This window comes from Squalius cephalus, assembly GCF_949319135.1.
Source record: "Squalius cephalus genome assembly, chromosome: 17".
NCBI lineage: Eukaryota > Metazoa > Chordata > Actinopteri > Cypriniformes > Leuciscidae > Squalius > Squalius cephalus.
In genome coordinates, this window is record NC_137138.1 from 23,792,779 (window position 1) to 23,936,957 (window position 144,179).

General features: G+C 37.8%; 4 protein-coding genes and 1 long non-coding RNA gene across 13 annotated transcripts in view; 3 read left to right on the forward strand and 2 right to left on the reverse strand.

Moving 5' to 3' along the window:
* The window catches only part of hmgb3b (high mobility group box 3b), a 5,806-nt gene extending 3,979 nt beyond the window's left edge, over positions 1-1,827 (forward strand). Inside the window, exon 5 of the mRNA XM_079898357.1 lies at positions 884-1,827. Coding sequence (XP_079754483.1) covers positions 884-1,027 — 144 coding nt within the window. The 3' untranslated portion in view covers positions 1,028-1,827. The remainder of the gene's footprint in view (positions 1-883) is intronic.
* A 23,212-nt stretch (positions 1,828-25,039) lies between these two features.
* On the forward strand, positions 25,040-76,424 carry trpc5b (transient receptor potential cation channel, subfamily C, member 5b). Its single transcript, XM_079898291.1, has 11 exons — positions 25,040-25,676; positions 45,881-46,307; positions 47,318-47,839; positions 52,849-53,185; positions 55,726-55,865; positions 56,055-56,377; positions 60,643-60,838; positions 62,726-62,935; positions 68,036-68,077; positions 69,602-69,691; positions 70,785-76,424. Exons 2-11 carry the CDS (start codon positions 45,930-45,932, stop codon positions 71,559-71,561), a joined length of 3,015 nt encoding a protein of 1,004 aa, XP_079754417.1. The 5' UTR covers positions 25,040-25,676; positions 45,881-45,929; the 3' UTR covers positions 71,562-76,424.
* A 1,900-nt stretch (positions 76,425-78,324) lies between these two features.
* alg13 (ALG13 UDP-N-acetylglucosaminyltransferase subunit) lies at positions 78,325-97,278 on the reverse strand. 8 transcript variants are annotated; one of them, XM_079898299.1, is made up of 25 exons: positions 97,198-97,278; positions 96,122-96,241; positions 95,825-95,908; positions 95,674-95,724; positions 95,465-95,511; positions 94,237-94,309; positions 92,486-92,567; positions 92,174-92,336; positions 90,920-90,989; positions 90,736-90,844; positions 88,987-89,051; positions 88,724-88,824; positions 88,531-88,646; positions 87,209-87,452; positions 86,775-86,888; positions 84,863-85,007; positions 84,356-84,500; positions 83,341-83,376; positions 83,185-83,243; positions 82,838-82,909; positions 82,567-82,750; positions 82,372-82,467; positions 82,240-82,280; positions 79,130-79,313; positions 78,325-79,018 (listed from the first exon to the last, which is right to left on the reverse strand). In XM_079898299.1, the coding sequence occupies exons 2-25, from the start codon at positions 96,239-96,241 to the stop codon at positions 78,738-78,740; spliced, it is 2,682 nt and encodes an 893-aa protein (XP_079754425.1). In that variant the 5' UTR covers positions 97,198-97,278; the 3' UTR covers positions 78,325-78,737. The 8 variants fall into 8 exon arrangements, with proteins under 8 accessions (XP_079754425.1, XP_079754430.1, XP_079754429.1 ...); XM_079898304.1 differs by lacking the exon at positions 97,198-97,278 and having other exon boundaries at positions 86,775-86,885; positions 87,209-87,305; positions 87,408-87,452; positions 96,122-96,324; XM_079898303.1 differs by lacking the exon at positions 97,198-97,278 and having other exon boundaries at positions 87,209-87,305; positions 87,408-87,452; positions 96,122-96,324.
* LOC307174494 lies at positions 96,430-105,960 on the forward strand. The gene is made up of 3 exons (XR_013824000.1): positions 96,430-96,596; positions 100,730-100,825; positions 105,541-105,960. It is a non-coding gene; the product is annotated as an uncharacterized lncRNA (long non-coding RNA).
* A 31,028-nt stretch (positions 105,961-136,988) lies between these two features.
* Positions 136,989-144,179, reverse strand: part of dacha (dachshund a) — a 159,805-nt gene continuing 152,614 nt past the window's right edge. For both annotated transcript variants that reach the window (XM_079898313.1, XM_079898312.1), the window contains one exon: positions 136,989-138,807. In XM_079898313.1, coding sequence (XP_079754439.1) covers positions 138,770-138,807 — 38 coding nt within the window. In that variant the 3' untranslated portion in view covers positions 136,989-138,769. The remainder of the gene's footprint in view (positions 138,808-144,179) is intronic.

Genomic DNA, 144,179 nt, shown 5'->3' on the forward strand with positions numbered 1-144,179 from the left:
ATTTGTGAGAAAATGTGACGCGTGTCAGATGGAGTGTCATTAATGTCAATCAAAGAACAAAGGTCTCCCGTTAATTTTGACTGCATGGGAAGAGATCGCGTCTTTTGCGTTTTTCATGAATAATAACGAACCCACCATTCACACACTGTGGTTGAATTCGAAATCGCGCCCTATTACTCTCAAATAGGGCGTTATTGTTCTCAACATGATCTCAAGCAGTGAAAAATAGAGGACACTGACAATGCGCTGAAAGACAGGACCGAGCAGGTAATATTTAATATGAAACAAAGTCTCAACTTTCAAATTTGGTCAGTCAAACAAAAATAAAATAGGCCTACCGTTTTTTTTGGCTCTTTAATGTGTCGTGACAGATTGCCTCAGTTAAAGCCAAGTTCAAATCCGAAGTTAATCAATAACTCTTCTGACTGCTTTGTTGCACAAAAATGGTGGAATTTGATTGGTCAGATCGCATGTCAATCAAACTCAATACGAATGATGAATTGACGCCATGTAAAAAAAAATATGACATCACTCTAACACCCCCCACCCCCACGATGAAACCGGTAATACCGGTGTTGTCACAAGTCGATTAACCGGTGGGAGAATATTATCACCGTCACATCTCTAGTGTATGCTAATATTTTTATTCATAGTTTCCACAAATATTAAACCGCACAACTGCTTTCAACAATGATAATCCAGTCATTGAGATGTATGTGTTTTTAATGGTTGTGTTTCACAATATTGCTGTTTTTACTGTATATGATCTAATGCAGCCGTGGCGAGCATTAGAGACCCCTTTCAAAAGCCTAAATCTTACCAACCCCAAACTCTTAAACTGTCGTAATTCTCAATTTCTCATGTCGTAATTTTGCTTTCTCAGGATATGGCGGACTACAAAAGAAAGGGAGAAAAAAGCGGAGGGGCATCATCTGCCAAATCCAAACCCAAGGTTGAAGATGATGACGACGACGATGAAGACGACGAGGAGGAAGAAGAGGATGATGATGATGATGACGATGACTAAAGAACTTGTTTCCCCCTAATTGAGCAGTAAGTTATTTGTTCGCTGCCAATTAGTTTAAGTCTAAGAGGTCTTGATGTCAAGAAACTTTTCAAGGTCTTGATGTCAAGGCTGCTATACACTGATCACCAGTAGACAAAGCCCAATGCATGCAAGCTCTGACTTCAGACAACCAAATTCTCAATGCCGGGTTTGCTGGTGGTCCTGTTACAGCTTGCTATTAAACTGCATTGGCAAAAGCAAAATATTTCCACAGTTCGACAATAAACAAAGTGGTAGCAGTACATACTCTTTTTAAAACTATTTAAAGTGGTGTGTTTCTGTATGGCTGTTGACTTAAAGTTCTTTTCTTTTTTTCTATTCTCCCAGCTTTCAAAATGCACAATTTGTGGATAGATTTAAGGTTTCATTTTTCCGTTCGGCCACATAAGCTTCCTGCGTTGTTGAAAGGTTGTTTGTGATGTGCGGTTATATTATTATTTGTGTAATTTTGAATGATTACATTGATAATTTTATGTGTGGAGAGCCTGTGGGGACATTTTCAGCTTTAACCGGAGGCAAATGATCAAATGCTGGGAAAGCTCTTATTTGCACCTTCAATTGTTACTTTTTTTTTTCTCTCTCTCTCTCTGGTTTTTTTTATTTTATTTTTTTTATGTATAGGTGACACTGTGATTTGAAATAAACATGGCATTTTTAGATCTCAAATGATTCAAGTGACTTTCTTGTCTGCAAAATGTTCAATGTAGTGTGTAAATACTTGGGGTATTTTGTCAATGTTATCAATAAAGTGATAAATGGTAGTTTCTTTTAAGAGTGCTCATTTAATTTGGATTTGTTGTTTTTCCTCTATTTAATAACATTATTTGAGTGCAATGACTGCAGTGAACCACTAGATGTCAAATGGCACCAATTGCAAAAGCTGTGCATTTAACAATCTAGAGAAGGCAAAATCAGTGAGAAAATAGTATGTTAACAAACAGTAAATTAAAAGTACACAGAACATCAGTGGATGTTTTACTGTCCCATGTGGATTTATGAATGGAAGTGCCATTGCTAACCAGTGACAATGTGTGTCTAAACTACACTTACTACACCTATTCATACTATAAAATATAATAATTGTTTCCCTTCATAATGGTCGTGAATTACATGAGTCATTCCACGAAACCGGTATGATTTGAGTCCTTCTGACTTTTTTTTTTTTTTTTTTTTTTTTTTACACGTGTATTTTACCTATTGGGTCATCAATTTTAAAAGTCTCCTTTAATAAAGTTTCAAAATAATGGCATTTATATTAGAAATTATCTTGTTTTTTTTCAGTTGACACCACCTATTTTGTCATGTCCCTCGTGGCCTTCTATGAAAGTGTACTTGGGATATGAATAATAAAAAGTAATAGAAAAAGTCCATACATTTTGCCATTCCCATGAATATCTATCTGTGCTTTTTTGCTGGTAATGTTTTTTTTCTAAGTAAATTCATGATTATTCATTAAAATCACATTAAGTTTCGTACCTCAGTAATCCCTCAACCCCGTTACACATCATTCTCCCCCATAAAAATAATGAACAGATCCTTATGTGACATCAATAACAGGAAGTAACATCATAGAAGTCTTCTGAACAACATTATGTGCAGACACAGGCAAGTTACCACCTTCTTTTATAGCTTTAACTTATTTAGAATTGTGATATTGTGGTTGTCAAGCTCAACGACTCAACCCCATTACATCAAATAAAGAATTCTTTTACTTGTGAAAATAATCTTTGTTATTTCAACAATATACATGATTTCTTAATATCATGCATGCCATGTGCTCTCCTGTTATTCACTACATGTAGAGCAGTGGCCATTTTCAAGCAAAAAATCACAACCCCGTCACACTCAAGCCCGTTACTTTTTTGCCACCAAGAAAAAAGGTGCATTCTTTTTGCACATGCAAAGAAACACACAAACACACATCAAAAAAGCACAAGTTATGTTTTATTTTGATGACCTATTCAGTTTATAATGTTCTAATGTATACTACGTTATTGTTGTTTTTCCTGCAGTCGGGTTAATAAAACTGAGTTGCAATTGCAATTTATATCTGTTGTTTTTCTTTGTTACATAATGAAATTATGTGCTCATAGAAAATCTTACAGTGAATCTGAGTAAAAAATAACTATATGTTAAGCTGTATTTGTCTCTTCAACCCCGTTACCATCTTCAACCCTGTTACCCTAGTCTCAACACCGTCACACCTACATTTTTATTATTTTTTTATGAAGTTAAGTTTATGAATAAGTAATGTAATTGTTGTTGAACTTAGTCTGAAATGTTCAGAGCAATCATAAGAATACTGATTTTAGTTCAAATTCTGAAGTTAAGCTACATCTTTGATCAAAAATGATGAGGTTGCCGTCACAAAAAGTGCCCATTTCAGGCTTTAGTATAGCATAAGTGTAAAATGATATGTAAATTTGACATTTACAATTACTGAATTAGTGTGAGGGACATCTGATTAATAGGAAAATGTTGATTTCATTACAAATATATTTTATAATCATATTCAGAGAACTTTCATAGTGTTCATAACAGGGCTGAAGAATAATAGTGCCCATATCTTAAAATAATTACCAATAATAATAGGGATTTGATGCCTGAGGTGGGAAAATATGTTTTTCTGGAAGTTAAATATGTAATTAATGTTGTGGGGTGTTCAGAAAACTAATACAAATTGGTAAAAAATCCAAAAATCTGTAAGTCCAAATCGTACCGGTTTCGTGGAATGACTCGCATACTTGTTTGATTTGATCACTTGTTTACTTTTCTAAGGGTAATTGTGAAAAGTATCTTGTATAGAAACAGTTTGACCAATTATAAGGCAGAAAATTCCCTGAATGGAGTTCAGCAATCTAAAAAAAATCTATTAAAAAGGGCAGACAGCATGAGAAATGTTACATTACTATTTCATTCAGTAGCAAGAAGTATCAGGAAGTCGATCAAATGTACTTACAATTACACATGGTCAATGCAGCTGTATGAAAATTGGGGAAAAGAGTTTCTCATGACATGCTGAATTTAAAATTGCAACGCAATTTATATTCATATAAAATAAATACAGTATTTTTTTTACATGTAAGGTAAATTAAATGTGTAAAGGTGTGGTCACATTTACAGTTGCTCTATATATACAAAAACCAGTCATTTCAAAAGGAATCGGCGCAATCTTATGTTTGTCCAAATGGTGAAACTTCTCTCAGATTTTTTTTTTTTTTTTTTTTTTTGCTGTTCAAGTGATTTCAAATTGGTTTGAAAGTGTGTGTGAACAGTACTTCATACATCACTACACTATTGACAATGGACTGCCTTTATTATATATGTGAATGCACAAAGTCGGCATGAAACGGAAGTTGAGTCTTTTCTTCCCTATTGTGATGTATATCGGAGTAAAACGTCTCTTGTTACTCATCGTGACCCTGGTTCCCTGAGAGGAGGGAACGAGACATTGCGTCATAACTGACGCTAAGGGGAAAACTCCCTTTTTCCTAGAATACCGAAGCCCAATAGAGTGGTGCAGGTATGACATCACTTTGTAGGCCAAAACACACAAGCGAGTTAGCCTTTTAGCAATTCCAGTTCATTCGTCCCAAAGTCAAAGGGTTCACATTTTATTCTACGACATAAAATACATCAGTATTACCCCACACGTGATTTTTTTTTCAAGCTGTTACATGTTTTGAAAAAGGTGGTTGCTAACAAGTGGCTAAATAGGACTACAGAGGCAGTCAGGGAGATTAAACTCACTTTTTGTCGAGGGAGCCAGTGTGATGCTAACTGCTGATTGGTCTACAAAATGACGTCATACCTGCACCACTCTATTGAATGGCGCCGTGCGCATCGCGACGGCCAATGACGTTCAAGCGCGCGAAATAAGGGCAGAAACTCCCACTATAAACCACAGCTGACGTCATTTCCTGAGAGAACCATGGGTGACCATGCTCCCAGATACTGAGCGTAATGTAGCAGCATGTCTCATTCCCTCCTCTCAGGGTACCAGGGTTACGTTAAGTAACCAGAGATGTTCTCTTTCGAGGTCGGTCTCTCGACATTGCGTCATAGCTGACGCTAAGGGGACCATATAGCATCATGCCGTGTTATTAGCGAAGTCCAACTCGCTGAGGTGGAGCATCGGCCAATAAACTTTAAAACAGCTCATGTCAGATGAAGGCACAAGCTTAGTGACGTGACAATAAATGCATTTCAATATAACATGGCAAAAATACATACCAGACGGTGAACATAAGCAACAGATAGTGCTTATAAATTGCCTATGCGCTTCCCACAAGCGACTGCTATTAAGTGCACTGTAAAGAGAGCAGGCGTGACTCCACTGTCTCCAGTGGTTAAAACGCCCACATAAACTTTAAGTGTGGACGGTATCCAGCCATCATCTTACCCTGGTAATCCAGAGTTCTCACGAGAGCACAAGTTGAATTTGCTCAGCGAGTTACTCTGGTGTCGAGTAATGATGCTCATTAAATATGCCCTTGTATCCGAGCTGCACCAATCACATCGGGTTATCTGATATAGGCGGGCCAGAGGCGAGCTAAACAGATGACGACAGCGCTGTGACGTCGAAGTCATTAGTAAACATTGCAAGATGGCTATGGATGAACACCAGTTGTTTGAAACGGCTTTGGCCGCTACAATGAACAAGTTAGACTTGGCTTTTTATCTAAAACAGGAACAGAAGACGGCGCTCGAATCGTTCCTTTCCAAGAAGGATGTTTTTGCTGTTTTGCCGACCGGATACGGCAAGAGTCTAATCTACCAGTTAGCTCCGCTGGTAGCTAAGCGAATGTAGTTTATTGTTGTGATTGGTCGTAGTGTTATCCAATTGCGTGCTGTGAGATTTTCAAATGCATGCTTGGTGCCGCCCCTCGAGCTGGCCGATTTTCATTAGTCGACGCCAGACCATTAATCTTTTAGATTTAGGTCTGGATTTCCAGGATACCATCATCTAGTCGCTCTTAAAATGCGAGTATGACTGGCACGGGACTTCACTCTTTACACCATTTCTTAAACACTCCACTTATGGGCATATAAGCGCCTAGTCGAAGGGGCACGTGCCTCTGTGATTGTGTATACAGTGTTTAGTGTTTAGTACACAGTTGTGGCAAACCTGGCATCACTCCACTGACCGGCCACTCATACAGGTTCCACAGCTCCGGACTGGAGTGCCATATCGTGCCCCGCTCTTGGGGACAGGAGGTCTCTCCTCAGTGGGACAGCCCACGGGGGCGCCACCAATAATTCCATCAGCTCCTGTTAACTATCTTCAAATCATTGATTAGCATATTCTGTCATGATAGTCTATAAATCGCTAGTGTGGGAACTGTTGTAAGAGTGACATGCTGTTGGATTTGTGTTACGTAGGCTATTGCAATACATTTGAAAAAGACGGATGCGACAGCTTGAGCAGACTCACAAATGTGCTCTAGCCTACAACAACAACTCTTCCTCTTCTCATGGACCCTTTGTTGTGTGTTCCCGGGGGCGGAGTTTATGTAAATTTTAGGGTTTACAATGTCACTAACCCGGGAGGAAGCTCGTGTAGTTCCTGTCAGTTGTTTGTTGCAGTCTTTAAAAAGCAATTTCTGTTAAAGGAAATCCCTTTGCTTTGAGCATTGTAACTTTGCAGATGTTGTTTGAGCTGAGCATAAAATTAAACACACTAACTAAAGTTATAAAAGTGAAATCATGATCAACCACCCCTCTGTGAAGTTGTACACGTGCATTCTCTGAAATATATTTCAATGATGTAGTCGTTTTTTGAATCGCCATCCTGCTTGATAGAATACCTTTCCTTAATAACAGTTTTTCTGGTTTGTGGAGAAAAGCAATGTGTCAAAAGTCTGTGAAAAGCCCTGTGGATATTCCCATGAGAACTGAACCAAGCCATTCATATTTAATGTCATGTCACCTCAAGTGTTGGTTTTACACTGCAAAAAGACATTAGCAAATAAAAGGACCAATGGAATTACAAACTACCAGCAACATATAGAACGCCTATACCACACACACACAGAGAGTGAGAGAGACACAGATATGACCCCCAAAATGTATTTGAACCTTTGAGGCATATTTAAAAATACATGATTGTCATTGCATTAGATGAAGGCCTAGAGCACGTTTCAAAGCATTCTGTACCAAATAAAATTTACCAAATGCCTATAAACTGAGACATTCAAACCGTTCAAAGAAAGTGAACGGATCAAACCGAATCACGAACAATTTCAAACCTTTTGGCAAACCCGTTTGAACGATTAAATCAAAAGTTTAGACAAAAATAAAAACATATTTCTTGTGCTAAAATCTGATAGAAAACGCACGTGACATGATTGCTGAAATATTATCAGGTAAAATGATTCCCAGCTCGATACGGTAATCTCCAATGTCAGGCGAGGATTGATTAGTAATAGTTCACTGGGGTTTGTGCTCCATGAAAAAAATGACGCCTCTGTGTGAATACATAGCAAATTTTGGATCTAATAATTGAACAAACTTTTTTTAATGCATATGAATGACTACAGTACTGATAGACTATCAATATTTTGATATTATATTCAATATTGAATTCAGTTTCTCACTGTCGGGATATGCATCTAGTTATGCTTTCACACTAGTGTCTTATCTTCTGCAATGAATGGATTTAATATCACATAGGCCTAATTTATGCTCCATATATTTTAGCCATATAAAGCCTTTCATAATTTAATGATCAAAACTTTGCTGAAAAACTGGTTACGTAATATTTCACATGCCTTTTGTCATCTGATTGATCAAGTGTAATGTTTTTTGTACAATTCTAAAAAACATCCACCTTCAGGTCGTGGTACACGTCTTTTTTGCTGTGAAATATTTACATATTTTTAAAGTAAACTTAATAATAGCTTCTATATTGTTAGTAGTATGGATTGAAGCAGCTTATATTTACTTGGTTAGCCATACATTATTGATGTTTTAGAAAAAATCATGATAAAAATATATAGCTTAAAAAAAAAGATCCATCAGGCTTTTGAGGAATGTTTATTTGTACATCTCTCAATCATCATTGTATTGCTTTATGTTATGCTTAATATTAATATTAAATAGACATATTATTGGCAGATATAGAGTGACAATTGTAGTCTGTTATACTGTTACAAAAATCTCACAAGCTATCAGAATTTCATCTTACTTTTTGGATCAAATTGCATATTTTAGCTCAGTTTGGGCCTCTGAATAAAACTGATGTGTTTTTTTCCCCCTAGAGTATGAGCTCCATATTCGCACTATATCATATTGGGCCTATAAGAGCCATGATGTATCAAATATGATACAAAACATAAAACAATATAGAGATTTTATTTAGATTTTTTTAATACTTTGTCTAAAGGTGCAATAAATTCTTCCATTTAAAAAATATATAATCTGCATAGTGTCAGTGGTTATTTAGTTTGCAACAAATAAATCTGGAACATTCTCCATCACGAGGGTTAGGAATAAAGACAAACTCAAATATCACATTATCACAAGCCCCAGTTGTATCAGATCATGAAGCTATATGCTAACACTTATGAATTAAGGGTTTATTGTTGTAATCTGCATATAGGAGCGTGTTTGCATGTTGTCGCCATGGATTTGGGCTTTCCTAAATTTCCCAAATCTCCCCCCCCCCTCCCCCCTCTCCCCTCTCCCCCCTCCCCCCTCCCCCCCTCCTCCCCTCCTGTCTACCATTGTAATTCAGTGCATCAAAGCTGCCACATAGTAGATGGATTGGAGCATAAAGTAAGCTAGCACGTGACCAATTATTTGTCGAAAGCTCATTTTCACTTCATTATTGCCTGGCAGGCTCATATCTGGATTAGATTTAATGCCCTGACAGATACGTTGTGGAATCCTTTACTTAAAAGTACATTAGCCTGTTCAGAAGAACTTATTAATAGCATGTCACTCCAGGCTGCATTTTTTAGGTCATAGACAGATTGAAGTGAAATAATTGATGCGACTTGTTACAAAATCTGAAATATAATGCATAACTCACACTGTTGCTCTTGTGCGGCTGATATGTGCATTGTGTAATGTGTATTGTGCTCTGGCTTGGTGTTTAATGGCTTTATTGACCGGAAGACCCCGTGCTCCTGTCATCACCTCGTCTGATTGCCTCTGGACTCATCCATTCATTCCCAAGAGGCTTTGCAGCTGCCCTGCACATATAGGCAGAATGAATCACCAGGGTGTAGAAACTCAGAAACTCTGAAAAATAAAGGTTCCAAAATGTTTTTTTTTTTTTTTTTTTTTTTTTTGCATTGATGCCATAGAACTTTTGTTCTAGATTATTATCTAGAATTCTTCTAGAATTGTGGGTTCCCCAAATAACCTCTCAGTGAAAAGTTCTTAAAATAACCTTTTTTTTCTTAGTGTAAAGAACATTTTAATAATCTAAAGGATCTTCTGTCCACTATAAAGAACCTTTTGTGCAATGCAAAGCTTCCATAGACATTAAAGGTTCTTCACGGAACCATATGCCAATAAAGAACCTTTATTTTCAAGAGTGTATGTAGGCTGAGAAATAATGTACAGACATTATTATAGGAAATTAATCCATTAATGCACATCCTATTGTTCATATTTTAAGACCGTCTTAATATTTTTAACAATGATTTGATCATCCTATGATATGCATTGGCATTTTATTAAGCGTACGTTAAGCTCTAGTCCTTCTGCTAGAGCTTCATTTGCTTCAGTATTTGCTTGCCTGCAGTGCGGGTTAATGATGCTCTGCCAGTGCTGGAGATCAATTGAAACTGAGGCGATGCGTTCCTGCACCCACCCCAAACAGAAAAATAACACAGGCTCATTGTAAAAACGTAGGCTACCAGTGGCAACGTTTTTGCAAAACGCAAAATACGTACCAATACGTACATATCACTAGCCTGGGAAAACCCAGACAATTTCCGGCAAATTTAGATTTGCTCTGCAAGTAGTCTGGCAAAGAGCCCATTCAAGCCCATTTCCATGGCCTCGAAATCGCGGCACCAATCAGAAACGTTGAGGTGGGCTTTACAAGATGACGTTCGCTCTGATTGGTTTTAGGTCTATCCAATTGCGCCCAGAGGCATTTGAGCGACGTCCACTCCGTTGGTGAAGCGCACCAACTTTTAAATGCATTATTATATTCAAATTGCAAGCACATGAGGACAGTCTCCATGAAAGACCCACTGGCAGATGAACGTGCTACTACATTTCTCTCCGAAACGGTAGGAAATTAAATCAGATTTAATAGAGGATTTTAACTGTGACAAGATGATTGACAGGGCAGTTTACGTGACAGGATGCACACGACAGATCCGTCCGATAAAGATGACGAAGTAGTATGTCCCAAAGCTTGCCTACTTTTTTGCTACACATTCAAAAGTAAATACATTTTATTCACAAAAAGAGTACAGACTTTTGTAGCGTATAGTGTAACTTTGGGACACCGCATATGGCTTTACACGATGCCGATCGCTCTGATTGGTTTTAGGAGTTTTAGGTCTATCCAATTGCGCCCAGAGGCATTTGAGCGACGTCCGTTGGTGACGCCCCTTTGGAAATGAGTTACTAAAGGAGCTTTGCCAGACCATAACTCAGTTACTACTGAGAATGGTCTGGTTTTAACCAGGCTAACATTTCACTGCAGTTTCCAACAGAAATGAACACTAGAGGCAGTAAAACAGCACGCACTTTTAATCGTTTTCATACACAATTATGATTGCGGGGCAGATTATGGATTATAAAGACTTGTTTTCACGCAGCTCCTTGCACAATATTATGACCGCAAAACACTTCTTGCATGATTTGTTAACGCTCGGTAGCTCAACTGGTACAGAATTGTACCTGCAATGCAGAAAGCTCAGGTACAAATCCTGTGAAAGACAAGTCACGATAAAAGAGCTCAACTACAAGAGTTCAAACAACAAGCTAAAATGGCATGGTTACAATTGAGTTTTTATGCCACATTTGATTTTGTTAACACTATTGGGTAGGTTTAGGGTTTAGTGTAGGTGTACGTTATTTTAAAACGTGATGGAGCATTAAGCTTAGCGCCACTCACCTAACATTTCAATTCAGAACTGCGGTGATACATACAAATACGTAATAAAATGTTGCCATATTCACGTTAATCTGTTCCGGAAAAAACTAAACACGCTTTTAGCGCCACCCACTGGAAATTTTACCTTGAAACTGTTGCAAAACGTTTTGCAAAAATGTTGCCACAGGTACGTTTTTCTAATGAGCATGGGCTGATTAGCTCCTAAAGGGACATGGAGCTGAAAAATAAGTCAATGCTTTTGCGTTCTCTTGCAAATGTTTTGCGTTCCCTCGAGAAACTTTGCATTCGCTCGCAAAACCTTTTGAGCTCTTTGCGAGCGTAAGCAAAGTTTTTGTTTTTGTGAGGGAACGCAAAGTTTCTCAGTGGAACGCAAAACATTTGAGAGAGAAAGAAAAGCATTGACTTATTTTTCCTCTCATCTCATATTTTTTTTCTTCACTATGTCCCATTAGGGGCTCCGTATAAGTCTACGGTGAAGGGAGATAAATGCTGCTTCCTTTTCTTCTAGTTTTGATAATGCTCTCACTCACAGACTAGGTTCAGTTTGTGGGTCATGACGTGATGCTAATTTTTTATCCTCTATCTATGAATTTATTTCAAAATATATTAAATTGACTTATTCACATACATACAATGACTTGTTTTGGAGAATGTGTGTATTAAAATGTATTTGGTGTCATTAGTTAAGGTGGTACAATTGTCTTGATATCATAATGAAGAAATCATATTGAAAATGATTTAAATAAAATAAATATTGAGAAAGAAAGCCTTATTAAGTAGTTTGGTAGAATCTTTTGTTATTTATTATTAAAAAAAAGAAAATTAATATTTTTATTAAAAGAAATGCTTCACTTTTTTTGTTGGCAAAATGTGATGCAATCAAGATGTAGAAACCTGTGTGTCAAAATCAATAAGTCACTTAAAATATCAGATCATTTTACTGTTACAACATGGCAAGGTTTTAAAATATGTGATGGAAATCTTTAAAAACTTTATAATTGTAATAATTAAAAAAATATAATATTTGTTTTAAAAGATACAAAATATACACTCATGTATTATACAAAATGTACACATGTATTTTAGGTGTAATGACAATTAATTTACTGGTTATTGAAGTGATTATTAAAATAGCATAAAAGTCAAAACCATATAAGAACTTGGCACGTATTTTAATAACTGAATTAATGTTGTAATCCCTCTGGACATATGATGCCATACAGAGCAAAACTTTTCTTGCCACATTGATTATCATGACTATAAATTGCGTATGCGATCGTTTCGGGCATTTAAAGGGTAATTAAGAGACCATCCAGTGGGAGAAATGACTCTCATGGATATCTAGACTTTAGAAGATCTACAACTAACAAGCCAAGAGCCTAACTTGAACTGACTGTGAAAATCTCCTGTGGGTCGCCTGGAAAGCCATTCAGTGAAAAAAAAGTATACTTTATTGTATTTGTAATATATTCCCTGTTTTAATAGTACATTGCAAATATACTAATAAAAAATGTACTATTTTTAAATATACAAAAAGTATATTAGCAGCATACTTTTGACTATTTTCACAATACAATTTTTAACACACTTTAAAATAATTGTTATTTAGTATATTTTAAAAAAAATATATTTTACAAAAATATACGTGAAGTGAAAGTTCTGTTTATTTTTTATAAGTATATTTATTTGCACTTTTCTTAAATATATTTTATGAATATTTTTTAACTATGCGCTGAAAATGATCATTGTAACAATGCATTGAATACTTTCAAAGTAGCCTACATTATTAAATAACCTGAAATTGTATACTTTGTTAAATTATGGAATTTTTTAAGTGTATTTCTTCATGCTTGCAATTCACTTAATTGCTACTTTCAGAAAGTAGGCTAATAAAACATATGATAAATGCGTTGAAAGGCCACACACAACTCCGTCGGAAGTGCGAGCGGCCATCCAGCCTGGTCTCATTGTTAGGTATTAATCATAGACTGTAAAAAATAGACACGTACAATCACAATCATTTATTTATTGAGAAAATGCCAAAACCGGTACCAAAAGCCGTTCACATGACGATGTGTCGCAGTCCTCTCTGGCAGTATATAATAGTTTTGTATGAGGTAACGTTACAGAGCAGAATTTAATCCATGAAAATGTTAATCCGGTTTCGGTTCGTTGTTCGCTCTGTGAAGGCGCGCGCGCTTCCCCATTTCAAATCTAGTACACCATCTTAAACACGGCATGTCGCAATCTGTGACGAAGCATGCGAGAGCCAATGAGCGTTTGATATCACTGACGTAAAACATGTCGTAACGCATGTTCGGGCGCAATTTTTTAATTTGAATTCACTATGAGCGCGGGATTGACGTTTACGGTCTCTGCTGAGAAGTGGAGATGAAGATCACTGGATAAAGGGCTGAATTTGGATCTGTTTCTTGCAAACAACGTATGGATTCTAAAGATTTGGATTACATCAAGCTAATAAAATTGACGTATTTTGTGAATTTATGTTGTGTTTGTATTATGGGTCTATAGGAGAAAACGCCTTTTGTGTCTCACGGTAAATAAACCAAGTATTACATGGTGCATTTTGTTCTGTTTTTCAATGCTAAAACTTTGTGAGGATTTAATAAACACTGTTTGAGTTCATTATGTGTATCTGTGTGGTATTGAAGTTACATGTTATTTATTGTAATGACCCTGACAAGTGCATTCAGCTTTGGGGAAGAAAGTATATTTTTACTCAAAAATAATATATTTATGGTATATTTCTTGTTTGTTTGGAAGACACTCTTAATTAATTTGTAATGTACTTGTAATACAAAAAAGTATGCTTTAATATAATCAAGCATGAAAATACGCATGTACTAAGTATACTTGAAATTGTCTCAATTTAGCATCAAAAAGTACACTAAATACACTTAAAGTTATACTTTAGTATAATTTAATTATAACTAAAATACACTTAGTACAAAAAAAGAAATATCCAAAATAGCACACTTCAAGTTAACTAATCATTAACACACTTGAAGTATACTGACAATTAGTCTGGCTGCAAGTATACTTAGCATACTTTTTTTTCACTAGGGAAGTCTCTTTCTCCTTCTATGGCCAGACAAATTTGTAAAAGAGCTTTTTCTTCCCTCTTGAACACACGTTACACATGTGATATTCACAGCAGCAGACATCATTTTGTTTTGAGAGTGGATCACTGAACTGGTGTGAAAACAGTACTCATGTTATATCAGTGAGAACATGATAGCGACCATTTATCTCTCTGTTATAAATATATAACATCACAACATTTATTTCCACCAAGGGGTGCATTCATTTTTGGTCAAGATCTTGTATTGACAATGCAAGAGTCGAGCACTCTGTAAAGTCTTCTCCAGCACATCCCAAAGACTTTCAATGAATTTAAGGTCTGGACTCAGAGGTGCTGATTCATGTGTGAAAATGATCCTTAATGCTCCTCCTAACCATTCTTTCACAATATGAACCTTGATTAATCTTGACATTGTCATCCTGGAATATGGCCATGATGTGTCTTCCTACATGGTTGTTTAAGAAATGAAAAGCTACACACTCCATCAATTAGGGTTAGAAGAACTGTTGGCAAACATATAACATGCTAGAAACATAATAATCACTGCAATAATTATCCAATCATAGAGTCTTAAGCATTTGTCTATTTGTAATCCAAACAGCGACTTTTTCATTTGGCTGGGCAGTGTATATAACAGCGGATGACTTTGCCACATTCTTCATAAATAAAACAACAACCATCAGCAGCCAATTCTCCACACAAACAAATCTCAACAGCAAACAAACACACTCTCCCCTCCTTCTCTCCGTTCTCGGAGGCAGAAGTCTCCAAACTGATGCATTCCAATCACCCTACTACCTGCCCTCTTGATCCTATCCCCACTCATCTCAATGAAGCCATTTCTTTTTCATTTGTACCTCCACTCACTCACATCATCAACACATCTCTGCACACTGGTAACTTTCCCACAGTATTTAATCAGGCTCTGATAACCCCACTGCCTAAGAAACCCACTCTAAATCCAGCACTTTTAGAAAACAACATTAATAATACACTTGAGCGAGTCGTGTTCAACCAAGTCTCTACATTTCTCACACAGAACATCTTCCTGGACAACAACCAGTCTGGCTTCAAAAGTGGCCACTCAACTGAGACTGCCTTGCTCTCGGGTATTGAAGCTCTGAGACTGGCAAGAGCAGCTAAAAAATCATAAGTACTCCTCTTGCTGGATCTGTCTGCTGCTTTTGATGCAGTTAACTCTCATGACAATGAGCCTCTCAGGAACTGCACTCCAGTGGTTCAAGTCTCTCAGGTAGGTCCTTCAGGGTGTCTTGGAGGGGTGAGGTGTCTAAGTCGCAACATTTAGCTACTGGGGTGCCTCAGGGCTCAGTGCTTGGACCACTTCTCTTCTCCATCTTCATGTCATTACTAGGATCTGTCATTCAGAAACATGACTTTTCCTTTCACTGCTATGCTTGCTGATGACACAAAACTCTACTCATTCCAGACCAAAGGATCCAACAGTAGTTGATCTCAACCTTTTGGTCAGTCTACACTAAAATGAAATGCCACGCTCAAAATTGCTTAAATCACCTTTCTTTCCCATTCTGACATTCAGTTTGGAGTTCAGGAGATTGTCTTGACCAGGACCACACCCCTAAATGCATTGAAGCAACTGCCATGTGATTGGTTGATTAGATAATTGCATTAATCAGTAATTGAACAGGTGTATCTAATAATCCTTTAGGTGAGTGTATATATATATATATATTAAAGCAATAAGCCCCTTGAAGCCATGTTTTACAGTGAATTTAGAACAGCTAAGGAGCATTGTTAGGCACAACGTGGAGCGGAGTCTAAAACGGTTACTACAGTCTAAAAAAATATAACGTTATAACCATAGACTGTAAAAAAATATGGACGTAGTGTCCGTGACGTCACCCGTAGGTTTCTGAAGATCATTTTTGAAGCCTAAAGTGGGCGGAGCCGGCCGTCGCCATCTTGGCCTTGCGTCACTCCCGGATAACAGAAAATAGGCAAACAGGCGGGGCGTGAGTGGAGCTGAGGAGCTTGGCTATGGCTATCTGAAATCACCTAGCTCGACGTGATCGAGTTAGCTGATGATGTAAAGCCAATTAAACGTTCCTATTTTTGCCCTTCGAAATATTATAATAGTTAAAAGTAGGGCTGCACGATATTGGAAAAAAATTACATTGCGATATTTTTTTTGGCAACGATATATATCGCGATATTGCGAGCCATCAATCCAGGCTAAAGTCAATAATTACCATTCCATGTTATTAATAATTTCTCTATAAGCAAGCTTCATTACAAGTAACAAAAGGCTACTTAATATTTTATTCCAGAAACATATTTCTCTCAGAATTCGGTGAACGTTCTACACAGGACCTAACGTTCTTGGACCCGAAAAATTGTTTTCTGTGCTGATTCAGTGACGCGTTCATGTAAACGGCACCTAGAACCAACAAAAGTAATGATTAATAATATGTAAAATATTACAATGAGACATTTTAATTGTTTATTAATAAACAAGTGTTTTCTGTTGACAATACTGACTCGCGATCTTCGCAGCAGTGTTCGGGAGAAATGCACTTTTCATACAGATTTTTTTTTTTTAATGGTTCTGTTTAAAAGTAGAGATTTCTGTACATAATAGTTATATTTTTATTTTTTTTACTATTATTATTATTATTTTTAGGTGTGTGAGGCGAGTAGGCTACCTTTTATGCTTAGTTTCGGTTCATGGATGATAGCTTAATCTCCAGTTCAGGCGCTGGCTGCTATAATTAATTTTTATTTATTAGGCTAAATCCAGGAAATTGTATAATGAAATACTGATTAAAATTAAGATACAATTAATACAAAACGAAATTCGTTTTAAAGAAAGGCTTTGTGATTTCTGTTTGAGGTCTCTGTTAAAGTTTTAAAGCAGTCTTTTAGTGCGGCTTTCATAACCGCGTCCGTAATGTCACGTAACATTGTTTTTTCCTCATAAATGCGAAAACGAAAAATAAACGACTTTTTTTTAAAAAAGACAACCATCCACAACTTTATAATACTTCAGCAAAGTAGCCTACCTCTTTTTGGTCAACATCCTCCTTTTTGTAGACGAAATAGGCTAGTAGTAGTCCTAAATAGCTGATTTTGACTTTTTTGCGGCGGATCCTCTTCGTCGCGCATTTTTAGCTATAGGATGCCAGTGAATGTTGGCTGTGAGCGGTGAGCGCGGCACAGCGAACCAATCACTGTGCAGGCACGCGGAACGCGTATGTCACCCCAGCAAAAAGCCATACAACAAACTCGTGTTTACTGTGTGCTACCGTTCTCTTACACTATGGTACTAACGTTACCCTTCACATCGCATGTTCCGGCGATGTGACTATCGCTCATTCGCACATCGCGATGTCGATGTTAAAACAGAATATCGTTCAGCCCTAGTTAAAAGACATGGCTACAAGTGAGACTGTGTATTACTTCGAGAGTGTTTGTGTATGAAGGTGATTTATGTGCACATGTCAGTCACTCTTTCATGGTCCGTCAGCGCGGCATCGCTCAAGTTCGTAGAGAGCTTATTCAGTCCATTTTAAATTCTGATGTTGGCCGTCTCTCAAATGGGTTATGGTTTAACCGTTAAACCATAGATATATTGCCTTTGAAGTGCAAGTAAATGTGCTAGAAAATACGCGCTCATTCATGTGCATTTATTGCACGGACGGAAAAGCGCCGACGCCTGCATGATTTCATCTGACGGTAACTTACATAAGCATATTATAATCCATCTGTTCCGTGAGAGCAGAACGAACGAGCATTTATTGACGTTTTAAATTTGAAAACCCCAAAAAGCAACGAAATTGCCAGACATCCATTAGTGCATGTTCACAGAGGAAAACAACTGAAATACAGCGCTGGTTTTTCTCTCGAACGATAACGACGGAATCCAAAGACGTGGGCTTTGTAACGTTACCCAAGTATTAAATTGTATGAAATAATAATCCCGAAAAAAAGCACAAACACTGCAGAGATGGCAAGTTCAGCAGCTAACATTGCTGAGGTGAAGTGACGGCTAGTAACAGCAGACAAACGGCTAGCACTGACAGCGGCAATCCATCTGTCACTCAAGTAGCTTGGCCACACCCTTAAATTTAAATATTAATCAACTAAACGGACGAGTTAAAAAATAATTCACCCCCCTCACAGTTGTTATGAAGGGCAAAATGAGCAGTATAGACCAAATCCACATACAGACACCAGGCTTTAAACACGTTTTTTTCTGCTGTAAAATTTGGCATTTTAACATGGAGGAGATACAGATTTGACTCACTTCTGACAACAGCCTCAAGCGGCCAGTCAACGAATTGCAGTTTAACTCACTTCCGTGTTGGTTTCAAGAGAGAGATGGGGAGGTTGCCGCTTGGTTATAACACATTTATTCCTCCGCCAAGCAATGTAGTTCCAAATAGGTTACCAAGCAACACATGCAGCAACTGGTAGCAACAAAGAATCACAAATGGCAGTTGCGCAATAATACTAATGTAATGAGGTCACAGGTGTATGTTGGTTGAGTAATTTACAACGGCTTCGAACGCGGCTCAACCAATCAGAATCAAGGACCGGAACTATCCTTTTTATAATGGATGGATTATCTCGGCAAAGAAGAAGTGCTCACTTACACAGATTTAGACAGATTTGTGAACAATATTTGAGAGAAATAGGTCTTTTGTGTACATAGAATAAGTCTTAGATCTTTGAGTTCAGATCATGAAAAATGGGGGCAAAAACAAAAGTGTTGATTTTAGAATTTATATATTATATATATATATAACCAATGAACAAAAACAGTTCTGGCACACAAACTGTTCTCGCACAGCACAGACAAGCGTTCCAGCATTCTGTCACATTTTCCCTGTCTGTTCCTTTTCTTCTGTCGGCCTCTCTTGGCTGCTGAGCTTTTCTGTGTCAGTGGCAGCTTGATTTTCCACAATGCGACAAGTCCTCCACTGCAAAAGCGAAAGATTTCCCCAAGTGTCTGTAACAGACTAAGCCGATTGTCTCCATGTGTGGCCTGTGTCAAATCACTCTGAATTCCAGCTCTGTCGCAGCTGGATGCAGCCACTCCTGTCTTTATTCCTCCCCCTCGCAGGTAATCTCTCGCTATTTAAACTTAAATTGATAGTTTTGCTCCATCGCAATGTGCATGGCAGCGAGAGAGTAGTGTTAAAGTTTTAGCTTAGGTAAGCTTATGTTGTATAGGCTTCAAGATCTTAGAGTTTTTCCTGCCAGAATCGGCTTTGGGTTGTTTGCTGAGGGTTTGAGGGGCTTTTCTATTCTTCTTAAAGCTTCTTCGGCAAGATTTGTATTGTGTAAAGTACCATACAAATACATTTTAACTGAATTACTTTGCTGTTGTCATCACTTGGCACAACTGTGAATTATGTCAGTCAACATTTGCAGCTATGATCCAAAATCTAGTGAGCTGGCTAGGCAGCAGCTTAAAGCATCATAGGCATGCTTCCTTCATGAAGTGCTGTATATGCTGCCTTCTGTGTACACTACACCGTTTTCAACTAAAAATGGCAAACTTTTTATGCGTTTTTTTGGCCATTCATTTACATGACAATGGCGTTTTGGGGGCTTGAAAACGAGTTTCAGGCCCTGTTTACACGAGAACGCTCGCGGGTGAAAACGTAAAAATATTTTATCAGATGTGCCTTTCGTTTAGACGGCGATGGCGTTTTTTGGGGCTTAAAAACGCAAAAAAGTGAAACCACCCACCAGAGTGGAAATCTTAAAAACGCTCCACCGTCGCGTTCCCATCTAAAGGGTAAAAACGCAAAAGTCTGCTAGACAGTGAAGTTGTGTGGCAGTGCTTCACATTGCCACCTAGCCGCCTGGAGAGCACACTACATCGAATTTCACACACTTTTGCATCACCATATGCACGCAGATTTCCCCCCCATAACGCCCGTCTAAACGCAGAATAAAAAGTGATAACGCAACGCCACTTTTGCGTTTCTCTTCAGATCGTTTCCGTGTAAACATAGCCTCAAAGTGCAAGTTTTTGAAAACTATATCATTATCGTCTACATTACAAAAACACAACTTTGTGAAAACGGTGACGTCATGCGCATGAGAAAAAAAACGTTGTCGTGTAAATGTAGCTTAAGACAGAGTAGCATGCAGGGGTGCGGGAAGTAGGGGTGCTGTTTTTACAGGATTGTAAATGTAACGCAAATTTCTGTTCATTTACATTTATTAATGTTTAGTATTTAGAAATGTATTTGTAATAAACACTTTAAGTAGGCACTTTATTTTAAGTTAAAGTAAGTGGGCACTTTAAGTGGGCTATAAACTGTTGCAATGTGTGTAAAAAGAATTTCTCCGCTCTACTCCTGAAACATATGTTGTGATTCTCCTTCAGGCGATGCTATATGTTCTTCCACTGTACGGCTTCCTGGTTGGCTAGTCCGTGTCTTTCCCCTGTCTGTGTTGTCTCCACCCTGGCAAGGTTCGATCCTCCGCATGGACCTTCCATATGTAACTTAATACTGCCCTCTGGCCAGTCCATATGTGTAACTCCTCATACTATCTCCCTAGAGGGCAGTGTGGTCTCCGTAGCATCCCTTTCCAGTTGGAATAGGCACGCTTTCCCAGTGTTATCCAATACTCTCACTGTATGGGTAAGTAGGAACAGCAGTGATCGATTTTCTCTGTGTAAAGCCCTGTCTTTCTTCCACCACAGTGGTGCGGCATCTTTCTTCCACCATGATCAGGCGGGTTACACGGGTGAAGGCACAGCGTTTGTGGCGTTTTTCTTAGGGATCCCAATTCATCAGTCACTGAAGTAACATGTAGTGACTGACTGAATGGGAACATCTAGGTTACCTATTGTAACCCCCGTTCCCTGAAGGAGGGAACAGAGACGATACGTCCCGTCGCCACAATCCCTGGGCTCACCGATGAACGACCGGGCTCGAAAACTTAGTGAGTGTCTCTCTGCACACTTCCTATATACCCGCAGCACGGGGTGTGCTTCCCGATGCAAATCTCACTCAAAGTGCTTCTGTTTCTGTTAATACTCGAAGGTGATAGCGCTCTCGTCAATCACTGACGTAACGTCTCCGTCCCCTCCTTCAGGGAACAGGGGTTAGGTAACCTAGACGTTCTATTTGTACAATGTTGAACTTTCACTTATGAGTGTTGGTGGGTTATTATGCATTAGACCATGTGTCCACCAAAACATTTTTTTTATCTGAGGCCAGCGTATTTTTTTCCAGTGTTTTCAATGCAAGCGCATTGCATATTTAAAAACAGCAGCAGCGTGACGAAGCACTGAGAATCTATTTTCTGCTAAGCACAGAAATGCTTTTTACCTGGTCGTAGAGAGTTAAAAAAATGTTTAACTTTGGGTAAAACTGTTCTGTTTTGGCTTAGTTTTGTGCTCCCAGTTCCTGTGTTCATTTCCTGTCATCCTTAGTTGAGCTAGTTTCCTAGTGTGTGCTTATATGTTACCATAGTAACCTATTGTGTCCACCTGCCCATTGTTAACTTACTGGTTTAGTCCTGTGTATATATATACCGCCGGTTTAGTTCAGTCTCTTGTCGGCTCTGGTTAGCACTAAGTTTGGTTTTCTGTGTCTGTTTTGATTTATTAATAAAGATGAATTTTTGGAATTTAATTTTCTCCTTCGTGTGATTGAACCACAACGTAACAAAAATGCAGCGTTCATCACTGTCACTTTTTTTTTCTTTTTTCGTAACTGTCACTTTTTACCCAATCTCACTAACCCTAACCCCAAACATTTGAAACAGTAGTGTACAAATAAATGCCAGACATAGCAATTCAGTATGCAATCTAAGAAATGTCTGTTAAAATAGAGCCCAGTTTGTATTGTGTTACAATAAGGAATTTACAGTAAGGAATTTTCCATATTGATTTTGCCCATATTTTGAATTACGCATTGCATTGTATTGTGTATTATGGTTAAAGGAAATGTCTGTATAATAGTCTGGCAAAAAATTATCAATACCTTTTTTGGTTTTTCTACAGCCTGACTGTATATAATGCAATGTCTAAGAAACAGATAGCACACCATAATGATCTACAAGACATAGTTTGAATGATCAAGCGGAGCTAATTGTAGAAAAATGTGGAGAATAACAAGAAATGCTTAGATATCATCAATATAGTGCTGTCTTGTAACTATTGCATGTGAATGACTGGTTCTGCTGTCAAAATCTCAGCGCAGAGGAGCCATACATTATACATGCCATAGCCCACAGCCACACTAGACATGATGAATAACCCACCAGGGATTACGGCACTAGGGTTGTTATTATTATAGCAACTGTGCCAAAAGGTCATTGCTACTGATTTCTTGAAAATAAATTTGATAAGATATCTGGACACTGGAAGCATTACATAATTATACTGTATTAGTAAATGAAAAGAAATTCATTGTGAAATGTTCGTTATGCAAGCCTTGTTATTAGGGGTGCACTATTAAACCAGTTAGACTCATTAGTGTGCTTATCTAACAGGGTTCCTCAGGCTCTTCCAGCAGTCATCCAACTAAATCATAAATGCAGTCCAGACTGAATGGGAATCATTAAAGTTATTTTTTGTTTCATTTAAGTTTAAGCTTTTTATTTCTCCTAAAATTCCTTTTCCTAAAATACAATTACACACAAATGTTTTAATGAATCATCATAACTCAGATCATTTGTGAGCACATGAAGTGGATGAGAAATGTTTGAAATCACTTTCAGAATTATTTTTTTCTTTTCTTTTTTTCAGCTGATGAACGATTAAAAGATTGACCAATCAGAATCTACATTAAAGAGATTGGGGATTTAAAGCAGCAGAAAACATGGGCATCACAAAATACCAGACTTTTAAGTCGTTCAGAACACAGCAAACTCATGCAGAAAAAATGAACATTGTTGCTAGGAAACCCATGACAATTGAAAATAATGTGTTCTAAAATATCCTCTGACTTGATGGAATCTGAAGTCTGAAGTTAGTCTGTGCCCATCATCTGACTGCCAAATATCTGCAGACTAGCTTTTCTGACTTTCGGCAACTAGCGTCAACTTGTCTAGACTACAAAAATCTGGACAAAAGTTGTGTAGTGTTCTTGGTGTGAATGGGCCTTATTTGGTATTTGCACATGTGAAATTCATGTATTCTTTTTTTTTAAGCCACACACCAAACCGACATCAGAGAACTAGCGACAAAGAAAACCGAACAGTCCAAACGATTCCAAACGGTTATTTCGTTATGAAAATATTTGCGTATGGGAATGCTCAGGTAAGATGAAGATGTAAAATTAGACGAGCCATTTGTGTGTGCCCTTTTGACTTTGACTGACTGCACTGCCCACAATTGTGTCATAATTTACTCACCCTCAAGTTGTTCCAAACCTGTATGAGATTCTCTCTACTGCTGAAGAATGTTGACGGTAGTCATTGATTTCCATAGTATTTTTTTTTCCTACTATGGAAGTCAATGGCTACCGTCAACTGAGTAAGTAATGAAAACATTTTGGGGTGAACTACTATCCCTTTAACAAGCCCAATTGGCCAAAAATCAGCCAATGGGGTCCTTTTAGTGCTGCAAAAACTGAGCTGACAGATACTCAACGATGGCCCAACTTTGACTGACAGCTGACTACTGGCTTGGTGTTAACGGACAGTAGAAACCGGATTAAATAGTTTGGGAAGAATAGTTATACAATTTCAGCAGGGACGCAAATAGTTGGGAATTGAACCAAATGAAACTAAAATTGCATTAAATCTCACACTGATGATGCCTAGTTTTTAATTAAGATGTGTTTTGGTTTATCAGATCACTATAGACAAAGGAGACACATTCCCATTTACACCTTATGTTTTAATCTGTCTCTTTTGTCCACTTTCAACCACTTCTGTCCTGATTTCTTCGAGGGAAGGGCCTATAGGCGGGTAAATGTATGGGTTTTTCATATCTTTTGATCTAATGCACGAAATAAGCTTGAGTAATTTACATATGAACGCACGGGCAACGGAAAAACATACGGAGAGCATCAGCTTTCGTTTCAGCTCTGACAGCCACAAGATCACACCGAACACTGAGAGATCAGGAATGGTAAGAGAATATTGTGCTTGGTTTTCATCTTCAAAAAAACTTGGGTCTTCAGCTGAAAAAGTTTAAATCCCGTCTGGCTAGCGCGCTTCCCATAATATTTACGTCAGTGGGTGGAGAGAAGGCTGTATGACTGTTTGAACGTATTCGACCATATGAATGTTTACGCTACGAAAGCAATTCGGTCGAATGTGTTTTCAACTACCTCTGGAAGTGGAGAAGCTTTTGAGAAGCTCAAAACGTTTTAGACCCCATTTACACCTGTATTTAGTGTCGTCCACCTGTGTTCTGATCAACAAATCGCATCTCAATACCAGGTGTAAACAGGGCCTAAATGCCTTTACCAAAAAACTCTAAATGGCTTTATGGGATGAAACGGTAGTAGCAAAAGTGAACAGACTTTGGGTGTGCTATCTGAGGCTGAGACTATATGTGAGCCATGGAGAAATGTAACAAAATCATGATGTGTGTGTGCCTAGAAGGGCGAGAGAACGTAACGCAGCGCTGAGCGCCACACATCTGCCTGGTTCTCCAGTGGGCTGAGCTGTCGCCAACCAAGCACCTGTACTTGTCCTGTCATTCCCAGCGAGCAAAACGAAGTGCCCAGGAGAGAAACACCAACACATTAATGTCAGGGGAGAAACAGAGAAACACTCGTAGCTCTTCAAGACTAAGAAGGAGATAGGCAGGATTTGAGATGACAACAACCAAAAAACAACCTGGGTGCTGAAGAGGAGGGGAGAGAGAACGGGGAAGGGGAATTGGGGGGATGCTGCAAGAGGGAGGGAGGGATGGAGACACAGAGAGAGGAGGGTAAGATGGAAAAGGGAAAAAAACGGAGAGAGAACAGCAAGTCAGAGCGGCACAGAGGCAGACTGAGGTAGAGCAGGAGCTGAAGACGACACTCCATCCCGCAACCATGACAACGGAGGCAAGCGCATGCCAAGCCCCCCGTACCCTCGCACCACCGATAAGGGGGCTGTGAACCTCGATGGACACAGGGAACGACTGCAAAACACATTGAAGCACTGAAAACCTGGAAATATCCTTTTTTTCAGCATCGATTAGTTCTTTTCCTGTGCTTTCACCTGGTGAGATGTGTTGAATTGCTGCTCATCAGGGTGGGCTGAATCCGGATCAAAGCGAACAGCTGGAAACCACACGCTGGAGCCTTATCCACTGTGACCCATCAATGGAGTCCCTGAGGTGGGCTTAATACCGCTCAATGCCTCTCCTACGGAGCAAACGACCAGGCGCAATGCCAGCAGGCTTGAAGACAGATTATTCTTGAAATTTGCCTGTGAGATTGAAGAGACAAAACATGTAAGCCAGATGATGCCCGGTGAGTGCGCATTCCTAATTTTGCATGTGGAAAAAATTGTATCATTTGGAAAAGTATAATAATTTTAACATGTTGCTGAAGGTGCAGTGAGATCAGTGGAGAGAAAAAACATCAGTATCCACATCAAATGTATTCGCTACTATCTGTGACTTTGAACAGGGTTGACACAGAAGATGCGAGAATGTATCAAGAAAATGTTATCGTAAAGGATGAGAATGAACAGTTTATACCAGTGAGTGGCTCTGTCAGAAAATTGACTGCAAAACTGATTTGTAGAAAGGGTTTCTATACTAATAGCTAAGACTATTGTAGCATTCAGAAAATGGTTAAGCACTATCTTAGAAAAAACACTGTGTTGTCGAAGCACACAAACACATTTAAGTGTGGCAGCCGTCTGCGACTGTCAACAGGTTATTAAGGCTTTAATGAATCTCCCACAGCGATGTTTGATGGCTTGTCCTCACGAAACAGTACCATGTGTCGCCATGACTTGCTTCTGATATAATTAACAGGACACTGAACTTAGCCACATATATATGTATTAAATGTTTAATGGGAATATCAGAGAGTTTGCATGTCCTCATTCATAAGCATTACATTTAAATACACTCAAAAAAAGAATGTGTTGGCTCAACAAAAAAAAATTAACGCAATTTTTTTTTTTAGTTATGACAACATTGAGTGAATTTACATTCAACCAACAAGCTACACTGAGTTAGAGGAACCTAATAATTTGTAGCAAAAACACAATTTTTTAAGTTGATTACTCAAAAAAATGAAGTCGGTCCAACTTCCAGAGTTGTAGCCCTGGAACCAATCCATCTTAACTATTTCAGTCCAAATCAACTGCTATCATAGCTAACTAACTTATTTAACATGCACATTTAATGAACAAGTAAGATATTGATTAGTCTTGCTTATATAATCAATGTGGTGTTTACCTTCATGTATCTACTCTTCAGGACAATGGTAACCACAAAAACTTCAACATTACAGAAACTCTTTTAAATGTCAAACATAACAGCATTAAACACTAATAAGTCTTTCCCTTCACTAAAAACAAATAAATGAACACTCAATTTCAACATTTATTCTCCTTATCCAGTCATATGCAAAGCATGCTGGGAACTAGAAATCCACTGCCTATAATTCCGAAGTTATCAAGACAGTTTCATTAAGTTACTACAACCTAATAATAAAAAAAGCCAATTAACGCAGAAATTTGAGTTTAAATTACAGACGATATTAAGTTGATTTAATGATCAACATTATTATGTCAACAGAAATTTACAAAATAATGTTTGCAACTTAAAAGGTTTAATTAAAACAATAAATTAGAATTTTAAACTTGCAACCATGCATTTATTAAAGTTGTGCTAACAGGTCCCATGAATTACTTTTTAGAGACTAAATATAATTTAAAGTAAATTTGAGTGAAATTTTGGTTTCACTTTTTTTAAGGTGTCATCGTTACAGTGTAATAATTACACAAAAATGTACTGAATAATATTAATTATAATATATGTGTGTGTGTGTGTGTGTGTGTGTGTGTGTGTGTGTGACATTAAAATAAAACTATTTAATTTAAAAAATGTAAATGATAAAATAAAATTAATTAATTAATTAAAATTTAATTTAAAATTTTGTAATTGGTTAAATTTTTTTGTTATTCAGAAGTATGATTTATTATTGGAAGCAACATTTTTAAAGAAAATGATTAAAATAATAATAAAAAAAAAAAATAAATAAAAAAAAAACAATCAGAAAACAACAACAAATATTTTCAGGCACAAAGCATCATTTCCTGACAATGGCCCAGTAAGGCCAATAAGGAAAACATCAAGATTTCTTGACAGCATTACAAAAGTGGTAGTGGATGTTTTGCAGGTTTAATTTAAAGTGAAAATATTATCAGGCATGAAAATAGTTCAGCATGAAGTAGGTTACAGGCATGCTGGTCACAGGTGTGCTCTGATGTACTTGACTTCATTTTCATATTTCATGCTTCGATCAACTTATGTGTAAATAACATTTAAGGCTGCTTTCGCAAATCTCTTATTATATAACATCATGTGCGTCAGCATCTTTAGAGTTCATTCCTGAACAAAGACTCTTCCTTTTTCACCTGCTTTTTACCAAGAGTTAATAGCATTGTTTTTGTTCTGTTCTCCATATGAAAGGTTTCCATGAATATCTCATAAACTTGAAACTGTAAAACACAGCAACAGGGTGCAGACACAAACGCTTAATTATCACTCAAAGTGTGCTTGATAATTGGATCATTACTGTTAATTGTGCTTGCATTAAAATTATAAAGCCATTTCTAACACAACCGGAAATGGTGCACCCGTATACACTCTAGGGGAGAGAGCCCGGCCCACCAAAACCTTCTCCCTGGTCCCTATGAATGGACAGCTCTGAACAAATTTCACTATTTGTCACTATATATATATGTCAGCAGGTTCACTATAATCATAGAAAGAAATGATAAAAAAAAATCATAAAATAGGTAATACAATCATTAATTTATCTCATTGGAAATGTAAGGGTGAGTTGAGTGCATTGCATTATGGTATGCAATATTCCACTTATACAGAATAAGTTGTATGCCATTCTGAATACATTCCTCTTTTTTTTGTGTTTAGTGTAGTAGTCAAATTAGTGAAAAAATCTGTATTTTTATGGTACAGTGGTACTGATGACAAGTAATGGTACTGTGATGCCTCCTGGGATCATATTAGTGTCAGCTAAGGGATATATAGGCCCCAAAATGATCCTATTGTATCCCAGATGAATTATTCCAACCAACCATCCGACATCACCTGCTGTCAGCTGCATCCTGATGTCAGTATATCCTTACACCAATTGAATAAGGCCAGTCTGGTTAACGACCCTGTTCTGTGGTGAGAACCGTCTTGTCTGAGTCATTTTAACAAAGTGGCGTTCAGGATTTACATAGACAAGCCCTCTCGTCCACCATTATTGATGCTCTGTGAAAAACAGCAGTGATTGTGACGCAGTTCGGCTCTATAGGGTTAACAGTGATCAGTACAGAAGGGGGGGGGGGGGGGGGATTTCTATGCTGTGGAATTGCTAACCGGCTCACCCACACTCTAGTAAACAGCAGCCTGTCCCTAATTAGTGTTTCGAACTGAATGTCTGTGTCGTGTGTGGGCTCCAGTCTCAAAAACACATTCAGTGTTATGGCCGGCTGAAGCTTTTACCTAATACCAACTACACTAATGCTGTCTGCATTTCTGTGGCTGTATACCTTTCTTTCCCCTGCAAGCCCCACAATCCTGACATGTAAAGGGCCAGGTATCATCATTTAGGGTGCCATTTGGGGTCCGTTCTTTCATGACACAAAGAGTTTTGACTGTTAAGTAGAAGTCTGCTGCAGAGCTTGCCCCAGTGCTGGCTCCACAGAGGCGCGCACCGAGGGAGCATATCAAGCGCAAAGGGGGCACTCATGAGCACACTTCTAAAACCTGAAATGACAAATGGGACACCCTACAGTCTCGTGGACTTCATGATCTTGTGCACGTGGTGGCCATGCATGTGAAGTGTGGCATTTAGGACAGGGCCATTGAGTGCGGTTGGACGTGCTATTTTTCATAAATAAAAGTTCTCAAATCAGCACAGTTTTTGAGTCTGCGACTTGTGTGCTGACAATAGGAAGTTCAGATACGACCTCTACAGTCACGTCAATACAGACAGGAAGTTCAGATACGACCTCTACAGTCACGTCGATATAGACAGGAAGTTCAGATACGACCTCTACAGTCACGTCAATACAGACAGGAAGTTCAGATACGACCTCTACAGTCGCGTCGATATAGACAGGAAGTTCACATACGACCTCTACAGTCACGTCAATACAGACAGGAAGTTCAGATACGACCTCTACAGTCGCGTCGATACAGACAGGAAGTTCAGATACGACCTCTACAGTCGCGTCGATATAGACAGGAAGTTCAGATACGACCTCTACAGTCGCGTCGATACAGACAGGAAGTTCAGATACGACCTCTACAGTCACGTCGATACAGACAGGAAGTTCAGATACGACCTCTACAGTCGCGTCGATACAGACAGGAAGTTCAGATATGACCTCTACAGTCACGTCAATACAGACAGGAAGTTCAGATACGACCTCTACAGTCGCGTCGATACAGACAGGAAGTTCAGATATGACCTCTACAGTCGCGTCGATACAGACAGGAAGTTCAGATATGACCTCTACAGTCACGTCGATATAGACAGGAAGTTCAGATACGACCTCTACAGTCACGTCAATACAGACAGGAAGTTCAGATACGACCTCTACAGTCGCGTCGATATAGACAGGAAGTTCACATACGACCTCTACAGTCACGTCAATACAGACAGGAAGTTCAGATACGACCTCTACAGTCACGTCGATATAGACAGGAAGTTCAGATACGACCTCTACAGTCACGTCAATACAGACAGGAAGTTCAGATACGACCTCTACAGTCGCGTCGATATAGACAGGAAGTTCACATACGACCTCTACAGTCACGTCAATACAGACAGGAAGTTCAGATACGACCTCTACACTCGCGTCGATACAGACAGGAAGTTCAGATACGACCTCTACAGTCACGTCGATACAGACAGGAAGTTCAGATACGACCTCTACAGTCGCGTCGATACAGACAGGAAGTTCAGATATGACCTCTACAGTCACGTCAATACAGACAGGAAGTTCAGATACGACCTCTACAGTCACGTCGATATAGACAGGAAGTTCAGATACGACCTCTACAGTCGCGTCGATACAGACAGGAAGTTCAGATATGACCTCTACAGTCGCGTCAATACAGACAGGAAGTTCAGATACGACCTCTACAGTCACGTCGATATAGACAGGAAGTTCAGATACGACCTCTACAGTCACGTCAATACAGACAGGAAGTTCAGATACGACCTCTACAGTCACGTCGATATAGACAGGAAGTTCAGATACGACCTCTACAGTCACGTCAATACAGACAGGAAGTTCAGATACGACCTCTACAGTCGCGTCGATATAGACAGGAAGTTCACATACGACCTCTACAGTCACGTCAATACAGACAGGAAGTTCAGATACGACCTCTACAGTCGCGTCGATACAGACAGGAAGTTCAGATACGACCTCTACAGTCGCGTCGATATAGACAGGAAGTTCAGATACGACCTCTACAGTCGCGTCGATACAGACAGGAAGTTCAGATACGACCTCTACAGTCACGTCGATACAGACAGGAAGTTCAGATACGACCTCTACAGTCGCGTCGATATAGACAGGAAGTTCAGATACGACCTCTACAGTCGCGTCGATACAGACAGGAAGTTCAGATATACGACCTCTACAGTCGCGTCGATACAGACAGGAAGTTCAGATACGACCTCTACAGTCACGTCGATATAGACAGGAAGTTCAGATACGACCTCTACAGTCGCGTCGATACAGACAGGAAGTTCAGATACGACCTCTACAGTCGCGTCGATACAGACAGGAAGTTCAGATACGACCTCTACAGTCGCGTCGATATAGACAGGAAGTTCAGATATGACCTCTACAGTCGCATCAATACAGACAGGAAGTTCAGATACGACCTCTACAGTCGCGTCGATACAGACAGGAAGTTCAGATACGACCTCTACAGTCGCGACAATATAGACAGGAAGTTCACATACGACCTCTACAGTCGCGTCGATACAGACAGGAAGTTAAGATACGACCTCTACAGTCAAAGCACAGGGGGCACAGACAGTTCAGACACGGCACCTGTGGCCGTAACAGAGGCATCAGGAGAAACAGTGAGTTCAGAGATTGCCGCCACCTCAGGAGAAACAGGCGTGGTGTGTATATCTTAAACACACAAAATGGTGGCAGCCATCACAGGGAGAACAGTAGCCAAAAAATCTACCTCCGAGTTAGGTAGTAGCTAGTAGTTAGGTAGTAATCTACCTCCGAGTTAGGGCTGCAGCTCCGATTTAGGCGGCACTAGCGAAGGCCTCGGGATGCCTGCAACTCACGCCGATGTCAGCGGCGGATCCCCCACACTGGGTACCAATCTTCTCCGCCACGACATGGGGGGTCCAGCGGTCGGAATGGTACCGGCAGATGGTGCTGTCTGCAGTCACAGCGGCCGTCGAAGCTTGGCCCGTAAACAAACCCCAAACTCAAACAAACTGTGGATCCTCCTCCACTTCCCCTACAGTTTAGGGAGATCCACACAGCCGCAAAGCGAGGTCAATATACTGATCCAGGGTCCAGCCGGTATATTCCTCCGGCATCTGTTGGGCGATGTTGTCATCAAGCCTGCTCAAAAACAGTCCATTTGCTGGGCGTCATCTAATGGCGCGAGATGGCAGCACGCCAAAAAATCCATTTCTGGTTAGTCATTCTGTCACGTGTGAATGATCAGGCAGGGTGGCGGATCTCAATGCAGAAATACTTTAATAAAACACATAGGGAAACACTAGGAACAAGTCACACACATAACAGCCACAACAACTGACAAAACACAAGTGAAACACAATCACTATATATACACAGGATGGGAAGACTAACTTAACAAGATAACAAGGAGGCGTGGTAAATGGGAAACACCTGGGGAAGCTAATCAACATGAAAAACTACAAAGAACTACAAAACATGTCACAAGACAGAAAATAACAAAAGAGTTCACGAACACACAGGGAATACATGACAGTGTAACAAATATGTTATAACAATGTGAACAGAATTTCGAAAAAACCTGCTTGGTCTGATGGTCTTGGCCCAGTTCTCCTTATCTGCTCTTATCATTGCAGCAGCCCTCACTCGTATTTTCAATCAGTTTTGCTTCACTGCAGAAATGGCCATGGTTTGGAAACTATTAACTGTGCAGCCCTTATTCAAAGATGGTGATATGGTAGAATCGAACTCGGACTATTGTTCGAATCGAACTATTGTTTTACAACAATAGAACATTTGTCATCTCACCCATTGGTTGTCATATATCAAGATCAATTTTAGCCTCCACAATTTTTTTTAATCTATATCAATAACATACAACAAATATGTATTTAGCTGGCCTAACAGAACTGATGTTTACAGTAATACATTACAAAAACAGTACAGTAACTGGATCGATTGCATCTGATCTTTATTTTGCATCACATTGCAAAAGGGCTATTTACACTTAGTCATACTTAGAAATCTGATTATTAAAAAGCCAAAAATAAATGTGATGAAAGATGCATTCGAGACAGATTGATATTCATGTGGTTATACAATCAATCGAAACGTATAAAGAGAGAATATAAAAGTTAAATCAAGCTGTTTTTTTTTTTCTTTTCTTAAATGGACAGCATTCATCACATCATTAAAAGGGTTGTGTTTTTGTCATAACTGTTGCCATCCCTTTTAGGTACTTCTAGATAATGGAAATACTGGATGTAGTCTAAATCTAAAATAATAATTAAAGGAAACAAAGATCCTCAATTAAATATCCAATATCAACCAATATCTATAATACTAGTAGATCCAAAACATACACTCCTGTTCACTTGCATACTCTCCTTCTAAAAGCTTTTGCATGCTCACGTGGACATTTTATTTAAATCATTGCTTTTCCTTTTGAAAGCATATTCCCGGGTTCAATACAAGTTAAGTACAACACACAACACACACACACACACACACACACACACACACACACACACACACACACACACACACACACACACACACACACACACACACACAAAATAAAAATAAATAATTTAGACTTGCCCCTTGCATTTGTGTAACGCCTGATCAGGCTCCCATCCTCCAGAGGGAGCCCTCGCCGGAATATTGAACTCTGTCACTTCCTGTTCCTGTAACATCAGTTCCTGTCTTGTCATTTCCTGTCACCCTGTATTTCAGCCATAACTGTGTCTGATCTCACGGCAATTCGTATGAATTCTACGAGGTGGCTAATTCATATGAATTCTACGAGGTGGCTAATTCGTACGAATTCTACGAGGTGGCTAATTCGTACGAATTCATACGACCTCACTCGTACAAATTAGTATGATTTTTGCTAAATCGTACATATTTTACGAATTGCCCAATTCGAATGAATTCATACAAATGACCTACCCCTGACCCCGCCCCTAAACCTGCCCATCACGTGGGTTTAGACAAATCGTACAAATTCGTACGAGTGAGGTCGTACGAATTCATATGAATTAGCCACCTTTTTATCACTTGTACGAATTCATACGAATTGGTCGAGAGATCATGTTGGAAATCGCATACTCATCCCCAGTAGCGGCGTTACAGGTGGAAATGAGAGAAATGCCTTTGGTAAATAGGTGGCAACAATTGAAAATGTTTTACTGGATATCAGTAAAAGGACACAAGCATAGTCACCCTGTTAAAGATGTTCTTAAGAACTGCTGTGAATATGAATATTCACAAGTAGCCAGTTTCAGATGGGATGCTAGTAATGAGGCACAAAGAATGGGAAATTTTGATTATGAAATTAGTCCAACAGTGGCAATATCAGCTATTCCTCCATGGTTATTCCCAATGCCATTGGTCGATTTACACTTACTCGAAGAAATAAATAACCCTCAGAGAAAGATTTCTAAAGATTTGTTGGTGAAACCATATTTACATCAAGAGTATCATTATTGCACTTAAATATATATTGACGGCTCAAAATATCCTGAATCTGGGCATACAGCAGCAGCAGTAATTCCACAGCTGGACTTTAAAATAGATAAAAGAACATCTAAGTTCTTATCTGTTTACACCTCATTATTGATTGCTATTCAATTGGCCCTTCAATGGGTGGAAGAGGTACATTTGCATCAAGTTGTTATTTGTTCTGATTCTTTATCAAGCTTTATAAGTCTGAAAAATGGAAAGTCTAGACAGGATATTCTTATAGAAACTCTTCAGACCCTGTTTAGAATTCATCAGTCAGGTATAAAAGTCGTCTTTTTGTGGATTCCTGCTCATGAGGGCATTGTGGGAAATGAAATAGCAGATGAGTTGGCAACAAAGGCTTTAACCCTCTGGGGTCCTTCGTTTAACAGTCACACTTGGGACCTTCGGGTCCAAATGGACCCGGAGGGCGGGATTAATATATATATAAAAAAATCTTAATATTTTTTTTTTTACTTGTTTTTTATAATATTTTTTCTTTTCTTTTTTGGTGTTTTGAGATAATTTTATGATTTATAATTAATATTTATGCAATAATTATGACCTATTTTTTCCCATTGAATATAATAGAAATTTTTTATATATATATAATTTTTATTTTATTTTTATTAAAGCTGTATTTCATTTTAGAGTCAAGCCTAGGTCTCATGAAAGCAATTTTTGAAATGAGATGGGCGCCAACTGGTGGACACACTGAGCATTTTTATCACGCAATAGCACATTTTTACCACTAGTGGATTTACAGCTCTCTGTAGAAAGGCTTGCGAATTCTAGTGATTTTTGCCTGAACAGATTTAGTCTGTTTTGCACTCTTGATGTTTTAGAGATTCACCCCTTCACTGTTGAGTCCTTTTTTTCTGCATCCTGGCTGATTTGTAGATTGTATGCACAAAAAAACTCTGTGTTTTCATATTTTTGACAATTTCCCATTCATTTCCTATGGGAGTCATTTTTGACCAAAGAGCAGAAGTGTGATGACCACTTAGCATGCTTGGATCATGACCTCAATATTTTTTGTGTGTTCACATACCTAATACCATAAAAGTCACCTAGTTTCGTAACATTCCGATGAAGCTGTGATTTTTAAAAATTCAAAACAGATTTTTGTAATCTGAATTTATTAGTGTGTATGTGTATAAAAGTGTGTTTGTGTGTGTGTGTGTGTGTGTGTGTGGATGTGTCTGTTTTGCACTCTTGATGTTTTAGAGATTCACCCCTTCACTGTTGAGTCCTTTTTTTCTGCATCCTGGCTGATTTGTAGATTGTATGCGCAAAAAAACCTCTGTGTTTTCATATTTTTGACAATTTCCCATTCATTTCCTATGGGGGTCATTTTTGACCAAAGAGCAGAAGTGTGATGACCACTTAGCATGCTTGGATCATGACCTCAATATTTTTTGTGTGTTCACATACCTAATACCATAAAAGTCACCTAGTTTCGTAACATTTCGATGAAGCTGTGATTTTTAAAAATTCAAAACAGATTTTTGTAATCTGAATTTATTAGTGTGTATGTGTATAAAAGTGTGTTTGTGTGTGTGTGTGTGTGTGTGGATGTGTCTGTTTTGCACTCTTGATGTTTTATAGATTCACCCCTTCACTGTTGTGTGCTTTTTTTCTGGATCGTGGCTGATTTGTAGATTGTACGCACAAAAAAACTCTGTATTGTCACATTTTTGCCTATTTCCCATTCATTTCCTATGGCGGGTCCATTTGGACCCGAAGGTCCTGAGTGTGACTATTTTTTTTACAACCACTTAGACTATTCAAATCCTGTCCCCAATTTTTTTGGGTGTTCATATACCAAGTACCAACAAAGTCACCAAATTTCGGATCATTCCGATGAAGCTATGATTTTTTAAATTTTTTTATTTAAACGCTTCGGGTCCATTTGTCCCTCTGTGGAAAGCTGAAATGAAGGGCTTAATTAAAAAGACAATTAAGAATAGTTGGCAAGAGTTGTGGACTCAGGAAGGAAAGGGAACACACTTAAATGAAATAAATAAAGTAGGAAATGCGAGAGAAGTTTGTGGCAAAAGAAGGGATGACAATAATTTCACGACTTTGTATTGGACACACAGCTTTGAATCAATCACCTTTTAAAATTGGTAAATATAATTAGGATTGTGCAGCATATGTGGATTACCTGAAACAGTCCAACATGTTCTTTTAGAGTGTGCTGGTTATAATGAAGAGGTTAAGGCTGTAGGAATAAAAAGGTTAACATTAAAGAGCTTGCTGGACAATAATTCAAAAGTGACTACTGCTTTATTAGAATATCTTAAGATAACACATTTGATTAGAAGAATACATTTTTATTTTTATTTGTTTATTTCTTTTTATTTTCTTTCCATTGTCTGTCAACACTTCACACTCCACCAGTAGGTGGCAGAAATGCACCAAAGCTGGTTTGCCAACCGCCATTAAATTCAGAAGAAGAAGAAATCTATCTTGAGTAGGAACTTATTTTCTTAAGTACTTCTCAACTGCTAAAAAAAGTATGTTCTATATAGTATGAGTGTGTGTAGTATGAATGTAATCCGAACTTACAACATTCGCCATGTTGTCATTATCATGTGACCTAACAGCGTCAGTTACGTCGCTTCACTGCCAGTCATAAATCCTCTCCCGTGGCCTCATGGGATAGTAAAGTGTCCATCATATGCACACTTTAGAATCTCAGTGGATTATCCGGGGACTTTTCGCCTAGTCTTCTAAAAGTACTGGGAATTCGGACATACTTCTTTTGTCACATACTGTACTGTTTTTCAACTACTATATCGTAGGGAAGTGTGATTTCGGATGCAGCCCATATGTTACCACTGCCATATTGCGAAGTATTGCCAGTTAACTTTAATAAGTTAAAGTAATAATTTCTGCTTGTGGAATCATGATGATTCCTGTCATATTGCTTGATATTATATAAAAAAGCGGATCTGCGGATACCCGTTTTTTATAAATATTTTCAGGAGTACATGATTCAGTTCAATGGAGTGCTGGAAAAACCAGAAGCCTTAACATTTATAAACTTCAAATCACAGATCCACTGCAGTAAACTAAGAGACTAAACAGAGGGGAAAATACACAGCTGCCACAGGAGATCAGTGTGAACTTAAATATGTGTTCACACTAAATGCCAGCAGATGCTCATGGAACACAATCAATGACTCTGGCCGCTCTGGGATGTTTGTTTGAGCTTGCAGAGGGTATGATGCCGTTCATGGCTCTCTAGCTCTCGCTCTCTTCTCTGTGGAGTTCTGCCATTCTATCAATGTCAGAATCAAAGTGCTTGGCAAGTTCATCTTTAAAGACAGCCTAGCTGAAGGCAGAAGTCTGTACGGCTCACAAGAGAGTTTTGCTTTTGCTTTTTGTTTCAAATGAGTTATAGCAACAACATCCATCTGTAACTCCCTTTAACCACACACAAACACACATACACTACTCTTAGGGCACTGTTTTCGTGAAAAAGCATGGTTGCTTTAACTGAAGTTGCTGTTCACATTATGGGGCAAGGCACTATTTGAATGATGCAATTCCAGATTATGCACGCAGGTTGTTTTTGAGGGCTAGATTGAAGGGGATTTCTTGAGTCGTTTAAGCATCTTGGGTGCATTTGGGGTTCCAACTCTTCTCCTCTCTCGTTGCTTACCTTCTTTATTCTTCACTGTGCTATCAAAGGCAAAAAATGCCCCACTCCCACAAATAACTTTACATTGTGGAGGATGAGGAATATGACAATAAACGTTTACATTAAAGAACATCCTTCATTACAAGATCAAATGAAATCAAAATGGGAAATTTAAATTTAAATCAAAGCAACAAACTTAAATCTAATTGAAATACATCTGGGGTTAAATATTTCACACAAAATAAACAATGCAATGAAAATGATGAATTAAATGAATAGTTATAAGTTGTGCTGTTTTCATATGGAAACATCTAAACATGAATATTAGCAATTGAATTTGGGGCTGTGCACATTCACTGCCAAACCACACTAATGAACTAAAATGTTCATCCAGGTCTACAATTATGCTGAATAAAACATGGGCCGATTCCCTGTGGAAGCCTTGTTCAGCTTTTATGAAGCAGTGAGGTGTGAAGTACTACAGCAAACGGGAAAAACACACTGCCTCTATTCTTACATAATGAAATGCTCACAGAAACGAGTATAACGGTTTTGGCAAGGTTCACAAATCCTGATGGATGCCAGGAGGGCTGAATTACTGCAATGAACTTAGTGCTAATATTTGTTCGAGTGAGCAAAATGGCCTGAGCGGAAATTAATGTATCCCATTCTTTGAAAGTCCTATATAGCAGGCCTTGACCAGCAATTCTTATTTCTTTTGGATTGGCCATCACAACTCTTTGAAATGTGGGATTCATGGTTTTACATTATTTTACATTTACATGTCATTTGAGAAATTTTACATTAATTTACATTTCATTTGTGTGGTCTTACGGTTTTACCATTAAATTGTGGACAAGGGTTACTCTTCTTGGTGCATCCACTTATCTCTATTTATCAATTCCATCAATTATTTGTTAATTGGGATTGATTAGTAAAGCCTAGACAGTGTGTATCTCTAGTGTCTCAGGGTGAAACAAAGCAACAAAAGCCAGATATCTTGGCAGTTGCACACACAATTTTACGCATCTGTTACCTGCCATGTCTAGAAATTGAACGGGTGTTATGGATTAGTAATGGTGTGTGATCATGTTTGAAGATGTTTACTTTCAAAAAAGGGAAAAAGGAAAAAGGAAGCATGAGCTGCCTGAAAAAAATGGAAGACAGACTGGAAATAAGTCTTAGCCCTTGTAGAGGAAAAATTATGTCTTGACTTTTTAATTTGGAAACATAAAAAATATTAAAAAGTATTCAATCTTAAATATTAAAAAATATATATTTTTAAACTGAAATTAACACTCACCTCAGAAAAGAGGATAGACACCCATCATAAACCTTGATGATATGAAAATAACAACAACAGTGAAATTTAAGGTTGAAACAACACATTGGTTTCACCTGCATATGTTATTCAGGAATGTAAGGCAGCAATGACATGCAGCGTCTTGTTTGCTGCCACTGTTACCCAGGGTGTCCCCCAGGGCTCAGTCATTGGCCCTCTGTTCTTTCTCAACATTTCCCCATAGACAAATAATGTGATGTCAGTTCCAATTCTATACTTTCCTTTCCCTAATTACTGCACATTTGTATGCTGTTTTTTCCCCTCCAAATTTGTCAAGCTGAGCAGTGTTGGCAAATGTTTTAAATGTAACACATTACAATATTGAGTCAATTATTATAAAAAAAAAAAACGAATTATGTTCCACAATTGACACCATTTCAGGTTAAAAGAAGCAAATATGTCTCACATTAAAGTCCGCGTGAACCGGAAGTTGCAAACTACTTTTCTCCAGTGTTGTGACGTATTTCCCAGTGAAACGGAATATTGAACAGAGGGCAGGGTTTTACTCTAGCGCTCCTCCTCTCCACCTCTGCTCATAACAGACTAACGGTTTGAGGGGAGTGGTTAAGCGTTTCCCAACCAAGCGTGCCGCACAAGCCCTGAAAAGTGAAGCCAAAACGTCTCGATCGCCCCCCGGTGACTGGTCCTAGTATAGGTCATAAGCCCCGCCTCCCCGTGTTATTCAACGGGATGTGAGACCAACTAAACAATTAAATTACACTTCAAATATCTTTTTCCAAAGGTGGTTTCTTTCATTTGCTGTCGTTTTTATCACGCTGATGTAAGTTCAAGTGTCTGTTTCAAAAATAAGTTGGTTTTTAGTTAGTTACGTGATGCGGTGGTGTAACGTCATGATTGACAGATGTGATTGACAGGTTCTCCGAGCGAAGTAGTCACTGAAGCACCAACGGACATTTTTTCGGGATCTTCGGAGGACTGAGGAGATTGTATTTACTTTATTTTAACAAGCCTCTTGTCGTACTGCAATCAATTTTTAAAAAAGTGTGCAGAATGCACTTTCCCTGAGGCGAGTGAGGGCGGAGCGTTGATTTCGCGGCTTTACTTCCTGCTCACTACTGCGCAGGTCTGGTCCCGAGATCGCTACTGCGCAGACTCAAGTTCCAATATGTCAGCGCCATATCGGGACTCTGGCGGCTTCAGTTCTCATCAATGGAAGAGAGCGAAGGGGCGTCGTCCATCTTTTTTTACAGTCTATGTTCCCAACCCAAGCCGTCAAACCCATAGATATCATATAAAGGCCTTTATATGATATCTATGGTCAAACCTACATCATCAGAGAAGGAATGCCATTCCAGACCGGAAGTAACTTTTCAGACTTTGATTAAAGATTACGACGGCAAACAATTTTTTTCTGTGTATTAACTTGCACGGATTGATTTTTCACCACAAGACTAGTAATATGCGCTAACAAAGTAAATAGGGTCAATTTTGATTTCAGTTGGACTTTAAAGGTGCATTGCGCAAGTCTCTGAGTTTTTGCAGAACTATGCCCCCTCTGGCGACAAGCGAAACTGCAACCAGAGGTGTGCACGCTCATGGACCACACGCATGTGTCTTTATACGTGGAGTTTGCGTTGGGGTTTGGAATGGACTACAAGCCGGTCTCTTTGAATCCATCTTCTACTTTTGTCGCTCGAGTTGTCTTCGCTGATACGGAGAATGGCGGCGAATACACAAACCTGCCAGACATAGCCAGGTGAGCGTGAACGCGCATGACGTCACGCCTAAGGGTGTCGCGGTTCTCCAAATCCTCGATTCGATTACATTTTCGATTCTAAAGTCAAGGTTCGATTCGATTCTCGATTTGTTTGATTGTAAAAAAAAAATGCATCACAATAAGTGTATTGTGATTGTCACTAACATTTTAGTAACTAAACTGAATTTTATTATGTTTAGTGACAACATGTTACAATGTTTACATGGTACAATTTCTGGTAAGCTACGCTTTTTTATTATTTCAATTCAATTCAATTATTGTGATTTGATTTAATATTGATTCATTTGGATAAATATTAGGTAGGCTACACAAGATAGGCATTAATTTGTCTCAAGAAAAAAAAACTCACCTAATGCTGTAAACATACAGAGAACCCTATCAGCTGCTAGTAGGCTATTATTTAAGGTTAAAAATAATTAAATATAATGCGTTTTTTTATTATAATAACTTTATTTAATGATATAAGTAAAAAATATAATAAATATGTAATATAGAACACATATTTAGCAAAATACTCTCTATAGGCCTAGCTATTTTGTTTCTTCATTAAATGGCTTTCCTGAGGTAAATGTGACATAATTGTTCTCCAGCTATGTTATTGACCTCTTCACGCTGATGAAAAACACTGATTGATCGATATTATATGAGGAATATACATTTCGGTAAGTTGTACTGTATCTTTCAACAGTGTTCGTGTTTTTTTACTATTAGCTAGAGATGATCGGTTCACGTGCGCTAGGGATCTGTCACGTAACATTTACAAGCCCAAAGCGGTAGGCCTATTTATTAATAATAATAATAATAATAATACATTTAATTTGTAAGCGCTTTTCTAAGTACTCAAAGACACTTTACAGAAAATTATAAAACAGATGTAGCAACATAGAAAATTGTAAAGCAAATGTAGCAAAAAAAGAAAATTAAACACACAGTTAAATTAAACATTAAAAGCAATTTTAAAAAGATGAGTTTTTGTCAAGATTTTGAATTTTGACAGGTCAGTGCAGTCACGGATTTTTTGGGGTAGAGAGTTCCAGAGGGTGGGGGCAGCGACAGAGAAGGCTCTATCCCCCCAGGTTCGGTGCTTGGTCCTGGGAGGTAGAGTCAAGAAATTTGCATTGGAAGAGCGGAGGCAACGAGATGGGTTGTGGCGGTGGAGCAGGTCAGTGAGGTAGGAGGGGCCTGGTTATAGAGGGCTTTATGAGTGAGGAGAAGGATTTTGAATTGAATTCGTTGTGGCACCGGGAGCCAATGAAGGTTCTTAAGGACTGGGGTGATGTGGTCACGGGTGCGGGTGTGGGTGAGTAGACGAGCAGCAGAGTTCTGAATATATTGGAGTTTGTTTAAGCTTTTCAATGTTGTGCCATACAGGATGCTGTTACAGTAGTCGATTCTGGAGGTGATGAAGGCGTGGATGAGGGGCAGCGGAGAACGAGAGTGAAGGACGGAGTCGGGCAATGTTTTTTAAATGAAAAAAGGCAGTTCTAGTGATTTATTATTGTTTGAATTTCGTAATAAAATTGACAGAATCTGAGAGCTGAGATTTTTTTTGTATCATAAAGTAACCTGCTCTAGTCTGTCGGTCTCCGTGTCCTCTTTGCTTCGCGATTTTTCTGTGCGTGAGAAAATGGATGCGTGGCGTGAGAGCGTGTGAAAAGTGTCAATTGCGTGTGTCTCTCTCACGGTGAATGCGTGAGAGTTGGCAGCACTTCAACCACAGTCTATGACTTCAACACGTGTTGTTGTTTTTTTCTTCGCTCTGACGTGACATGGGGGCGTGGCAGCATCGACGATTCCATTTTTTGATTCGATATGATTGAGCATTAATTTCGATCGATTTCGATTTGACACCTTTAGTCACGCCCAGTCTCAAATTCCGTCCCGAATCCCTCTTATTTATTTTACTGTACAGGATTATAGAGGCAATCGCAGTGATCAGAGAAGGGCTCATTCAGCCCATCAGGCAATTGTTTAAGCATGTATGGGTTAGAAAAACGGGTATTTTTAACATGAAATGTTGCGCAATGCACCTTTAAAAGAATGCTAAAAGGGCTGAAATATTAACAATTCTAAACAGATAAAGCCTAAAAATTATTGCATCTCCTGCAACCATCTTACTAAATAAATTGACCCCAGATGAAGAGATCCTTCAGATTAATGATTCAGGAAAGTTTCAATCACTTGTAGTGAGCAGCTCTCCTTGGAAATCAGGGCTCAATCAAGCCTGAAAAAACTGAGGAAAAAAACGTCTTTATACCACAGTTTGACACCCTCGGCAGCTGACTCTCTTGAACATCTGGTTGTGAGCTACACTTGTAAACTTTGAGGGATCATCTGGACATAGCATATAATATTCTGTGTTCCATCTGAAAGTACTGACTAGATAGGCCTAATCATTAAGCATTTTACAGTTTTTCTCGATTGCTTAAACACTATAACCAGACTTTTGAACTAAAATTTCAAAACCATAATGCCATTTATCAAAAAGCACACCCATTTCACTAAACTATAAACACTATTCCCTGTTTTGACACATGAGTCAGATTTGTTGAACTGTCACTGCAAAACTCTACACACAAATCCCTTCATTTCTCATTGCTTAGACCATGTTGTCATATAGAAAGCACTAGCATTCAAAATTGTTCACTCAATCAGCACAGCTTCAGCTCAGTTAGCACACAATTACCCAGGTGGAAACACTAAGAGTCAAAATTTAACACACATCAATCAGAACCTTCAATAGATATATAAAAGGGCCCAAATCAGTTTATTGCGTTTTGGAACAATGGATCCAGAAAGACATGAAGGAAGAGATCGAGGAGGGATAAGAATGAGGAGGAGGAAGGGCAAGGATAAGAAGACAAGCAGTCTCAGATGAAATTCAAGCCACTCTAGTTGCCCATGTGTTAGTCAATGGTGTGATTATGAGGGAGGCTGGGCTACGAGTAAGGCCAAATTTGAGTTGCTTTACCGTCGCCTCGAGAGCCTTCAGGGAGGTGTGGTGACAAACAAAATTCTATCACTGAATAAGAGACAAACATTTCCAATAGTCTTTGATGAGGTTTATTTTCTTGCAAGAAAAGGCCAGCAGTCGTACAGTCACACAGAGTGGCTGCAGAGTGTGACAGTGAAGGGAGGGCATCCTTTCTCCTTTATAGTCTGGACTCCCAGAATGTTATCTTTTCTAGGCAAATGATGGTATTTCAACCATATGTGGAACATTCTTAGACGTGTCCATCATATTGTCTCCTTGAGTGGAGACCCTCCTGTCACGTCCCAACACTCTTTACCATTCCAATACAATTCGAATTCCATATTAGAATATGGTTTGTGTGTGCTCTTTTACTGTCATATGTTGGTCACACACATCTTACTGTAAGTAAATATAAAAAAAAAAATTTTGAGGAGAGAGTAAAAAAAAAAAAGAGTAAAACAGGAAAAAAAAATATTTTGTGTGTGTGTGTGTTTTCTGTGAATAAAAATGTGCCAATGTATCCACTGGTTGTGTCTTTTGTGTTCATCATGTGAAAAGGTTTGTGATGGGGGAACCACAAGCAACATAACTTTCCAGTTTTGGAAATGTTGTTTTGAATTTATTGCACCAGTGTCTTAGACTATGTTGTAGTGTGTGTGATTTTGATGGCTTGTGTGTCCAGTCTGAGGTCAAGGTTTGGTTTTTCAGCAAGAGTGAATGGTTTTGAGTGTAGAGCTTCATTTTGACCTGAAAATAGGATGTTTGGGGAATTGGGTGAGACGTTATGGATTTGTGTTTATAGTTTTGAGAATACGGGGCATAGTTTCAAGAAATGTGTTTAAGCAATCGAGAAAAACTGTAACATCTGATTAATTCATGTTTCTTCAGAAATCTGAAGAGCAAAAGCTTTAGCTCTGAGATTTGAACTTCATCAGTGCAAATCTAGATGATATTTTTTTTGATTATTTTAGATTTTATAAAATATATTCTACCATCTCTTACATTGAGCCTCAGTGAAACTCATCAGTGAACAAAGACTGAGTTGTAGCTATATTCGTTCTTAAGAAAGAGGGATTTCAGGGACAATGCCAGTTATTTGCTTGTTTGAGTGTGTGCTTGTGTGAAGAGAGAGAAACTGAATACCAAAACCACATGAATTACTATGCTGTACCTTATGTCAGACAGAACTTTTGTTGAAGCATAAAAGATGTGAAGATCAAACTGTGCTTATCTTTTGTGCTTTCAAACATCTACTGTACTACATTAACTGTGAATTCTATTCTCCTAATTAAATTGACAAAACCACCATATCTTTGTAGGTTAATGGCTGTTGCTGTGAATACCTTAAAACCATATTAGGGATAGTTCACCCAAAAATTAAAGACTGAATATTCTGTCATCATTTACTCACCCTCATGTCGGAAGTCAGTGGTCAACAAAACTGTTGGTTTACAAAAAAGAAAGTCATGCAGGTTTGGAACAACATGAGGGGTGAGTAAATGAGTAAATTACATTATTTTCGTTTCTTTAAAGTCTTTAAAGCAAGGACCACCGATATATGTGGTGAAAATATGTGCTGTATGCTGTATTTTTAAGGGAATTTATGGTAGAAATGTTTAATGATTTTTTAAATCAAACCTTTGTGTCTTTACAGAAATTAGCTTTCAAAAATAACCATCCTGAGAAATATTCACTGGAGTAAAAAGTGTCTTGCCGTGTAGATGTGTTTTGATTAAGCATATCAGTTATAAAAGGAATGTGTAATCTTGAACTGACTAACTGTTTTTTTGCTCAATCTCTGCTCAGCTCTTTCTTGACTTGTGTCATCTTATGTCACCGAGTCCACAAAAACCCCATGGCGCAGCTGTACTACAACAAGGCCAGTAACTCCCCGTACCGCGATCGCATCCCCCTGCAGATCGTGAGGGCGGAGGTTGAGCTGTCTGCCAAGGAACGAGCCTACCTGACGGCGGTGGAGAAGGGCGACTATGCTGGAGTTAAACAGGCCCTTGAGGAGGCCGATATCTATTACAACATCAACGTGAACTGCCTGGACCCATTGGGCCGCAGTGGACTCCTCATCGCTATTGAGAATGAGAACCTAGAGGTGATGGAGCTGTTGTTGAGTCATGGCGTGCTCATGGGCGACGCTCTCCTCTACGCCATCCGCAAGGAGGTGGTGGGAGCAGTGGAGTTACTGCTGTCCTACAGGAAGCCCAGTGGAGAGAAACAGGTGTGTGAGGGTGTGTCTTCCTTAGTTTGAAGGGAGTGTCACATCCAACTTTTCTGACTGGATAGCATGTAGCTGTATTGATATGCCATACCTAATTTTGAGGAGAACAAGAAAAACTGAAAAATAAGACATGTTGCAGACAGAGTAGGGCTGGGTTGATAATACTGATTACTCGATTTTAATCAATTTTCATTTTGATGAAGCGATATCGATTCTTAACTCCCAAGATCAATCTTTTGCTGTTTTCAGATGTGAGAACAAAACTTTACGAAACATTATTTGTTGCACGCCTCCCATCTAATAATCACGATAAACTTTGTCCTTTGTTACTTCTGATATCAGCTCTCAAATTCTGTCAATATTATCACGAAATTTAATAATTACCGTTTTGGCGCTCTTTTACACTTCTCTGGCGTCACTATCCACATCAGTTCAAGCGGCAGCGCGGATCGCATGTTCATCTCTTCCTCTTGTTATAGCACAAAATATACAGGAATGAACTTCAGAAGGTATGTTGAAAAAAACAAAAACAGTAGACTACAAACTTGTAATCACTCAATCAGTATTTCAACTGTGGAAAGACGTAAATAAAACAGCTTGTGAACAATATGTCATGTAACATTACATTTACCTCAGGAAAGCCATTCAATCATGTTAGTAAACTAGAAAAAAAACTCCACAGAGCAGATTTTTTTCTAGCGAATTGGAGTATAAAATAAGAAACGCAATTATATCTTTATAAAGATTATAGTTTATATAGCCTAAAAACTGCTTTATCATATTTCAGTCTAATCCTCAGAATGTTTTATCGGTCTGTCACAATTTAAGACAAGCTTTGCAATGATTATTAAAGGATGGGGCAGGACTGTTTATGAAAACTCACAAAATGAAATGTTCAAGGTCATCTTTAATATTATGCACAGTGCATTGGACTGAACTGTAGCCCTAAAGATTGAAAACTTCCTTAATAGCGCAATTTTACTATTATTTATTGCTCTCTTTGTTTGCAGGTTCCTTCTCTTATGATGGACACACAGTTTTCGGAGTTTACACCCGATATAACACCAATCATGTTGGCTGCCCACACTAACAACTACGAGATAATCAAGCTCCTAGTTCAACGAAAAGTCACCATACCGCGGCCACACCAGATCCGCTGTGATTGTGTGGAATGTGTATCCAGCTCCGAAGTGGACAGCCTGCGGCACTCCCGTTCACGTCTAAACATCTACAAAACTCTTGCTAGCCCCTCTCTCATCGCCCTTTCCAGCGAGGATCCCATCCTCACAGCGTTCAGGCTGGGCTGGGAGCTAAAGGAGCTCAGTAAGGTGGAGAATGAGTTCCGGCAGGAGTACGAGGAGCTATCGCAGCAGTGCAAACTTTTCGCCAAAGACCTGCTGGATCAGGCCCGTAGCTCCCGTGAGCTGGAGACCATCCTCAATCATCGGGATGACCACAGCGAGGAGCTGGACCCCCTTGAATGCAGAGACCTGGCCAAGCTCAAGCTAGCCATCAAGTACCACCAAAAAGAGGTGAGCATTCAAGACTGAGAGATTTTAACACATAAGTGCATGAATGTTTCACCAATCATTAATACATATTCGGGTCTTTGGATCCATATCCACAGATGGCTATAACTACTTCAATGGTATAAAACTCTCTTGATATTTTAATAACAATTACAAAAGAATAGATTGAAGTATATTTTGTTACCTTTTAGAACTTGGAAGAGTAGATGATTTGAGCAGATGCTTTTTTATCATAATCTCTGTCATCGTCAGAGCTCACATCCACAGTACATTCAGCGTCTCGCTAATAATCAATCTTTTGATCGCTGACAGCTTCTTTGCCAGATCCACCATCAAGTGACAGTGACACTAATATTTGATTGCATTCAGTAAATTGCTGAGCCATTTCAAGTTTTGCAGATGATATTTGTTTATTCTTTTGTTTTATACCTGCGGTAATTGAGTGAAACATCACGTCATCATTGTGTATAAGACATTGCCACCTTGAGGAATACATGTGCACTTATTTCACTTATTGAGCATCAGAGAATCAATTATTGTTGCACAGAAAAAAAATACTTACACTATTACATACCTCGGGTCGCTAGCCAACCTATACACATTTTAATCAGTCAAGTCAAGTCAAGTCAACTTTATTTATATAGCGCTTTTCACAATACAGACAGATTGTATCAAAGCAGCTTCACAGTATTAAATAAGATAGTACATCAGTGTTTGTTTCTAGTGTAAAACGTCCACGTTTGGTAATGCTCATCAATAGTATTGTTGATTGATTAATTAAATTAAGTATCCCCAACTGAGCAAGCCAAAGGCAACAGTGGCAAGGAACCGAAAAACTCCATCAGGTGACCTAATGGAGAAAAAAAAACCTTGGGAGAACCCAGGCTCAGTCGGGGGCCAGTTCTCCTCTGGCGTTTATGAACTAGAGACCGGATTTAACTGTAAGATTAAAAATATTATATGAATGCCTGGCTGAAGAGATGCGTCTTTAATCTAGTTTTAAACTGGGAGAGCGAGTCTGAGCAACGAGCAATCAGCTGTTCAAAGATTTGCTATAGTTGCAACGGAGAGGCATCTGTGATAAGGAGAAAGATAACTCATTCACTCTCACTCTCTGGCATTCTTCAAGCTGCTGGTAAGGTGACCGTAGAGAAGTCTACAGAGGTGAGGTCTCAATCAGCAGCTTTCAGAAGATATATCCCTCTTTGGGGCTCTGTGAGGGCTGAATGAGTAATATTAGCAGAGATAGAAGAAACACATCTCTCTCTCGCTCTAGGCTCCCCCCTCCAGCTTACGTTGAGGTTGGGTCTGGCAAGAGACAGACAGAGTGTCTTAAGGGCTAATTACTGTGGGTTTTAGCACCTTGCTTGCTCCCTGTGTTATGCTGCTCGAGTACCCCTTAGGTTAGATGAGGGTGAATGGAACTATGCTGGGCAACTCATGAACTCCATTTGTTTCGTTTACCTCCTTTCCCAACTATTGTTGGATCTTGAAGCAGGGATATCACTCCCCTTTAGATGGGTGCTAGACTATGGACCTGGTTCGACAGTACTAATAAGTAGAGGAAGTTCGCTCCTTGTTATCTGTCATGTAATATCATAAAAAGCACTAGGTCTTTGGTAGGGTTTAGAGTCTGGGTGATAAGAGTGGTGGGCACACTGCATTATGTCCTGCTCCTATTCTCCCTCCTTTCCTGAGTAGGAGTAAGGATTAGGGTCCCACTTAGAGGGGCAGCAATAGTGAAGGTTGTCGCCTGAAGCCAATTACTAAAGTTTTTAGTACTTTGCATGCTCTCTTTCTTAAGCTGATCTTAAGATACCCCTTAGAGTAGAGCAGGGTGAACAGAATTGTGTTCGGTATTTATAAATTTCCTTACTTTCGTTTGTCCTCTCCCCAACTATGGTTGGGTCTTGAAGTAGGACCTTATGCTCCCCTATGGCTAGGTATCCTGCATTCTCTAGGTTTGCCTGGTGGCCTCCCTTCTTGTTATGGTAGCACTATAATCAGATGAGTGCATGAAGTCTCCTAGTGGCTCCTGAAGAAGAACTTTTCTCAAGTAATAATAATAATAATAATAATAATAATTCATTACATTTATATAGCGCTTTTCTCGACACTCAAAGCGCTTTACATAGATGGGGGAATCTCCTCAACCACCACCAATGTGCAGCATCCACCTGGATGATGCGACGGCAGCCATATTGCGCCAGAACGCCCACCACACACCAGCTTACTGGTGGAGAGGTAGAGTAGGGTTGAGCACTTTACCCTATGACCCTAGGGTAATTAATCAGAGCTTAAGCTCCCCTGTGGTTTCCCTAGGGGTTAAGTTGCAATAGCAAGATTTTTTTACTTTCCCTTCTGATGAAGTTAAAGATATATTCTTCCCATTGGAAGTAATGGTAGATCAAATGTCATAATTTAATTACTCCCTTTAATAAGCTACTCCCTAAAAGGCTTGTCAAAGTGTTGACATAGCTAGTACTTTATAAGAGCATTTGCTCTTGTGGCCTTTAAGGCTTGTTACCTACCCTGCATTGGAGGGAGGAAGATTGTAAAGGCCTGGACTTCCCTTGCAATAGAGCTTAGAAGCTTGTATACATTCTCTGACTATTAGAGAAAAAAAAATTGGGGCTTAGGGAGTGGCTCCACTAAGCAGTTTATGAGTCGCAATTTGCACCCTGGGGGTTGACGACGCTCGGACTCTAGCTAGAGTCAATCTATGCTATGGCCAATATGTTTGTTCTTATCCACAGCTTAGTAAGGCAGGCATTCCCTCAGCATGACATAGTGGGTACTGGTTCCCCATTAGTGTCATTATCAGACTCGTTGAGGCATTGAAGTTCCACTTTGAAAGGGAAGGTTAGGCAACGTCTTAGGTAATGCAACCCGGTTCCATGCATCAGGTTTGCATGCACGTCTTCTTCAGACCAAAGAGTTGTTGACGTGTCTAGCAGGCACCCTCTTATACTCACAGGCGCTCTGCTTGTGACATCATGTTCTCCCGTCAATGTGTTGCTTGGTGTGTTACACGTATTCAGACACCTATCACGCCATAGTGTCATTATCAGGCACAGTGTCTCGTTCCTCTTCTCAGGGAACCGGGTTGCGTACGTAACCTAAGACGGTATTGGTTTAGCCATAGCACAAGCTCATATTCCTTGTTTTGATAGATTTTAATGTCAGTAAAGCGTATCTACATAAACAATTGTCTTGTCCTCAGGCATCAAAGTAAGTTTCACTATATCATGTTGCCTTAATAAGTGTATTATATTTTGACTCTGCATCAAATGCAGTGGTGAAGTACTCCTCTTGAAACATTTTTATTTTGAGGAAATCTTTATTAATCAACAATACACCTCTTGCCAAGCTGTAAATAATTTATAAATTTGATAAATTTAAAAAAAGAAAAAAAAAGAATATTAAATAAATAAAACAAACAACTGAACCAGGACAGTCAAAAGAATCAGATCCTAAATCAGAACTTTTGTATTTCCCTAGAAATGTTATCTCGAGATGAATGGCTTTCAAAAGAACAGTTGCTTTCTAATGCTGATGGCATCATTGCAAAATGCTTTCATGAGAGGTGACAGTTCAAGGTGCTGTTGCATTTTGAATCATTTGTCTGTTTAATAGGACCCCACAGCAGAATGGACTCCTTTCATAAAACTTAATAACATTTCAGAGAAATGTAGGCCAGGCAGCAAGAGAAAATGTGATTTGAGAAACATTATTTATACAATTATTATGGACAGGCACATCATTTTACTCCTGCATTGTGTAGAAGGGAGCCATTTTTGGAGCATTTGTGAATTTTGTTTTTGCAATGCTAAAATATAAACCTTCGATTAACTGTAAAATTGTGTGCAGTCATGGAAAGTTGGGGTGGTGTGGCATAGTGGAGTGTAGATGAAAGGTTGCAGGTTTAAACCTCACAAGGGTTATTTTGTTCATCATTGGGCTCTTGAGCAGGTTGTACCATGTAACTCCAGGGAAAAAGACTTTGTAATAATCATAATGTACGTTTTACTAAATATTAAATTAATACGTATACGTCTGAAAGGTTGATTTAATAACTGATTTCCTCTCAAATGTCTGTGGAAAAATGTAATACGTAACAATGTGAATGCCAAACCTCACTGATGTTTACCCACTTTAAAACCTCTTCAGCATTTATGCTGTTGTGTAATGTTTGTTATCAATTTACATTTATGCATTTAGCAGATGCTTTTATCCTTAACGACTTCCAATAGAGCGACATGAGCACTTTGTCACAGATGCAACAATATTCAAAACAATACCAAACTTCGTAGCAAATTACAATAGAGCAACATAAACATTTCATCACAGAGCCAACGATATAGAAAACAAAACAATTATACTATGATATAGAATTTGTACAAATTCACTAATATTTTTGCACTACATTTATATAATCATTTGGTTACACTTTATTTTTATGTGTCTCTTTTACAGTGTAATTGTACATTTAAGTACTGAGTAATATTAATTAACTACATGTACTTTCTATAGGGTTATGATAGGATTAGGGTTTGGGTTTGGTTGAGGCTTATTTGCATGTAATTATGCCTAATTTAAAGTTATTATAGTAAATGCATGTAACATGTAACAAGGACACATTAAAATAAAGTGTTATCAATAATATCTAAGAGATTTTTTATATTTTGGTTTTCATTAAATTAATATCACAATAGATATAACTGTAACTTTCATTTTGCAAGACATTTCTTGACAGTTTTCACAAGATTACTCTTTTACAAATGATTTGTTTTTCATATACTTTCATAGTATCGTATATCATATACCAAGTAGCCAAGAATATGTACAAAACATCTGAATTTAACATCTATTTGATATTTTCAACAATTTGTATGCATTAATCTCAAGCGATCAAAAATATTATGCCAGATCATGAATTGCATCTTTATCTGTATTTGTCATGAATTTTCACAGGCTTATTAGATCATTCAACCATTATTATATTCTGACAGTTTGTAGCTCAACCCAACTGCCAGCAGCTCCTGGCAACACTTTGGTACGATGGTTTCCCGGGTTGGAGACGTCGTCACTGGGCAGTGAAGCTCGTCACTTGCTTCATCATTGGCCTGCTCTTCCCTATCTTCTCCATCATTTACCTTCTGGCTCCAAAGAGCACTCTGGGAACCTTCATCAAGAAACCTTTCATCAAGTTCATCTGCCACACTGCCTCCTACCTGACCTTCCTCTTGCTCCTCCTCCTCGCCTCACAGCATATTGTGCAAACGGACCTGCATGTACAGGGACCTCCACCCACCATTGTGGAGTGGTTGATCTTACCCTGGGTTCTAGGTAAGATTCCTTGGGTACATTTGAGCACAACAGTGGGATGGATGGATGGATGGATGGATGGGTAGGTTGGTGTACTTCAAATCTTAAAAGCATATTTTAAAAAAACTGTACTTATTGTACAGTATTTTACCCCTACTGTACAGTTAATACCATATTAATTAAATAAAATGCCACAGTGTACTTAAAGAGATTACACTTATTACAAACTTAAGTACTCTTTTAAATAGTGCACTTCACAATAATGTCAAATTAAACGTTTTAAATCATTATTTTTCAACTTGTGTTGTGCTTTATAGAAATAGCCTACACTTATTTCGATGTCTTGACTAACATACTAAAGTACATGTAAAGTACCTGCTTATAATTTTAACTGTAGTGTTATTCAGTATTACTTTTAAAATGTATATATTTTAAATCCACTGAATTGCAACTTCACCACTACAGATGTGTAATTACAAATATATTTGAATACATGGTATACAAGTTTCAATAGTGTATTTTAATTGACCATAAATGCTTGTCAGCACTTTAATATTTTTTTCAAAAAGATGTACTTAAGTCCTACATGTAAATAACATGCAATTAAGTGTATAAAAGCATTACATTCAGTTTGCACTTAAGTAGGCCTATATTCTTTTAAAGTATTTTCATGTAACTTCCATTATAAGTACTCTTTATATATATATGGTAAAGTGTAGGCCTTACTTCTTTTGCACAAGGTTATGTACCTTTTTCAAACTTCATTTCAAAGTCTTTTTATGGCTTCTAACTTTTTTAAAAATCCCTATGCATAAAATGAATAAGAAAAATAAAGTGGGCGGACACTGTAATGCTGGAATCCAAAGTGTAAAATTGTAGCCTCAAATATCCATTTAGCTCAAATAATGATGAAACGATGATCTGTAACATTCATTTAGCTGGCTCATTCCTCAAGCAGTAAAACTGGTCGACTGCACAGGAAATGGATACGGCTATGGTTTTATCCCTCTGATGAAGTAAATGAATACTCATGAATTATTGATATAATAATTTATTGACCTCAAGACATAAGCAGACGAAATCATATCTGAAGCCCCAGTTCAGAACTGATTACAGCAAGGCTCGATCATAATGGCTTGAGGTTTTCTCTCAAAGTACACACAAGCCCAGAAGTAGACACAAGTGGAGGCTTGAAACTAATTATCTGTAGTCTGGAGGACAGGTGAAATCTGCTAGAAAGGAGTTTGCTTTATTTCTGTGAATAAGAAGCCAAGCACTAGGCAGTGGAACACTGAAAAATATATATTTTAGTCTAGCAGTGTAACATACATAAGTGTACTGTATGTTCTGTGTTCCACCCTTCAGAGTTTTTAGTTCTGTCCTGTGACCTAGTTTTCCTCAGTCTGTTTAATTGTTCATTTTATTCACCTGTGTCTTGTTAATCAACTTATTAGTTTCCTTTGTTTGTTCATGCTTATAAGCTTTCAGTTCTCCCTTAGGGTACGTTCACACGACAACGGTATGCCTAAAACTGAGAAGTTTTTCCTTTGAGTTTTCCCGCGTACAGACAACACCATTGTCAAAACAATCCCCATTCACATGGATCTGTGAAAACGACTAAAAACCCTGTATTCTGCTGCCAGGCCAATAGATGACGATGAAACATTAGACTGAACACGTAATACGCATGTGCATGACATCATCGTCTTCAGAGTTTCGCGTTTTGTAACTTTGAAACCCATTGTCAAAACGTTGCATTTCCAGGCACCCAAAATGCCATTGTCATGTAAATGAATGGCCAAAACGCATAAAAAGTTTTACGTTCTTAGTTGAAAACAGTGTCGTGTAAACAGCCCCTTAGCCTGTTTACTTGAAGTATTCCTCGTCGGTCCGATTTTATATACATTATATACAAGCAATATTTGTTTGCTCTTTAGTAAAAAAAAAAAGAAAAAATGTATTCGAGGGGCAAGAAATGTTGCAGAATCTGGCGAAGGGTGGAGAATTTCGTTTTAAGGTTTCTCAGTGTTATTTATTTGTTTCATTTGTGTGTGGCTGTGGACTACCCTGGAAATTCAGAGTTCTCGCGAGAGCACAATTTAAATTTGCTCAGCGAGTTACTCTGGCATTGAGTAAAGATGCTCATTAACTATGCCCTTGTAGCCGAGCTGCGCCAATCACATCGGTGTATCTGATATAGGATGGCCTGAGGCGAGCTAAACAGATGACGACAGCGCTAATGACAGCGCAATCACGACAGTGATTGGTCGTAGTGTTATCCAATTGCGTGTAGTGAGATTTTCAAATGGTGCCGCCCCTCGAGTTGGGCGATTTTCATTACTCGATGCCAGACCCTTAATCTTTCAGATTAGGGTCTGGATTTCCAGGCTAGCTGTGGACACCAAAAACATCAAATATAAAAAGAAAAATCAATCAATCAATCAAAATCAATCTGCATACTTTGCACTTTTGATTTATTTTCTTGTACGCAAACTGCAACGTTTTTTTACTGTACTTTTTTTCATACTGATTATACAGTTGTTAATTTTTTATCCTTGCAGGCTTCATCTGGGCAGAGATTAAAGAGATGTGGGATGGAGGTTTCACAGAGTATATCCATGACTGGTGGAATCTGATGGATTTTGCGATGAATTCCCTCTACCTGGCCACCATATCTCTTAAAATGGTGGCCTATTTTAAGGTTGATACCATCATTTTTATGCAAGCTACAGTCCTGGAGTAGATACCTTTACAGAAGACCACTTGTAAATAGTTTGTTTCAGGTTGTACAGAGTTTGAGCAGGACTTAAAATGAAATGATTGTAGAAGAAGGAATATGGTTTTCACCACAGTGTCTTTATTTATCTCACATATGTTCTCTCTCCATCAGTACAATAGCTCTCGTCCTCGTGTGGAGTGGGAGATGTGGCACCCTACGCTCATTGCCGAGGCTCTCTTCGCCATCGCCAACATCTTCAGCTCGCTGCGTCTCATCTCTCTGTTCACCGCCAACTCTCACTTGGGCCCACTGCAGATTTCTCTTGGCCGCATGCTGCTGGACATCCTCAAGTTCCTTTTCATCTACTGTCTGGTGCTGCTGGCTTTCGCCAACGGCCTCAACCAGCTCTACTTCTACTACGAGACGAAGGCGTCCGAAGAGCCCAGCCACTGCAAAGGGATCCGTTGTGAGAAGCAGAACAATGCCTTCTCCACGTGAGTGAAACGCACTGTGCAGTTGTTTAGTACAATGTCCAGGTTACCGCTTGAGAAAATGAAGTACACTTTAGCATACTTTTAAAAGGATGAAAATAGTTATGAACTGATGTATTGTTTTCGGACACTAAGGGCCAGATTTACTAAACAGGGCCAATTAGCGTGAGAGTGCAATTCCAAAAAAAGCGTTGATGGAAGTGGAAAGTTCTGCGTGTGATCTACTGACGACGTGCAAATTAAAGAACACAGACGCAGACGGATCATTTCCATAATGACCAACACAATCTACGCAAGAGCTGCGCAAATTAGCGTCTTTTTTAAAATAATTGGCGCAAATACCAGTAAATTGACGAGCGCAAACCTTAGTAAATCACCTTGCATGATTCATTTAAATACTCTGAAATGGAAACTCCAACAAATGCATATGCAATAAGGTCAACCGCAAAAAACCTGGTTATAACTTTTTGACTATTTTTCAAATAAAAGATTTCCTGTATCATAAATCTTTTAACTTTTGCTTAAAAACAGTGAAAAATGGCATAATTCCACTGAGTTAAAAAAATGGAACTTAACCATATAACAATGTTACTGCTTATAAGAAACTAGCACTTCCTAAAACTTTAACTATTGAGAACTTTCTGGAACTTTCTAGGACTGTTGAGAACTTTCCGGAGTTTTCTAGGACTGTTGAGAACTTTCTGGAGTTTTCTAGAACTGTTTTTCTAGAACAATTCAAATCTTGGTAGCTATACATATATAGAAGAGAGAGAGAGAGGGAGAGAGAGGAAGAGAGGGAGGGGAGGGAGAGGGAGAGAGAGAGAGAGAGAGAGAGAGCGAGAGAGGGAGGGAGCGGGAGATAGAGAGGGAGATAGGGAGGGAGAGGGAGAGCTTTATATACAAACAACTCACCTTGATACTTTTTGATATTTGTTTCAGAAGCAATATGAAATGTTGCACAAGAGAAACGATACTATCTTACAGAAGAACAAGGCTTTCTGGACCAATAATCTAGTGAGATTTCAGCAATCACATAGAAGAAGAGGAAGCTTGCCTTTAGAAGAATCTTAGTGGAATATTTCCATAAAAGTCTATTTCCAAATAAATGGAATTATCCTGTTCAATTTATTCTTCCATAATTTTGTGACTTGAAAATGTCCACTATTCGCTCCTTTCTTCCTTTGATTTCGGCTCCAAGAAACTGGTACTCTCCAATAATTTGCATTTGGAGTGGCATTCTACACTTTTCTTCTAGTAAAGATTAGCAAGTCTAGTTGGTCTCCCAGCCTAATGTGAGCCTAAGCAGACTGGTCTGTTGACTGGTTTTAGAGGAGTTTTGGCCACTTTTGTCATCGAGTCAGTCTGGGAGACCACCTTAATCCAGCTAAAACTACCTCAGATTTTTTGGTAACACTTTATTTTAGGGTTCAATTCTTGCTATTAACTAGTTGCTTATTAGCATGCATATTACTAGGATACTGGCTGTTTATTAGTACTTATAAAGCACATATTAATGCCTTATTGTGCATCCCTTAATCCCACCCAATACCTACATTTAACAACCACCTTACTAACTATTAGTAAGCAGTAAACTAGGAGTTTATTGAGGCAAAAGTCGTAGTTAATAGTGAATATATGAATATGTGTTTCCCATACTAAAGTGTTACCGATTTTTCATTATGAAAGTGCTTAAAACCCCTCTAAAACCAGCCAAACAGACCAGCGTTAACATAACATGTTTGCCAACATGTGAAAAGCAAGAGCGAGTAGATAATGCATGTACATTTTTGGTGAACTATTCTTTAACATCCGTTTTGTTCTCCTTGAGTCCTAAAGGAGTAAAAATGTCCTGTGTGTTGAAGATATTAGATATTAAATGATAATGACACAGCTCAACGGTCGAGCTTGCCTTTGCAGTAACAGAGGTCTCATAGCATTGATAATAATCGAAATAAATGAACTGTGATGCACGTATTATAAAACCCACAAGGACGCATCGGTTGCCTTGATCAATGAAAGTAATGTGGCCAAGATGCCACACGCAGCTTAATGCTGACCTCCCGCAGAGGTCAAAATGAGAAAGAAATGAGAAAGGAAACGAGAGTGGAAATGGTTATGATGATCTTCCTGAGATTTTGCATCATAGCATGAGCCTTGAAGAATCATTTGATCTCAGAGGACGAAGACGAAATTATAGAGCGGCGTTTCATCCATCAACTCTTGTCTAATGATGAGAATCTTTTGCTCAAGGCTGTGCAGTAATAATGTGTTAGGAAATGGGCAAAGATTTCAATGAGAACAATAAATTTCAGAACTACTCTTGAGAGGGCAAATATTTGAATTCTTCTAAGTAAAGACAGCCTGGAAAACATCCTATCCGCTTTTTCTTGGCTGTTTTTTTCCCACATTCATCCTTTCAATGTTTTTGAAAGTTGAAATCTATCTATCTATCTATCTATCTATCTATCTATCTATCTATCTATCTATCTATCTATCTATCTGTCTGTCTGTCTGTCTGTCTGTCTGTCTGTCTGTCTGTCTGTCTGTCTGTCTGTCTGTCTGTCTGTCCGTCCGTCCGTCCGTCCGTCCGTCCGTCCGTCCATCCATCTAGTCTATCTATCTATCTATCTATCTATCTGTCTGTCTGTCTGTCTGTCTGTCTGTCTTTCTGTCCGTCCGTCCATCCATCTAGTCTATCTATCTATCTATCTATCTATCTATCTATCTAGATAGACTATCTATCTATCTATCTATCTATCTGTCTGTCTGTCTGTCTGTCTGTCTGTCTGTCTGTCTGTCTGTCCGTCCGTCCGTCCGTCCGTCCGTCCGTCCGTCCGTCCGTCCATCCATCTAGTCTATCTATCTATCTATCTATCTATCTATCTATCTATCTATCTATCTGTCTGTCTGTCTGTCTGTCTGTCTGTCTTTCTGTCCGTCCGTCCATCCATCTAGTCTATCTATCTATCTATCTATCTATCTATCTATCTATCTATCTATCTATCTATCTAGATAGACTATCTATCTATCTATCTATCTGTCTGTCTGTCTGTCTGTCTGTCTGTCTGTCTGTCTGTCTGTCTGTCTGTCCGTCCGTCCATCCGTCCATCTAGTCTATCTATCTATCTATCTATCTATCTATCTATCTATCTATCTATCTATCTATCTATCTATCTATCTATCTATCTATCTGTCTGTCCGTCTTTCTGTCCGTCCGTCCGTCCATCCATCCATCTAGTCTATCCATCCATCTAGTCTATCTATCTATCTATCTATCTATCTATCTATCTGTCTGTCTGTCTGTCTGTCTGTCTGTCTGTCTGTCTGTCTGTCCGTCCGTCCGTCCGTCCGTCCGTCCGTCCATCTAGTCTGTCTATCTATCTATCTATCTATCTATCTATCTATCTATCTGTCTGTCTGTCTGTCTGTCTGTCTGTCTGTCTGTCTGTCTGTCCGTCCGTCCGTCCGTCCGTCCGTCCGTCCGTCCATCTAGTCTGTCTATCTATCTATCTATCTATCTATCTATCTATCTATCTATCTGTCTGTCTGTCTGTCTGTCTGTCTGTCTGTCTGTCTATCTGTCTGTCTATCTATCTATCTATCTATCTATCTATCTATCTATCTATCTATCTATCTATCTATCTATCTATCTGTCTATCTGTCTGTCTGTCTATCTGTGGGTCGCTTGGTCCATCCATCCATCCATCCATCCATCCATCCATCCATCCATCCATGAACCTTAAAATGTTACATTTTTCAACATTCAAATGTTTTTTAAACTTTTCTTTTCTTGAGAAACTTTTCTTTTGTAGTTAAAGTTATTTTAAATAATCATGTCATTCAAATTCCTTATGTTCAGTTTTGAATTGCAGTTCTTCATCCTGTTTACTCCTCAATTCAAATGACAAGTATGTGATCACTTCACTTACACTGTTCAAATATTTTTTAGGGAAATCAAATGTCTTTCTTAGATTTGTCTCTGCAATTTATAAATATGGGACATTAAAAAGTTCTCATCTATGTTTAAGAAGAAACAGTATGTGCAGTATTGTATATATTATATTGCTGTAAGTTGCAGGCTGTTGATAATAGTGCAGGAAAATGGCTTGAAAGAGCATCAGTGCCACCCTTTCAATTCAGTGGCCCAATTTAGTTCTGCTTCACTCAGTGTGTGTTTGAGAGAATCTGGAGAAATTACCATTTCTGCTTTGCTTCTTTCTTTATTTACCTCTCTCTCTCTCTCTCTCTCTCTCTCTTTGACTTCTCAGGCTGTTTGAAACTCTTCAGTCTCTTTTCTGGTCTGTGTTCGGGCTTTTGAATCTGTACGTTACCAATGTGAAGGCTCGTCATGAGTTCACCGAGTTTGTAGGGGCCACCATGTTCGGCACTTACAACGTCATCTCACTGGTGGTGCTACTGAACATGCTCATCGCTATGATGAACAACTCTTACCAGCTCATCGCTGTGAGTGCCAGCAAATGCAATTATAATGTAAGGGTTTATACTGCTCTCACATCAATTGTTTGGGATTGAAAGTAAGTATGGAAAGTAAGTGAAAGTAAAGAGATTTAGAGCACTTGTAGAGATCTTGTAATATGTGAAGTCAGATTTAATAAATGCCCATTTTAATTATTAATTATTATTCACGCTTTTCAGCACAAAAACTTGTAATGTATTTATTAACTACATGCAATGTGGTTTAACCAAAAGCTAAATGTCCTAAAATAACACTGTGCCATATTTGATAGGTTGCATCTTATTCATAAATCTAACAGATATTTGTATAGTGCAATTAAAGGAATAGGTCACTTAAAAATGAAAATCCTGTCACCACCCTCAAGTTGTTTCAACCCTGTATGAATTTCTTTCTTCTGCTGAACACAAAAGAAGATATTTTGAAGAATGTTGGTAACCAGACAGTTGATGGACCCCATTGACTTTAATAGTAGGGAAAACAATACTATGGAAGTCAATGGGGTCCATCAACTCTTTGGTTACCAACATTCTTCAAAATATCTTCTTTTGTGTTCAGCAGAAGAAAGAAATTCGTACAGGTTTAAAACAAATTGAGGGTGAGTAAATTATGACAGAATTTTCATTTTTAAGTGAACTATTCCTTTAATATTGTGCTATTACTATCTGGGTCAATGACAAATAAGTGTGTCCTTGAGCAAATCTAGTTTAAAACAGTTTAAATGTGCCAAGCTCTTAGTATTCTTAGTATGTAGTATTCTTTGCATCCATGTAGTTTCATACAGTTTTTAAAAACTTTGAGAATAGAATAGAATAGAATAGAATAGAATAGAATAGAATAGAATAGAATAGAATAGAATAGAATAGAATAGAATAGAATAGAATAGAATAAAAAGCCTTTATTGTTATTATACTCATGTACAATGAAAGTGCTTCTCTTGGTGCCGGAAAACATATACAACAAACCAAAACAATATTACATATATATATAGTACAAATGTAAATAATTATGTAATCAAATATTTATAAATATTGCACTAATAATAAATATATTGCACTAAACATGTTTATTGCTAAGTTTATTGCACAACACTTTATTTTTAGGTTACACAGTTACAAATTACTTAAAAATAACAGTAAATTATGCATAATTACAAGTAACAAGCCCCCTAACCTTAACTGTAAGTACATGTAGTTAATTCAAATTACTCAGTACTTATTTGTGTAATTACACTGTAACAAACACTGTGATACCTTAAAATAAAGTGTAACCAAAACGTTTATATCATTTTTTTTTTTTTTTTTTTTTTGGAATAACTAAAATTGCCAAAAAAACCTTTATAATATATTTTTCAAGGTAAAACATATTTTTTATAAATATCATGAATTGTTATAAAAAAAAAGCACGTTTTGGGAAAGTTGCACCACTTGACATTTTTTATCCAGTACAACTATCTTGTCATAAAAAGGTCAAATTATCTGATATTAAGATACTTATTGGCCTTGACACAATCATTTACTGTTTTGTTTCTGCTTGTGAATACTCTATATATGTGTTTTCACACATTTAATGAATATTAAATCCATTAGTATCTTTAGGATTTTAAAAGACCATCATATTTGAGCAGTTTTGTGACAGTCAGATGGGCTCATGTTTATGTATTTTTCAGTATGTTAGTTATGTGCTTATAGCCTACATTTAGAGCCATTTTCACCGCCTGTGTGTGTCTCATAATGGGAACTGTTATTCAAGTAAACACAATTCTGAGTAAACGCGCATCATCCAATCACAACAAAAGCCTGAGTCTGGGACACTATCCCAACTGGCACTTTCAGCACTGTCCTCCATCCAACTGGCTGTCTGTTGTTCTGCTGTAGGATCACGCAGACATTGAGTGGAAGTTTGCTCGTACAAAGCTGTGGATGAGCTACTTTGATGAGGGAGGGACGTTACCGCCACCCTTCAACATCATACCTAGTCCAAAGTCTGTGTGGTACCTGTGTGTGTGGCTGCACTGCCGTCTGTGTGGACACGGAGAATCAAGGCACGAGGACGAGTGTAAACATGGAAAACTCAAAGAGTTCACGGTAATGCATTATGCGCTTTCATTCTGAATGCAGCGTGGGTGGTACATTATAGCTTTCACTCAATTTGACACAGCCCCTGACTAAAGCAAACAAAAACAGCATAATTGCCATTATAAACAGCGATTTTTCAAGAACCACTAAGTAGTGCTGAAGACAAGCATTGCTATCATTCATTATCGCTCATGCTTTGTTAACTCTTAACCCTGAGGATTACATTTAGTTTGTGCTGTGGAAATTAATTTTTACCTCAGATCATGTGGTTTATTGAGGAAAGTTCTGCTATTCATTTTCTAAGCAATCAGACTCATTATTTTAGCCTGGTGGATGGTGGGAAAAGGGACTGTCCAGCTGGAAATTGTTTTGTTCTAGTAATGTTTTTAGTGACATGGGGCATTCTTCATGCTGCAGTGGATTCTGGGAGCCATGGATGAGTTTTGTATGATGCATCCAGAATGCACCGTTGTTGAGATTCATTCTCTGATTCATGATGTCTAAGTGAGTCTAGTAGACACATGAGTTCAAGATGTTAAGAGTACAATGTGTTTTCAAAAGACTTTAGATTATCTGTTTAAAACACTGATGAATCTCATGCTGTAAAGACAGGGCTACAATAATCAAAAATATAAAATTAATTACACATCACCCATATGATCAAAGTTTAGACACCGAATGAGATCTGTGAATCAGGCCACTAGATGATAATTATGTCACCATCAATAGCTAGCCAAACTATCTGATCACGTTTTCTCTTGAAAACGTTTTTTTTTGTCATAACGAATGTGTCTTATAAACACACAGTTACAGCAGCCAGAGAAAAACCTAGGTTAAAAAGTCAAGGGTCAAGAAATGTGTCTTATAAACACACAGTTACAGCAGCCAAAGAAAAGCCAAGGTTAAAAAGTCAAGGGTCAAGAAATGTGTCTTATAAACACACAGTTACAGCAGCCAGAGAAAAACCAAGGTTACAAAGTCAAGGGTCAAGAGGGCAGCTAAAGCAAACACTAATCATCATAATAGTGACCTAACCCTCAACATCTAAATCTCTGTTAATTCTCAATAGTCAAGTCAAGTCATCTTCATTTATATAGCGCTTTTAACAATGTAGATTGCTTCAAAGCAGCTTTACAGAGATAAGCGTATAATTTAAGGTAACAGAGATTGTTTTGGCTTTATAGCAGAGTTAAGTTATTTTCCATCTAAAGTTAGTTTTGATTGATTTGCTTCCATCGCAACGATCATTTGTTATTAAATTAGGGGCCGCTAAGACGACACCATTCTCTCTACACAGACTTTAAACGCGATCCTGTGAGAAACGCTGATGGTGTTCACATGCGCATTTAGAATGGGTTCTATAGTTATGTGTGTTTGAAAATACGCAGGTTTGGAATTCCCTACAAGCCAAGCCTAAACAAAGTACTTGTCTTTCCTTATAAATTTTGATAAAGAATTTTATTTTATTTTGTTGCTTTGGGGTAGGAACGCGAAACGAATTTTCCCGACAACGCCTTATCTGTAGAGTGGTAGTGGGATCCTCCATAGGGAGAGACTAGTTGGCACTTCAGCACTGCGTTGTCATCGGGTCCAGGCGAAGGTCCTTTGTCAGATCTGGATACGGCCCGGATCCGGCAGGCTGCGGGAAAACCTCGGGATAAACACAGACACTAAAATTAGCGTAGATGCCATTCTTCTCATGATGTAACGAGTACATCAGGATTTTTGGGAAGTGTTCCCGGTTCCGGCTGACCTAATATATGCAGCCTAACATTAAATTATAGAAGTCTATAATGTATTATGTGAAAGCTAGGTCAAAGAGATGTGTCTTTAATCTGGCTTTGAACTGACAGAGTGTGTCTGCTTCTCGGACAATGGTAGGAAGACTGTTCCAGAGTTTTGGTGCTAAATAGGAAAAGGATCTACCGCCAGCAGTCGATTTTGATATTCTAGGTATTAGTAACTGGCCGGAATTTTGAGATCGCAATAGACGTGACGGACTATAATGCGTTAAGAGCTCGCTCAAGTACTGCGGAGCTAAACCATTTAGTGCTTTGTAAGTGATCAGCAATATTTTAAAATTTATGCGATGTTTAATAGGGAGCCAATGCAGTTTTGACAGAACTGGGCTAATATGGTCATACTTCCTGGTTCTGGTAAGAACTCGAGCTGCTGCGTTTTGGACCAGCTGTAGTTTGTTTATTAAGCGTGCAGGGCAACCACCCAGTAGGGCATTACAATAATCTAGCCTTGAGGTCATGAACGCATGAACTAATTGTTCCGCAATAAGGACATAGATGTATGTGTCACATCTTTTTTGTGGTTTTGTTTCAAGTTTATGTTTTCATGTCTTATATTTTGTAGTTTTCATAGTCATGGTTCCTATTTGTCATGTGATTTTCCCTTTTCCTGATGTGATCTTGCCATGTGCTTCCCCTGTTTATGTTCTAATTGGTTGTTTTGGTCATGTGGTTCTCTGTTCTGTTTGGTCATTGTAGCCCTCATGTTATCATTGTCTTACATATTTCAAATAATGAATATAATCTGACAGTAACAGGTTTATCATAAATAGTGCTTCTTTTGTGCAAATCACTATTGAGAAAACTATTTTTCATGTACCTGCTCATTCTAAAGTAGCCTATACAAACAGGCCACATTAGCAAAAAGGTTCATTGTCCATTCTCAATTCAATTCTTTTGAAATGCCTGGATTTCGCCTTTGAAATTTCACTAAACAATGGTAAATGTGAGCACTCTTTAAGGTGGGACTTCCTTTCCTACAGCCAGCCGCCATATTGAGTGTTGCGAAGCTTGTGTCTGTTTTTCAATGTAAACACGCTAGACGGACGTGTATAACCACTGCGCTCGCGTCTTGTGTCTTTTGTAGTGTCTAGCACGTCACAGCTTTCTAAAAACGCGGTGCTCAAGTTAAAATCAGTTCAACTTTTAAAAATCACATCTCCGGATTTGCATTTTTCCCCATTCCACTGCCTGCATCTCGTGTTTTTCAAAGCAAAAACGCGTTCTGTGTGAACGAGCCCTTACTGAGAGTTACGATTTCTTCCATTCAAGTCAAGTCAAGTTACCTTTATTTATGTAGCCCTATGTACAATACAGATTGTTTCAAAGCAGTTTTACAGTGATTAATAGGATTCAGTGATGGACAAATTTTGTACATCAATTATGAAATTCATCTATAAGGCGGTTCTGTAGAAAACAGTGATGTCAAAGTCCAGCTCAGTTCAGTTCTAATCCAATAGTGTCAATGCAGTCAAATCAATAATATTGTTGAATATTAAGTGTCCAAAACTAAGCAAGTTTGAGGTGGCAAGGAACCCAAACTCTATATTTTGACTCAGATCAATAGTTTGTGTCTAATTATTTATTTATGTGGCAAGTAGCCGTGTAATAAGCGGGATAATGTACATCCGCTTCGTGTCGGGATCCTGATCACCCTGTCCGGGTTTATTCTGACATAACAACTGGCTAGATGTACATTATCCCTTACATAAATCCTTAAAATGGTTTCAAGGATGTCCTGCCATTAAATAAGGTTTGGATTTAACCTACTAGGGCATGTCTATTTGACGTCCAGCCTCAAGTTGCCCTATGCCGATTTTGGTTGCTAGGCAACCTTGCTTCAACCATATCAAATCCCCTGACATCTTTCGATCAATTGAACTTCTCTCCTCTGTGAGGTGGGCTCTACTGTTTCTGCAAACTCACTCGCCTACGTTCTCCCACACACAGCACATGGAGCACAGTTTTGGGTTTAAGAATCATTATGTAAGGCTGCTATCATTTATTTTTTCATTTTTAGCTAGCATCTCAGTGAAGAATATGTGTGTAAAATGCTTTTAGAAGATTTCAAGGAATAGTTAAAAAATCCGTCATTTACTCACCCTCATGTTTCTGTCTTCTGTGGAATACAATAGGAGAAAATGTGCTGGTATAGACCTTATGTAGCCCGCCCCTTTTCAGCGCTGCACTCGTTGCGTTCTGTCTTCCGGTTTGTATTTCCACAGCATGACGGTAAGATCTTACGGATTTATGAATGACTCGGTTTAAAATCTTCCCGGTCTACTGACATTTATGACATCCACTTCAAACATTACAAAGCTCATGATAACTTTCATTAACTACAATAAGTAAATCCACTTCACCAGCTCATTACTCTTCGACAGCGATGCCATAGAAATATATACGGGGCTGCCGCAGAAACGGAAGTTCAAAGACAAAATTAAAGACGGCTGCAGGCTTGTTTCTCTGACGCATAAAGTCTATACAGTTATAATAAACTGGAGCTGTCAAGCTAAAGTTAACACCACATTTTGTTGTTTCAGACTTTGAATTGAGATGCATGGACCACTTTTTATGATAGCTATTTGATATTTTTGCATCCTTTTTGAAGTCAAAGCTCCACTTTAATGCCATTGCATTGAAATGACTTCAAAACTTAATTTTTTTGTTCTATGGATGGAAGTCATGCAGGTTTGAAACAGGTGAACAAATGACAACAATTTTCAGTCACACTTTATATTATGGTCCAATTCTCACTATTAACTAATTATTAACTATGACTTTTGCCTCAATAAACTCCTAACTGCTGTTTATTATAGTTAGTAAGGTAGTTGTTAAGTTTAGGTTTTGGGAAGGATTAAGGAATGTACAATATGGTCATGCAGAATAAGGCATTAATATGTGCTTTATAAGTTCTAATAAACAGCCAAAATCCAACAATAACTATAATAGTCAGAATTGGACCCTAAACTAAAGTGTTACCACTATTTTCATTTTAGGGACTATTCTAAACTATTCAGGATTAATTGTCATTAAGTAAAACCATGAAAAACATGTCTTTACTTGTAACAAAATGAATGTTAATTGAAATAAAATAAAATGAGAAAAATATATTATCAAAGACCATTTTTGAATAAAAATGAAACCGAAAATATAAAAGTTAAATCTAATTGAACCTATTAACAAAAACTGTAATAGCATATCAATGTATATCAACACTGGAGTTATTTTATGATTGAATATTCACCTTTGCATCTGTATAATGCCACACATTTATTGTTGAAATCTGTTTTTGCTCAATCTGTTTTAGGAAAGGCATGCCGACAACCTCATCCAGAACCAGCACTACCAGGTAATGACTGTACCCATCACATTTTGGGATCCATGTCACAAATCCATTTTTCAGCATGCTGTTAGATTCAACCCATGCTGTTAATATGTTAACAAATGCCAACAATTTATTTAAATGAGACAACAAACGTTAGCCGATGGGCATCATGCATATTAATGACTTATTAGAGCTTTGCAAGCCATATAATTTGCATGCTTTTCATAAATAATAGTTCTAGGTGCTTGCAAAGAAACAAATCGTGAGATTTTAAAAGGTGTTGATCATGATCATGCTTAAAATATATCTTGATAGCATGTAGAAATACTGTTAACTGTAATTTGACAATATTCGGTACTTGCTCTAATTGCATTACATCCTGTCCTGCTTCTTATTTGATAACCACTGGATGGACATTGCTAATGTATTAATTCATAGCCAGACAGACTCCAGCACATCTGGTGCAGGTCGCGACACTGTAATGAACATCCCTATTGAAAGAGTGAGTGTGTGAAAAATGTGTGTCAAGTTCCAAAATGGACAAAAACACCATAAAAGAACCCTAAAAATGTTCATGTGCCATTATGAATTCACAAGACCGGGAATGTAGTGCGAGTCTATATGGAGCCGTTTGGACTACTTTTGTGATGCATTTATTGGATTTATTTTTTTGGTGTTGTTGCTATTTTTGAGCTTTACAGCTTTGCCGTTAAATAGCAAGAGCTGTGTGATGATTGTTCAAAATCTTTTCTTCTATATTCTGTGGAAAAATTAAAGCATACGGACTTGGAACAACATGAGGATGAATAAATAATGATAGAGTTGTCATTTTCGGGGGAACTATTCCTTTAAGCAGTGTATTTTGTGAGTGTAAGGTTGTATATAATTATACAGATAAATGTTACTCCCAACAATCCAGAGCTGCAGTAGCAGATATTGCATTATCTGTTATTTTTGTTATTGTGCGTTAGCTTGTTTTGGCTCACTCTTTATTGGATATGCAAATCAATGCTATTATGCACATCCAGATTTTCACCATACATAAATATGCCCAAAACTGATTTTCACCCATTATTAAACTGGGATCTCAAAATATGCGCATGCCAATCACATCGAAAGCCCATCAACTTATCTCACTGTGATGGTTCATGATGCAGTGGTAATGTTGAGCACATACCACATCCATTACTGCAATGCTTTTCCTTCATTCATCCTGCATTGTTTTAGTATTTTTTTTTTAATGGTTTCTGTATTCGTATAATTTATTTGGCAATAAGACTCAGATACGGTTTATTTCTCCTTTAGTGACCTCTTTTTCAGGCCTAAACATTTGATTTGATTATTTGCATTTTTTTTTTTTTTTTTGAATTTTTTATGGCCGTCATTTCTTGCTTGGTCCCTCACACTCACCCTGTCCGAGATTATATCATCACCTCATTTGGGGATGAGGAAAGTCCTTGTAAATCATTTTGAAGAGGAAAACATGGTTGTTTGTAGTTCAGAAGGAAACATGTCAAGAGAAATGTGTGTGTTTGTGGCTGTTTTCAGGGGGTGATCAGAAACTTGGTAAAGCGATACGTTGCAGCCATGATCCGCAGCGCCAAAACAGACGAAGGGCTGACAGAGGAGAACTTCAAGGTGTGAGGATTTTTTTATTTTGTCATCTCATTCCCTTTATAGACACTTATACAGTTTTATAGAGGCCATTGTGATCTCATTTGTTTTTGTGTACATTTGGATAGACACTGAAACATACAATATCAACATAGGCTACTGGCAGCATCATAAAAATAAACCCTTTTATGCATGGGCAATAATAATGAGATCTCTTTGCCAGGTTGTTAGTAAAGTAAAGTAGACATTATTATAAAAGGGACTGGTTTCACTGGTTTAAGCCAGGATTTGGCTTTAGTTTTAATTAGGGCATTTAAGTAGCTTTTTTTAAACGTGCCTTAGAAAAAAAACTACTGATGTGCATCTTGAGACAAAACAATGGCACTGACATATTTTATGATTCACTTTCAGTTAAAACAGTTCAAACATGCATTTTAGTCTGGGACTAGTTTAAGCCTTGTCTTTGAAACTGGATGAACATGAACGGTTTATAGACTTATAAGTAAATTAACCTTGAATTAAGTCATAAGCCATATTTGCTTTTATAATACAGCAGAAATATAATATAATATAATTTATAATTTAGCTGTATTAGGATAAGACATCAATGTTCTATATATAATTATTGTGATTGTTAATTATATTATTAACATTAATACAGCAACTTATATAAATATAGAATTAAGTTGATGTGCGATCACAATGTATGTTCAAACATGGCTCATCCAAACCTTTTAGAACATCTATTCATAGTCTAAATAATGATTTCCTTTAATTTCCTTATGTAGCTTTCACTTTAAATGCGAAGTGATATCATATCCAGGCATATGACGATAATAAGAACGATATGTCCAAATTTCCATCCTGCATGCGACAGGACATTTTGTTGGCTGTGATGCCATCTTCCATCTCCTCTTGTATATTAAACACTTGGGAAGAGACTGATAATGGAAGGTAACAAACTCCAGACAAGCCATATCCCTAAACTCCACAAGAAAAACCATAAGGACTTAAGCATTAGACGTTATGAAGATAAATCTCGTAACGTTGGAATATTTCCTGTAATTTGGTGATGTGGTTAAGCTCTGGTAATTGAATTCTGTTTCTCTGCATTCAGGAACTGAAGCAGGACATCTCCAGTTTCCGCTACGAGGTTCTAGACCTGCTGGGCAACCGTAAACCCCCGCGCCGCACATACTCTTCCAGTAGTGAAGCCACTCAGCAGGACGAAACAGCTGAGCCCGAGGAAGAAGAGGATGAGGAGGGAGACGGGCTCGGAGGACACCGATGTGGGGATGAGGGAGAGTCAACCAGATCCAAAGCATCTACGTCCTTTTCCCAATGTTACAGGAGTAACCGAGAGTCCCAGTTCAGCGTATCGGCCCTGTTTAGGTCCATGTCGGGACCGGCCAGAGAAAGACTGGAAAGCAACGGCTTGAGGAAGAACGTATCCCACCCCTCTGCATTTGTGCGGACCTTTTCACGCTCCAAGAAAAACTCTTTGCAGCGTTTGGGAATGCTGATGTCGCGCATGAATGGACACGTCCCGGATCCGCATGCGGAGGCCCCTGGAGTTCAGCGGCCTGCATACAGCGTCTCAGACAGCGTACCGCAAACATCTTGGCACGACCCTCAGACGCTGTCGAAGGTAACACAGAGCGAGATGCACCTGCACACGCTGGGATTGGGACCCTCTGAGACTGAACATAACCCAGTGCAGGCCACATCTCGACGGGCAAACGGCAGGGAGAGTCTCCTCCTCCGGCCGCCCCCGCTGCACTGTGCTTCCTCCAGCGCACAGCTCTTGGCCTCCAGTGATGGCTGGATGGGACCCTGTGACATTTTAGGCTCCTCCAGCTGGGAACAAGAGGAGTCTGTTACGACACAGCTGTAGTGGCGGTAGCGAAGGCCATTGGGTTCAAAAGGTTTGACAATAGTGAAAGGCCTGTAACGCTCATACTTTAGCATCTTTACGCTTTGCACACATTGGATCTTATTCGCTCAACACGAACAAAACAAATAGTGTAAAAACGTTCATAAAACCTCAATGCGAGAGTCAATGCGACCATTTACGTAATGTGTATTTATGCGTTCCAAATTATTTGAAAAATGTGTTCCACTTGTGTTTATTGATTGAGGCCCATAGTCTTTAAACACTGGGAATTTATATTCAAAGGTGAAGCTTGTAATCTCTGAACTAAAAATGAATGACTCCTATAATAATAAAGACACTCCCCGACTGACATTGGTCAGATAATAGAAAGCCCCGCCCCCAAACTACCATAACTTTCAAAGCAAAATCTGCATCTGAAATCACATACTTCTCCACTGTATAGTAGGCGAAAGGAGTAGTATGTCCAGATTCACAGTATTTATAAAATAGTAGTTGAAAAGTACAGTAGTCAACATTTGAAGTGGATCAAAACCTTTCATCAGAGTTATACATGAATTTTGAACAATACCCGTTCTTGTCTTAGGACAACTTTGATGAACTTTTTTAAATCCACTTCTCGGCGTCACTTTTTAACGCACAGGGATCAAGACGCATAATTCTTTGCATTTGTAAAAGTAGACATGATTTTATAAATATTTATAGATTACTTTTATATTTGGAGCAACTAACCCCACTTCTACCCTAAACCTACCCATCTCTAAACAATATAAAACACGTAACAAGGAAATAAAAGTACAGTCACAGGTATTAATTGCAAAATCTGACCAAAAACCATATACAAGTATTAACTCATGTTGCATTCCAAGTCTTCTGAAGCCATACGATATCTTTATGTGAAGTGAACAGAGTGGATCTTAATGCTTTAATCGCTGAAATGATCCCGCCGCTCCGTGAATGCATGCAGTCATCTCTCATTCAAAAGATACACCCGACTCTTGAGCATGACGCAATTGATCACGAGACATACGAGAGCCAATGCCATTTTACAATCACAGCTGACGTAACGTTTCTTCGGCCGGCAATTTTTGAATTTGTGCATGATCTACGGCTGATGGAGACGGTGATCGCTTTTGGGTCTTTTCTTCACACAAAGCAATCCTTTGGCCTCAGAACACTTGGGATATTTGTACTTTTTGAATAAATTGTGCCTGTAGTCGTATCTGCCTGTTATATCCTGTGTTTTATATTGCATAATACACAAATGAGTAGGTTTTGGGGTGGGGTTGGGTTACGTATTCAAACTTACCTAAAAAAACAATATAAATGTAAATAAAATTATGCTGGCTGATTAAATTGAGAATCACACTCCAACATGTCATAATGGCAAAATTATAACCTAATATATATCTTCATCATGACGATAACATTCCCATGCCCAATGCGCCCATGTAAGATGCTAAAGGTTTCTCATTGAAAGTAATGGTACCCTGTGCTTCAAAAATTACGCTAAATGGGTAGCTACCCTGTGCGTTAAGTGACCAAGCGTCAATGTGTGACGAGTTGTGAGTGAGAATGTGTTGGATGAACACTTTATTAACCCATGGCGCCACAGGAGACGGTTTGTGAAGCGACACAACTAACACTGGTAGATCCCATGACAATGACATGATGGATCTAACCGCAGAACCTGAAGTGCAACATGTTTCTGGATCAACATCTTTGTTGATTCTGGAACAGCATTTTAATCAACCAATCAGATTTGAGGTATAAGTTTACAGTTTATGTCAAGTTTAGGCTTACAACCAGGGTTAGGTGCTTCTACATCAGTGTTATTCGCCTCTGATGTTAGGGATAACTTATGGGTAGGGATAGGTTTAGCGGTAGGGTTAAATTTTGTTGTTAAAAATGTTGTTCCAGGGTCAACAAAACATGTTAATGCATCGAACTCAGCAAAATCAGGACGTTTTATAAATAGTATGCTATATAGTATGTATGCGTGTAGTATAAATACAATTAGTACATACTACATCCGGCATGTTGGCATTGTCATGTGATCTATGACATAAGTTGTGTGGCTTCCTCACCTTTACAGAGCCTCTCCCATAGCCTCATTGAATAGTAAAGCGTCTATCTACTGTATGCACACTTCAAAATCTCTGCAGAAGTAGCAAGTCATCCCGTTATTTGTTTTTATGAATACTGCAAATTTGCATGTACTACTAATTTGATGTACTACCTCTCGCATACTATTAGCAGGGAAATAGGCATATTGCGATGCAGGAACAATCAACTTGAATGTCTTAAGCTGTCTTTTCACTGCACACAACATTTGAATACAACGCAAGTAGCAATTCACTTTTTGGATCTCCGCAAGCTTTTACCTTAACTGTGGTGGAACGAATAATCGGATACAAATAGTAAAAGCTATGCATTTACTGTAGGACAAATGACCACCTGTACTTTTGGATAAAACAGATGGACACAACCTTAATAAAGTATAAATATTAAATGAATAATTATTTCCTTCTTTATCGATAACCGTACAGTATCACAAACAATTGACAGTAAACAAAAAAGTATTGTTTAATGCCTATTGGATTGAATTTAATGCATCACATCTGATTTTTTGGATTGGATTTGAAAATTATGCATATGCAGATAATTGGCTCACTATGCAACCTCTGTGTGACTCTCCATAGGAAATGAATGACTTCTGGTCTGTTGTATGCAGTGCAAAGGTGGATTGACTTAGTTGACCAGGACAAGAGAAAGTATACGAACAAAAAAAAAGAGAGAGAGAGAGAGAAAAAAAAAACATTCCCTTTAAAAGTAAGCATTTGCTATGTTGACATCTATGTTGTCACCGCCTGTGGTGTCAGAATGTGATGATTATCAGAAATCCCAAAGAAAGCAAAAATGTATTTCTGAGCTCTTCGAAATATGCTTAAGGGTGTATCCGAGCAACTTACATAGAACAGGCAATATTTATTTCAAGTATTTGTTCTATCGGAGGTGTTCAGATCAAAGAGTAGATATACAAAGATGGTTCACTCATAATACTGTGGCTGCATACGAAATTGCATACTTCCCTACTATATAGTTAGGCTAGGGTTAGGTTCATTGCCCTGTAGATGGCGATATCCCTTTTGTAGCAGAAATAAACTGCTGCAGAAAAAACAGTATGTGACAAAAGTAGTATGTCCGAATTCACAGTACTCAAAAGACTAGGAGAAAAGTCCCCAGATGACCTATTATTTCCACTGAGATTCTGAAGTGTGCATATGATGGACACTTTACTATCCCATGCGGCCACAGGAAAGATTTGTGATTGGCATTGAAGCAACGCACATAATGACAAGAAGGTGAATGTCGTACATCCAGATTACTTTAATGCTACACACATTCATACTATATAGAACATACTTTTTTAGCGGTCATGAAGTACTTACTTATTCAAAGTATGCGATTTCGGATGCAGCCTATGAATGTGGGAAACTGCAATGTGCAATATGGCGGTAAATTCCCACCTTCTGAGGTTAATAAATGAACTAATTAGCAGCTGGTAAAGTCACTCCATCACTTTAGCTGCCGTTGGAAGCTCTGGTTTCCCATAGAAAGTGGAGACTCGTACTTGGGCCTGCACACGCGCATTGGTTTGACCAACCGTGAGCATAAGTAACAACATTTATGATGCAGTTCATGTCAGACTTTATTGGTGACTTCAAATATGAAATTTAATCGTAAGCTTGGAGAATGTTGTTTCCCCATTCAAAGAGATAGTAGCTGTACTTGCTTGACCGAAATAGCTGGCGTGAGGCATTTCAAAGATGGCCGCCGAGTGAAGTGACTTGCCTTAAAGGGACTTTGGTTCAGACGCACCCTTAACAAAAGTAGCAACTTTCTCGTACAAATCCATCTGATGTAAAAACCTTTGTTTAAAAATTTTCATTTTGCAAAGCTTCAAATTAAATGTTTTTAACCTTCACTTCAGATTACAGACCAATCGCGCCGCATGCTCTGCTGTGATGTTTTCCAGTGTTAATGCTAGTGCAATATTTTTGAAAACAAGCTTAAACTGCAGACTTGAAGAGCGCGTATTGAAAGTCCTTTTAGGAGCTCAGAAGTGGAAATAAAACCAATATATGGAATATAATGTCTGATACATAATGTCACTTATCGACTTACCATGAAGTGACATTTTAGCATCAGAAAATACAGGTAACAGGATGGAGACCTTAAGATATATGCATCTTTGTAATACTACGTCTACATTTAGCATATAAAGGGCACCAAATGGTTTCAAATGAATCTTAAAATATGCTACAAAAATTATGCATCTATGTGACTGGTAATATATTTTAATTTGTTTTTCACAGATGTTTTATAGCAACTGATATTAAATAGGGAGTTGGCTCCTAAAAACCACAACGCATTATCTAATATTTAGTTTATGTGGAAGTTGATCACTGGGAGCTACTGTAGATTTAGTTTATCTCATGTCAGGTCTTCATCAAACTCTGAGACCCTGAACCTGTCACAAATAATATATCAGATCCATTCTACACTTTGTCTTGTGGGCTGGTAATCTCTCACTTGTGTTGCTTTATCATGGTATTAATTTATGCTGTCAGTTATCAACAGTAAATTCTAAAGCATTCTTTGTAAGCTTTATTTTCTAACAAATTATTTTTCTATATTCTTTTTCTGACATAAAGGCACCTTTTTGTTACACCATGTAAAACTATGAGATTTTTATACCTTGATTTGCAATAGAGGCATCAGTGGTTTTCTATTTCATTTCTTTTTTGTGTGTGGTCACTAAATAAATCATATCTGGGTTATCATCTGTAATGATTGAAACTGCACTTTTGCTGCTCTGGGAGTCATCTTTAAAGCAGGGTGACCAGAAATGCCCATTTTCCAGGGACAGTCCCCGCCTGTCCCTTCTACATTCTGGAAGTGTGCTGCGCCAAGGAAAGGTCCCTGTTTTACAGCATGCAAATACTGCAAAAAAAAGCCTGACCAAAAGGCCGCTGCAACTACACTGATTACATGAATTTAACATGGACAAAAAACACTTAAAAAAAAGACGTGGTTATCAGGTTCAAGGTAATTTCATGTTAGCTATTCATGTTAAATTAAGGTACGTTTACACGGCAACGATGTACTATAAAAGAGGTGTAAAGAGTACCTGATATCCATACTTGAGTAAATATATAGATACCTTACAGCGAAAGACTGCATTACAAGTTACCAACTGCAATACGACTTGAGTAAAAGTCTTACCCCCAGTTTCACAAACAAGGCTTAAGCTAGTCCCAGACTAAAATGCATGTTTGAGCTGCTTTAACTGAAAGCGACTTGCACTGACATATCTTAAAATATGGTTGTGTCTCAAGATGCACACCAATGTTTTTTTTTTCTAAGGCACATTTATAAAAGGTATTTCAATGTCCTAATTAAACTAAGGCCTAATCCCTCTAAGCCCTGTCTGTGAAACCTCTTTTTAACAGTATGCTGAAGTATTTTACTCGTACTGAATGTAGGCTCAAAGATGCACTAGTCCTCAACACCTGAGACATGCCAGTGAAAAACAAGGTGTATTGTGAGGAGAGCAATCACGTTTATCTTCAAAAATCAAAATAAAACTGAACACTTCAAAATCAAAACATCTTTAAACAAGTGTCAGTTAACTCAAGTGCTAAAAAAAAAGGGCATAAGTAAACCAATATCCTTCAAAAAATCTCTTCAATATGTGGGATAAATAAAAATGTCAAGTCAAAGCCAACCTGCACTGGACGTGCTGTTTCTGTCTCTTTACTGGTTGCAGTTCATGACCTCATATCATATACCAAACATCTGCAAATCACAACTACCTGCTAATGCATGCGCATTCATGTAAAGTAGTAACTATGTTGAAAGGTTTGGGTGAGTAAGGGCAAAATGCACAAGATATAGCACCTTCATTGCCCTGTAGATGGCGATATCACTTTTGTAGCAGAAATAAACTGCTGCAGAAAAAGTTAGGTGTCATGCCATGCAGTAACAGAATCACCCATTACAAATGTATTGGAGTAAAGAGTACATACTTGTTCAAAAATGTAGTCAAATAGAGAGTTAAAGTTGCTAATATCTTTGATACTCAGAAAAACTACTTGGTAGCCAAAAATATACTCAAGCACAGTAACTAATTACATTAACTCAAATACTTTACCCCACTGCTATAACAGGTTTTCCTTTGCGTTTTTTCAAAATGTTAATTTTAACAAAATAAGAGATCATACAAAATGCTTATTTTTTTATTTAGTACTGAAGAGGTTTAAGCTGAATTTTCAGCATCATATACTCCAGTCTTCAGTGTCACATGATCCTTCAGAAATCGATAGTTGCTGCGCAGACCGATTGGTGTATGACATCAAAGTACAGTGAGAGTAATTGGAAAGCATATGGCTCCATCTGCCCTCTAATCGCTCTCACTGTACTTTGATGTCATACACTGATCGGTCTGCGCAGCTCCGCTCTAATATCAAAAAAAACATTAATTTGAAAGATTTTTATCTAACAATGTAAAAGTCTGTCATTTTTTATCAATTTAATACATCAAAAATAAAAATATTGATTTAATTCAAAATGAAATAGTATTTAGTGTACAGTTGTGCAAGTGTGAGCATACATAAATTAGATTTTATTTTCAGTTCCAGCTTGTAACCTTAAAATGGATTTGGAAACAACTTGATTTAGATTTTTTATTTTTTATTTGTGCAGCTACAATAAGTGATTTATTTTTATTAATTTTTTTTACATAGAAAAAACAGACAATGGTTTCCTAAGGATTGAACTCCTGGTGTGTTGCTAAACGACTACATTCTGGAAGCGTGCAAACATTTGTAAAAACAAATGAGAAGTGAATTCTAATTACATTTAGAATCGAGTCACTTTTTAAAATCCACAAATAATTGAATGGGGGAATCCAATATATGCTTATTAAATCGGTGAAATGATGTTAATTTGGGAGAGAACGTGCAGGATGGTAAAAGCACATCTACTCTGTCCTGCCTTTCTATTCATGTACCGAGTAACACTGCAGGATCCCTGAATAACCATTCGTCTGTGAAAACAATACAGAACTAACAAATGAACAACATAAGCGAGAACATTTCTGCTGGTAAACGATACTTAGACAAACTGTGAGTGTGGCATATGGGTGGGGTGGGTCTGGGTGATGTAGTTGACGGGGGAGTGAGAGGAAGAGGGGCAGTATGTGGCATGGTGGATGCGGGGATGCGGGCCAGCACCGTGAGTCCAGGGCGTGAGGTAGTGATATGTTGTGGAAAGCACGGGCACGTAGGGCTCATAGCTGGGGTGAAGGGGCGGCTGGGCGCACTGCTCCTGCACCAGGGGGTAGAACACCGTGCCGGGGACCACCGTGGGAGGGCTTTCCATAGCCAGAGAGGAGCCTGAGGAGAGGAGGGCATGGGTGTGAGTGTACAGTGTAGAAAAGAGTAGACTGACAAGCTCAAAGCAGAGAGTGTGGAGGTTTGTGGTGGTAACGATAGAGGGACGCTGACCGTTGCTGGGCACGTCTCCTTGTGGATGGGGGCACGTGCGGACAGGATCAGGGTAGGTCTGTGGAACCGTGTGGTCAGCGGTAGGAACGGCGCTCGAGTACGGCTGGAACTGAGCGTCTGCGGCCGGCTGCTGATACACCTGCTGCATTTGCACCATAGAGTGCCAGTAACTCTGCTGATACCACTGGAAGAAATACAAAAACACTGGTTTGTCACATTTAAAGTACAAGTCACATTATTCGGTTTCTGCTGACCAGTGTCACTTAGTGTTATTTCTATACTAATATAGATTTTAATATTTTGAATTACCTTTATTTCAATTTTAGTTTAACTTTTTGTAACTTTGAGATCTGATTTTTGTTTTTATTAGTTTCTTCTAGCCTTTACTATTTAGGTTTAATTAATTAATTTCCAGTTTAAATTTTAATGTTTCAACTTGCCAAAACCATTCAAGGCGACCTTTAAAATTCCAGCTTTCAATTCATTTTAATAGTTTTAGTTAGTGTTTGTACAGATTTAAGAGTGAAATTCAAGCACTTTTCCAGCACTTTCAAGCAGTGTCAGCCATTCAAGGGTGTGCACAATAGTAAATGAATAATTAGATATAATGAATAATTACATTGTATGCAAAAACCGCTCTGAAGTAAACTATAGTAGGATAGCTACTGCAAGACCATAGCAAAGTTTATTTCCACTTGGTCCAACAGCAGTAGAAAACCATACATTTTAGCTTTTACTTTCCAAAAGAGGAAATAACATATACATGTATATAAAACAAATTCTGAAACTGAATTGATTCAAGCTAAAAGAAACGCAAATTCACATGCATACAGTAGAGGGTGCAACATGAACTTTCAGCTTTGCTGCCTTTCCGGATATCAAAACAAATGAACGTAGGATAAAGTTCAACACTCTAATTTTAGCAATAAAAATGAAATAGACGTAACATTTAAGTAAAGTCATTTGTGATGACTTGTATGGTTATATTTGGTTAAATCGTCGAAGGTCAGTTGCAAAGATTAAGTCAGAATAAAATTCAATTTAATTTGTTTCCCTTTGAGCATTTTTATTTATTTTGAGGAATATTGAATCCATTTTGTGTGAGAGAGAAGAAAAGAGACTGTTGCCGAAAACAGCATATGTCTGGTCCATATTTAAGCGGCATATACACATACATTTTACTGAAACTGAACCCATACACTTTCTAATATGAAAATGAACTGTACCCGTTATTGCATTATCTGCAGTAAAACAAATGCTATCGCTATTATTTTAATCTTTGGCTATTTTTGTTTAATTAAAAGTAATTTAATGAAATGACAGCAGAACATTTTATTAATAAATGTAAATGATTACTACAATATGTTTCAGCCAGGCTACCTATAGGGTGGATGGTGAGAACGGATTAGCGCAAACATAAATATCATTTTTGTAAATTATGCAGTGTTTTAACTTTGGGTTTTTTGCTCCTTGACACAGACATTTTATACTTCAAGCCTGCTGTCATTGATACGGTATCAAACAACTCTGTCCCTAGTTGAATTGTGCAAAAATTATCCACGACTTGATCTTTAAAGGTTATTTTTCGTTTTGTCTTTCTTTTTTAAAATCACACAAGACGTTTAAAAAAAACAAAAAAAACCCCAACATTTAAGGATATTCAAAATTCAAGCACATTTCAAATCTTGAAAAAATTGAATAAAAATCAAGCATTTTGCAACCTTTCAAAACCCAGCAGTTAATGAGAACTCTGCTGCTGACTAAGGCTATGTTTACATGGAAACGACCTGAAGAGAAAACGCAAAAGTGGCGTTGGGTTATCACTTTTTATTGTGCGTTTAGACGAGCGTTATGGGGGGGAAATCTGCGTGCATATGGTGACGCAAAAGTGTGAGAAATTCGATGTAGTATGCACTCCAGGCGGCTAGGTGGCAATGTGAAGCACTGCCACACAGCAACACCAAGTCCGCGCGCCTGCGTACAACCTTCACTGTCTAGCAGACTTTTGCGTTTTTACCCATTAGATGGGAACGCGATGGTGGAGCGTTTTTAAGATTTCCACTATGGAGGGTGGTTTCACTTTTTTTTGTTTTAAGCCCCAAAAACAGTCGCCGTCTAAACAAAAGGCACATCTGATAAAATATTTTTACGTTTTCACCCGCAAGCGTGTAAACAGGGCCTAAACCATCAAGCTTGCATGAAAATGTTTAAAGTTATTGTAACTGTGTACCAAGTTACAATAACGAGGTAATGCAGTCAAAGGATACTGCATTGGATTTCAGATGCTATGAGGCCTGAGTTGCTGCTTCGTCTCTAGGAGTTAAGGCCTACTCCACTAGGAAGTGAAGCATCTTCAAGGGTTGTACCCTTACAAGACGTTTCTGCTGTGGCAGGCTGGTCTTCTCCGCATACCTTCATCAGGTTTTATAGCTTAGACACGGTTTCAACACAAGGATCCCATGTCCTTCAGGGTTAGTCCAAGTCTAGTCTGCACTCAACAAGAGTCTGTACACAGCCATGTGGGCAGGCTCTTGCCTTAGGTGTGGCGATGCTGGAATTAAGTTTCCATAATGTCAACGTCATGACACAGCATCGTTGTGTCATGACTTCCATACTTTAGGCCAATCAGATTGGCATGTTTAGACATGCTTCAGACACCGGCTCACGCAGGGGAGTTCACACAGAGTCAACGTCCGCAGCATCTCTTTCCCCTCTCAGGGAACCAGGTTACATATGTAACCTGAGATGTTTTTCTTTTGTGTTCCACAGAAGTCAGTCAGTCATACAGGTTGACAACATTTGGCCTGAGAAATTGTTAAACCAGTTTGTTCTTCAATTTCATTTGAATTATATTGTGGCCTCAGATGACAATTTTTGTTTTTTTGTGTGTGCTCATAAGAATTAACTATTTAATAGTTACTAAATGGTTGACTTTCATAGTTAGCCTTTTATCATGCTGCTTGTTTTATAAAAGCCACAATATGCCATGTGTTTTTCATTTTAAGCATAACACACATAAACCTTGCCTCATTTATAAGTGTGGGACATTACATAAGCTACAGTTCTCTAGAGTTGACAATGTGGCGATAAAAAGCAAAAAACCCACTCACCTGTACCCCCAAATTGTAGTAGTACTGAAGCACTTTGCAATCTAGGGAGAAAAAGACAAAAAAAAAAAAAAAAAAGGTAAAAAAAAAACCATATGCAAGATATAATTAAAAAATGAGGTGGTTCCCTCTGACCTCTTGGAAGGTCACTGCCATTGGGGTCATACGAGTAGGGTGGAGGAGGTGCCAAGGCGACTGGCTCTCCCAGCTCATTCACAAACCACGGAACTGCTGGAAATACAGAGGAAGAGTGTCTTGATTCATTATATCGGCTAACATTTTCTAACTTTACTCCTCTGTTATAAAATACAGAAACTCAGAGGTGTATACCAGGCCTGCCCAGAACATTCTGGGGTGGAGGCTGTCCCGGGGTCAGGATGCTGTTGGGCTGCAGGGGGTTTGGGGGGGTCTGGGAGCTCCCAGTGGATGAAGAGGAAGAGTTTGAAGTGAAGATTGCAGCTGGGGCAGAGTTGATTTGTTGAGAAGAGGAGAGGACAGATGACTTCACAACCACCTGAAAAGATTCAGCACATGTCCCACCCGAAGAGGATGAACACAAATGTGTAACAATTTTATTATGAAAATCATGAACAATGCATGCCTGTTGTGAGTAACTGTAGGTGGCGACACCCTCTTGTGGCGACCCGGCACGAGAACTTCCTTCTTGAATGGTCTGCAAGACACATTAAAACTCAATCAGATCAGCAAAATCTCCCATTAAAACTCTAATTTTAAGAATTATAAGAGAGCACATTTTTTTGCACAGAAACAATCTAATGACAGTTCCATTTTCTATATTCTCAAACGAAGGGAAAAATACAGGTTGGTTTAGGAGAGATTTTGAGCACATCTACTCCATGTTCTCCCATTCATTGGAACTCATGTCAGCCACAGTATTAGCATTTTGGTGGACATCTTTGACAAATGAAGAAGTCTAGAAGACTGTACCAGATTGGTGGTAGACTCTGCTGCTGCTGCATACACTGATGGATTCTGATATCCTGCCTCTGCAATAAAGAAACATGATGTTTTAATATCAAAGCACACAGGATATAATGACAAGAGCATAATGCTGAAATTTTTCTAAGCCGTTAATGAACTAACCTGCGGCAGAGTAGATGTACTCCTCAGAGTATTCACCTAGTCAAGACAAACAGTTCAAATGAACAATCATTCATCATAACACAACATATGGGCTGTGTTAAAGCCTAGTGAGCTGCCAACCAAGAGAGCACTTTTGAGCATCATAGACATAACTCCAAGGCAAAGGCTGTTTCAAACTGTAGCCAGTAAAAACTTGTGCGCTTCCACACAAAAGAAAGCTTCAGTAGTAAAGAATCTTCTCCTGAATTATTGTTGGTTTAAATGTAAAAATCACTATCAACAGTGTGTACCAAATGTATGTGACAACATCAAATGCAGGCATGAATTTAGATTTAGAGGATCTAATCTGACGAGTATATCCCATATATGAGAGCATTTTTTATTCATGGACTTTAACTGAGGTGGCAAAATAATTTACCAATTACAAAATAATCATTAGTGATAGATTAGTTAAATGATAAGTAAAATGCACCTTCATTGTTTTGCATTTTGTGACTTTCTGTTGAATAAGACACTAATTTCTATGTCATATTTTGTCATTGAAGATAGTTAAAATACTGTTTCTTAAATTTTTTTAAATATTGTTTCTTATTGTGTATCGTCTCATGATCCAAGTGTATCGTCACACCCCTAGTAAATAATCCAGTGTCTGTACTGACTGACACTACAATCTATTAGGTTGCCATCCATCATATGAAAGAGCATTGTTTAGCTACTATTGTCGCACAAAATTTAATGTCGGAGCGAAAGCGAGACACTAACAGCACTCGAAAAAGTTAGCTCACCACTGTAGAAGTTTTTGGGATTTCATAAAAAGACGTTGTTACAAACTCACTCTGCCTCCCTACACTCTTATTTTGAATGTACCCTAAGCTCCTAAGGAGACAAAAAAAAGATGGAAGGAAAAACTGACCATGTGGGTAGTTGTCAGTGAGTTTTGACAGAGCCATGAGGTATTCAGAACCAAACCACACTCATATGCAGCGACTCTACACTGGCAAGGTTTTGGCTGTACCTTGGTCACCAGCAGTACTCCTCTCATCAGGGTCCTCCTCTGATGATGTCATGGTCTGTTTACCTGAAGGAGGGATTGGACTGGGAACTCTTGGCACCCAGTAAGCAGTGGCCCCTGGAACCATGGGGCTGGACACTGCTTGACCCTTCAGATACACACAGAGAGACAGACAGAATACTGATCTTAGCATCAAGGCCCATTCACACCAAGGACAATAACTATAAAGTTTTAATGATCATTCTAATTCTAAAAGAATAGTGAAACCCACACAACTATAACAATAAATGGCAGAGGAACTAAATCATTGGATTCCTTTTCTAGCTGATGAATGATAAAAGCATTAACAGCCAATAACTCAACTTTAAAAAGCTCAAGCATTTAAATCAGCAGAGTGCGTTTATGATAAACAATGTTATGGTGCACTGGTATGGACGCTAATATGGTTGTTGTTATAGGTGTGAATGGTCTTAAAATCTCAACTGTTACTAAAGTAGAACAGTGTCTCACCGGTATTGGGGAGAAGGCACTCTCATCAGTCTCCTCAATCTCATAGAAGGTGATACTTCCCTCCATGTCTTGGGTGTCCTCTCCTGGCTCAGGAACACAACTCAGACACTCTTTATTCAGAGAGTGCATCTGCCTTCGACTCCTTCTATACATACACATTTTTAACTCACTTTGCTAGCAGTTGAATTAAAGATGTTTTCGGAGCAAAAAAACTAAACTGAAATATCTTGCAATATTGAAAATTATGCCATCGAGTTAACAGACAATTTTACAAAAACAAAAATGACAAATTGAGTCTGTTCAATAAAGTGTACTGACAAGTTAAAAATAAATACAATTTTGGTCTGACTTTTAAAACTTAATCTCGCCCTTTGGGACAATGGACCAAAAATATTAATGCATCTTTCACATACAAATTTGTCCAATAAAACAAATTTCTTCGCCCGTCTCCGAAACCTGAAAAATGCTGCCTCCACAGGCAGAATCTGAAGTTAGGAAGATTGTGTCACATCCTATCCACTGAGATACCTTCATCGAAGCAATTTTTTGAGGCAGCATAGATGTATCCTAAGCTGCCAATGATATACCACTCTCCTATGCTTGTGGGTCTGTGACAGTTGAGCTGAAGAAAAAAATACTGTCTGAAAGTTGCATATGGTGGTTAGTTTGTGTATAAATGCATGTTTTGCCCAATTTTTTCAACTTTTGACTTCATTTCTCAATCTTCATTTCTTAATTCTTAAAGAATTAAGTATTTTGATAATTAAATATTTGGTTGGTTATCACTAATGCTCTTTCTGTTTTGTTGCAGACCATCAGACTGTTATGCTGACTCAAAAGCAGTACAAAATCAGTTTTAGGGGGTATCTCTGAAAACAAATGCTGCCTGAGAAGTCATTGGTTTATTGGGTAGCGAGGCAACAAGTCAGGCAACAGCTGCCTAAGCTTTGAGAACCAGCATTCGATTATGCCAGGGGTGTCCAATTCTGCTCCTGGAGGGCCACTTTCCTGCAGAGCTAAACTCTGCTGGATTAAGCAATCACTCATACTTCATTGCTTTTCCGAGAAATCAATTGATTTAAAAAAGGAAAAAGCTGGAAGAAAATAATTTTGAAATTGTCTTAAAGGAACACTCCACAGTTTTTTTCATATTAAACTATGTTATTCCCTTAACTAAGACGAGTTGATACATACGTCTCTAGTCTCAGTGCGTGCACTCAATCGCTCTGGCGCGTGGCGACACTTTGATAGCACTTAGCTTAGCCCAGTTCATTCATTAGGGTCCAAACAGAGATGAAGTTAGAAGCAGCCAAACACCTCCATGTTTTCCCTATTTAAATACAGTTACGACCAAGTATGGTGACACAAAATAAAACGTGGCGCTTTTCTAAGCGGGTAAAAAGGATAACTATAATGTATGGCGGAATAGCACTTGGGAGCACTTCGACTCGGCACAGTAATATCATCACTCCTGAAAAATCCTCTCCCCCTCTCCCTCTCCCTTCTGTCATTAGAACCAACGTGACTTTTTACTGCGCCGAGTCAAAGAGACGAGAGAGGTATGCATCAACTCGTCTTAGTTAAAGGGAATAACAGTTTAATATGAAAAAACGGTGGAGTGTTCCTTTAATTGCTATTTTCTATGCAACAAGCTGTCAAATGTGGTTTTGGCAGGTTGTGAGGTAAACTAAAAAGGTAAAAAAAAAAAAAGGAAAAAAATTCCCCAAAATTCATATTTTAACATGTAATGCATGTAAACACATCATAATTTTAAGAACCCATTTTTTGGGGAAACTTAAAAAAAAAAAAAACATCCATGCAGTTACACAATAGATTGATAGATTATATTGAAGAGAAACTGTAGTTGTAGTGTCTCATTTATAGCACTATGTTAAAGTGAATTCTTTCCTACCGTGACCTGAAAGAGTAGTTATCAAAACTCTGGTAGCAGCGCTTGCTAGGACTGGGATAATAGGCCATGTCTGGTCCAATAAGATGGTGTCTGTTCAGGAATCGGCCCGAACTTCTGACAAAAACAGATGTGTGGCAAAAGAACCACAAACAACAGATTCATGCAATGAGTAAGGGTAGGACTTATGATATACATATATGGTTAAAACAGGGGTGCCCAATCCTATTCTTGGAGATCTACCGTCCTAAAAAGTTCAGCTCCAGTCGTGACCAAACATAACTGAACCAACTAATTAAGATTTTCAGAACAACTTGATAATTATAGACAGGCGTGTCTGATCAGGGTTGGATCAGAACTCCAGTTAGATCTCCAGGAACAGGACTTGGTTAGAAGATACAACAATAAACAAAGAACCATAAAGAATAGTGTCTAACCTGGGTGGTCCGTACCCACGCGGTGGTCTAGGCGAAGGATGAGGTCGGTAGTGTTCATAAGCCAGGCCTGGAGGAGGTGGAGCGGGACAGTGCACCCCTGGAGAACGGACAGGATGAATGTTTCCTGGCCCAGGCTGCAGACGGGGAGGTAAGCCAGGCTGAGGACGACTGAAAGATACTGCCATCAACATCTCCTTACCACGAGGCTTCTTGAAGAACCTTCGGCGTCCACGCAGCTCGGGGTCTTTAAAGAGAAAAAAATAAAATAAAAACTCTTTCATAACATGATTGTTGTCACTACACCAAATCATTATAAATTGAACACTCTCAATTCTCAAATCATCAGATAACAATTTAATAATTAACAACAAAATATGCAACTACTATAAGTAAATCCAACCTTACCCAGATACATACATTATACTTGCGTTAATCGGGGTGTACTGTATAGCAACTGCTTAAATGTAAACTATATTATTGCCCAGCGATATAGTAAAAGTTGTTTATATTTAGTACATCCAACTTTACATGCGTACATACTGTACTCACGCGAACAATTACACTCTATATAGCAAATCTCAGCTGTATGATTATGTCAGCACAAAAAATGTAAACTATTACTGCACAGCTCAATATATAAAGTTGTATTCGCATACTTGCAAAACACTCACGAAGAACGATACTATATAGAAAATCTCAACTGCTTGAATTGTCGCAAAATGTATACTATTAACGCACAGTCTCATTTAGTAGATTAGAGCTAAGTCGTGAAGACATTAAGATATTATAAACTAACAATTTTCAGTAAGCTGCTTTGAACATGTAAATTGTGAAAAACACTATATAAATACAGTAGTCAACATTTAAAGTGGACCAAAAAAAGTTCAAAATTGTCCTAAGACAAGAACGGGTATTGTTCAAAATTCATGTATAACTTTGATGAAAGGTTTTGATCCACTTCAAATGTTGACTACTGTATATGTAACTTGGCATGATCTGTTCATGTGTCCTTCTGATAACTCAGTAATACACCTATACATACACAGTATATGTCAAGCCAATATTTGGCCATTTTGTCTGATATATAATATATAAATAAAATAAGTGTCAAATTTCAAAAAGTATAATTATTTTATGCAGTTCATTAAGAATTAACACTATCATTGCATATTCACATAAATGTTTACATCTTTGGAAAGTTCTGTAAATGGACAATTTTATACATATCTAATACGATCAAATACTCAAAATAAGAAATCAACTAAATGATAAAACTCAAGGAGTGTACATCCCAACACAAATGAAGTTGGAAAGAGACAGACCTAGTTCTCCAGTGTACTGCTCTGGATGGTTGTAGGAGTTTCCCTTTCTGCTTGGTGTGATGTTCCAGGCTGGCACAGGGTTCACTGGCTTCAGATTACTCAAGGAAACCAGGTGCCTAGAGGAGTTCAAGAAGATATTTAGAGATTCTCAGGGACATTTGCCTGTGAGAAAGCACAGGTGAACATAGCTTACTTTTCTGCAAGCTCCTCAATGAACACAGTCACTGCAGTGGTGTGACTCCCTACTTCTTGAATGAAAGCATTGTAGTACTTCCCTTTTGGATCCAAGCGAACCTGGGGGGAAAAAAACATGAGTATGATGGGGGGCTGTGTGGAAATTAATTCTTATTGAAAAATGCATAACAGGGGTTTGTTTTATCAAATAAGGTGTGACAAAAGAAAACTGGTAATTTGCAATAATGTTAACACTTAACCTTGATTAAAGTTTTGTCCCACCTGACACTTATCTCCTAAAAAGTACTGTCTGCCAGCAAACACCATGTAATCAGTCTTCTGTAGCTCTATAACACAGGATTATCACAAAGCACATCACAATAAAACTGCACATATTTAAAAAAAGAAAAAAAGGGAAGATGTACATGTTAGAGATGGCATCAATTAGCTTGGTCAAACCACCTGTTCTGCTAAAAAATTATACGTTTAGTTTGCATGTGGTCATATTCTCAAGGATATTTGGGGTGAATCATAAAACATCCGCCCCTTTCAAACATACAGTCTTTACTGGTAAATTACAGGCAAGAGATCATGTGTTACAGGACCTTCTGAAAAATACCAGTAAATTGGTTCCAGCAAATTACCAGTAAGGGAAGTTGTAATATTACTAATGTGCTCTGTGTGAACGTGGAATGAAGATTACCGGTATTGTAACGTACAAAGTCAAAACGTGCTGACGTAAAACAAACACGCCCCAACCCCAAAATGATCTCACCCCTAATTTGATAGCTCCACCCCACACTTATGTACGCGACCGTAACCCAGGCAACGACTGGTAATCTGCTGTACCTGCCGGCCGAGGGCAAGTGAAAGCAATGTGTTACTATGGTAATCCATGTCGAATGCGTTTTAGTAGTAATGTGTATTTTAACACGTCAATGGTTCAGCTCCGTTTCATGAGGTAGATGATGCTCAACACCCACAAAGTTATCATGATCAACTTGATAGCACGAGAGTCATAATAACAAATATATTACAACTATAAAAAGATTAGGGGGTTATATCAATCACTAAATGAGGAACCAAAGGAAACAAACATTAGGAGTATATTATCTTACTTTTTAGACACGCTTTGGAAGCCGACGCTTGAGGTTTAAACGTGCCAGGCTTATGTCTTTTTCATAGCTGAATCGAGCATATTCAAGCAATGGCCAGCATATTTTAGTTTTGTGAAACAAAGCTAAACAATGTTACTCACCTATCAAGAAGAAATAAAGCAAACTCGGCGTCTGATGTTAAGCCTTTCAGCTCCTTGAGTTCTCTCAAGCTTCTCCGATATAAACACAAGTTCTACCTCTTGCCTGATTGTAAGCCTTCTTTTTAATTTTAAGTTCCGCAGGCGCAGACATTTTCCTCTTTTTTTTTTATCTGCCATCTCTTTCTGTAGTCGTTTGGCTAATGTCTGTGCTGTGTGCACTGAGCGCTCTCTCCTCCCCATCATTGCTAGACACGCCCCTTACTGCTGATTGGTTACAAGTGTGTTTTAGTAGTCGGTCTGACAGTTTTTTCAAAAACTTCTGATCCCAACTTTAATGCCTTTCACTGAGACATCAAAAAATTGTCAAATTGAACAGATAGTGAAACTAAAGCACTTCTCATGCGGGCGGATGAAGACAACGGCACAGCGTTTAAAGATCACTTCCGATGACTGAAATCACAGAATTTACCAGTATTTTGGATCTGAATGGTGTCTTACCAGTAAAAAGCCGGAACGCCGTTGCTTGTGTGAACAGCACATTTGTGCATTTACTGGTAAAGTCATTCTGGTAATTTATATGTTCATGAAGCCCATTTAGCACAATCCATCCCCCACCAAGAAAAAAAATCATGAGTTACATTCAGTAAAACATTACTATGATTTTTTTTTTTTACATCAGCAGTGCTTTCTATTGAATGGTTTAACATGGGAATCAGTATTAATTTAGTGTAAGAATCATTAATGCTCTTAAAATTGAACTAAAGTAAACCGACCTTTGCGGCTGTCTTGCCACACGTCAAACTCTACGTTGCGGTACAGTTCTGGCTCCAAGGCCTTTAGTACCTTGTACGGCAGAACCAGTTTTCCTGAACCTTCTGTGGCCTGGAACAAAAGAGTGCATGTCAAAAACTGATGAAAGTTTAACATCTTAATCTTTTAAATTATGGTCTAAGCCACCTTCTGGTCCTCAGCTCCAGCTCTGGATTTGTCTTCTGAGCGGCAGTGACCACTCGACTCCCATTCTTCTCTGAAACAAATCAAAAGTCATGCAAAGTACATAAACTGGCATTTTTCCATCTATAAAAAAAATCCAGAATAGTGCATTTTCATGTTGTTTAAAACTCCTATGGTTTTCTTGTGGGAATGTTAAAGAACGTTTACCCTGCTCTTTTCTATAAAATTTCCGGCATAGTGACCAGCAGTGTTGGAGAAGCTACTTGCTACTAGCTGTAACTTAAGCAACTCTACTGTCAAGCTACTCTTTTTGAAAGTACACTACCATTCAAAGTTTTGGGGTTGGTGATATATAAAGGCTGGATTTATTTGATCAATAATACAGTGAAAACAGTAATACTGTGAAACATGACAATTTAAAATAATCTTAAAATGAGCTTGTCATCCCCAGTCACTTCCATTTTATAGTAAAGAGCAGCTCAGACATTTTACTAAACATCTCCTTTTTGTGTTTCTGAACATCACATGGATAAATTACAGAATTTAAATTTTTAGGTGTACTATTTCTTTACAATCTATACTTGCAAGGCATGTGAGCGGTCAACATTTTCCCATAATGAAACCACTTTGTATTTGTGAGATAATCAGCAAGAAAATGAGAGGCTGTTTTCAAAATCACCCCCTAGACCCTACATTAGGCCACTTGAGGGAGTGAATGAAAATAAGTGAGCGAATTAAGACACCGAGTGCACCAGAAGGGCTGCAGCTTTTGCATAGTTTGTGCTTGCCATTTAATGATCATTTAAAACTTAAACTGGCAGGTCTAGTAATGAAAAGATTTAGTCATGGAAACTATGCATTAAACAATTTAATAATGAATTAAAAGTGAATTTATATCTGTAAGATATTACGCTGTAGCCACATTGGAAATGTGCGGTTTGAAAATGGGTGGACGGATGATTCAGCTGCGGGACGCAGGAATTCATTCAGCGTGACTCTCAGTGCATTATGGGTATTCTCTAGCAGTTGAGTGTACAACTGTTATACACTTGTTATTGCGGTGCATTATTGGATTAAATGAGTGCACTCAATCAAATCCACTATGGTTTCAGACACCACTACAAATGGCTGTTCCCTCAAATAATGCCCTAAATAGGGTATAGGGGGCGATTTTGAACACAGACATAGAGAAAGATGAAGGAAGACAGGAGACCGCCTTAAAGTGTGCCACGAAAGAGTCAGGAAACAAGAGAAGACCTCTGAGGCCGGTCTTCTGGGGTGTCGTAGCCAGCGTCATCACTGCACATAGACTGGCTGTTTCTGTATCGTCGGCCCCCTCCTTTGAATCCCTCCAGCGCCACCTGCAGCTCTTCTTCCTCAACTCCCAGAACACGAGAGTATAACAGTTCATACAACAAGGCTGAAAAAAATTAAAACGCCACATACAACATTCCACACCTGTGGTAAAATTACAATCCAATCCAACAATCCATAACAAAATGTTCACCATTTGTGATTGTTCATTATGTATCACACAAGGAATCTTGTGTTGATGAACTGCTAACTCACCCTGACATAGTGCAGCATCCATTGGATAGTTCTTGGGGTAAACAATGTCATAGTGGCCATTGTTTGAGCAACACAGCAAAATCTGTGGGGTGGAATTCAAGATGATAAATGTGCTGGGAACCATAATAAATGCTGCAGAAATTACGCAGCACTTTATCAACAAAGCAATGCTTAAGCAAAGAAAAAACTAAATTTGTCATCTTATTTCTTCACATTTCAAAGGAAGACCAACTGGTGGAGGGAAGCAGAACAGAATCTGCGTAAATGCTGCCAACCAAAATTTGATCTCAGCCTCAAACATCCCACCCAGTGATGCATATTCCCCCAGTTTCACAGACAAGGCTTAAGCTAGACCCAGACTACAATGCATGTTTCAGCCGTTTTAACTGAAAGCAACTTGCACTGATGTATCTTAATGCAAGTCACTGACATTGTTTTGTCTCAAGATGCACACCAGTAATGTTTTTTTCTAAAATTAAAAAAACTACTTAAATGTCCTAATTGAACTAAGGCCTAACACTGGCTTAAAGCTGATTTATACTTCTGCGTCGGACCTAAGCCGGAGCCTCTACGCTGTAGACAATGGTTTTCATTTATAATTCCACGTCGTTGTCCGCGTTGATGCGCAATTACACATGCAGAGGGAGCATTTGAAACCAGAGGGAGGGGTTCTAGCAGACCAATCACAGGGCTTGCGTCCACACAGAATTGACGCGTTGGTACATTTTTGGAGAGGTGCACGTCAGGGTACGAAGAAGGGTGTGCGTGCTACACACAGCCTACGACGTAGCCACGGCAGGAATTCGACGCAGAAGTATAAATTGGGCTTTAGTCTAAGCCCTGTCTGTTAAACCAGGCCATTATATACTAAAATAACTAGTGCTGTTGGATTCCAATAGAATCATCCGTCACTGGATGGTCACTATGTAACTTCTGGAGTCAGGGGTCCATCTTCCCATCCGGGTACAATGAGAGCTTCAATGGAAAAACTTGTTGCTTACGTTCATGACATCAAATCTTTCATAAATGTTCAAATAACAGTAAAAAAGAAAAATATCCACAAACTTAAAGGGACATTTCACCACTGGAAAGATGAATGTGTATTTAAATTGGATCATTTATGTAGTAGAAATGTGAAATTATTTCAGAAGTTGGTGCCTTCTAGACTGAGAAAAGACAGAAAATTTATTTTTGGCTCATGTGGATGAAAGACAACAACTCCCAGAATGCACTTGCTTCGCTGCCCTATGAGGCCACTCCCAAGCCACGCCTACCGGTTACAGAGGGCAGTATCGGAAGAAATGATACAACTAGGCTACTAGTTGACTCGAAACTAAAAAAGACACCGTTTTATCATGAGGTCCCACCCCATATGGGTGGGTTGAAAACATGCAGAACGAGCTCCTACTACTGGCTGTAGTCTCTAGCCTCTGGCCAAAAAAGCCTCCGATGACACAAAATGACGATTGTTGTGTCATCTGAGGTTTTTTTTCCAGACACACAATACGGAAATCTCTCGTCTCAGGGGGACATGAGGGAGGGAAGCACGGTCATTCGAAAATACTACCGGGTTTCTACTGATACAAAGCTTAATGTTAATCGGTGAAGTATCCCTTTAACAGTGCATGCTGCTTTCCGTGACACAGTAACTATAGTTGGTTCATGGTCAAGTAGGTGGTTCATGGCCAGATTAGTGAAACTGAATTAGAACTAAACTTTAAATGTGAACAGAGAGAGTTAACATTCCTCACCTTAGGCAAATTGTCTTCCTCTGCAATCTCAGTTGGCGGCTTACCTGGATACCTGTAAATGACAAAGCACCGCCTGTGCCCGAAAACCACTCATATGAGAATTTGGGCCCAAAAATCACATATTTTAAATGAAATTACATTTGAATTGATTCAAAAGGATATAATTCAGATGCATCACAAAACACGAATAGTTTACCTCATTTTTACTTCAGGGCTATTTTATGTTTTTTCTTCCATGGAACACCAAAAGTGAATTTGAGAACATCCTCTTTTTAATATAAAGAGAGTGACTGAGGACTAGGACTGTAAAGCTTCAAAATACCCTTCTCTTAAAAGCGGTCCACACAACTTGATAACTTTATTCCACATCTTCTAAAATCATATGGTAGCTTTGTGTGAGGAACAAACCAAAACACAAATCATTATTCACTGAAAATTGTAGTGCAACTGACTTTAGGTAATGATGTACTTTTTGTAGTCCATTGCTCTTTGGTGGATGGGAAGATTAACAGTTTTAAAGCTACACTGTGTAATTTAAGTTGATTCTTAGCAAAAAAACACTTTGTTCTTTCAAAATGATATGTGCTCATTAATGTGCAATTACTTCTACCAACTAATCAAGTATTCTCGTAAGCGTAGAATCTGCCATTTAGAATACATACGAGCGAGTCGCTCGAATGGCGGCAGCCATGTTGCGCCTCCATCTTGAAAATACATTAGCCAAAGAGGGACATACCTGGAAATTCAAGCTTCGCCTTTCGCGTTTTTACACTCAGTGGCACCGTGACGAATGCGAGGGGGAGATTACTCACGACTGCCGGCAGATTTGAAATAATACGGCCACCGTATGAGTTAAAACGCCCTTGGAATGGGAGAGGCTAGAAAGTAATATTCAGTTGGTAGTCAAACAATTTCACCACTAGATGGGAGAAAATCCTACACAGTGTAGCTTTAAAAAATGTTGGCCTGTTCACCACACAAAACTCATCACATGACTTATAGACTACTTTAATGACCTATTAGCATATCAAAGAGAGCAGCCAGAATATCCTTCAGAAATTTACCTTTTATGCTCCACAGAAGACAAATACTGGGTTTGAAATGACATGAAAGTGAGTAATGACCCTTTACCTTTTTGGGTGAACCATTTCTTTAGAAAACAGTTAAAGAGAATAAAGTAGTGTTTCACAAAAAAGGCTCTGGATTAAGAAAAATTAGATGCAAATACCTGTACACTAAAGACAGTGCTTTTATTTCCACTTGTCCTGTGGTTTCCTGTGAAATTTGGGATATTACAAGACAGTACATTACAATCATATGTCAGTTATTTTGGTTTTTGACACAGTGAACACCTGCCCAATCATTAAACTACAACAATAAAACACATAATATGCAATGTTAATATTTTGTGAAGATGGAAAGACCCTGAATGCAAACCGTGGGGTCTTCCAAGCGTTCCAAATACTTCTCAAAAGATCCTTGAACAAACTGAAACACATGGTAACACAATAAGACAACATGTTATAAATGTTTAAATTGAATGACAGTTTGTACTAAGGTTTTGTTGATGTAGTCTGAATTCACTCACAGGTTCAAAGTTACATCTGTTTGCCCTCATGAAGTTGGCACACTGTTTTCTTATTCTTTGATGGTAATTCTGGGAGTAGTAAAGCTTATGACAAAATAAAAACATCAGTTCAGCAGCATATTGTCAAAAAAAAAAAAAAAATACGGACAAGTGAAGAGGTGAAGTCATAAAAATGTCATTCAGCTACTAATTTTAACAGCTATGCTACAGCATACACGGTTTTCAAGAATTCATACGTTCACAACCTTTGACTATGACACAAAAAATGCTTCTTTTAAGGTATATTTATGAAATTACCTGCTCAGAAACAGCTCGAAACAGACAGGACGCGTCTCTCGCCATCATTTTTCGGTAGAGCCCGATGCTGGCCAGATACTCGTCCATGTTTACAAAATATTTCTTCAAGGGTTTCTGCATCTTCAAGAAATCATAAATAAAAAACAATACATATACAGAGCTTCACGGCTTAACGAAAACACAGTGAAGGTCGAAAGTTTCCTTTCGGCTTGAGAATGAAACAGGTGCTGCAAATTAAGCCTGATTGCAGCGCATCACTGTGGTTTGGCGCGACTTTAGATTTAAAAAACCTTGATGGTAGATTCAGGAGTGATGGTTTCTATGACAGCAGAAGCGCAGAGGTTTTAGCAAACAGTTAAATAGCATTGTTACACTGGGGATGTCTACTAATACTTGTTAGGCCCCAAACTATTATAATTCATACAGTTTATTTAATTTCAATGGAGTTTGGTGATACTCCCTCAGCATTCAACAGGTAGGTGCTCTACTCATCAGTTTCAATTAAAATACAATTCAAAACAACACAACAAAAAATATGAATGAATGAAGTTGACTTTAAAAATATTAGCTATTTTTATAATGTCTTAACAGACAAGGGTGGGCTTGTTGTGTAGCCTAATGTTACAAGGTTACAGTGTAGTTATGGTTATCTGCAATTAATCATTGAAGCAATCTTACTCACAAAAATGACCTACACCGACCACAATTTTGACTAAATAAGTAACTTAGGCTAAGCCCAATTTACTGCTAACAAACGTAGCCTATTTTATTCATTAGTATAGAAAAAATACAAATAAAATAACTGCGACCTTTTCCTCAGAATTTTGAGGGAAAAGTCAGAATTACGAGTTAAAAAGTAGGCTACGAATTGGAAGATAAACAGTTTGAATTGCCTTTATTTAATTGTTTATCTAGGGCGAAAACAATTAAGCTTCCATACATTTGCGATTTACATGGACTAGAGGATAAACATGGACTAGAATCATACTGTTACCGGTTTGACGATAAACCATGATAAAATCGTTTCTTATTTTAATTATCCTTAAGACCATATGATTACCGCAATTTGAACTCACGGTAAATACTGTCCAGCAAAGTTAGCAAGAGTCTCACACGTGCTAAGGGAAATTGTGAACTAATTAATTATATGTAGCCTATTTTTTTTCCCGAAAACTTTTCTGTCTTCAGAAGAGTTCTGATGCCATTTTCGTTTCATCCTACCCTCCGTTTAATGCATAATGTAATAATAAACTATTGTACAGCTGTTACCAGGGAAACAGCTATATATTTTTTTGCTTTTCCAAGCGCCATCTACTGTCAGAGTTAATTCGTTGTCATAAGTCACCCAACCAACTTAAAAAAAAAAAAAAAAAATTGTAAACTGTCGTAGTTAGGATAATGTTGTTATTTTGAAAACCAAAAAAAATCATAGTGCTGCTAATTTTATTCGTTGTTTGTTGGTTTTCAATATAAAACCAACTTAAAAACTCGCTTTAGTGTGTGTAATAGTAGGCTACAGTTCCAGGCAGTTGGCTACAGTGATAATATTGACAACCGTGATTATTTTGGTCACTATAAACGTGATATGAAATTTGGACCTTGTGACCTAAACATCCTGTAAAAACTGTAAGTAGCCTAATTTAAACAAAAAAGATCGTTCAAAGTAGTATTCACCCTATTTTACTTACTCAACTGGTTAACTGTAATTTAACTTGCCACGCTTTAATAAATTCTATCGAGTTTTAAAAGACAATATAGGCTATTGTAATTTTACTGTATAAATATTGTAAAAAAAAAAAGGGTAGCCTATGTTTTGGGAAAAAGGTATTGGTCTATTTATAAGACCTTTGTGGTAAAATAGGCCTATTTTATTTATTTATTTATTTACTTAATCAATCGTCTTTATTTGTAAAATAATGACATTAAAAATAGTTATTTAAAGGTTCTTTACACGTAGTTATTGTTCTATTTAGAACAGCCTACTGGGGGAAAAAAAGTCGTTTTAGGTTCTTTATTCCCGCCTTTTTGATTTTCAAATCTGTAACGTTAAAGCCACCTCGTTACTGTTTTTCTGGAGCTCAACACTGTCATTCAACACACTCACTACAGGTAAATAATGAAAATTAATTTCTTAAAATGTCTATACATTTTAATTTCAAACTGTATCAGGTTTCCTACCAATAATAGAACATGTGATCAGCTCTGTTCAGTTTAGGATACTTCACTCCTCTTCTCAGAGAGTGACAGAGATATTGAATTTATGATCCATATTGTTAGATCTTTATTTATTTATTATTATGCAAAAACATACCCTGTCACAAAAAAAACATTAAAGCAATCCCATCACTTTTTATGTCACTTTTTCCTTTTAACATTGTAAAGGGTTCACATACTGTCCGTTTTTGCTACTTTTGGCCTTCATAAACATAATTATTTTTACATAAACAAATGGAAGAGACACACTGTCCCACTACCTCATCATCTACAGAGAGAAACTGCCACACAATTACACCAAAATGATGGACTTCATAGACACCTTAGTGATTGTGAAGATATTGCATTAGGAAGTGGTCTTCATGACAACTTTTTTCTGTTTCTAGTTGGTTTTACTTCATGTATTTATTCATGTTAAATGTTAATTGTCCTTTAACTGTTGTTAGAGCACTCATTTTTGCTACTTTCACATAAAAATAATAAAACTGACACAACATGCTGTAGCTGTTTTTTATGCAAGACCCTAATAGACTATGCTTACAAGATATAATGAGAGGGTTAAAAATGATATTAATATATAATTTAAAGTATTAAAATAAAATGTATAATGCTAATATTAATAATATAGTAACTATACTAATATTAATGAAAATAAGCCGTTATTCAAAAGGTTATTTATAACACCATTAAGGTCCTATAGCAATTTTAAGGCATGGTTCTTTAAAGATAAAGGGTTTTATTTAGCACCAAAAAGGGTTCTGCTATGGTTAAAAGATGAAGGACCCTAATCTAGTACTGTCTAGAACCAATTTTTTTTTTTAGAATTTAAAAAAAAAAAAAAAAATTTTTTAGAGCAGAGTTCTTTTCCTGAACCTTTAATCACATTTGATAGTTTCTCTTATTGGTTAGTTTAGTCATTGTTATTATCGTGTCTTTTGTTAAGCTGATGCTGTGCAGGAAACACGTGAAGTTAAAATAGCTGTTTAAACGAGTTTCGTGTTTAGGCTATAGGCTTTAGCCTATATGGATTGGTTTTAGATGAAAGGTGAGTGTAATAGTCTTTTAAAAGATGTGCGTGAATTTCACACGTAGGCTAAATGAATTTTGCACGTCGACTATTTTGACCTCATTTTAAAGTGCGGGTCTTCAGAGTATCCACACGGTGGCGCCAAAGCTCGTGATTAGAGACGAGATCTCAGTCACGTTAAAAAAATGTTATCAAGTAGTATGCATAGTTTTTGGTTAATATTACGTCTTTTAGTGTCGCGTTTATCTGTAATATAATGCTTATATACCCGATAGAAAAAAAAAAAAAAAACAGTGATAGGCTAAAAAGCAAGGCATTTGTCTGAATCACTTGGTAATTTGCGTTTACGTTTACTGTCACACCGTCCTTTCTCAGTAGTTAGATTAATGTCTACGCAAAGAAATATACAAATTAATTATTTTAACTCTTAAAAAAATTATTGCTACCTTTTGAAATAGCTGAAAGGGACATGTAAACTAAATATAGTTGACCTATAGTTTAAATGTCTTTCTCTGTTGTAATAATAGTTTATACACAACAGCTCATAGACAAAAGTAAAAAAAAAAAATTGACAGACATTTGACGAATTGTATTTTCTCAAGTCACATAGCCTATAGGATAAAACAGATGAAAAGATTTTCATCCAATATATGAATTCATTTCTCACCATTTATTTATGGTGTAAATGTTCAATAGCGTGTATAACTAGACCTGGACTCCCCAGTCAGGTGATTTTTTTTTTTCTTTTTTTTCTTTTTTTATAGGGTAAATTATTTTGGGGTTTATTATTATTATTAATAGTAATGTTCTTTGGCAGTATAATTTATTTTGATTCTCTGTGTATCTGTAGTCTTCTGTATTCCTCTCTTCACTGAGAACAAGGAGTGAGATGCTGTATATTTGCCTAAAAGGCCTTTGACACCAGAATCATTGTAGTATCATGGTGTCGTCCCTTCCCCCTTCAACTAATGGATGGTCAAACACTCTGGGACTCAATCCTTATAATGAAAATACTGCATTAATTTTATTTTGTGATGTGTCATTGTAATTCAAGAGATGTTTTTAATCTTCAGATTGCTCCAGCACAGGCCATTTCAAAAATATTTGGCAGTGGCCCATCTCGCCCCACACGAGCGTATGCTCCTTTTATTGAATGCCGTTTGTCAGAGGTGGACATTAAAAGCTCCCCTTTATTTGAATAAACTATTCACATTTTATAAAAAGGGAAAAAAGCTGCACTGTAAAAATATGTAAATTGGTCCAGGGAAGAACGCTTGGCTCACACGTAGTCTTTCATATCTCAATGCTGTCCATTACAAAGTGCATCTCCTTTCCACTTTTTCATGTCATCTTGTCTTTATTGGCAGGTTGTGTACTGCTCTCTGATGATGAGATCGTGCCGGCCCATCCTGTGTTCACCAGCTGAGATCCGGAAGAGGTTGTGATGGACCACAAAAGATCAGGTGATTCTTCAAGTGATCAGCATACAACAATGCCATTTTCAGTATTACTGCAAAGCTTTAAGCTTTGACGTCAAATAAATGCATCTGTGCCCCAACATTCATCATCAGAATAGGTTCTTCAATAACAAATAACACAATTGTACATTTGATCTCGGACAAAAATGCAGTCATGGTTATTGGATTTAATTTTTTTATTTTAAACAAAACAGCTTATATAATATTTGAAAACTTGTCTGACATATCAAAGTCATGTGAAAGAAACAAAACACACAAAACAGGAAATTATATCAATGAATCTGAAGACCTGTCATGGTCAGTAAGACCAGTCATTTTTAGATACATTTACCTTTTTATGAAAAGGCAAGGTTAGTCAAGGTTGTAAACTATCATGTGATGGTACTCCCTAAAACCTTTGCTATTAATTAATTAATTAATTAATTAATTAATTAATCAATAATTATTATATTTATAATTGTAAAAAAAAAACTCACCTTACGTGAGTGTACTTTATGTATGCGGATGAAGCTGAATAACTTTATATAGAGCTGTGAAATAATTACGTTTTTCCAAACCATATGAATTCAACATGTAGACGCGCTTATCCGTCACTGACCCTTCTCTGTAATCTCGTTTATATTCTTGCTCTGGAAAAGTTAAATTAAATGGTTTTAATTCAGTCTTATGTGTTGCATCACAAACTTTTATAGCTTTCAGAAGCAGTGGATTGAAAAATGATTGTTTTATTGAGATCAAAATTAGGCCAAAGACATGAGCTTTCCTCCATTATAACCATGCTTGCTTTTGCTAGTTTTATGGTTTTAAACCCCTGGTGGTGAGCTATTCTTGTTATTTATTCTGTAAAACATTGCCAATTTTCTCAGAGGGAGTTTTAAATGTATTTATCAATGGGTATTTAGTAAAACATGCAAATTCTCTAAAAGGCAGTTAAGCTAGTTTCCCTACGGTACCATTGAGCGCTTGACATTGCCGCACATCTTTGTTTAGTGTTCCTCTTTTATCTACAGTAAGTTGCCTCACTTACAACACTCTAATACTGCAATAAAATCCCTACCGAGTGCGCGCTTGGTCACCTTGACATGCTGTTAAATTGCATTCGTGCTCCAGAAACTACGGATGTATCTTTTCCCCCCATTAGGTGCTCATGGGATTGCTTTTAATGACACTTTGCTGATTTGCTTTCACTGTAATAACAGACAGTCTTTGTGACATCCACTGGCTTCTGCAAACACCATGCTAATCTGACCACAGAACGTGTAGCACAGCACCAGCGTAATTCGATTCACAGCACATTGTGCTTACACGCTCCAAATCTGCCTTATGCCTGTGATATTGAAACACCTCTGCGTTTGCTGGAGCCTCACCAAATGAACGCGGGAAAGAGAAAAAAAAAAAAAAAACAGCAAGAGATGCACTCCTGAACCAGACGATAGCCAGTGGGGGCCAAATGAAAGCTCTCAGAATCGCTGTACATACCCATCGGTCAAACAATCCATTTCTGCCCTGACATCGCTGCAGTCCGTCTCTGCATGGCACAGGAGGAAGGTGGAATACTGTAAGCTGCAGAAACAAATACATTTCATATCCAGGTGTCCTACATTGAATTTTTTCAACTTAATTGCTTAACAGGGTTGTTTTGACCTTTACGAGGACATATTTCCTTTCTAACCATATATAAAAACAAATCAATACTTATAACTTATAGCTGAATCAGAAAATTGGGTCACATTTTAAATGTGGCCTTAACTGCGATGTACCAATTGTACCAACGATGTACTAAAAACGGAATCACATTTTTTTCGTGTATAGACGACAACGTTGCACTGCAAATAATATAATTGTTTTAACTGAAAAAAGTTAGTATTCCTGCTGCCTTAATTTTAAGTTTAGGCAACTTGGATATGTGAGTTGACTGAACTTAACATTTTAATACATTCTTTTAATTAAAACAACAATTAATTTTTTTTACAGTGTGTCAAAACACATTGCATTTTCAGGCCCCTACAACGCTGCTGTCGTGTATTTGAACAGCCAAAACTCAAACGTGTTTTGTTAACATACGGTGTTGTGTTAACGGCCCCTTAAAGTATTTGCATTTAATTAACATTTATTGTTACACTGTAAACTTTGCCCCTAACTGTAACCCAAATTACTCTAACCCTTATATAGTCCTAACCCTACGCTTACTCCTAAACCTAACCATACCTCAAACTCATTAGCAATAAAGTTTTTATTTTATTTTATTTTTTAGTATAGTTACAAAAATGCATAGACTTGTGGGTATTTCATGTCACCTGAAGGCCACCTGAAAATTATTATGATCAATTATTGCCTATCAAATACAGAAGTAGCTGTAAAAAAATGTATTTGTCATGTTTTCTACCTTAGATTAATGGCTTCTACATTTATTATGGTCTTTAAGTTTTATATAAATATAAAATTGACAGAAAATGACTCATTTGAATATGATTTGAGATGTTAAAAGTTGTCAATTATTCACAGCACACACACTTAGCGTTATAGTAATACAGATAGAGGGGCTAGTTCTTACTTGGCCTACTTTTTCATTTTTTGCAAAAATGTTGTCTCATATTTCTCTCACTTCATCCATTACTGTTCCCCCCCCTTACAATATCACTATGGTTGCAGGTCACTTTGCCATCTCTTTTCTGTCACTGTGTAAATAAGTTATTTAAAGCAAATTCATGATTGGCATTTGGATTCAGTCGGCCCCTCCTCTGAGTGCTGCTCTGACACGTGTTTATACGGCTTTTATCCTGTCCCCAACTCTTTGCTGAACAGACACTTTTGTCGTGCTGGCTGGTGAATTTTTTAACAGATCTCATGGCCACTTTCGCCTTTACGATTGCCAGGTTCACCAATTTACTGTAATGGACTGGAGTAGAGAGACTGGGTATTACAAATGATTTTGAGAGTGAAAGGAGAAAGTGAATGGAAAAATAAACAAGGAGATATAAAACTCTTTATTTGGAAGAGCCAGAGGTTAATATTTCATAAGGGCAGAGTATGTATCAAGTCCCTTTTTCAAGTTTCGAGCTGTAGTTTGTGTCACAGCCTTTTACTGCATGCAACACATTCAGATCATATTATCAAATAATTTTTATGGATGGGAATCGTAAAGAAATTGTAATGATTCTGGTTCCATTTCAAAGAACTACTACTTTTAAAGAAGTAAGTTATTGATGTGCCAAATTGATGAGATAATTTCAATAATGAATTTGGAACAGTTATTGCAAAAGGTGTTAACAGTCTTTTTAGTGGCAGGCAGCATAAATGCAATACAATAATTGGCCCTAATATGAAATGAAAATGCTTAACATACAGAATTTAGCAACATTCATTAATAAAATATAAATGCATGTCTTTAGCTGCACATCATATGAATAATAGCTCCATGTCATATAAACAACCAAGGCAAGTAATGCCAACAGTTGACAATGAAAGTAGCATGTAGTTGACGCAAGTAACAGTTGACTGGACTAAATATCCACCACAGAACAAATAGACATCACTTGATGCTGGTCACATGGTTTTAGGATGAACCATTTTTTACTTTTCAAGGGGTGTTTAGTTGGTAACATAGTTGACAGAATGTTTGCGGACATTAATAAAATGAAATAAGAAAATATTTCAAAGAAAATTTATTTAAACTCAATCTTTCCATGAATTTTCTGAGGTAAAATTTGTCATTATGTCCCTTAAATTACAGTTTTTTTTATTATTATTTATTAATAACTATATTCATTAATAAAAAGTGAATGTATATTCACTTGCGTCAACTATGTTGGGATTACTTGCCTTAGTTGTTTATATGACATGTAGCTAAAGACACACATTTATATTTTATTAATGAATTAATTTTATTAATGATTGTCCACTATTTTTCGAAGGTATTTAGACAAGAGTTGAATATGACTGAAATGGTTAATCTATGCATTATACACATGTCACAGCCCAACTGTTTTGAGCAATTAAATGTTTTCGCTCAGACTTGAAATTTAAAGCAAATTACTATTCCATTAAATTTTTTTGATGGCAGTTTATTTGTTCCATTCCATTTCTGTGAACCTCCTTTAAAGACGTGACCCCAAATGCAAAGTCAGTTTGCATACATAAACCGTTTTTACGCAGTTTATCATGAGAATTGATTGTGTGACTGTTAGCATCTGTGACATCACAGTGGTTGTGTATCACTATAAATGAGTGCTTCTGAACGCAAAGGTTGCGCAGACGGCACACAGGCACGTTGGATAATTAGCGGCAATGACAAAGGAGCAGGGCGCTGAGCCGTGGTCTAATGCGTCGCTGGTGCCGGGACAGGCATGTGCCCCCAAAGCTCCAGCGCTGCCCCATTATTAATGAATGACCTTTGCTGATGTTAAAGGGTTTGGGAGCAAAATTAACGTCTGCACTCATTTGTTGCTGTCACATTCCTTCCTTAACTTTCTTCATGGTGTGCGAGAGATTGCTTTTTTTGTGGGGGTGCTATTAACTTATTCACTTAAAAGCATGATGAGTCGAGTTAGATTGATGTAAGGATCTGCGGTGTTTACGTGCTGGTACTTTCCGCATGCTGCGATGTGCACTGTTGCATTGGGGTCATTAAGTCTTCTGTTGTGCTTTCCATGGTGACGGTTTGTGATTGTTTTGGTCATTATTGTTACTTTTGTTTACAGCGAGTGAGTATTCAGGAAGTGTAAACAGTGGCACACATCCTCTTCTACCCAGAAGCCCCTCTACGGCCAAGCAGACAGAGCTCACTTCTACCTTACTTCAAAGAAAAAGGAAAAAAGTTAAACTCTGCACAGTTTCCTACCGAGTCTTGTTAAAACGGTGTGGAAAAAAAGAGGCACTTCAAAGGGCCAGTGCTGCTGACTGTCTCGAAAGCACAGAAAGGGTTTTTACTGGCCTGTTCTAGGTTATTAATCTCCACTGCACCTCACTAAATCTTAATTAGTCTGATGATAAAGAAAAAAGTCAACTAACAAAAACAACATTAGATCTTACAGCTAATCTCCATCTAAAGTTCATCAAAATGTCCCTCTGTAAATCGCGTAGTTGTGATGCTGCCGTTTGTTCGATCACTATTTGCGCTGAGAGATAAGAAATAAACATAGAAGTCATAAACATGCATATGTTCACCAGCAACCCTTGTTGAACTGTACGCAGAACTGTGAACGTAGTGTCCTGTCCTTCCTCTGACGTCATGATTTATTTTGTGTTAACGTTGTCTGGCACTGTGGCACAGTATATTAGAAAACATTATGTGTGTGTGTGTGTGTTAAAAATAAAATAAGAAATAAAATGATACATCAAGTAAGGTTTATTGTTAAAGCCAATCGTCACATTTAGTTGAGTTAGTTTTGAGGACATCTGCTTTTGTACTATTCCTACAGTTTAAAATAAAATCGACATTGTAAATATGCATGCTTAACAAGAAAATACTATTACTTAAATATTTCTCATGTAATTCAATTTGAAACAAGTTTCACAATTCTTTTTAGCTATAGACATTTAAAATTGTTGTGCAGGAAAACAGCCCAAAAATGAATGTTGATGACTCATCCTGCTCTGCACGGATTATTGTCCAATCAGATGCTCTTTTGAATAAGACTGTCCCGCCCCCCTATTTCCCCTGCCATTAACTACCAATAGCAAGTAGCCCTTTGATATGACAAGCACTTGTTTGTGAAGTCTTTAAAGAAAATTTTAATTTGTCAATGGAACAAAGCAAAATTTCATTGTTATTGTCAACTGATCTGGCCCCATATCTGTAACTTGCAGTTTGAGTTGGTCTAAAAATAAAGTTTTTATGAAAACAAAAGCTGATTTTCCCTCCAGTGTGAATGTACTAGCTGTAGCTGGTAAATTTATCTTGTTTAAATGTATTCTATTGAAAACAAGATACTGATTAATGTAGGCTTTTTTTGCTCCTGGTTTGCCCCCTCTTTCACCTCAGCGGAGTCGTTGTGACATTAACTAAACTGGGGTTGGCGTGTACTTTTCTCTCTTGCTGTTCTTGGTGTGCTCAGTCACTAAATGTTTATATTTATATGTATTATATTTATATATCTATGCCTGGAATGGCTGCTTATGAGATCATTTCTTTTGCCTTGGGGGAGGAAGTGTTTTTTTGTAGTGAATAAAAGCACTTCCTTCTCCCTCACAGGCCCGGATTTTATGTTTATCCATGTCGTGAGAAAGCTACCGCGTAGTAATGCCTTTTCCATAATTAGGCTGATGGCAGGAAACACAAACTAAATAAATTGGTGTATAAATGGTGGAATGTGGCAAGGAAAAAACACAAGACATACTGCAAAAAAAGGAGGTAATTTGCAACGGAAAGCTGTCGTACATTTCCGAAGACTGACTTTTGGCTTAAAAGGACAACGTTAATGTTGTTTGTTTGTTATCTTCATCTACAGTATGTTGCTCTGTTACAGTCCTCCAGTTTTTTGAGCTGAGTTAAAGTTGTAATTGTTTCCGTACAGCAACTGTTCTCTTTGACTGGCTCGTTTCCCCTGTGTAATCAGGCAGATCTATTGAACACTGATCACTAAGGTTATGTCAAGTGCACTTGAGTGGTTCTTCCTTGTCTGATCTGTGTAAACTGGGGTCCTCTAATAATCACATATTTACATTGATCAATGTTGCACATTTATTTCTTATCTTGTCATCACAATGATTGATTGACGCATTCTGTCTCATTCATATTCCCAAATAGAAATCGCTCTCGTTTGGCCTCATGAATCCACCCAACCCAGGCTCATTGGAAAAATGTGCCCGTGGCAACAATTCTGCAAAGTTGCTTCTTGCACATTTTGCGACACTTTCAAAGTGAAATGTCCAGTGAGTTGTGCAAGAAGGGTGTTTAGTTTTATCAGATGAACTAGAATCTGGCAATTTTTTATCTTTGTTACGTTGTTATATTGTTTGTAAATGAAATGTCCGGTGAGTGTCGCTCCAAGCTGAATGCTCTATTGCATTTGAAAATAATCTTCTAGCAACATGGTGTCGGCCCAGATCCGGGCCACATCTGGTATGGATCTGGGCCGACACTGTTGCTGTCTGGGGTCCCACCTACATTAAACTCTACCCTAAACCTAGCCGACAGTGATAACAAAAACAACTTTGAGATAGATATATTCAGTTTAGATTGCTTCTACAAGTCTTTGAGCTCTTTGTGACTCATGTTTCACGGGACTTATACCCGAGCGCTCCGCACCACGAGTGCAATACCTGGTACATGAATGGTGAGCTGCCAAGCAAGTTTACTAAATCAGAAAAGCATACAAATGGAGCTGGTTATATGATGCAAAACTCAAAAAATATTACTTTACAAATCACACACTATGGTAAAAGCATTTTGAGGTCATAACATAGTATTGTACAAGGAACCACACAAAAATAAATCACAATTAGTGTGAAAAGGAATAAAAGTGGTTGCCGTCTTACTGTCTCTAGTGCTCATTTCAGCTGTAAACTCCAGTGAATTGTGTATATAGTTGTTTTTCAAAAATGTAGGTAGAGGCACTTTTTCCCAATGAGCCTGGCTTGACTTCACCACCTCTTGGGCTGCATTAACATTTCAAGGCCTAATCTTAGCTATTCCGCTTTCTTTTGTCCAGCTTGCTTTCATTCACTTAAGAATGTTAGCAAGATATACCAACTGCTTTTATTAATATCAAATGAATTATGCAGTGTCATTAGTGAGCTTTTAAAGGAGTGCTTAACATGAACATCAGTAAAAATTACGTTATCATTTTGCACATCCTTGTTTTAAGAACCATTGTATGATTTCAATTAAAACATCATAAGAGTCCAATTAATTGCATCACTTAATACTGGCTCAATTGTCTGCCTTCCATGAATCTTAAGGACGTCATGAAACAGAGGCTGCAATAGTCTTTTCTTCCCTATCGTGACGTAAATATGAGTAAAACGGCTTTTCGAATGAGAAAAAATGTAGGGCAGGACTTGATTTTTTTTTTGTTTATCGGGAATTGCTCGGATTGTTGGATGGTTGTGGTTTGCTATTGTTGTGATCTCATGATGTGAGTGACAGGTTGTCCCGCCTTCGTGCCAAAAAACACGTCATTATATGTACTGCAATTCTGCAATATGCTATAAAAAAAACAATAATTGTCCATTTTGATTTATAGGACTTGTCTTACCTGGTGCTAAGAGATACTTTCAGACCAGGGCTAACTTAACCTCTCCTATTACCTCTCTTCTGCATAACAGTATTGATAAATACTAAATTAAGAGGAGAATCGGAAATGAATTTTCCTCGTAGTTGTAGGCCAGATATCAGCTACGTATCCATATTATAACCACATTTAAAACTATCCCAAATTGAATGCTAAAAATCCAATATCATATGCATTTCTGCTGTTGATATGCATATGCATGATATATTCATATGCATCTGTGCCTGGTATCTGTGAAAAAATTCTGAATTGTTTTCCCAGACAACAACATAGTGTCGGCCCAGATCCGGCCCACATCTGGTACACGTGGATTCAACACGTACCAGATGTGGGCCGAATCTGGTCCAACACTATGTTGCTGTCTGGGTTGCAGCATAGATGCAGCCTTTGATTAACCCTTAACTCAGAAATGTCAGTCTAGGGGTCACATGTTGCCTCAAATTTTTGAGCCAAGTTTCATGCGAAATAAACTCTACCACTAGGCTTAGCCTATACCATTTCAGTTTGTTTAATAATTCTTTCATTTATTGTTATTAGCTTATCAATTGTGTATTTTATTATTTTGCATTTGTTTTTTTATATTCTGTAACTATAATGCTTGCATAACAGACATTTCGATTTAGAAAAACATGCTGTGGTACTTTGGTACATGAATAGCATGGAGTGTAGTATCCTTTCTTCTAGTACCATAGTATCCCATGTATCTGTGGTCTGTGGCCATCAGTAGGTGTGTGGTTTGGGTGTGGCAGTGTCTCTGTGTCCTCTTCCTCTGCAGGGACAGACGGCAGCGACGCACACGTTAACACTGCGCTCAAACGCTTTCTGACAGCTTTGGCATATGCCACCCGCTAATTACAGTGCCAGTCCTCCCCCGCTGCTGTTTACTCACCCTTCACTGCTTTATCTGGATTAGCCTGACGAGCCACTGCACACTTATTCACACACACACACATTTATTCAGCTGATGGTGCAGGGATCGATTCCTCTCATCTTTGGTTCTGAAATCTCTCATTCTTACACATTAAGCAGTCTGTCTCCCACAAACCACCACACATACACATATGTATGTGAGCAACCTTTCATATTCTACTGTTCAGATGATGCATGTGTCCAAGTTATCTTCCTCCTTGTGCAATACACAAGTCATGCTTCTAGAGAACCTTCACATCTGATGGGCGAGTTAAAGAAATTGAGTTTAATGCATGTTAAGTTATAGCAAGGGACTTTGTGGAATGTTGTTATAATAAAAATAAAAAAATCAACTCCTTTATTATCAACTAAAAAAAAATTGTTACCGTAATACTTACTAGAGCCCGACCGATTTATCGGTCTGCCGATTTTATCGGCCGATATGAGCCTGTCGCAGATATATCGGTATCGGTGTATATGGCGCAGATATACCACCGATATGAACTTTTTTTCTTTTTTTTTTTTACAGAACATATAATGTGGATAAAATGCTTGTAAATTGTGTAACTATGTAGTTTGTCCAGAAGAGAGCGCTCCATTGTTTGCTACTGGCGACTCATGTCACTGTGGTAACACCAGCCACTCCTTTCACTTCAGTAAAAGGAGGTCTCTTCAGACACGGTGTAAGATGTGCACACATTAGCTTCCACTCCACTGACAAGGTATGAAACATGGCTAGCCAGCTAATGTAGGAAAACAAGTATGATAAGCTCTGTCGTAGATTTTTCCCTAAACCTAACTAAGTCCTATCTCATCTGACCTAAGTCTACCTGGGCCTATATTATTTATACTCTAGCGCGTCTACACATTGACGTCGGCTGTGTCTAATTCTATACTCTAGCGCGTCTACACATCGACGTTGGCTGGGTGCTAATACCTGTTCCCGTAACTAGCTTACTTCCTGCGCAGGAATAATCGACAAACAGACCTCAGCAAATGTCCTTTAAATGCTTTAATCACGGCCGGAGGATCTCTCGAGCAGTTCTCAGAGAATTTCCCCCAAGAAGAAGCAAGGCCGGAGGATCTCAGACAAATTCCATTGAGAATCCCACCAGCTAAAAGAATACAACGGTTTTTATAGAATAAGGAGGTATGGCAAAAATGTCATGCTGCATTACATAATTTCCCCACAATTTGATTGGTTTTCATAGACAAACCCTTCTGTTACCAGGTAAAGCAAACTTTGTTTTAATGATTACTTCATTGATAATCACAAGGTTCAAATTTAGTCATCTGTCTAGTTTCAATTCCCATATTTATTTTTACACTCACACAACCAAAGTAAAAGGGGTATGGCAACACAACATACAACATTCAAAAACACAGGACAGAACGTTTTAGTACATTGTGTTTCAAAGTGTTATCATGTTAGGCCTAAAAAGAGAAGTAAGGTTAGATGTTAGAAACATGGTTGGTATAATATACAGTTTACTATTTTATCTATTCAAAATCCTCCACAGCTCGTTGTGAGAGTAAAAGACGGGGACATTGTTTATTTACTTTATAGCATTGCGTCTCACCAGGTGACAACGTAGCGTTAAATCACCATTCAACACTCATGCCACCACCGCACTGGTAACTAGTTAGCAACTTACCTTTAAGACACCGCTTGACTGCTTGTCTGCTGCTGCCTGAACAAGAAACCGGACACGAGCGGCGCAATGCGACAAAATACAGTTGAACCCATTATAATCTGTGATGTTGTCTACACTGGATGCGGCGCGACCCGAGCGACAAATCTCCTACAGTAAACTGATCATGCCTCATTCTTTTTATGACGTACTGACATGAAGGACACATGATTAGTAACAGGCGCTTTGCCTCGTCCAGGGTAAACAGCTTTTAGCTGTTGCAACGTGAGCAACAACGGTCGCGTCCAGTGTAGACACAGTGTTTGCCCATTCTGCCTATATCACTACGTTACAACATCAACCAGTATTCCAATAATTTATATTATTATAACACTATATTATTATATAGGGCCATTTTGCATAATGAGTAGTTTCACGTTTAGTACATTTTGCTGACTACTTACTTATTTAAAATAGTATTTGAGTAAAAGTACTGTACATGTGTAATCAAACATGTTTTCATTATGGTATTATTACTTACTTTAGTAAGAGTACTTCCTCCACTGACAGAGACTAGAGGAATTAAAGCCCTATTCGGACGGGACTAGTTTCACAGGGGGACGTTAGAGAAATTTCTGTTTCACAGACTTACTTTGAGATTTTAATCCTGTCCCGAATCTGCCATGTCTGTCTTTTTCTCACACGACCTCTGTAAAAATTCCAGAGCAAATTACCTACTGTTTTTCGTCCAACTTGGCGGTCCTCAGAGAAATCTAATCCCATCCGAATGCGAATGTCTGTGATTGCCGATAATGTTTTTTTCCAAAACGCTTTTTCTTGTGTGTTTTGGTCAACGTGAATTACCGTACAATGTCTCGCTATCGCGCTGGTATTCAAGTTTCTGCTTTTTGCGCACCGATAATGGATGTAGATGTGTTCGGTACACTGCGAAGAAATAAAAAAATGAAATCAACAAGAAGAGTCAAATCACGTAAACTGTTAAGACTGGCTACTGTAATATCAGTTTCAGGTAAGATTACTTTCATTTCTGCACTTAATTACATAACGTGTAAATTATATTTATATTATAAAAGTTAAAACTTTTTATTCCAGTGGGTTTATTATAAGAACCCAGTTCTATAAAATCATGATGATAAATGTATGTTTAGTTTTTTTATACTACAATTTTTATAAAATGTTTACAAAACACTAAATACGTTAGGACGGTTTACTTTATATTTCAAAGTGCTTAATTTTAAAAGTACTTTAAAATATAATAAGTTATATTCAATGCCCACATGTAAAACACAGACACTCCTACCTCGGTAATAAACACGGAGATGTTAGTCCCGTCCGAATCTGTACATGAAATCACAGACGTAGGTTGATAAGAATTGTAACTCAAACGTCGTTTGGAAAACTAGTCCCGTCCGAATAGGGCTTAAAAATAATAGAAGATAACAAGGTTTTGCCAGTGACACTTTTGATATATTTATTGATAGAAGTTATTTTTTATATAACGTGACTAAATAAAAAGACAAAGTCATTAGTGAAGATTATTCAACAGTATTTAGAATATAATATAGAATAGATCATGCAATGCAAACTAGTTTGGTTATAGCTCAAATGTATCATTCTCCTTCTATCATTCACCCTGCCTCCATTACATATATTTGTCACACAAGTGTTTGATCACCACATTTGAGTGATCATTGCAAAACATTTGTTGATATATACACAGTGTTTCCCACACATAGACTAATTCGTGGTGGTGCGCCACAGAATCACCACCGGCTGCCACATATTGCGTTTCGTTATAAAAAAAATGTTTTACGCTATTTAAAACACGCAGCGTATTCATTCAGCTGTATTTCCTTTCCCTGCTCTCGCTCCGTCTCTCTGTCACTCACGCGTCTCTCTCACAAGCAAATTTTTGTCTCGCCAAAGCCTTATTTGATCGGGCGCATATTACTGAAAGAACCAGCAGAGAGAGGCCCGGTCGCGCCCGCGCGTCTTCAAACTGTCTTGCTCTCTCTCGCTCCCTCGCGCATATTAGTCAAAATCAATTGAGAATTGACACGATGGTAAAAGAGCGGAAGACCGAAGTTTCACGTTGAGCATTCGGATATTTTTTTCCTGAATTACCGCTGGGCATAGCCGCGGGAACATATTTTATCAGGGGGGTGCTGGGGGCGGGGCTTGATATTGCGGGGCGGTGCTATGGTAGAGTTTTTTTTTTTTTTTTTTTTAAACAAAATCCTAATATTAAAGGGATAGTTCACCCAAAAATGAAAATTTGATGTTGATGGACCCCATTGACTTCCATAGTAGGAAAAAAAATACTATGGAAGTCAATGGGGTCCATCAACTGTTTGGTTACAGACATTTTTCAAAATATCTTCTTTTGTGTTCAGCAGAAAAAAGAAATTCTTACAGGTTTGAAACAACTTGAGGGTGAGTAAATGATGACAGAATTTTCATTTTTGGGTGAACTATCCCTTTAAACAGCCCAAACAAAAAGATGAACATACAAATGAATGAGTACAGAGTTGTGAGAATGCTCAGAATTCATGATACATTTTTAAAAAGCACAGCACACAAATCTGCATATTACCTTATGATACTCACTCAGGAGTGCCGGTTCACACAGAAAGCATAATCTTTCAAAGCGAAAACGCAAGACGCCAAACGCGGGCAGTGGAACGGGGGGAAAACGCAAGGTCTCGAGGTGCGTTTTAGTTGAACTTATTTTAACTTGAGTGCTGCGTTTTGAGAAAGCTGTGTCATGCGCGAGACGCGAGCACAACAGTTAAACATGAGTAGTGCGTTCACACTGAAAAACAATGGAAAAGTAGCAGAGTGGAATGGCTGACGTTCTGTGTGAACAGCCCCTAATGCCGATGAATGCTTTAATCCATACATATAGGCTATATTTAGTTTTTTCACATGCATTAAATGAGTGTCAAATCAGTTCTGAGATGCTGGTCCTCAACCAGTGTCACGTCACTCACTCCATGCGAGATAGGCTTATTGCCTCATGATATATTCATTTCTTTTAGAGTCATAAAACCCTATTCGACAACATATAAAAACGAAATAATCTTTAGAGTAATTTTATAAAGGTTGAAGGTGTTCTTAAAAAACAGGTTGAAAAACAAAAAGTTATTTAAAAGTCATGTCATCTTAACCCTCTGAGGTCTGAGCTGTTTTCTGGGCCCTGGAGGTGTTCTGACATGCTCTGACATTTCTGGTTATTTCTGTTACTTGTGACATTTTCATGGCTAAAGTCTAATTACACTGTATTCAGCACAAACTCTGCTACAATAATATATCAGCAGCATGTATGTAAAAGTTTGTAGTTTTGAGATAATGACATTTATGCGTGGTTTGTGAAAATACAAAAAAAAATTCTCACTGAAATAAGGCCATGAAACCCATACTGATTATTTCTTCACAAGACTTTTGAAAATTGTATGACGTAGCCTAGAATATTTGCTCCAAAACTATGTGAAAATCACCCTGACTGCTCATTCAGATAAGACAATATATTGATTTAAAAAATTTACGACGTGTTTTGTGTTAGAAAGCTTTATGCGGGAGCTCATTAATATGTAAGCTTTTCTCACCTGAGAAAGACAAATAACCTCCCCTAACGGCCCTATTCGGAGCTATCAGGCCCTGCCATTCTGAGCAACCTTGCACAATACTGTAAATGAGGAGATTTAAAAAAGAATGGCTTTTAAATTTTTTGGATTTATTTACAACACAACAAAATCCAAAGATACACAACAAATGCCAAAAAAGCATTTCAAAGACAGAGACCTTTGTGCCATTCCTAAAAACATTGTACATACCTTTCATTTCCAAGATTTTCACTTTACCGTGTTCACGTACAGAGATTCATGTGAATGTTGAAGTCCTCAGTGGCATCTGGGCCCTGAAAAAAAAAAAGTGAACATACTGATATCAAGAGAAAGGCCTGCACGATTTTGGAAATAAATATTAGATTTTTTCTGGTTAAAATTGCCTTTTAAAATTCCTTTTTAAAATTCACAGAATACACACACACACACACACACACACACACACACACACACACACACACAAATGTTTCCAACATAATATAATGAACACCAGGTTTGTTGTGCCTTGTAGGCATAAGGTATATGCGCAGTGCCGGATAAAATAATAATAACAATAAATAACCTATAGCAGTATAAATCTTTCAAAAGATTTCAGTAACAACTAAGCTAGAGAAAAATATATTGATTATCATGTTACTTCAAATGTTTCCATCCGTTATGATATGAAATGAGATAATAATAAAAACATGAAGCCGTTTGGTGCGTTTTGCTTTCATCCAAAATATGATACAGTACATTCAAACGCGATCGCTATCAAAAATATGATACATTCAAACGCGATCACTATCAAAAATATGATACATTCAAACGCGATCGCGCTCAAATATAAAACATTATGGTTACCATATACATATCTACGTTTGAGCAGATATCCACAAACACAGTAACAGTAAACACGGGTCTAAATATTATAATATTCCCCATATATCTAGCAACAGTTCAACTGCAACGTGACATTTATGCAACAATAACAAACTAATATGTAAGAATTTCTTACCTTATCTATCTTGTCTTCAAATCGCGTTCTTCTTCTGAGGTAGCCTAAATCCAATGTAAGCTCAGGCACGTCTTTCAAACTCGACGAAAAGTGAAGTGAAGTGTTTTGTTGTTGAGGTAATGAGCGAGTCCGCATTCCATGTGGAGATTTGCATGTGAATCTCTTTTGCGCTATTTTTTTAATTAAAAATAATTAGGAAGCGTTTGAGAAGCTGGACATCTGGTTGGTTTTATACAAATTACTTAAACAGAGAATATTTGTTTTCGTTTTGAATCCGATCATTTAAAAGTACACACTTAAATGTTTATAAAGGTGTATGGCTCATAAATGTGTGACAAGTATTCGCTGAGTTTTGTTTCAGTTTATAGACGTGCTCAAGAAAAAAAAGTTCACCGCGACGGAGAGGCAGAACGCACACCCTTTTTATTTTCTTTATTTTACAAAAGCACAATGTTTTGGTTTGATTGTAAGTGGACACATACAAAAGGAGAAATATCACAGATTCTTTTTTTATATTTCTTTTTTCTGTATGACTATAAATGACTGAGTAATTTAAGTTTATAGTGCTACAATGTGTAGAAAATCCAGCAAAACGCGCCCGCGCGTTTGTCGACCTCAGAGGGTTAAATTCCAATGTAGTGAAACAGCTGTCGTCAGGGGGTGCTGCAGCACCCTCAGCACCCCTAGTTCCCGCGGCCATGCCGCTGGGTGTGAATTGTGCTAAAAAACAAAAACTTTTTTACGTTGCCTTATCTTCTCTGAAAAGCGTTCCGCCCATTCAGCTGACATAACACTTTCAATAAACAAAACAAAACCTATCCAATGATGAAATGTTTTCTGTGTTGACAAATCTTGTGCAATGTCCTAACTGCCGGGATAACATAACGCATACAAGTCCTCTAATGACACGTCCGATTCACGAACTAATGACTCCGATTCCATTTAATGAATGGTTAAAACAACTGATCTGTCCAACACTGAATCGGTGTATAACAAATCAGTAACACTTTACAATAAGGTTCCATTTATTAAACTCTTGTTAACTACATTAGTTAACATTAACTATTAATAAACTGCACTTCTACAGCATTTATTAATTTTTATTAATGTTAATTTCACCATTTACCATTAGTAGCCTACATTATTTAAATCAAAAGTTGTATTTGTTAACATCAGTTAGCCTAATGCACTGTGTGAAGGAACACACAGACAATACAGTGTGAAAATACTTTAAGTTTTTTACACTGTTAAAGAGTTGGATTCCCATGCTAAACATGGACAAAGTTTCAAAAATTAAATTGTACGTTTGAAGGAGTATTTCTGTTCCAAAAATGCTCCTTCCGGTTTGTCACAAGTTTCGGGAAGTTTTTTTCGAGTATGGGCATGTGTGACGTCAGATGTAGCGGAATTTCCTTATACGGGTCCTAAGGCCACTTCTCCGGAAGGACGCGGGCGCGCGCGCAACCGTAGACCAGAGCAAGAGAGCGAAAGCAGTACGCCCATCAAAGCGCTATGCTCGGCTTTAGGGAAGTCATTGTCACCAAAGAAGTGGGTTTTTGGTTGCCAGGGCAAGACAACCCTGCACAGATTCCCAAAGAACCCAGCGTTAAGGGACCAGTGGATGGAGTTTGTTTTTCCAGAGCATCAACGGAGGTTGTGCAAGACTGTTTGTTCCCTGCATTTCGACGATGATTGTTTTATAAACAAAGCCCAGATCGACGGATTTGCAGATCGTCTAATGCTTAAGGATCGAGCAGTCACAATGATAAAGGTTCGCGGTCGTGCGTTGGAACCGGGCGGTGAGTAAAACTGCTTCAAATGTCTCTGTGTGTTGTTAGCTCGGCGCGTTAGCACAGCTTTAGCTCCGCCCACACGGCCCGCCTTCAGCCGGCAGCCGCTCGTTTTTTTCCGGAAAGACTCGGTACAGCCTAGCTTTCTTTTATAAATATAATAAAACTAAAGACTTTTTGGAGATATGAAGGATGCAATACTACTCTATAGGTACTCAAGATTAACAGGAGATTGAGTGAAAATGAGCATTTCACCCCCCCTTTAACAAAGATTAATAAATACAGTAACAAATGTATTGCTCGTGGTTCATGTTAGTTAGCCTAATACATTAACTAATGTAAACAGCTTTATTTATCAAACCATATTTAACACCTCATAAAATGAGAATGTAAATGTGCTTACCCCATTTTTTTAGTAAGAGTTGTTATCAAGATTTAACCTTAATAAACTACTGTATTTTCAGGTTATCTTTATGACAATGTGTAGAACAATTACCAAAACAATCTTTTAGTTTAGACTGTTTGCGGTAAATGCAGTTGGGTTGTCGAGGTCAAAACTCTAAATAAGCTGTGAATCAAATAAACTTACTATAAATAATGTTAGGCTATGTCATTTTTTTTTACTCTTAAGGTGTGAATTAGGGGTGTAAATATTAATCGATTCGTATCGATGCATCGATTATACAGCCGACGATTCGATGTATCGATGCGTCCGCAAGAGAATCGATTAATGTGTTTATTTTGCCGCCTGTCTATTTTCAGCATCCACTCCGACATATGCGTACAACCTACTAAGCTGCGGGTGGCGCTAACCTCATTATTGTCTTCTACTTCACACGTGTTACGTTTCATAGTCTATCTGTGTTCAGAGGACACATTGTTGAGTCTGACTTTCAAGAGCGATGGAACCGTCAGAGCGAGCTGGCAATGACAGTGAAATGTTACACACTCCAGTCGGCGTCAAGTCATGGGTGTGGAAGTATTTTGGCTTCAGGAAAACAGATGGAGCAGTGGTAAGAGTTGCCGTTTGTCTGATTGCGCCCGTTTCACACATACGTTTGCAGTGCGTATTTTTTTCCGTACCCATGTTAACAGGTCAGAGCTTTCACACTGCACGCGGTTGCGGTCCGTTTATCCGTTCCAGCTGCGGTGCATAGGCTATACAGCAGTGCAGAGATCGTTTCCGCACCGAGTCTATTTGTGCTGTGCTGCACGCGCTGTAAAGTGACAGCGCATGGTTCGTGGTCAAAATGAACACAGATTGACATGAAAATGTAGCAATTTCACCATAAATACGTTTAATTAAATAAATTGTAGTAATCTCACCATAAATGTATTTAATTTAATTGTACTATTTTTCACAGTCATATTTTTTACTTTAAGACCGGGGGAAAAGCAAGGAAAACTACAATTTACCTCAACAAACATAATGAACAACACTTGTCTCATTCGTGGAGGTGGAAAAACAATTTCTTTGTGACATGCATTGCAATTGTATTCTGCATTCTCAATAAAAGGCAAATTATTTATTATTTTTGTTGATTTATATGAAACTTAGATATCATGTAAAAATCTAGTATTGAATCGAATCGAATCGTATCGCGGGGAATTCTGAAGTATCGAAAAGAATCGAATCGTTGGCTTAAGAAATCGGTATCGTATCGAATCGTCATGTAGGCTCCGATTTACACCCCTAGTGTGAATCATTTTTATTAATATTTAATATAATAAAGTTCTGTGTAATGAATTATTAACGAAGGACCCCCCCCCGCCATGGAACAACACCCCCCCCCACCCCCCCCCCCCAACAACCCCCACAAATTGCTTTCGAATCTGTGGGAAACACTGAGATATATATATATATATATATATATATATATATATATATATATATATATATATATATATATATATATATATATATATATATATATATATATATATATATATATATATATATATATATATATATATATATTCTGTTTATGTATACTGTATTCTATATACAGTACCAGTCAAAAGTTGGAAATGGGAAAGTGTGTCCAAACTGATTGCTTCTGTACTATAATACACACATAAATAATATTGCTACTGTATTATACACATAAATTATATCGGCTGATATATCGACATCAGGCTTTTTTTTTTTACTACCTAATATCGGCATCGGCCCCCAAAAATCCATATCGGTCGGCCTCTAATACTTACAATCAGGGCTTGACATACATTTTTTTGCTCACCAGCCACTATGGCTAGTGGTTTTCCAAAGTTACTAGCCACTCAGCATTTTCACTGGCCACAAATTCAAAAGTGGGTAAAGGGACGGTTTGTGTGTCAACTCGCTGTCGGAGAGATGAGAGGGCGAGAAAGCTGGTATTGTGTATCTGTTGTGCGGAAAATTAGTATTAGAAGCGTTTCAGATATCGAAATATTAGATATTTCACGCCACTGCTGAAATCCACACGCATTTGACGGGTTGGCGGGTGTTAATGTCAAGCCCTGCTTACAATAGAAGTCTGTCGAAGCAGCCAAGGATTTAAAAGGAAGAAATATGAAGCTTGTAGTTTGAAACACACACACACACACACACGTACACGTACACGTACACGTACGTATATACTATATATATACAGTACAGTATATACATACAGTACAGTATATTCCTATTGTTCTGGCATGAAACTCTAGATCAGGGGGTGGGCAAACTACGGCCCGCGGGCCACATACTAGGCATGTTAGGCTGTTTAGTCCGGCCCGTCGAGTATTTAAAAAATTGTCTTATAATCGTGTTCATTTTGCCTTTTTCTTGCAATACTTTGTGTTATATATATATATATATATATATATATATACTGCGTTGCATATATTTGACAATCAGAATATCAGATATTTCATGCCATAGCTAACAAATGTAAAAAAGGAAAAATGACATAAAAGCAGATCATCATTCATTCAGCGCTGTTGTGGCTGCGGTGTCACGTAACAAGCAATGATGCGTCACCATGGAAACCAAACAGACAGCGACATAAGCGCATAGACTTGTTGCACGTTAATGTTTTTTCCTTTTTTGGAAACTTACGGAGAAAAACATGTTTGATAACCGCTTGCACACCTGTTTAGTTTTTCCTTTGATTTGTCTGCTATTTAGTTTCTTTGCTCCTCTGGATTTGTGGATGTATCCTGACTGATTCTGTTTTTTATCACCTGCTCTTTATCGCCCGGCTTTCGACTACGCTCCCCTGTCTGCCATGTACAGAACCCGGTTTTGTTCATTAAATGTTCTGATCTGCCTTTGCTTTTTATGTTTTATTTTATTATACATAAAATAAATTTATACATTCGTTTATTTCGTTTTTTTCCACAAATGTATGACTTTTGGAAGTGCAAATTGATGCCATATGCAGTTTTAATAAAGTTGAATTAACGTAACCTTCTGTCATTTTTACTTTTCTAAGTGTACACTTGCAGGTGTTTTGTTTCTAATTTACTGTTAGGCCCATTAAATAATAATAAGGATAAACAATATTTAAAAAGTATAGGCTATAATTATCTAACATCTGACTAATTAAAAATTAACCTCAAAACATAACATGCTAAATGGGGGATATCTAGCATAAATAATGTATTGTCAGAATGTCGTCTCTCAGTTGGTGAATTTCGCGCAGACGTTGCCACAACGTATTTGCTCAGCCCGATCTCATGAAAGTGCGAATACCACGTATTGTATTTGTAGTGCTTATGATACGCAGTTTTCGCGTGCATATGTTACGCACTTTACGGCGTGTAATAGGCACGCACTCCGCAGCCCTAATCCTAGGGGTTTACAGTTGCGTAGCATATGCACGCAAAAAACATTTTTGGCATATAAATGGCACGAGAAATAAAATTCGTGGTACAGATACGCACTTTCATGAGATCGTGTTTCATAATCTGCTACTGGGCCGGCCCTCTGTCAAATTTTAAAACCCAGTGTGGCCCTTGAGCCAAAAAGTTTGCCCACCCCTGCTCTAGATGGTGCAGGCTTATGGGTCTTTAACTCATTTGGTAGCGATCACGTCATTATCTACCTAGCACAGCTGATTGGTGGTTGTAGCATCACATCCAATGAGCTGTGGCTCAACATTCAAACAAATACCGGTAGTGTTGCTGTTAGCAGTCTGCAGCGCACTTTCAGAACGCATCTGGAACCAACATCTAAGGTAAGTATTAAAAAAAAAAAAAAGATAAGTGATTGTTTTATTCAACAGCTCTGCGCATATTGTGTGGTCCGGTTATTAATTCTTAAATGGATCAATCTTTACAAGTTTTAAACTAGCTTTATATTAGAAATGTTTTAAAACTAGCATCACCTCAACAGTGCATGAGTGAATCACTGAAGCATATAAGCAGCAGTGCTTACTGCATGCAGCAGCAGCGGTCTATTGTATGTCATCACTGTTTTATACACTGTTATCATGGATATGAAGACAGTTAAAGTGATATAAGCATTTGCACGTTAAATGGCGTTCACATATTTAGCGGTATAACTTTAATGATGCATTCATTTATTTCCAAGAGCAATGTTTTTATTAGCTATGCTAAATGTGTGTGGTTGATTCAGATAGGCTACTTGTGTGTCCTACATGCGCTAAATGAAGTGTCAAGCCAGTAAAACTAAGCGTCTGTTTATAGTATTGTGGATTGATTTACTAAGCATAAGCTGGATATGCTTATCGTTATGTGGATATCGTTATGTAGGTGTCTATGAAGCAGCAAATGGTCTATTGTTTGTATCTCTGAGTATACACTGTCTAAGATATGGATGAGAAAGTTAAAGTAAAATAAGTAAAAAGGGTAATGTGTTCAGGGGTAATGTTTTCATTTACTATTTTTAACATGTTGATGCAGCGTCAGAGCACGCTCCTGTCATTCATTATCACTCCTAATGGCTTTCATTTATCAAATAAGAGTATAAAGGTTTTGTAATCATTATCAAATGACTTTTTGATGATACTTGCTCAGGTGGTTGCTGGGTTCAGCTTGCATCGATATTGTTCACGAGAACACATAGCATACATTTCTAGTGTTAAGCCGGTCGGCAAGGTAGCCAAGGCACACATAGCCTTAAGTCGTTAAGCTGGTCGGCAAGGTTGCCAAGATAGTAAAACATGCAGTCCCATTAAAAAAAAATAGAAAATCAGTACATATGTCTTGGCGATAGATATGCTGTTTTGGGGGATGTTTTTTTCCTACCCCTTCATGTCTCCTGTCTATGTCATCATTGTGCAGATATATCTGTTGATGCAGCAGCTTGTTTTACCACTCAAAATCATGTGTATATTACCTCTATTGTCTATGTATTGGCTCCATAGGGGTTGGAGTTCTATTTTACGAGGATGGTGGATAATTATTCTATGGGCCCTATCTTGCACCCAGCGCAATTGACTTTGTACACCGACGCATGTATCATTCCTATTTTGCACCTGCGCACAGCGGACTTTTCCCTCCACAGACGCACGTCGGTAAGTTAGGGAATGAACTTGCGCTCCCAGGGGCGGTTCAGCACAAAGAGGAGGCGTGTTCCGGCGCAAACGTTCCCTGGTACTTTTTTGCAGGTTTAGAAAACAATTCAGCCACAGACCAGGAAAAACCTAGTCTAAAGTCAGTGGCGCGTTGCGCATGTTATTCATATGCTATTTTAAGGGCGCATGCTTGGCCATAATCAATGTAGCGTGTGCACAACGCGCATACACTTTGATTCTCTCATCTACACAGAAGCAGCAGTTTTCATTTTTATAAAACCTTACATTATTACAAGGAAAAATATTAACACACGAGGGAAATCATTGTTGTGTCCATGAAGATGTGAAAAAATTGTAAGCATAAATCTAGCTTACACATTTACACAAATTATTATACGCCTGTTTAACCGGAGCTAATTTGGGTGGGTTTCTCCCATCCTCAATGTAACTTCTCTGTCTTTTACGGCCGTGACGAGAACGTTGCTCTCCTCGGCTGTGAACCGCTCCTGGGGTTAATATTGGGCAAATCCGCCGTTACAATTGATACTTTGCAGTCACGTGATATCTGGCGGGCAACAAACGTGGTTAGTGCATCCAATCGCACAACAACTATCTGGCATGTCGTGTACACCTCAAAACACCAACTTTTGTATATTAAAACTGGCAACGTCCTGGCAAGATCCTTGATTAGTTTACTGGTTTTCGTTGCTAGAGAATGACGTTCTTGCCCGCCAGCCAGTACAACTGACGTCACGTGCAAAGTATCAATAGCAATCTGCCATGGAAAAGGCGCGTCTGCTCTTAAAGGGAATGTGAGACGTCGCTCTGATTGGTTTATTTCACGTTACGCCCAAACCACACCTATGAATAATGAAGCTACTTCAGACCAACCCATTTTAGATTTGCGTCGGGCGCAAGAGTAATTTATCCCGCCGGAATAATAGCAACAGCGCCCAAGACCCGCCCACAAAGTTACTTGCGTTTCGCGCTTGATACTTGCGTTTCAGATCGTTAAAATAGGGCCCACAATGTGATATATCTATGCTCCCCCTAAAGATAGTGGTAGGCCGATGTCACAGTTTAAAGTGTTCTCCCTGGGCCAGTATTCCTGATGAGCTGTGTCATGCAAGTGAAGCTGAAATGGCTAAACCTTAGGGCTCTGCTCTTGCATTTGCTAACGCAAAGAAATTGATGACGTACATTGCATGCACCCTCATTTTGTCACGGGCGCTCTGGTAGTGACATCATGGACTGTTGCGGCCAATAAAGTTGTTGTTTACACACGTGCTTCAGACACCAGTCACGCTGATATTGTTCCCCATAGTGTTGATCCAAGACGCAGTGTCCATAAAAATATTAAGCAGCATAACTGTTTTCAACATTGATGATAATAATTAGAAACATTTCTAGATCAGCAAATTTCTGAAGGATCATGTGACACTGAAGCAGAGGTGGGTAGAGTATCCAAAAACTGTACTCAAGTAAAAGTACAAGAACTTATAGAAATATTTACTCAAAGTAATAATCTTAATAGTTACTTTAGTAAGAGTAAAAAAGTATCCAATGAAAAAAACTTACATTTACAAAAGTACATTTATGCATTTGCCAGATGCTTTTATCCAAAGCGACTTGCATTGCATTTCAAGGTACACATTTACATTCTTATCAGTTCTTGCTTTCCCTGGGAATCAAACCCATGACCTTGGCGTTGCAAGCACCAATGATCTACTGTTTGAGCTACAGGAAAGTAGCTAGTTACTAGTTACTTTGGATCATATATATATATATATATATAGATAGCGTTCAATAACATTATTATATATTTAATTTTAATAGGCATTTAATTTAAATGATCATTATCATCATAATTCAATAGGCTGTCTTTGCAACAAACACAGAAGAGACAATGATTATTTCTGCCATCTGTAGCCCGAAAATCATTGCATGTCCTTTGGTTTGTATAATAATAACTTAAACAACTACATTTGGATTATTAGACAATGTCGAAATAAAGTGAATCAGCAGAGTTTTGCGTTCAAAGGCATGTAAAGAGAACTATTGACACGGATAAGAAATAGTTAAAACTCTTTACATGCGCACTGAACATCTGAACACCAACAATGATCAAATGCACATTGACGGATCTTCTTCCATCTGTTCTCCAAAATGTAATCGTGTATATTTCCGCAGGCACGTGTAAACTGGTTAACTATCTAAGCAAAGGCATTCGTTTTCAAGACGAACAGGTCGCCGCCATCGCGCAACACTCACAAATTAGCGGGATGGCGGATGTTTATTTCACACTCTGTGAACATAGGTAGCTTATTTAATGTATAAATTAAGGTATATGATCAAAACTGTTTGGTTGCAAAATGTATTACCTGTATGAAATGAAATCGAATGTAACTCGTTCACAGACAGCATGCAGATGTTCAACTAATAAAGACCTTTATCACTGGCCAACAATAGGATGCTTTTGCTGATTTGCTTTTAATTGACTGTAGGTCCATGGCCATTTCATCCAACGCTCTTGATGTTCTTAAATTTCCTGTTACAACTCAGAGTGAGAAATGCTTCAGATAATTCAGTGCGTGCAGGGAACTGAACAAATATTCACGAACCAATTTAGACAGTTTTGACAACTTGTTTGAAGTCTTTGAACAGAATCGACTCAAATGAGTGATTAATTTGTGAATTGAGCATCGCTCATGCCCCAGAAAAGGAGACAGCACGCTTGGAATAAACTATGCATTTCTTAACATGTATTGCATTACAACAAAGAAACGAGAGAAACGTTGCCCAGCGTAACTAACTCGAGTACATTTCTAATGAAAAACTGTACTTTTACTTCAAGTACTCACATTTAAATCCACTCTTAAAAGTACAAATTTTCCAAAAAATAAGTAAATGTACTTTGTTACTACCCACCTCTTCACTGAAGACTGGAGTAATGATGCTGGAAAATCAGCTTTGTATCACAAGAATACATTACACTTTAAACCGTATTCAAATAGAAAACAGTTATCTTAAATTGTAATATTACCCAATATTAGCTTTTTTACTGTATTTTTAATAATTAATAACTGTATTAAATAAATCCAGCCACAGAATAAAACATTTTAAAAGATAATTACGACTTTTTATCTCACAATTGCGAGTTTACATCTCGCAATTCTGACTTTATTTCTCAGAATTGCGAGATATAAAGTCGCAATTGCGTGAAATAAAGTCGCAATTGCGTGTTATATAAAGTCAGAATTGCGAGATATAAAGTCAGAATTGCGTGAAATAAAGTCGCAATTGCGTGTTATATGAAGTCAGAATTGCGAGATATAAAGTCAGAATTGTGTGAAATAAAGTCACAATTGCGTCTTATAAAGTCAGAATTCTGACTTTTTTTCTCACAATTGCGACTTTATATCACACAATTGTGACTTTATAACACATAATTGCGAGTTTATATCTCGCAATTCTGACATCTTTTCTCAGAATTGTGAGATATAAACTCACAATTGTGAGATATAACGTCCAATTCTAAGGGGGAAAAAATACTGACTTTTTTTTCTTTTTTTACCTCAGAATAGTTTATATCATGCAATTCTGACTTTATATCTCGCAATTGCATGTTATAAAGTCAGAATTGCGTGATATAAAGTCGCAATTGAGAGAAAAAAAGTCAGAATTCTGACTTTCTAAGACGCAATTGCGACTTTATTTCACGCAATTCTGACTTTATAACACGCAATTGCGACTTTATTTCACGCAATTTTGACTTAATATCTCGCAATTCTGACTTTATTTCTCAGAATTGCGAGATATTACGTCAAAATTGCGTGAAATAAAGTCGCAATTGCGTGTTATAAAGTCAGAATTACGAGATATAAAGTCAGAATTGCTTGAAATAAAGTCACAATTGTGAGATAAAAAGTCGCAATTATCTTTTAAAATGTTTTATTCTGTGGCGGAAACAAGCTTCCATAAAACTGTGTATTTTTATCGCAATGGAAAAATTAGAAGTATTGTCATAGCTTGCAAATCTTTATCATCACTGTTTTGGTCAAAGACATTATTCAGGCATTGTGTGTATTTCTGTGCAGTGCCTTTCCTGATAGGCAAAAGCTGTAAGCATATAACTGTTCTTTTGCTTGTTTTTACATTATAGCCAAAACAATTTAGTCAAAATAATTTTCTTTTGTAATTGACAGATCTTGTATTGAGCGACTACATTTCTTTAATATCCAGCATACAGAAGATTTACTTGTGTCAGCGTGATTTTAGATGACACGTACAGGGTTCATCTACATGTGAAGAGAGATGAGAAGCCAGAACGGTCTATTTTACGACTCATCCATAGGATGGAAAAGATGGCTGATGTCAGTTTCAGCTTTGATGGCATATGAAGCACGGGGCAAATGTACTCATAAACACTCCCTAACTGAGGAAATGGTGTGTCTGCATGTGTATGTGTGTATATGTTTTTGAGAAGTGCATCAATAATAGATGAGCCCTGTATGGACCTGCCTGCCAGACACGAAGCATTAGCAGATGGTCCTGAGAACTGAGCCTCTGTCGCCACGACGACACGAGCAGATGCCACTCACTCGCACCCACACACACACACTGCAGTCTTTGCACCACGGTAAAACTGATTTACCATGATCACCTTTCTCAATACAACCAGGAATATTTTAGTAATAGGCTAACTTCTTTTTGAGAAAACTTTACAAGCAGTGCTGTAAAAAATGTAAGCACATTCCATGAAGAGTTTTGCACATTTTCAACATGCAATATTATAACTTTTTTATGTGGATAGTATTAATGGTGAAGAAAAATGACAATGAAAATGTCCAGTCCATGCTGACTAGAAAAACTTAAAATGCAAAATGTTGCGTCGTGCACGTTTCACGACAGTTTCAAAGTGAAATGTCCAGTGGGTGGCGCTAAAAGTGTTTAGTTGTTTCCGGAACAGATGAAAGTGAATATGGCAATGTTTTATTATGTTGGAGTTTGTACGTATCACCGCAGTTCTGAATTGAAATATCCGGTGAGTGGCACTAAAAGCTTAATGCTCCATTTTAAAATAACGTACACCTACACTAAACCCTAAACCTACCCGATAGTGTTAACAAAAGCAAATGCGACATAAAAACACAATCGTAACCATGGAATTTTAGCTTGTTTTTGAACTCTTTGAGTTATTTTATCGTGACTCATTTTTCACGGGATTCGTATCCGAGCTCTTCACATCACAAGTAAAAAAATTTTACCAGCTGAGCTACCGAGCAAGCTTAATATGGCAGTAAAACTGAACACACGGAGCTGGTGATGCAAACTCCAAAATATATTCATTTACAAATCATGCACTATGGTAAAAACTAAAAAGAGTTTGAGGTCATAACATAATATTGTGCAAGGAGCCGCGTGAAAACAAGTCTTTATTAATCCATAATCTGCCCTGTAATTATTATTGTGTATAAAAACGATTAAAAGTGCTTGCTATATTACTGCCTCTAGTGTTGATTTCTGTTGTAAACTGCAGTGATATGTATGTACTGGTATATATTTTGCGTTTTGCAAAAATGTTGCCACAGGTAATTTTTTTTCCACTGAGCCTGTGTTGAAAATTTCACTGAAATTTCAAGTTTTAGCTACAGAAATTCAATTGCCTTCTGTGGAAAATAATATTTAGTGACAACTCATTGAGGACATCATACTTGATTCTAATAATAGCTTTATGTATTGGTTCTAATAATTAAGGCTTGATGCACTTTGAAATATAAGGGTTTACTAACTTTCTCCACACAAGAAATTAGCATTTGTTTATTTAAGCTATAAAAATCCTTACAAAAATGTACATTCCAAGTGCCATTTGTTAAACTACAGTATATTGTCTCTTATCTGTAAACCTTAGCTTCGTTTAGATGGACCCAAATAATCAGTTTTTAGCGGACTAGTCGAAATAAAAGTCACATGTAACCATGTCAGTCTGAATGAATTGGCCAAATCTAATTCGATAGGACATGTAAACACTTGATCGGATTAAAAAAAACAAAACTGGAAAGGTCTGCGCATGCGCAATGATGCATGGAATGAGCTGTTGTTGTTGAATATAGTCGTGTCAATCTTAAATTCTGCTTCCACTCATTGTCTGTGAAATGCTGCAAAAGAATGTCGTCCCAGCAGTCTTTGTTTCTGACTCTCATCCACAGACACCTTGTTTTGGGTGCGGGAAGGGGCGTTTTTACTGCTTGATGACTATAAGCAGGATAGCACAAAGCTTCTTGTGCTCATTGTCTCCTAGGACCTAAAGCCGATAAATATGAAGTCTGCTTTAAAAAAAAAAAAATGGATGCGACAACACCGGGGAAATATACTCTGCACCAATATACAGAGTATATTGGATGTACAGTGTGTGCATGTCAAAAGATCAAATCCGAAAAGCATGTGACAAACACGCACATCAACCCGATCTCTTTATTTATGTAAACACTGTTCAGATTCATCAATCAGAATGATTTCTTTCTGATTGAAGCAAAAGGTTTCCATGTAAACTACTGATGAATATCTAATAATATTTTTAGTTCTTAATGTTTTGAGAGAGAAAATGGGTTTACTTACTTTATCACAGCACTGTAGCTTTTTTATATCAGTTTTAGCCTGGCAAGTGAGTGTGCTGAGGCCAGGGTTGCCAAGTCTGCGTTTTTTTCTGCAGAATTGGGCTACTTTTAAACCATATGTGGAGTTTTGATATGAGGTATTTGATTGGGCTACCTTTGGGCTATTGTTGATTGGCCATTGTTCTGGTTATGTTATGTAAATCTGGCAACCCTGGCTGGGCCAATAATCAAACACACTGTATTAATATCACTAACTGGTAAGTTCGATTCAGTCAAATAAGTCAGTTCGTTCGAAAGGTTTAGTGTAATGAACTTTCAAAAAAACAGATTCACTAATTCGTTTGAATCATCATTCTGTTCTTGAAACTCCCTGAATTGCATTTTGTAGTAAAATATTTCGATAAATACAACTACACTATTTTTTTTTCTTTTTGCTTACATAAAATGTGTTGTTGAAGGGTGTTTAATCAGATTTTTCACATTTAAATATATTGACGATTAAGTACTACATTGTAGTTTTTTGTTTGTTTTGCTCAATATTTGTTCGATTGTTGTGCAGCTTACTATTTATTTATTTATTTTTATAAAAAAGTATAGATTGACGTGTTTAACTACTTGCAGAGTTGTTTTCCTTAACACTGGACACCACCAAATGTTGCCCGTCCATGTGTGAGTTTTTTTTTTTCTTCATTTAACCACTAGATGTGTTTGTAGAAGTGTGAACTCTCACTCTCTCTGTGTCTCTGTGCATTTGTAACAAAGAACAACATGTTTTCCACCAGTTCTGCTCCACTTACAAGGAAAACTAAAACAATCCATCAGTTGTCAGGATCACTGGACCAACTGTGGGAGAACTAAATGGATCCTGGGTCTGGGAGTCTTCCCTCATGTTTCAGTGTGTCTTCCTGAGTCTGCACTTGTGCTCTCATATTCTTTGAAGTGGAACTCGCGGAAGCGATGTGAAAATGCATCCCGCTTCCCCATTCTTCAGATTTCATTATAGGAAATGATTACCTTTCAGTTGTTTATAAACATTACATTTTTAACATTACTTTTTCCCCTTCATAAAAAGACCCTGATAGAATAATCTCATGTCTATTCTTTAATTTGAGAAGAAATTAAATGTCCCAAACTGTTCTCAGATTTCCTCCAAGTCTCCAATTAAAAGTGAGAGACTTTAATATAAACTCACATCACTTGAAGAATTGGATGAGAAATGTTTCAATTCTTTCAAGTTTATGGCTGTATACTCTTATTGTATGTCATCAACTGTTTTGTCTAATTTTAAAGAACATTAGAAGTATCTAACACTTAAATAAAAGACAACTGAAAACCAGAGCTCTGAAAGAGCAATTTTAGGGTATTATTCATGATATTTTGTCATGATATCTTTGATATCTACTTAATAGTCAGTTTCAGTTTACATTAGAAAATACAAGTTCAAACTAAATTTAATTGCTGCACTTTTTTTCTTGCACTACATAACAGAGGTTATTTATTCAAGAACCTCTCCTGCTTAAAGACCGTCTGAAATTTTTTTATTAAACTCATGTACAAAACACACACAACTGCTCGCAGCACTAAATAATGAAACGCACATCCAACGAGAAACGGCAGCAGTGGACGGAACACAGAGAGCTGCTGACCAGCATTATCGCCTGCAGACATCTGAGGCTGCCCCGCTTTAAAACATTCCTATTTACGGCACGGCGGCACAGAAATAAATAAATGTGTTAATATGTTGGGAAGGCTGCTTGGAAGGACCGCTGGTGCTGTTTGGTTTTTCTGTGATGATGCCATTTATCAAGTGCTGACAGCCCGTTTGTGAAGTGCTGCGCTACGCGGTCCACTTCAACTCACCGTCCCGCCGTCTCAGCTCTTTGGGAGAATGCATAAACGAGACGTCACGATGCAGAACGACTAGTGTAACTTGCCCGTGGGACTTCCAGTGTGAAAAACACCGGAGATTCTCCACAGTCAGACGTAGGCACAAGTTGATGACACAGTTTTTGTATTTATTTAATGTTTTTCTCGAAGAACATGCTGTCTGCCTGCTTTTTGTGTTGTCTTGGCGAAACGTGTGAGGGGACCTAGAATAGACCCTTGGGGTACTCCATATCATCAGGTGAAAATGGAGGGAAAATGGAGGTTCAAATGCATCATGAGGATGTTGCAGGAGTTTTCCCGTGTAGAGGTGAACTATGGAAAGAGGGCACATTCCTGTGACCTTCAATTTTTTTGTTACATGGATGTGTGTGTGTGCAGGTTCAAGCAAATAGTACAGGTGGTGATTTATGATTTTCAGTGCAGCAAGATGCGACTTGACATTTTCCTGCTGTGGCATAGCCCAGTTCTGGCTCCATGCTTCATTACGTGAGCCTCCCAACGCTATTCCCGACCCAGTAAAAATAAGCCTGCTCACCTCAGCTATGAGTGAATGAGCATGTGTGGATCTGTCTCTGGGGTGGGCGGCTTCATTGTGCTTTGCTATTCTCACCTTCCCCAAAATTTCCATATGGCCATGATGCCACTGCTCCAGTCAACCCTTAATACACACACACACACACACGGCTGACAGCAACTTTCAAAGTCTTACTTGGTAAGATAAAGGAAACTGATAAATAAGTAAACAATCACATCTGTGAGCAGAAATGGTTGACATTTGGTGTGATGTAGATCATTTCTTATTTATGAGTGTTTTCATGTCCCCTGACCCACTTGCACAGGTCATATGACTAATGCCTAAAATTATGTGATGCATATCTGTGTTCTTTACTTTTTTTTTGTACTACTACTACTCTACTACTACTACTACTACTACTACTACTACTACTACTACTACTACTACTACTACTAATAATAATAATAATAATAATAATAATAATAATAATAATAATAATAATAATAATAATAAAAGCACATGCAATTGTTGTAAATGTTGTTAAAGACTTTTTTATTTTAAATCAAAATGAAAGCTTTGTAGCTTCTACAGTTTGTATGTATGTATGTGTATACTCTTAAAAGTTAACAAATAAACCTTTTGCAGATATACACGTTATTTTACTAAATTTAGACACTTCTAGCAAATCAAGAAAAAAAACATTTATTTGTTTATTTTTTTAAATGTTTTTTAGACACTGCTTGAATTGACTCATGTTTATTGGAGTACTCCCAAATGTTTGCTTTTCACTTGGTGTCAGACCCAACTGCCCCACATATAATACATTAAATGAACAGAACAGTTAAATTGTGGAGAGAAAGCTGCTCAAAAACGTTATGTGGCAAACAATTCATTCTCAATGAGTCTGCCACAAACCACCGCTGCTTCAACAATGCTTTCATGTATTTAGTTATGATATTACATGAGTCATGACTAACAACGTACTGGGCAGAGTTGGTCATAAGGTGACCAACAGTTTTTTTTCTGAATTTACCATGTAGTCTAAAATAACAGGAACATACTCATCAATGCCTCAAAGAAAAAGAAACAATCTTTCTAATAAACAATCTTTCAAATAATGGTTTGTGGCTGTGATATAGCAAAAACCTATATTTTAAAAAGTGTCTGTGCCAAAGTTCTTGATTCAATAGAAAATGCGTGAACACAGGAAAGAAAACTGCACTTGTCAAGTGATGATATGGGCTCTTTAAATTGCGATGAGCCTTATAATTTCAGAAATATACAGTAGAGGCATAAGTAGGCAGTCTTTAGCGTACAGTATTACCTTTGCAAAACTACAGTCTCTGCAGAAATTCATTATTCTTAATTAGCATTTCTGTAAACAGCATTAACCCCCATCATTTGCCATAGAGGAAAATCTCTGCGGTGCATTTCCACTAACAGTCGCAAACGCAGCATTTTGTTGCAGTTGTTTCTAGTTATTACTTCAGTTGTTCAGAGAGAGAGAGAGGAGGGGAAAATAGACTAGAACATTCCTAGACACTGCTTTGTCTTCACAAACCCACATCCAGACACCTATTATTCACTATTATCTTTTAACAATGAAATTTACTGCTGTTTGAATTGTTTAATGCAGCCTGTAGGTAATATCCCATGATTCCCCAGTAGACAGCCACTTTAGTGAGCTATTTAACTCCCTTTCAACTGCCTTCACTTATCTATTCATTCATTTTACAATAACATACTCCAACTTTAACAGCCAATACAACCTGTGTTTGGGTTTTATTTAGTCTTGTAATGTGTTTGTGTGTGTGTGTGAACATTTTGCTTGTAATTATTGTGTACGTACACTCAAGGTGTGGGATGCCAAGTGTTGGCTTCCTTGTAAAAAGAAATCACTATTTGGGATCAAAGGGAATAGCAACAAACAGGAAGACCATTAGGACATAACATTTCAAGGAATTTGCTTGTTTTCTACTACGGAAATACTACATAGTATTTAAAGCATTGTTTTTATAATCTAATTTTAATTATTTTGATAAATATTTTGTTTTACTATGATGATTATTTAATTAGTTTTGTATATTAATAAAAATATACAAATTGAACAGATATTGAAGTCATTTCAACAAACATGACATGGACGTTTCATTTATTCAATAGCCTACTTTAAAAAATTAATCATGAAAGAATTTCCTGTATTTAGCCTAAAATCTTGATGGTAAAATAGTCCAAAGCAGTTCTTATGAGTCAAAATCTGCTAAGGGTAATTAAATGTAACAAATCATGTAAAAATGTGTCATCTTTTATTGGAAAATTAGCTAACTTTAATAATTTGATAATTGCCTTAATCTTTTAAACAACTGAGAAGATGGTATTAAAATGACATTTTATAAAAATCACCTGTCAAGTTTATAATATATATTACATAAGCATCAGAGAGTCAAATTGAATGACTCCAGGTCTAGATTACTCATTTAACAGTTCATCTATTGCCAAAATTATGGAAAAAAAGATCAGTCAAGAATAGAAAATTACTTCAAATATTCAAATCAAAAATGTCAAAATCGGAATTCTAATCAGAATACTAACTCAGCGAAGTTTTTCAGTTCTATTGGCGTTTATTCTCTTTAGTATTTCTTGATCATTCCGATTTAATTTCAGTTGAAGAACACATTTATACTCATGTGCGTTATGTATTCTGTATGTTATCGTCTCTGACAGACGCCGCTCCGACCGCCATTTTCTCCCTCTTTCGGAAAGTGACGTCAAAACATCCGGTAGTGTGGGTTTTGCAGGAAATGCTTGAACTCGCTGGACCTCTGCTTCTCATAAATACTGCAGTGTATTGTGCACATTATATATTTTGGCAGACATCAATGTTGCGATATTCAAATAATGTGGATCTGAAAACAGATGATAATAATTATTTATTTCTTAACCGGCAAAGTGCTCTCTAATTCGGTGAAGTGATTGATGCCCATGAGCGTGTTAATGTTTTTAGTTCTAATATTACAACCGACAGCCAGTTTGTGATGGACGTAATGACGTGCGTAAGGGCTGAACTAAATTTGATTTATGAGTAATTATAAAACGTGCTGGAGACGTTCAAAATGCTTTTTACGTAGTTCATTATACAAGTTTATTTTGTGGCTTAAATAAATTACATGTTACTCAGAGATTGACATTTGACGTTTGGGATGCACAAAGTTGTTTTCATTGTCTCTTATAACAAAAATATTTTATTTAAACCCATCCATTATTACCTTAGCAGATTTTGACTGATGTAGTGTATATAGCTGTTGTACATTTCGGCACCTCTCTCTAAGAGGCAGAGACATCCTGCAGTGTTGCAATGTTTCCATGACAGTCAATCGTTCCTGGCCACGGTGGCATAATCTATCCAAACAGCTCCATTCCGAAAAGGTTGAGAGTTATCGATCCCGGCCACGTGTCATATTTCAACTCCAAGAACGATGTTTTTAATTGACATGGATCTGCTGTTATGGATTATAGGCTAGAGAAAGAAACTGTGGAGGTGCACACCTGGCTCTGATGTCAAGCTTGTATGACTCTCCATTCGTCTGCTCCTTTAATCCCTGCCTTCTTGTTAGCCTTAATCAGATTCAATGTTTTTAATGGAACATATGCAAATTATTCTGTTTTTATCTTATTTCCACTGATCAAATAGTCCACCGCAGCGATTGTGTTTCAAACACTCATCTCAATCCCACCCCTAAAAACATCACTAATCATAAATGAAGTACTTTGACTACTTTACATAAAGCCAGTTAGGGAGGAGAGAGGCTAATCAAGAGTAGATCAAACGACTCGTCTTTAATTGAAGTGCAAAAACGGACCCTCTTTCTTTTTTTCGTTACCTAGGGCTAATTCAGGCAGCGGCTCTCGGGGCTCTATCGAGAGGCCTGCTTCTTTTCCAACTCCCAGAAGTCCACGCAGCTATGGACAACAGATGAAGTGCAGTGGTCGCTGTGGGAAATGTAGTCTGTTACTTGACGGTACGTGACTAATTAGGTCAGTTCCTCTGGCAGCTGCAGGTGAGAGGTGCTTGCTCATGTTTGCTGCGTGTTGAACACCTCCGGGACAGTGGAGCTTCAGAACCGTAGGTTTTTATGGATTGCTGGGGTGAAATGAGTTTCAGGCTTTTAAAGAGCAAGGCCCATGTGTACATTTAGAAAAACTCTCATCTTCAAAGAATAAGTTTGATTACCACAACCTCAATCAGGGAAAGATTTCATGAAAGTCATTATCATAAAGAACCAGTCCTAAAGATCAACTAATGTTTGTACCATTCAAACTACAGGTTAACCGATATGGTTTTGCAATGTCTGATGTCAGTATTTTTATCTAGACAGAGGGGTGTATAATATAATATAATACGGAAATAACTAACATTTAAAGATAGAAATTGATAGTTTTATTCTGCAAGGATGCATTAAATTCAGCAAAAGTGACAGTAAAGACTTTACAGTGTTCCCAAAAAACAAAAAGGGGGGTATCAAGCGTTCCACAAACATATTACACAGGACAATTATAATAAGAAATGTTCCTTGAGCACCAAACCAGCATTTTAGAATGATTTCTGAAGGATCATGTGACACTGAAGACTGGAGAATATATTCAAATAGAAAATGTATTTTAATTGTAATAATATTTCACAACATTACTGTTTTTATTGTGCAGCCTTGCTGACCGTTTAGACATTTCAAAAACAGCTCTGAAAAAAAACTGAGGCAAACCAGGCAAATGTTTCCATCCTAATTTTATTAATCAAAGAAAAGAAAAAAAAAACCTACCAAGATGTCCATAGGGGTGTTTTTATTCATTGTGGCATGTGCAAGGCTGTGATAAATGTCTGTTGCCATTTTAAAACAAGATTCAACATCATTGATAGCTGCCGATTTGTGATTACGTTACCTACGGAGTCGCTAGAAATGTTTAAAAATAGATTTGAAGAGGCAGCGTTTTATTTTCAATCGATAAGTGTCATTTTTCATTGTTGTATTTACAAGCATGCTCGCTCTGAATGTGCAGAAGGGTACTTCTCATCTCTTTTGTGTCACTAAAAATGTATCCACGTAATAACAACGTCAGGATAGCAAACGCTAAAGCATTTACAAGTCTTTATAAACGGGTAAAAAACAGATGGGGGAGTACTGTAATACTGTGTTTATAGCAACATCAAATGAGCACTTTTTTTTTTTACTTTTTAAGTTGCAATAGAGAAAACATTTTCATGGGGCAAAGAAAGACGGCAAAGACGTACAAAGAATGTTGTTTCAAGATCACTTACGCATCCTTTTCAAATGCTGATTAAAATACAATGGAAAACAACAAACCAGATAATAAAATAACACCAGAATAATAAACTTAAGGCAGGGAAACGACAACATGGGAAAAATATTTGTACACTTTCAACAAAAAAAAATAATACAACAAATTAGAAAGAAAAATGTTGATATAGAATCCCTTTCTTGAAAGGCAAAACAACAATTGTAGACAATGTTTATTAAAGAAGCACACGTGTCTTATTTGGAGTCTGTCAGCAAAATATTTGTCTAATTTGTCCCTTCATGTAGAGATGCTGTGGACAAAGTTCTCTACAGACTCGTCAAGACAGTTTGTGCTGTTCAGAATCACTGGTGCACAGAATCATGGGGGATCAGCAGATAACACTCAATAATAATAATAATAATAATAATAATAATAAACTGGAGATAGGTTTCAGAGGAGGGTGTTGTGTGCTTCACATAAGGAAAGGTAATTCATCAGGTAATGAGATTTTAATCCAGAAAAAAAATGTTTTGCTTTTAAATCTCCAAAAAGTGAGGGATGTAGAAGTAGTCAAAACAAGAGAGAAATACTTTTTTTACAATCGGTGTGTGTGGTGTTGAAAGGTCAGCAACAAGCAGTGCTCCAGAAACACACACTAGTCTCATGAGGACCCAAACGCACTGCACCTCCACACACACACACACACACACACACACACACACACACACACACACACACACACACACATACATGTACATACACACTCAAGTCCTGTACAAGGGTTTCAGGTGACTGGTCACCCATACCACTTTTCCACCGGAAAAAAGCCCCATGAACCCCTCTCTGCATCGCCCCATCCATCTCTGGGTGGAGACGTCTGTCGTGGTTGAGGGACTAAAGATACAAAGCTTCAGTACATGATGGGTGGTTTGGAGTAGGGTCTGTTTTCTGTAATGAAGGGGAAAGAGCAGTGAATTACAGTGATTTGATATATATTTCAGTCATGACAACTCCAAGTAGTTTTGGCATGTTAATGAATATGGCAATGCTAATGTCTTGGCATACTAGATCTGCTATGCATGCTGCTGCTTACTACTACAGAGTAAGTAGTACTGCCATTAGATACACAGACATGCCTCTGTAAGCGATCTAGACAGGTGGAGCTGGGGGAGGTGGAGGGTTTCCAGAGGTATTCTGATCCTAGCTTAGAGCGAACAATGAATCAGACGATTTAAATGTTGAGCAAGCAATCTCATTGGCTGCAGAATCAGCAAAGGCCAATCAGCTTGTTCCACGCGGTTGTGGTAGCTTGCAGATAGGACCTATCTATCAACCTGCGCCATCTATAGTTTTTAATGACTGAACTATATTACTAGGTCCAATAGGATTTTAGAGCTGTATCTATTAAAAACCAATAACATAAACACACGATTTTAGCACAACTGTTAAAATGAATATTCCACCACCCCCAAGAGAATCAAAAGAATCATAATTAAAAAAGGAACAAACACAATGTCTTTCAACAGCAAAATTTAACAAGTTTTCTGAATGAATGATGTTTGCAGTGGCCGTAAAGCACTAGATCAGAGAGAAACAGCTGGTGGTTGAGGGGCAGGAGTGCTGCAGATGCATGTTAATCGAAGAGCTCGCAGCGCACCGTCACACAGGAAGCAGTTCATTAGGACTCGAGTGCTTTTACATGTTCAACATGCTCGTTTCTGCAAGCACCAACAGATGAGCTAATATGTATGCAGGATGGAAACAAAACAGCACAGTTGTCAAGGTACATGGACGACGAGCAAGCGTAAGAGAGGGAGAGCGAGATGTTAAACTGGGCATGTTTACACCCCTCACATAATCTACAGGCCACCCCAAATCTGTCCACTTTTTTAAAAAAGTGACATTTGTCCAGGGGTTATGTGAAAAAGATACATTGATTGGTGACATTTTCCACAAATTGGGGTTTCCACAGAAGTCTTCACATTCTTGACCGTATTCAAAAAGTATTCAGAGTAAAAATGAAATATATTAGAAATTATTCAATTCTATTAGTTTAATTACAAAATTGAATTGCCAACATTTTTTTGTATCTCTGTATGTCAAATTTGTTTAATGCATGATTTTACCTCCATTAGAGATACAAAAGTAACATTCTTTGAATTGGGACACTGGGTGAGTGACTACATTTGAGCCCTTTCTACAAATTACCTTGACGGGAATTTCACACAAATTATTGCATTTAATGCCTTTGTCAAGCTTTGTCAAACACTGTTACTTGCTACAGTTATTGTAAGAAAATTGTGTGCCTGTTGTTTAATAATAACAATAAAAAATAAATAATTTTCATCCATTTGACAAGGTTGTCAGATGGAACTGACAAGCAGTTACTGGCCAATAATCTCAATCTCATCATGGCCAAATATTTTATCTGTGTATATTACTATAAAATAAGAATCAAACAAATTAAGGTTTTTAAACTGTGAGATCCCATATTTTGGTAACAGGGTTTCAACTATAAAACAGCTAATATAACATTTTAATCCCTAGAAGTTGACAGTCAAAAGTTTTTAAAGTTTAAGCACTGATTTTCACTGATTGTTTGTTGAAAGAATTTCAGGCCCTGTTTTTTGTACGCCATTCGTGGAAAGTGCCGATTAAACTGTGAATTGAAGTACTTTCTCATGTTCAACCCTCTTTGTTCTTAAGCATACATGGAGCATGAATACTAAATGTGCTCTGTAAACATTACATATGACATTCATATAATATATGAACCATTTGCAATGTTTGAATGCCACATTGAGGCCTGCTGGTGCTAAAGGGAGGGAGAGACGCTGGAAGAGATAAATAGAAGGCGGGTATTTCACTTGCTCTGAAATATGAGTTACGAGTAATATCCTGAAGTGCAATTAATTGAGTCCTATGGCTGACAGCAGACTAAATCTGCCATGATGAAGCTGTACCCAGGAGACACCGGAGCAAATAGTTCATACACTTAATACAGAGACCTGACAGAGCAGGACACTATCTGTTTTGTTAAGCGGGATTCAATGCTTTAAGAATATTAATTTCTCTTTTGTGAATGTTGGGTGCTTTTTATTTTATTTAAATTTTTTATTTTATGAGCTCATATTATTTGTACAAATATTTGTAATGAACTTGTGAAAGCAAGTTTTTATTTTTTTCTAAATAAGGCACATTTTATATTGAGCATTGAAAAGTATGTTATTCCACATTTGGACAAGATGTGCTCCTCAATGTGCAAACCATTTAGGTGTTGTAGCCCTAACCTAAAACATCCAAATATTTAAAGTCGTATTCAAGGCAGCCGTTTAAATATTACATTCTCCTCCTTATATCGGTATTTCAGTAAATGAGTAACTGTTTCCAGCGATGAGGTCAACCCTATGCATCTTTGGCTCTTTTGCCCCACATGTAGAATACTGTAACTAGATGGATGGGGAGGTGAGGGTGGTCCTCCTCTGGGACCTCCTCCTCACCAACACACTCCATATTTAACACTGCTCCCCTTCCTATAACCACGGTCTCATTTATTCTCTCGAAACACAAACCACTGCCTCATCCTTGATTATTCACTCTCGTTATATCACTGCACGATACCAATTATCGGGTTGAAGAAAATGTACCACTGGATATGATTGGTATATTGAAGTACAGTGTGTTCAGACAGACCCATACAAAATCTGCACACTTTCCACGCTGATTGTTGGAACATGTACGGAACTCTCTGAAATGACGTCCGTTGAGTGTGACTGCAATGTTTTGAGTTCAGTTTGCTCCTTAATTACATTTTCACCTCACCTCCCTTCTTCACTCGCTCTCTCCCTCCACCACTCCACACTTCTCTTAATCGGCTTGTAAAATGATGTCACCTTCCTTTGTGTTCAGCAGTTTTCTGTTAGCGCCACTTGTCTTGATTAATCAAAAAAGGCACGGGTCATCGTAATGGCCCAACATAGAGGTGGAACCTGAGAAAGCGCAAAAAGCTTTTAGCCCGACGAGTGGGATCTCGGCAAGGACAATCAAACCTAATGAAATCAGCTGTCACTGCTAAGCTTGCAAAACTGTGAAGTCCGACTTGGGAGAGAAGCACGGGCTAATTAGATTTTTGCCGGCTGTAATGGATAAATGTGGTGAGGTTCGGGAGCTCGGGGAGGGGTGGAGCGGACAACAGACTTCATACACAAACTCCCCAGGTGGGGCGGCTGCCAGACTTTGTAAGCTGATTGCACAGACACCTTTCCTCTTTCAGCTTGATAGAACTTCTAGATAAAGAAGTGTAGAGATAAAGTGATGATCCGTGCATCCGAGAGAGGACGGGATCATTATGATCTTGGATTTTTTTTCTTCCTGAACAAAGCAAAGCATTCCTTAGCCAACTGATCGGATAGTTTGTTACTATTAGTTTGTTGTTTACACTGAATAAGTAATCTACGGCCATGACATGATTTTTATGGCTGAATATTTCCCTTCATATTGCAAAATTAAAACATTAAAACATGCATTTGTGGATCAATAGTTCAAAGCTTGCTCAACAGAAGAATATATGATTAATTTTACAGCCCTAAACTGAATTATTATAGCAACTATATTGAAGATGTTTTTTTCCCTTTAAGATAAGATATTAAAGTGTAATGCAAGGCTGTTTTTTTCTGTTGTAGTGTGCTGATCACTGCTCATGAAGTGCAGAACAGCCTAAAACTGTGTCAGAACGATTACGGCCCCATCGTAGAGCGCCTAATTTGCACCTCGTATTAGCCTCTGCATTATGGGGGAAAGGTCTGATCTTCCCGTTTCCTGGTTCTGCTCATTGCTCTAAAGGTCAGGGGCGTTGTGACGGAGCTCTAACAGTAATCCCTGCTGTAACACTCGCATTAGTGACGCCTCAACTCAAGGCACAGGCCGGTAAAGCAGGCTATATGGAATTCTACTGGAAGCAGGCCTCCACACTGCAACTAAAATGGTCACAAATGCGACAAAATATTGCGAAAGTAGTTTATAACATTTCAGTTGTCTCATTTAAAAGGAGTTAGGAACTGGAATTTATAATTAAAGATGCATATTAATAACAGAGTTTTGTTGTAACAAATGGTATTCATTCACTGATCTATATAAATGACTGGATTGCTCATGACATCTTAAAAAGTGAAGCCACGGCGCCGCCATATTGGTATTCCCTCACATTCTATTCAATCAATAGGAAATCATCTGATTTTAATGAGGAAACATTACCTAACGAGTCAGCGTTTTTATATCTGAAGTCGCAACACAAACGTCCTAAACATTTAAATGGTTATCTGTTTAAAGTTGGGAATTTCCCCGGCTTAAGTTATGTTCATCATTACAGTCGCGAAATATCAAAACAGCTGACGGACAAGACACCTCAGCATTTGTATTACAATTGTCAAAATGATTGTTACAGATTTATGCTTTGTAAGGCACGAAAATACAATTTTATTTGTCATGTACTGTTATTCACTGTAGTTATTTAATTATATTGTGTTATATAGGCCTAATACTGTTTTTATTTGTACAGTAACACACTGTACAGTAAATTACAGTTTTTTATTAACAGCATGCATTTCGAAGCAGTAAAGATAATGACTTAAATGTTGGTTAAATAAATAACTAGCTTAATTTACACAAATAACACTTAATTTATATGCAAACTGAACGCAATGAGCAATCCAGTAATTTATACAGATCAGTGGGTCTGACTGAAAAAAAAAAATATTACAATGCTTTTGCGTTCTCTGACAAAGGTTTCGCATTTCCTAGAGAAACTTTGTGTTCACTCACATGTCTATTTAGGGGCTCCATAATGTTGAGTTCATTGCAAAGGAAACTTTAGGACTCAGCCCACCCCTCTCTCCAAACCGCCAGAAATATTCTTACAAAAAAAGGGACCTTTATATTGGCTCCCTTAGTCAATTTTTAGGCCTGATTGTGTTTAAAAGTGCAGCATCTCTGTAAGATTTCAAGATCAGTGCTTTTCAGTTGGTGGGTCGCCATTGTTACTTTTGTACAATAAAAAAATACAGGGTTGTGTGTGCAAAACAACTGATCTAGTTTCAAGACCGTTTTCTCGAGTCATGAGTTACTTGATGTCTCACAAGATTTGACAACAGCATGCTCTATTCTGTCTCCAGATGTCGGCCAACAAAATAACAATTGATGTATTTCTCAGTCTAGTCTAAGGCTGCCTTGTCTTTGATCTGCAGGTTTTGTAGATCTGACCTGGAGTTGAAAGTTACAGACTTTGAAACATGAGATGGGCCACAGATTTAGGGTGAAGTAGT

Bases quoted from the DNA above. Each gene is read 5' to 3' on its own strand.
- trpc5b (XM_079898291.1), top strand. From the start codon at position 45,930: ATGGCGCAGCTGTACTACAACAAGGCCAGTAACTCCCCGTACCGCGAT. The intron at 46,308-47,317 runs GTGTGTGAGGGT...CTTTGTTTGCAG, and splicing joins AGCCCAGTGGAGAGAAACAG to GTTCCTTCTCTTATGATGGA. The intron at 69,692-70,784 runs GTGTGAGGATTT...CTCTGCATTCAG, and splicing joins TGACAGAGGAGAACTTCAAG to GAACTGAAGCAGGACATCTC.
- alg13 (XM_079898299.1), bottom strand. From the start codon at position 96,241: ATGCAGAAACCCTTGAAGAAATATTTTGTAAACATGGACGAGTATCTG. The intron at 89,052-90,735 runs GTCGGTTTACTT...CCTGTGTTATAG, and splicing joins GTGGCAAGACAGCCGCAAAG to AGCTACAGAAGACTGATTAC. The intron at 82,281-82,371 runs GTCAGAGGGAAC...TTTTCTCCCTAG, and splicing joins TGGCAGTGACCTTCCAAGAG to ATTGCAAAGTGCTTCAGTAC.